The sequence below is a fragment of the Balaenoptera acutorostrata genome, chromosome 14 (assembly GCF_949987535.1).
Source record: "Balaenoptera acutorostrata chromosome 14, mBalAcu1.1, whole genome shotgun sequence".
In the NCBI taxonomy this organism is placed as follows: Eukaryota; Metazoa; Chordata; class Mammalia; order Artiodactyla; family Balaenopteridae; genus Balaenoptera; species Balaenoptera acutorostrata.
In genome coordinates this window covers 22,985,479-23,129,657 of record NC_080077.1, presented here as the reverse complement: position 1 = coordinate 23,129,657, position 144,179 = coordinate 22,985,479, and the positions used below count along the sequence as shown (strand labels likewise).

Below are 144,179 nucleotides of genomic sequence, written 5' to 3'. Positions count from 1 at the left end.
GCTGCCTTCCAATTCATATTTAAGATCAAATTACCAAAATCTAACTATAAATTCTTTTGTATGTGGAAGAGGAAGGGAAAGAACAGAGAGATTTGGGGGACTGTTGATCACCACAAATTGGTTGACTAGCCTTCCTTGTTAGTCAGAATCAACAAAGAATATTCTGAACTTTCCTTCATGGATTTAAAAAGGAGGAGAAAAACGTCACTCCTTACCCTCACTCTCACCCCACGTTGAAGCATATGCTATTGCAGAAGCACTACAACTACAAAGGATGTTGGGGAAACTTCAGATAGGAATGGAAGTTATAACTCTCTCATTCTGATAAGATTGCCAAAGTAGAGCTAGCAACAGATCCAGAATTCTTGGTTTAGAAGTAAGAAGCCTAGTGGGAGCACAGGACATGGATAGAGAAGGCCTTTCAACAGGAATGATTCTTAGCCACCCCCTGCAAGAAAGGGAAAATGGACCTCATGGATCTTCCCCTAAATAACATACATGTGGCTGATAGGGGTGGACTACTAATTCTATAAGGCCAGAAATCATAGTTTAAAACAACAGATTACTGAAGTGTCATTGTTAGTACTAAAACATAGCTTCAAATTGTCATAGGTTATACACCAATCAATGTTTTATTTGCATCTTTAAAAGGATAAGAAGCAAAAACAGTACAATTCAAATTAACATGAACATGTTTAGTCATGCTTCCTTCAAATATTCGTGAAAAAATTAAGGATGAAACAGTCCCTCAGTGTAAAAACTATCTCATTGAATTTAGTAGTGTTAATAGGTAGGTTTAAAAAGCTGGAACTTTTCTTTCAGATAGTATTGGAAAGATATCCCTAACTGAAAACTAGACAATAGCCAACAAAAAGACTTATAAAGAGAGCATAATCATGATTCACATATTAAATATCAATAAATAGATATGCTTCTTCATTAATTCCTGTTTTAAATCTTGCTTATCATATCTGTGTACAGTCTAAATTTAATGTGAAGAGATAATTAAATTGAACCATATCACAAAATATATAAAGAAAATTAGATCATTTTTAGCTCATACAAATTCATTGCAATATCTCAAAATCTCCATTGACACATCTCTGCAAACCTTTCTAGTTACACTACCCATCCTTTTTTTTTTTCTTTTTCAGACTTTTATTTATCAGAGACCAACAAGGAGTCTAAATGTGAACAATCTGACCAACAGAAGCAGAAAGGGTATTGTGGAAGCAAGAGAGAGAGACAATTTCAAAAAAGAAGTGTAGACCTCTGTGTCCAATACTCTAAAAGTAAAGAGAAAACTCCTTGAAACCAGATCCTGGGTCTTGCTCGCTGTTGTATCTAAAGAATATAACACAATGCCTGACCCACAGTAGGTTCTGAATGAATGTTTGTTGAACTAATAAGGAAATGTGGTCTAAGCAACAAGGAGATCATGCATTATGAGCAGTTTTGGTAAGAGAATGGAGGTAGTTGCATAACAGGTCGAGGTGAGAATGGAAGTGGAAGATGAAGACACAGTCTAGTCTAGTGATATCCAAGCTGGATCAATCTTCAGAATCACCCAGAGAACTGACAAAAGACAGAGAGTATTAGGTTTCTCCCTAGATTTACTGGTGCAGAGTCTCTAGGATGTAAAATGTGAGATTCTGCATTTTGTAAGATTGTCAAGGGATTCTGAACATAAGCCAGGTTTAGAAACCACCTTTCAAGACTGACTTCCGCAGTGAGCATCTTTCCACAACGTGAGGGTTTCTAGTGCAATGGGTGGAGAGAAACCGGAATCCAGCAGAAGTTTGGTGTTTGAAGATTCAGTTGCTTACCCTTTACAGTATGTCACATCATGTTTCTGTTTTTTAATTTTTATTGGAGTATAGTTGCTTTACAATGTAGTGTTAGTTTCTGCTCTACATGTCACATCATGTTTTAAGAGTATTGATACCCACAGTTTAAAAATGCTTTCACATTACTTGTTTCATTTGATAAAATAATCCTGTGCAGTAAAACTGATTAGTGTATCCATTTTACAGAAAAACTCAATGAGACTAAGGGATTAAATAATGTTCAAATGTTTTAAGAGTATTAATCCACAGCAAAACTTATTCTGAATGAAATTATTAAAATTTTAATTTAAAAATACATTTTTTCATACAATAAAATGTCTAATACTGTAAATAACCATTTAAAATTAATGTAAAATGTGGGATGTCACTTTGGAAAAGCTGAAAAATACTGGATCCAATTACAGAAGGGTCAGAAAGTTTATCTGTTCTTTCCTCAAAAAAAATCACTTTGTTTTTAACCCATTAAAATGTATGACTTAAATGACATGAATGTTTAATAAGGAGAATGACAATGACAAGTCATGTTGATGAAGGCAACATGTTGGAACTAGCCAGTCTACGATTAAAAGAATTGAAGGAAGACTATAGAAGGCAGAGAGATCATCTTTATAATTTTACAATAAGGTCATTTTGCTTTCCACTTCAATGCCTGTTTCCTGATAATTAACTGCATGTGTGAGTAAATATTGATTTGAATTAATGAATCATTTTTCATCTGACACATAGGTAAAACAGTAGAAGTAGTTACACAGCAACCCACAGTTTTAAAATGCTTTTATATGAATTGTTTCATTTGATAAAATAATTCTGTGCAGTACAACTGATTAGTGTACCCATTTTGCAGAAAAACTCATCAAAACTAAGGGATTAAATGATGTTCAAATGATCACAGAGCCAGTAAGCAGATGACTCAGGATTCACACCTACATCTTGTGACTACAGATTCTATATTTTTTTCAATGATAGCACATTGCAGAGAATATGAAGAATCAAAGCAACTGAAGAATCAAATGCTTTATCTAATCTATCTATTTTTAGACATTTGACCTCCTTGTCCTTTTAAAGTCAATAGTATTTTTAACAGGAAAGACGTTTTTACGGTGGAGAAACTAAGCCTCAACAGTGCTAGCAAATAACATTTCATATTTTTTAAAGTTATCTCTAAAAACTGAATTTTCACAGAATCTATATAAATGTCTATAATCAACTCTAGGTTGTGCTTTCATAATCCAAAACTGATTCCTAATGAGATGTTTTATGTTTGGTTCTCTCTGAAAATGTGGTCCTTTTCCAAAAATTAATTTGAATTAAATCACAATCATTAAAGTTTTAATTTTCAAAAGAGTTCCCCCAAATCTCCTCAAATAATAAAGTAGAGAAGGTCTACATTGGAAGTTGAAAAAATATTCTTAATGAAAATCTCCATAAGGAAAAATAAAAACTTAATGACAAATAGATGAATCAAGGGAAGTGTTAGGATGAAGTAAAAGTTTGGTGTTTATTTTTGCTCCCCATGAAGACCTATGAATAACTGAAAATAGAAGCTACTGCCCAGAACCTTAATAAATCAGTAGTTTTCATGAGGAGTAGGCTATGGCTCTAATGACATTTAATATTTTGTATCAATAATTAAAACAATGAGTTAAGAAACAGCTCATTAAGTTTGAAGCCAGCAATATTAAGCCGGGTCATCACTTTAGAGCATGGATTGAAACTGAAAATAAACTTGGTCAAATGGAAATAAATAAGGACAAAAGAACAGAAAATAACAGCAAGCAATAAAAAAGGGAAATTTAATGAAGACTTGTGTCCTTTTGTGTAGAAAATAAATGAATTTTCCAAATGCCAGATTGTCAGTACATTTGGGATGTAGGTGGGGTTCTCCAAAGAGCTGAAAATAATCTAACGGTTACATAAAATATTGTTTAAACCTATACATTGATTCAAAAGTAAAAATAATAATGCACTGAAAATATACAAGTATAGCATATTACTATTTATCTTGTACTAAATATTGGATAAACTCTTTCCAGAAGAAAATCTTCTACACTTCATATCAGCATCAATTTTTCCAAAAATGCAATTAATAAAGAAATAAGGACTAACTAAAAACTTTTAACTAAGAACTTGTTAAGAGTGAGCAAATAGGGCTTCCCTGGTGGCGCAGTGGTTGAGAATCTGCCTGCTAATGCAGGGGACACGGGTTCGAGCCCTGGTCTGGGAAGATCCCACATGCCACGGAGCAGCTGGGCCCGTGAGCCACAGCTGCTGAGCCTGCGCGTCTGGAGCCTGTGCCCCGCAACGGGAGGGGCCGCGATAGTGAAAGGCCCGCGCACCGCGATGAAGAGCGGTCCCCGCACCGCGATGAAGAGTGGCCCCCACTTGCCGCAACTAGAGAAAGCCCTCGCACGAACCGAAGACCCAGCACAGCCAAAAAAAAAATTAAATGAATAAATAAATAAATAAATAAAATAAATTTAAAAAAAAAAAGAGTGAGCAAATAAAAAATGCAATTAAAATTATTAAAGGCCTTGGAAATTGGTCAAACCCTCCTGACCAATCAGTAATTGGAAGGACCAGAATAAACTGTTATTTTGGGTTTTGAAATACGCAAATGGGAACTGTACTGCTTGTGACAACTAACAATAAGGAAAGTGTTGAACTTCACTCTCTGACCTCATGGCTCAGCCAGAACAGATGTCACTATTTAAATGCATCGCTACAGGCAAAAGACTGAAAGGTATATCTTAGAAGGGCCTCGTTTCCACAGAGAAGCAGGCAAATAGAACCAGCATAAATGGTTAAATGAGAGACTTGTCTGAGATGTGGTCACGTGGAACAGTGCGACGGGCAGAGCAGTGAAGCAATGCACTGAGCGGCCCCACCAGTTACTAGTGTCCCTTCTCTTCTTTGGGTCTCTCTCTGCTCAGTATTCAAGGAGCCAATAGGATCCTATCTTAGGTCCCTCACCTCTACAGCTAAAGACATTATTCTTATTTTGCAAATGGGGAAAATGTTGCCTTATGGGCATGAGTTTTGTGCTGTTTTATCATTTTTTTCCAACTAGAACATTTGGACATAACAGATGCAGGACTAGCACCGAGATGCCATAACCCCCAACCAGGTGTGTTCCTTCCTTATTTATAGTGTGTCCCAAAGGTTTCAGATTGAGCTGGATAAATAATCTTCAGAAACTGTAAGGTAATATATAAATTATGGCAATAGTGGGAATATTGTGAGAATTATACAGCATCTCTCCCACTCAATATGTGAGATTCCTTCTAAGGAGAAAGGAAAGGGAAATAATCTAGAAGTACTTGAGACTAATGAGGAAAAGAAATCTGATTTATTGAAGATTTATTCAGTTTATTTTTCAAATTAAAAACTAGTACATTGTGCAGATTACAATTCATCCTGTCTCTATGGTTATGTAAAAATAACAACTGAGCACTTGTTATGCAAAACAAATTTTCCTTTTCGAATTGGCAGCTAGGAAGCTCTCAGACAAATGGATGGGTCAAATTTTGTCAAAGTATGGGTCACCTTATATTTTTCACCTTTTATTTTCCCTATATCTGGTTTTCCTCCCTTTTTTTATTCCTATTGTATGTTGTTTGTATCTTTATTTTTAAACTGCCTTAAATTCTTTTGGAACAAGTTGAAAATAAATAAGTCACCATTCTGTTAACATGGGTTATCTGTAGGGTGAGTGCAAGTGATTTTCTTGGGTATGTATGGTCAATCAGAACTCTCCCCAAAAGAGCTTAGAAGCACACTCTGAGCACCAATCTCAGAATCCACTGAGAGGCAAGGCCTTCTCAGGGTACTGTCCAAGGCTATGGACCAAAGCAGAAAGCATCTCCAATCACGGCCAGGTGGTTAATCAGATCTGAGCTTCAGTCAGGAGTTTTGGTGAGAAACCAGCAAACAGATAACGGCACTCCCTCTCACCTCTGGACAGAGACTGATGAAAAAACTTCATAAGTGCTAGGGAGTGTTAGACCTAGGGGCCACATTTGATATGTTTCAATACTTTAATAAATAATTATACCAAAGAAAACTGTTTGCATAGGTATAATATCCAAATAATGTTAACAATTCAAGGTTCACAGTTAAGGGAACTAGCTCAGTTGTGGAATTAAATAAGATTATCCTAACTAGCAAACAAAAGCTTGAAATTATAAATACATGAGCACATTAGATTTGGTGCACTATTATTTTTGCATTTAATCCAACATTGGCTGTTTAGTGTCAGAAAAACAACATAACCTGGTACATTAAATTAATATTAATTTCATTTTCATTGTCTTACAGATTTTTAAAATTTAACTTAGAAATGCATTTTAGTTAACAGTTTTATAAAAAGCAAAATAAGAAGTTGATACCTAGTTTTACCTTTGTAAATATATAAAATTAAAAGTTTATAATTTAGCTCTAGGAATCTGTGAAAATTTTTTCCTGTAAAGGAAAAAGGAGAAATTCTTAAAAGTTCCTTGCATTTTAATTACGGGTTTTTAGACACCAAAAGGTCTTCAAGAATCAAAGAAATAATATTCTAAATTTGGAAATACAGCTATTATAATAGATAATGAAGGAGATATGAAAATGACAACAATAAGAAAAGTAGGGCTTATAAGGACCCTCCTACACGGTATCACAGCACACATGTCCCAACAGTAGGGGGTGGGAATGTGTGTGTGTAAGTGTGTGTGTGTATGTGTGTGTGTGTAAAACTGTTAGAAACATGATACAACAGAGAATATGCAAATACTTTTAGGCAGCTATTTAATGTAAGCAAGAAAAAGAAGTATATTTTCAAAATAGTAATAAAAAATTCACCAAGATAAAAGTAAAAATTAACTTAGAGCACCACTATCACCATTTCAGATCATTCCCTGTCTCTCCGCCTCCCATTCTCATTATGATAAGCCTCTGAGGCACATCTACAGGGGACACAAATGATCTTTCCTAAGGATGTATCAGCTGAAGCTCCTCAAAAAAGTATGGAATGGCAAGAATTAATAATCACAATTACCAAAAAGTGTCACCTGTACCACCCTTTGGCCATATCAAACAAGGTGATTCAAACCTCAAGATAGATTCACAAATATTGTGTTTGTTTCAAGTCTCTACTGTCCAGTAGTGCTGTCATCAATCATATGTAACATTTAAGTCTCCACTTCACATTGTGATATGCTTTCCAAAATCTAACTATCTTCCTGTTTCTTTCTCTACATTATTGTAATTCTGTCTCTAAACTCTCTACCTTTATTTTCTTAGGCAAAGATATTTAAGCCATCACATGAAGATAGGATATTTGGTTTAACAAACAATTGAATTTGTTGTTTAAAAACTCTAATAGGAAGTTTTTGTGGGTCTTTGCTTTTACTTTTCCATTGCTACAACTACTTTATTTTAAATTCAAGGTGTTTCTTTTATTTGCAGCTGCATTTTACAAGATTCTTTCATCCTATTGAATCTAATGAATCAGCTTTTGCAATCATTTTTCTGTTTTTACTCTGGGGTGCTTTGTTTTAAACTTAACTTTTCAGTCTGCCATTAAATAAGAAAAGCCATCAGGAATTTCTTATACCTGGGAAAGTAATAATGCGGCTTAATGGTACAGAGTCCAGGTTTTGAATTGGGTTCAAATGATGTCTCCATCACTGTGAGATCATGAAAATGTTGCTTAATTTCAAGCCTTAGTTTTCTTCACTTTAAAATGGTAATAATTATAGTGCTTGTTTCATAGTGTTGTGAGGATAAAAAACTCACACAAAAGAACTTAGCACAGTACTAAGTGCAATTAGTCTTATACTTGTTTCCAAATCCACAAGAAATCAAAACGTTTAGTGAGATGAAGTGTGAGATTAAGCACTAATCAACACTTGATTACTATGTTCTAGAAGAAAAATAGAAGTGTAGACAACATATAACAAAACATTTCCAAACAATTTTAAGTGAATATTGGAATGTAATGTGTAATTTCATCACTAGTAATTCCAGTTCCTTGATTTAAATTTCCAAAATGCACACTGAGAGGCAAGAGTAGGCTCTGGACCAAGTAGAAGACACAACCCACCTTTCTTTATCATTGTTATTAAAGTATCCATGCTGTGTTTACGAAGTACGTGATACACATAAACTGAAAAAGTCAGTAAATATATAAATAGCATTTTATCTGACCTTGGTAAGAGCCAATTTACCAATCTCCATGAAAATAGATTGAGAAAAGTAGTATGAAATAAACTCAAGCCCTGGGTCTTGCTACAAATATCACCTTTAAAAATGAAAGCATAATGAGAATAATTTTAACTATTATAGTGATAACTCTTCATTAAGTTTTATTCTAATCATTAAATAGAATTTTTTAAACTTTCTAATTAAAATGGGCCCCATAAAGAAGGGCAACTAAACTAAAAAGTCACATTTTAATTATGGAATACCAAAAAACTTTTTAAAAGATAATAGAAATTGTGTCATAGAAACAAAATGAGGTGCATAACTTACCCAAAGTCACCCGTTTTTGTAGGACTGTGGTTTTAGAGAGAATATTACAGGAACTAAAAAGTCAATAGTATTCAGTTTAAAAAGACAATTGCTCTCGACTCCATTCCATTGTCTTTCCTTCAATGAAGATTAACTCCTCAATGCCAAAGTGAAGTAAGGGTATTATTGCAAATACCAGGAAATTTAGATGGACTCATTTTTCATTAATAATTTAATATGTAAATTAAAGAGGAGGGCCATGAACACCATCTTAATCATCCAAGTTAAATTGTTTAAATCGCTTAAGCCAACACCGCACCGCTAAAGGAATTAGACCAGGACTCCATACAATGATGCCTAATTATACATTTCCCCCCATCCCCATCCAGACATCTCGTCTGCTGAAATGCCCAAAATCATGATTATAGACAGCCTGGGATAGTGGCACTGGATCAAGAGTCAGCAGGACTGGATTCTCCTCTCAGCTCTGCCAGGGGAACTTACATTCCCTGGGCTTCAATATCCTCACCTGAAAAATAACACATTTGAACTAGTTGATCTACAAGGTAGAATAATAGATATTTCCCACCCTTATAATATGTGGAAAGCAGACTTGATATCAAAGATGTATTTTTACAGCACTGTTTTAATGCTAAAATTTAGTACCTACCTGTTTGTGGAAAATATATATATATATCACTTGACTTGAGGTATTAAAACAAGAAGAATGTATAAAGTCATGTCTAAAGAACATGTACTAGTCTAGTTGTTTTTGCTTCAAATAAATAGCAGAATTTAGTTAGTAAGTGTAAATGATGTTTCTCCTTATTTGAAAAAAAAAAATCAAAATCAAACATTTCCCTAATATTAAGACAGACAGTCTTACCTATCAGGTTATTAAACTACCAAATAAGGAAAGTGAACCTCTAAGCTTTTAGGGACATACAAAAAGCTTCTACAAGATTGTTGCACATTCATTCTGTAGCTTTTCTGTGAAATGGATAATAAAGATTCCTAGAGTGTGTGGAGGGCAGGGGAAGGCTAGGCTATGCAATTTTTAAACTACTTTTAAACTAATGCAATTTTAACTATTTTTAAAATAATGATATTCTTATATATTTTTCAAGCGTCACATCAGTCAATTTTAACTCCTTTTACTCTAATTCCTAGATACAGTCTCTCTCTCTTCTCCCCTCCTCCCCCCAGCCCTTCCTTTCTCCCTCCTCTCCCCAGATACACTCCCTGCCCCTCTCTACTGCTTTTCTAGGCCACCCACCGTTACCTATGCCCTTACCTGTCGGCGCTGAGGGCAGTGAGAGTGAACACGGACACCCCCACGGAGGTGAGCTGGATCACCGGGATGAGTTTGCAGCCCACCTTCCCGAACATCCACTCCTCAAAGAAGTAGCGGGAAGCATCCACAGGGACGCAGGTGAGCAGCAGCAGCACGTCGCCAGCGGCCAGGTTAGAGATGAAGATGTTGGGGACGCTCCTCATGGCGCTGTTGGTGATGAAGATCCTCACCAGCATGATGTTGCCCAGCAAGCCCACTGTGATGATGAGCAGGTAGAGGGACGGGATCACGCAGCGGATCACGAACTCCGCAGTGGTCCCGTCCGGGGCGGGTAGGAAATCCCTTTCGGAGACCTCTGCGACGAAACCGCTCTGATTCACGCCCGCGGTCCAGGAGAGGTTGGAAAGAGACTCGGGGGGCATGGTCTCTTTCCCAGGAGAGTCCGCTGGAGTTTTCATGCACCCAGGTGCCCTGAAAAGTGCAACGCACTCTTGGGCTCAATGGATTTCCCTCTTGCCAAGTTCACCTCCCGCGGGGATCGCGTCACACACCGCCTTGTCCCGAGGAGGACCGGGCCGGGTGAGAAGGCTGTCCGCAGGCTCCAGCCCTTCACCTTTAGGAGGGGCACGCACATTGGCTCCTGCTGGCTCCGAATTTAAAAAATAAAAAAAAGAAGTTGAGTTCCAGTCCTCAACGGTTTGTTCTCGCTTATGGATAGCGGAGAACAGCCTTTCTGTGAACAAAGGTTTATCCCTCTGGAATTAATTAAAATACCTGCCAGACCTTTCTCGGGGAGGGGAGGACGTCATCCTGTCGCTGTCCAGCGAACCGCCGCTGAAACGCTAGGAACTAGCGTGGGGCGGCTGGCACTTCGCTGGTCCCACAGCTTTGCTCTTGTTTCTGCAGTTCCTGCTGTATTGTGTGGGATTGGAGGGGCTCTGAGTCCTCTTTCGCACACTGCCTCCCTATACAGATCTATTCTTACCCGCCTCCAAGTAGGAGGCGCCCCAGACAGAAGTCTGTGAACCTCTGAGGATTTGGGGGCTGAGCTGGTGAGTCCCTGAGGCTCTCGCACTGAAGTTAGGAAAGAAAAGGAGTGACAAAAGAGGAAGTAAATGAATGGAATTCCCTCCCTACTTTTCTTCCTTGATCCACTTTTCTCACCCCAAATATAGAAACTTTCCTACTGCGGGCATAATATTTTTTAACTTACAGTTTATTGAAATATAGCATGCATAAGGTACACAATTCTTAAATGTAAGTTCAGTCTAACCACCATTCAGAATCTACAAGCTAACCACTATCCCCTAATGTCACCACTATTCATTCTGCCTTTTATCATCTAAAGTTAGTTTGCCTGCTTTTGAGCATCATATAAATGAAATCATAAAATGTTTAATCTTGTGTCCAGCTTCTTTTACTCAACATTATATCTGTGAGATCCACCCACATTTTTGTGTGTAGTATTTTTCGTTGCTGTATACTATTCCAGTATAAATATACCACTGTTCGGGTATCCCTTCTAATGTTGATTGACATTTGGATTCTTTACAGCTTTAGCTAATTTGAATAATGTTTCTGTAAATATCCATGTGCCTGTCTTCTGGTGCACATTGGAATTCCAGACGTGGATTTACTAGGTCACAACGATTATGTTAAACTTGAGCAGAAATTAACAATTTTTCAAAGTGAATTCCAAGCTTTTTTCTTTTGGAAACTTGCTTGACAATACCTATTAAGGCTGAACATATGCATGTCTATGACCGAGCAATGCCACCCCTAAGTATATACTCAATATATGTCTGATACATTGTTTTAAATAGAACAAAATAACTCTCCAAATTAACACCATTTGAGTCTAATATAAACCTCTCAGGAGTGGCACAGTTCTGAAGTTAGCCAAATAACACTATTTACATTAGGAAAAAACATCTGGCTAATTCTTGGTTAAAGGATAAAATTGTATGATAAAAAGAAAATTGGTCAAGGACTACCTACAATGATCTAGTCATAAGCTGATGAAAAGTGCCAAGCCATTTGTAAAATTTAAGTAATTTTTTCAGATATTGCTGACCAAGAACAGCATTTAATTATCATAGTTTAATTAGACAAGGTAAACATTTGCATTGTAATCAATTTATGTTTTTCTAACACAATTACAAGTGCTAATTATACTCTTCTTGGATTTCATTACTTAAAATAGTCTGTTATTGAGGTTGGCTAAATAGAATGCTTATACATTTGAATATGTGTTAATGAACTTTATATATCATAGATATCAAGGCAATTAATACTACATATAAGTTGAAAATGTCTCTAGGAATTTTACCTTCAAAGTTATTTAAGTTTTCACTTTTAGCATCCAATCTCATTATGCAAAGTAAATTAACTACAAAGCAATCTTCTAAATTCTGAAATCTCTCAGCCTTTCAAACGGCAACTATACATTTTAACCTATTTTATATGAAAACATATTTTAGTCTAAATTGCTGTATGCATAGCTGTATTCTCTTCTGATTGTGTCTGGATGATGCTCAGGATTTAGATAAGAAAAATGTCTAGTCTAAAACTGGATTAATAAATATCCAATTGCCTAGCATTGTAGAAATAAGGCATCTGAATTACTGATATTTTCCATTTCAAGTGAATCCATATGCATTTACTGAAAGGCTTGGGCTCGTAGGAGTGGAGAGTATAATAAATGTGTTAATAATGATGGCCTTACTGATATTTTATTAAAATATGTTATAAAGTTATTGTCACTATGTATGTGTTATTTAGACACATCACCAAGTTACATATAGGTACACGTGTTGTCACATTTGTATAGAATCAATATACATCAGAGATAAATATCTATTGAAGGAACAAACTTTTTTTTGAAATCAATGTGTCATACACTATATTAGATTCCTTAGCATCATGTCTAATTTAACATTTATAAATATTCTATGAAGTAGGTATTTGAATCTTAATTTTACATATGAGACAATCAAAACTCATAGAGACAAGATAACTTTCTTAATTTTATAAAGACATCAGAAAAACTGCATTTTAAAGCTTATTATATTTGACTTCAAAGTCTATTGTATCTCACTGTTCCCAGAGAATAAAAGTGCCTGGGAAAATGTGATTTCTATATAATTGAAGGATATATTTTTAGTACTAAGGCATTCAATGTTTATAAAGTATACATTATACATTTCATTGCCTTAAACTGAACAAATGCTTTTCAGAACTATATATAAACATTTCTTGCTGTTTCAAATTCATGCAAATAAGTTGGAAACCACAACCAAAAATAAGGACAAAATCAGTCAATTTAAACTAAGCCAATAATGGCACAGATGATATAATAAGTAGATAAAGACATTAAAAATGTTAGCAAAACCTTATTTCATTTTGAGGAGGAAGAGGAAAGCATTAGCATGTAAGGAGAGACAAGGAGCATATAAAAAAAATATATATTGAATTTATATTGAGATAAAAACAACGTCTGTGATGAAAAATAAACTTTACAGGATTAACAGCAGATCAAACACTGGAGAAGAAAAGGTAGAGAATTTGATAATATAGTAAGAGGAGCTATCTGAAATGAAATACAGAGGGAAAAAGACTGAAAATAATGAACAGAGTATCAGCACACTATATCTGTAACTAGGTCGCTGAAGGAAAGAAAGGAAAAGGTTTTTAAATACTTGAAGAAAAAATGGCCCCAAATTTTTCAAATTTGAAGAAAGCAAATCCCAGGCAGAAGAAGCATGAAGAAAACTCTACCAAGATTGAAAACTAGAAGCTTTCCCACTAAGGTCAAGAGCAAGGAAAGGGTGTCCTCCTTCACCACTTTTATCCAACATTGTACTGCAAGTTCTAGGACTGCAATAGGGAAAAAAAAGAAAATGAAAGTTATACTGATTAAGAAGGAAGAAATAAAACACTCCTTGTTAGGGAATGACATGATTGTCTATGTAGAAAATCCAAAAAAATCAACAACAACAACAAAAAGAGCTCCTGCAACTAATAAGCAATTACAGCAAGGTTGCAGAATATAAGGTTAATTTATAAAAGTCGATTGCTTTCTTATATACCAGCAATAAGCAAGTGGAATTTGAAATTAAAAACACAATACCATTGACACTAGCACGCACCAAAATAAAATACTTAGGTATAAATCTGACAAAATATGTACCAGATCTGAGATTATTAAAGCACATGAATCCATTGGGAACCTAACTGGGCTCAGATACTGCAGATCACATTACTTGCAATCAAGGTGGCCTATGGGAGACCCACAGGCACACACAAGTAAAGGTATATTTAGGGGTAACCACTCCCACATGAGTTTGTCTTGGGAAATGGAAAAATTTTCTGTGCAAGTGTGGTTCCTAATTTCACTCAGGCAGTTACAATACAATGGATACAACATATATGGTAGATAAAACAAAACTGGACAACCAGGTCAAAGAGATCATTAGGGGAAATGAGACTAGGCATAGGTAAATCAACACAAACAGAATTCACCTTTAATGCAAAGAGTCATTCAGAGGATAAAACCTTCTTGCAAGAGTATGGTGCCCCATGATATCTTATTCTAGGGAGAAGGCAAATGAGAGTAAGCTTCTTAGTCTGGTAAAGAAGCTTTAACTAAATTTCTTCCAAAGGGAAGAAATGTTAAGAAAATGTGAATGAACAAAATGGTAGGAAGGAGCTTGTACTCTGAATCAAAAAGAGCTGTTAGATATATTACTACAAATAGAAGCAGGAGTAGCCCAGGATGGGAGGACAATGTCTAGAATGGCAGTGCAAAGAGTCCACAGACATTCTCCCAAGTGAAACAACTATAATTGGTGAAAATTATAAGTAAACATATATAATCATTTAATGTCTCTAGAAATTGTCCAAAGTACATACAGCAACTGAAGAAATATTATTCAAAATTATCTACTAAATCTAAGTGAAAACATCCAAAGTCTGACATCTGAGACTCGATCCTCTTTTTCTATCCCCCACACTGTTAGCTCTGCATGACAAAAACTCCTCTCTGTGTGGATGCAACACGAACACAAGACTCCTTCTGCCCCCAGCAGAGAAACCAATCATTAAGCACCATGAAGAACCATGGTAATGTGATATCACACACACATGAAAAAGACAATTCTCCAGAAACCAAACTTAAAGTCATGGAATATTATGATCTAACTGATAAAGAATTCAAGATATAATAAAATAAAAAAATTTTATTCAGGAATAAAGTTAATGAACAGAAGGAATACTTTATCAAAGAGATTGAAAGTCTAAAAACAAACCAAACAGAAATTCTGGAGTTGAAGAACTCAATAAATGAGATGAAGAACACATTAGAAAACATTGGAAATAGAGAAGATCATACGATAGAGAGTATTAGTGAGCTCGAAGATAGAAATATAGAAATGAGACAAGTAGAAGAGGAGACACAATTAAGATGTTAAAAAATGAAGAAATTCTATGACAGTTATCTGACTCCATTAGGAAGGGCAATGCTAGAATAATGGGTATCCCAGAAGGAGAAAAGAGGGAGAAGAGAGCAGAGAGTTTATGTAAAGAAATAAAATCAGAGAACTTCTCAAACCTGGGGAAGGAAATGAATATACAAGTCCATGGAACTAAGAGAACATCGAATTACCTAAAAGCAAAAAGGTCTTCTCCAAGACACATAATATTAAAGCTGTCAAAAGTTAGTGACAAAGAAAGAATTTTAAATGCAGCCAAGGAAAAAAGAATGGTAATCTACAGAAGAACCTCCATTAGGCTATCGGCAGATTTTTTCAGCAGAAACTCTACAGGCCAGGAGAGAGTGGAATGACACACTCAAAGTATTGAAAGTATTGAAAGATAAACACTCTCAGCCAGGAATACTCCACACAGCTAAATTATACTTAAGATATGAAGGAGAAATAAAGGATTTCCTAGACAAACAAAAGCTGAGGGAGTTCATCAACACTAGACTTGCCTTACAGGAAATAATGAAAGAAGCTCTTCTATCTGAAACAAAAAGGGAAAAGCACACAAAACTTTGAGTAAGATGATAAATAGACATACAGAAAAAATGCAACTCTGTATTGGAATAGGTTGTTAAAAACTTAATTGTAGAACAAAGTTTAAAGGGAAAAAAGCAGTGAAAGTACTATAACTACTTCAATTTGGTAACAAACTCACAACAAGAAAAGGGAAAATTTGAGACAAAAAAATCAAAAATGGGGAAGAGGAAAAGGATGGAACCCATATAGGCAAATGAAGATAAGATGCCATCAGCAGAAAAAGGACTATTTTATCTATGAGACAGTTTACACAAACCTCATGGTAACCACAAAATGTAAATCTAGAACAGAGACACAAAACATAAAAAAAGAAGAAAATGGGACTTCCCTAGCAGTCCAGTGGTTAAGACTCCAGACTCCATGCTCCCAGTGCAGGGGCCACAGGTTTGATCCCTTGTCGGGGAACTAAATTCCTGCATGCCACACAGTGCAGCCAAAAAAAAAAAAAAAAAAAAAAAGAGGAAACTGAAAAAAAAATTATATAAAACCACCAAACTAAAATGGCAGAATGAAAAAGAAGGAAAAAGAAATAATAGAAATAGATAATAACCAGAAAAAAAGATAAAATGGCAGTATTAATTCACATTTATCAATAATCACCCTATATGTAAATAGATTGAATTCACTAATCAAAATATACAACATGACTAGGTAGATTAAAAGACAAGACTCAACTATATGCTGAATCCAGGAAACTCATCTCAGCTCTAAAAAAGAAATATAGACTCAAAGTGAAAAGATGGTAGGTGATACCCCAAGCAAATCGTAGCCATAAGAAAGCAATTATAGCCTACTTTATCAGACTAAATACACTTCAAGTCAAAAAAGGTAACAAGAGACAAAGAAGGACATTATATCATGATAAAGGGGACAATTCATCAAGAAGACATTATTGTTATTAATATATATGGACATAATATAGGGGCACTAAAATGTAGAAAGCAATTATTAACAAACCTAAAGAGAGGAATTGACAGCAACACAATAACAGTAGAGAAAATAGTAGGGGACTTTAACACCCCACTTGCATCAATAGATAGATCATCCAGACAGAAAGTCAATAAGGAAACAGCAGCCTTATATAAAACATTAGACCAAATGGACTTGATACACTACAGAACATTCCATCCAAATGCAGCAGAATACAGATTCTCCACAAATGCACATGAAACAGTCTCAAGGATAGACCAAATGTTGGGAGACAAAACAAGTTTTAATAAATTTAAGAAGACTGACTTGAGAAAGAAAAACAAAGCTGGAGGAATCAGGTTCCTTGACTTCAGACTATACTACAAAGCTACAGTAATCAAGACAGTATGGTACTGGCACAAAACCAGAAATATAGATCAATGGAACAGGATAGAAAGCCCAGAGATAAACCCATGCACATATGGTCACCTTATCTTTGATAAAGGAGGCAAGAATATACAATGGAGAAAAGACAGCCTCTTCAATAAGTGGTGCTGGGAAAACTAGACAGCTACATGTAAAAGAATGAAATTAGAACACTCCCTAACACCATACACAAAAATAAACTCAAAATGGATTAAAGACCTAAATGTAAGGCCAGACACTATTAAACTCTTAGAGGAAAACACAGGCAGAACACTCTATGACATACATCGCAGCAAGATCCTTTTCAACCCACCTCCTAGAGAAATGGAAATAAAAACAAAAGTAAACAAATGGGACCTAATGAAACTTAAAAGCTTTTGCACAGGAAAGGAAACCATAAACAAGACGAAAAGACAACCCTCAGAATGGGAGAAAATATTTGCAAATGAAGCAACTGACAGAGGATTAATCTCCAAAGTTTACAAGCAGCTCATGCAGCTCAATATCAAAAAAACAAACAACCCAATCCAAAAATAGGCAGAAGACCTAAATAGACATTTCTCCAAAGAAGATATACAGATTGCCAACAAACACATGAAAGAATGCTCAACATCATTAATCATTAGAGAAATGCAAATCAAAACTACAATGAGATATCATCTCACACCAGTCAGAATGGCCATCATCAAAAAATCTAGAAACAATAAATGCTGGAGAGGGTGTGGAGAAAAGGGAACCCTCATACACTGTTGGTGGGAAAGTAAATTGATACAGCCACTATGGAGAACAGTATGGAGGTTCCTTAAAAAACTAAAAATAGAACTACCATACGACCCAGCAATCCCACTACTGGGCATATACCCTGAGAAAACTATAATTCAAAAAGAGTCATGTACCACAATGTTCATTGCCGCTCTATTTACAATAGCCAGGACATGGAACCAACCGAAGTGTCCATCGACAGATGAATGGATAAAGAAGATGTGGCACATATATACAATGGAATATTACTCAGCCATAAAAAGAAACGAAATTGAGTTATTTGTAGTGAGGTGGATGGACCTAGAGTCTCTCCTACAGAGTGAAGTAAGTCAGAAAGAGAAAAACAAATACTGTATGCTAACACATATATATGGAATCTAAAAAAAAAAAAAAAGGTAATGAAGAACCTAGGGGCAAGACGGGAATAAAGATGCAGACCTACTAGAGAATGGACTTGAGGACATGGGGAGGGGGAAGGGTAAGTGGGACAAAGTGAGAGAATGGTAGTGTATATACAGACATATATACACTACCAAATGTAAAATAGATAGTGGGAAGCAGTCGCATAGCACAGGGAGATCAGCTCGGTGCTTTGTGACCAGCTAGAAGGGGGGGATAGGGAGGGTGGGAGGGAGGGAGATGCAAGAGGGAAGAGATATGAGGATATATGTATATGTATAACTGATTCACTTTGTTATAAAGCAGAAACTAACACACCATTGTAAAGCAATTATACTCCAATAAAAACGTTAAAAAAAAAACCAAAAACAAATGTACCAAGTAAAAATTTGCAAAATAAATAAATAAATTTAAGAAGATTGAAATCATAGCAAGCATCTTTTCTGATCACAGTGGTATAAAACTAGAAATCAACTACAAGAAGAAAGCCAGAGAAACCACAAATATGTGGAGACTAAACAACATGCTACTGAACAACTATTGGGTCAATAAAGAAATCAAAGGAGAAATTTTTAAAATGCCTGAAGACAAATAAAAACGAAAATACAACCTACCAAAATCTATGAGATTCAGTAAAAGTGATACTAAGAGGGAAGTTTATCCTACTTCAAAAACAAGAAAAATTTCATATAAAAACAATCTAACCTTACACAAAAGGAACTAGAAAAAGAAGCACAAATAAAGCCCAAAATCAGTAGAGGGAAAAAAATAATAAAGATCAAAGCAGAAATAAATGAAATAGAGACTAAAAAGATGATAGAGAAGATCCATGAAACTAAGATCTGGTTCTTTGGAAAGAAACAAAGTTGACAAACCTTTAGGTAGACTCACTAAGAAAAGAAGAGAGAAGGTTCAGATAAATCAGAAAGCATTTATAGCCTACTAAATCAGAAATGAAAGAAGAGAAATAACAACACATACCACAGAAATACAAAGGATTATAAGAAAATATTATGAAGAGCTATATGCCAATAAATTGGACAACCTAGAAGAAATAGAAAATTCTTAGAACCATACAACCTTCCAAGACTGAACCATGAAAAAATAGAAAACCTGAATAGACCAACCTCTAGTAAGGAGATTGAAACAGTGATCAAAGCCTCCCAAAAAAACAAAACTCCAGGACCAGATGGATTCACAGGTGAAGTCTACCAAGCATTCAAAGATTTAATAACTAACTGTCCTTCTCAAACACTTCCAAAAAATTGAAGAGAAGAGAACATTTCTCAACTCATTTTATAAGGTCAACATTACCTTGATACCAAAACTAGACAAGGATGACACACAAAAAGAAAACTACAAGCCCATATCTCTGGTGAACATAGATGCAAAAGTCCTCAACAAGATATTAAAAGGATCATACATCATAATCAAGTGGGATTTATCCCAGGGATGCAAGAATGATTTAATATCTCCAATAAATCAACATAATACACCACATTAGCAAATTGAAGAATAAAAATCATATGACCATCTCAATAGATGCAAAAAATCTTTTGACAAAAGTCAATATCCATTTATGATAACTCTCAAAAAAGAAGGTATAGAGGAAACATTCTTCAACATAATAAGGGCCATATATGACAAACCCACAGCTAACATCATATTCAACAGTGAGAAGGTAAAAGTATTTCCTCTAGGATCAAGAATGAGACAAAAATGTCCACTCTTGACACTCTTATTCAACATAGTATTGGAAGTCCTAGCCAGAGCAATTAGGCAAGAAAAAGAAATAAAAGGCATCCAAATTGGAAAGGAAGGACTAAAACTATCACTATTTGCTAGTGTCTTGATTTTATATATAGAAAATCCTAAAGATGCCACCAAATACCGTTAAAAATGATAAGCAAATACAGTAAAGCTTCAGGGTGCCAAATCAATATAAAAAAATATGTTGCATTTCTATACACTAACAATGAACTAGCAGAAAGAGAAATTAAGAAAACAATCCCATTTACAATTGCATCAAAAATAATAAAATACCCAGGAACAAATCTAACCAAGGAGGTGAAACACCTGTACACTAAAAACTATAAGACATTGTCGAAAGAAATTGAAGAAGACAGAAATAAATGGAAAGATATTCTATGCTCATGTTGAAAGAATTAATGTTGTTAAAATTTCCACATTGCCTTAAGCAATCTACAGATTCAATACAATCCCTATCAAAAACCCAACAATATTTTTTTCACAGAAATGGAAAAAAAAAATCCTAAAATTTTTATGGAACCACAAAAGACCCCAAATAGCCAAAGCAATCTTGAGAAAAAAGAACAAAGCTGGAGGTATCACACACCTTAATTTCAAACTATATTACAAAGCTATAGTAATCAAAGCAGCATAGTATTGGCAGAAAAACAGACACACTGATAAGTGGAACAGAATTGAGAGCCCAGAAATAAACCCACACATATATGGACAATTAATTTATGACAAAGGAGCAAAGAACACACAATGGAGAAAGGACCATCTCTTTAACAAGTAGTGTTGGGGGACTTCCCTGGTGGCTCAATGGTTAAGAATCTGCCTGCCAATGCAGGGGACAAGGGTTCGAGCCCTGGTCTGGGAAGATCCCACATGCCACAGAGCAACTAAGCCTGTGCACCACAACTACTGAGCCTGCGCTCTAGAGTCCACGAGCCACAACTACTGAGCCTGAGTGTCACAACTACTGAAGCCCGTGCACCCTAGAGCCCACATGCCACAACTACTGAAGCCTGCCCACTCTAGGGCCCGTGTGCCACAACTACTGAGCCCCTGTGCTGCAACTACTGAAGCCCATGTGCCTAGAGCTTGTGCTCTGCAACAAGAGAAGCCACCTCAATGAGAAGCCCGTGTATCACAATGAAGAGTGACTCCCACTCGCCACAACTAGAGAAAGCCCACTTGCAGCATCAAAGCCCCAAAGCAGCCAAAAAAAAAAAAAAAAAAAATAGAATTGGGGAAAACTGGACAGCTACATGCAAAAGAGTGAAAATAGACCACTGTCTCACACAATACATAAAAATCAATTCAAAATGCATTAAAGACGTGAATGTAAAGACTGAAACCATAAAACTCCTAGAAGAAAACATGGGCAATATATTCTCTGACATCAGTCTTAGCAATATCTCTGTGGATACGTCTCCTCAGGCAGGGAAACAAAAGCAGAAATAAACAAATGGGACATCAAACTAAAAAGCTTCTTCACAGCAAAGGAAACAATCAACAAAACAAAACGACAATCTACAAAATGGGAGAAGATATTTGTAAATCATACATCTGATAATGGGTTAATATATATAAACAACTCATACACCTCAACAACAACAACAAAAAATCTGATCTAAAAATGGGCCAAGAACCTAAATAGACATTTTTTCCAAAGAAGACATGCAGATGGCCAACAGGCACATGAAAAGATGTTCAACAACACTAATTATTAGGGAAACGTGAATCAAAACCAAAATGGGATATCTCCTCATGCCCGTTGGAATGGCTATTACCAAAAAGGCAAAAGGAGAGGATGTGTAGAAAAGGGAGCCCTCACATATTATAAGTGGGAATGTACATTGAAGTAGCCACCATGGAAAACAATATGGAGGTTCCTCAAAAAATTAAGAATAGAACTCCCATATGATCCACCTATTTATCTGAAGAATATGAAAACACTAATTCAAAAAGATATAGGCACCCTTATGTTCATCATGAACATTATTTATAATAGCCAAGTTATGAAAACAATCTAAGTGTCCATATTTGAATAAACGGATAAAGAAAATGTGGTATACATACAATGGAATACTACTCAGCCATAAAGAAGATGAAATCTTGCCATTTATGACAAAACAGATGGACCTTGAGGATATCACGCTAAGTGAAATAAGTCAGACAGAGAAAGACAAATACAGTATTATTTCACTCATATGTGGTCTATTTTTAAAAATAAAATAGATGAACAAACCAAACCAAACAAAAACAAACTCATAAATACAGAGAACAGAGTAGTAGTTACCAGAGGAGAAAGGGGAGGGGGGTGTTTGAGGAGAGGGCAAAATGGGTAAAGGGGTCAACTGTATGGTGATAGATGGAAACTAAACTTTTAGTGGTAAGCATGCTGTAGTGTATACAGAAGTCAAAATATAATGTTGTACACATGAAACTTACATAATGTTATAAACCAATGCTACCTCAATTTTTTAAAAGTTTGTTCTTTGTTCTTTGAAGAGATCAACAAAATTGAAAAAAGTTTAGCTAGACTACCAAGAAAAAAAGAGAGAAGACCCAAATTACCAAAATCAGATATGAAAGAGTGGCATCACTTTGGTGTTTTACAGAACACAATCAAGAAAGTGGAGTGACAATCCACAGGATGGAATTTATAAATCATATATCTGAAAAAGGACTTATATCTTGAAAATATAAAAAGCCATTACAACTCAATAATAAAAAGATAAATAACCCAATTTAGAAATGTACAATGGATCCAAATAGACATTTTTCTAAAGAAGATATATAATTGATCAATCAGCACATGAAAAGATGCTCAACATCATTAATCATCAGGGAAATGCAAATCAAAACCACAATGAAATACCACGCCAAACTCACTAGGTTAACTATAATAAAAAATAAAGATGGGGAGTTCCCTGGTGGTCCAGTGGTTAGGACTATGTGCTCTCACTGCCAAGGGCCCAGGTTCAATCCCCGGTCGGGGAGCTAAGATCCTACAAGCCATGTGGCGTGGCCAATAAATAAATAAATAAATAAATAAAGACAAAAACAAGTTACGACAAGGATGTGGAGAAATTCAAACCCTTAGAGAAATGAAAAATGGTGCATTCACTGTAGAAAACACTCTGGCTGTTCCTCAAAAGATTACATAAAGTACCATATTACCCAGCAATTCTACTCCTAAGCATATACCCAAGAGAACTGAAAACAAATGTTACACAAACTTATACACAAATTATCTTAGCTTTATTCATAACAGCCAAAAAGTAGAAACAACTCAAATGTCTATCAACTAATGAATAGATAAATAAAATGTAATATATCCATACAATGGTATTCCTATACTGCATTAAGGAATCAAGTACTGCTACATGCCACAATGCAGATGAAGCCTGAAAACATCAATACTAGGCTAGGTAAAGAAGCTAATCACAAAGACCACATAACGCATGATTCCATTTATATAAAATGGAATTTATGAAATTTATATGAAATGTTGAGAATGGGCAAACGTACAGAGATGGAAAGTACTTTAGCAGTTGCCTAGGACTGTTGGGAGTTGGGAAGAAATGGGGGGAAATGCTAACAGCTATGGACTTGTCTGGAGGGGATACAATATTTTTAAATTAATTGTGGTAATGGTTACAGAACTGTGAATATATCAGAAACTATTTAAATGTACACTTTAAGTGGGTGAAAGGCATGGTCTGTGAATTATATATCACTAAAGATTTTAAGAAGAAGAAAGAAAAGGAGGAAGAGAAGGAGGAGGAGACTCATTAGCTTATTGTGTTTCTTGTTTCATCCATTTAGGGAAAATCTATGAACCCTCTGAATTATGGAAGTTTCTAAATGGGGAATATAATTCACATCAGTCTCCTTGACAGCTTTGGTTTCATGGGTAGATCAAAATAAGTCATACCCCATTGCTAACCTTGTGGGGACTGGAAATATTTTACTTTTCTCTCAGATTATCCCATTGAGAAATTGCTTGGCTGTTTTAGAAGACCCTTCCCATTGGGAAAGTATTTCAACTCAGTCCTGTAAAATGATAAAAGATCTGTGGTTATGCCACAAAATACTTGTATCCTGAACTCACCCACGTATGTCTTTTGGTTTACACCACCGTATGCAGCAAAACCTGGTACCTGGGAAGAGGTCATTTCTGTTGGGAAGGAGCAATGAATACAACCATTATAATTTCTGATTTGTAGATTAAAACAAAAAAATTAAATAATTTTCCTAATGAGAAAACTTTGCTTTGGTTGTATAATGAGGTGATTTCTATGAGTTTTCCAGTTAATGTTACTTGTAAAAAAATTAACTAGACTGCCACTTATGTAGCAGTGTCTTCACCTTAGTCATTCAGAAGAAACTTCTTTGAAATAGTTTTATCCACCTGCTGGTTTCAAACAGGATTCACAAAAATGTGAAAAAGATCATTTTATGCTAATTAGGACATAGAATTGGGATGAGATTGGATATTAATGAAAAAGTTGAAGATTGAAAAACTTAGGGTACCAGAAATGTCAGTAACTAATCTGTGTAGAAATATGACTTCAAAGAATATGCATTAATATGCTCTTAGAAAACTCCACTGAAACTCCCCATTTAAGATGAAGTTCTTTCTCTCTTGGTGGGATATTTCTCAAATAACTTGCTCAGGAACCATCAAGGCATTACCTAACACACGAGGAAATGAGATTTGTACAGCTTAATTATTAAATTGACAAAGTAAGCAAATACATCAATTCTTTCTAACTTAATGATATTTTCTTATTCTAAAAAGCCCATTTAATTATCACAGTACGTTAGGTTTTCATTCTCAATGCTCAGTAGAGCCACAAAACAAAACCAAAAAATTCCAAATTGGAAAACTTGGCCTGAATGTGGAACTGGTAAATAATCTGCTAGGTGTCTTTCAAAAATAGGCAGGATTATAGTTTCTTGGGAGTTAGTAGCTCCCAAGAATTTCATTTGAATTCTGAATTTTGTGCTTAAAGGAATCACCACAATGTGATTCAACGTTTTCCCCTCTTGCAGCATATGACTGGAAAGTAGTTCATACAGGCAAACAACTTGACTTAGTTTTCAGTAGAAGGTGCTTTATTTTTTTCAAATATTATGAAGTAAACATGAAAGAATAAATATTATCTTCAAATTCAATATAAGGTAAGAATTGAATAAATCTTGAAAATCATTGGATGTGGCATCAGCACTCCTCAAATAAGAGACAGGATGACTAGCATGTCTTTATCCCCTAAATTCTTATTACTAAACTATAACGTATCTTCATGGGCGATAGGAGTTGACAATTCAATATTTTGTGTCTCATTAGCTCCACCTACTGAGTGCTGGTCACATTTCAGAAATAGTTACAAGTAAATGCAAAAGGAACCAAATCAAAGTAACAGAAGGATGACAATAGAATGATTGTATCTCAGCATTTCTTTTAATCCACGCTATTTGAATAGACATGCAGTAACCAGAGCAGTGACCGTCAGGTCAAAAAAAAAAAGAATTATCTTTAAATTTCATTTATATAAGTATGACACTTAATTTGATTAAAATATTTGACAAAAGCAAATATTAAGCCATACCAGCCTTACTCATCAGAATTATAATAAAAATTATATAAAAAATACATGTGAAAAATCTTTGCAAACCACAAAACACTAAAAAATTTAAAACATTCTATACAATTTAACCCATAATGGAATGCCATTTTCAGTTTTAATTTTTTTCAAAAAACTTTAAAATGCTACCACTGAACTTATGATCTAAGCTAGGCTGTTACTTTAACTTTGATTAATTAAAAAATTTGGGAAAGCTGAAATATTTCACTGGAAAGAGATTTTCCATATTTGATGTTTAAACCCCTTTCTTAGTATTTTCTCATATCTAAAAATAAAGGGGGGGTATTTTTATAGCCTAAAGTCATATTTTATTTTTCAGTTTTGAAAATGCATTGAATCATACACACTGAACATGGTGTATTAAGACTCAATTGATGAAAATGGAGTGGTAATTCAAACTTCTGACTTCGCTGAAACAACTGAAAGAGTCAGGAAGCACATGAAGAACTCAAAGTGGTTAAGTATCAAGTTTATTGATATTCAACTGTTGGTAAGTCTTATAAAACAGAGTGGTTCTATTTGGAAAGAGTTCTTCTCACAAACTTTACCTCTTTTACCACCTTCCTGGAAATCTTGTCTGAAGTAATAAAATAACAATAAATAATAAAATAATAACTAATAATAAAATTAAAATTAAATAATTCCATATATCTGATTAAATACATTCATTACATGTTTTTTTCCTACCATATGCATAATGCAGGTAGAACACCAGGATTGAGGAATCAAACAATGCTCCCATTACATGTTTTCTCATCCACAGTCTCCAATCGTACAATAAGCAGCTTACTAAATTTGAAAGCATCTAAATATCTGTAAACATTTAAATATTTGCCACTTTTCCCTGAAATTTCTATTTTGTCTGAACATTTCCTTTTCACGTAGAGCCTTTGATGTTTTGAAAATATAAACATAGACAAAATATTGAAGTCACTAGTAGTCTCCAAATGCAAATACATGAATGTTTAGCAGAAATCTTCCTTTGGCCCAATTCCTTCCTACATTCACATTTTCCTGGCTGTAAACCTCTGGTGATGCCCCAGAGGTTCCTCAGCATGAAGAGCCCAATTATGAAATAGGCAAAACTCCACTCAAAGCTTATACATGCAGTTACAAAGTGCTCTGGAGAGGTTAAAAAACTGGTAAGAATTTGGTCCACTGAATATAACCTGCAGTGATATTGCTAGAGAAGACAAGAATTTGAATGCACGTAGGTTGGAAAAATAAATTACCTCATTGCCTTGAAGGCAATCTCCTTGGGTCAAGGCTAAGACCTTTTTCTTTGGTGTTGTGTGGAGAATTATCTCTATCACTTTTTTTTCTCCACGTAACTAGGTGGTTTGTGGTCAGTAATCTGCTATTTTTTCACAAATTGTCTTTCAAAAAATGGAAAGGGTTCTCTTTAGTTGAATGGGAATGATTGATCATGATAACAAATGTCTTTCTCAAAATCCATCATGACTTTAAATCAAGGTCAGGGTATGAATAGGACTTCTACCTTCCTCATATTTATTTTCTCTCTCTAGGTTTGTATGTCAGTCTGTGTCTAGCTAATGTCAACAGCAGAAGAAAATAACATCATGCTTCAAGAAATGCAGTCTTGTTAATATTTATTTAAGAGGTACTGACTTTCTAATGATCATCAGAAAACATTTCAGTCAAAAAAACAAAAATGTACTTGTGTCTACAAATACATTTAATTTCCATAGCAGAAACTTTAATTCAAGGAGAAAATAGACTAGCCCTGAGACTAAGGATGGTGGCACAAAACATAATATTTGCAAAGGTCAGTACAACTTACTGATTAGGGTTTCTATGCCAAATAACTTGCTAGACAGTTTACATTCATTATCTCATGTCGTATTCTTACCAACACTATGAACTCCATATTATTATGCTTGTTTTACCAGGAAGAAAACTAAATTTAGAGAGGTAAACTAACATATCTAAGGTCATCCAGCTAGACAGTGACAGAAGAGAGAACTGAAATCTAGTGAATCTCCATTCACTAGGAAAAATGCATCCTGGCAAGGAGCTACATGTGATAGGATTAAGAAGTACTTTTTTCTAATTCACTTAGAATCAGAGTCAGCTCACCCAGCTATGCGCCTGTGGGACTGTCTGCCCAAATTGAGTGAGTTTTTCTCATTTATATAAAAATGTCCAGGGATCTAGTACCAGCCCCGTGTGGTGGCAAATGTTCTGGAACTTCAGGGAGAAGTTTGCTTTTAGCTCAGTTGATCAGAAATAGGATCATACACATAAAATTTAAACTTAACCTGAAAAAAAGTATAGAATTTTAACTAGGAAGATGAAGAGTGGGAAGGTAAAGCAGGACATTTTTTGGAAAATGCAAAGGATCCACCCATTGTTCTGTGTATTCTCTTAATCTCACAAAAACATATACCTACCCAAACACATACACCCACACCCACACAAAAAGAAATCTTCAGCCTACAATTACTGTAGGAAACTGTACATAGAATATTTGGCTCAGAGGGAGTGTGTAGCATTATTGAAACCTTGTTTGAATGCAGATAAAGTTCTTCAAGGGGTTCTATTTTTAGAACCTTTTATGAAGAACTCATGCTCAAACAGTACTTTCACTAACAGTCTTGAAATTCTGGAAGGTTGTTGATGCTTTTGAGTTGTGACATAGCAGGAATCAGGGGAAGGTCTCTATATCATATCTGTGATACCACTTGATTCCAAATTACTCTGTCTACCAACTCCAGGGTCTTGCTTTTTCACAAGATCTCCTTGTGTCACTTGACAATTGATAAGCAATTTTCAGCCAGGTGTGACTTAGGCATTCTTTTATTTTCTTATCCATCAAATCTCCATTCATAACTGTTACATATCTCAATAGATTTAAGATCTATTGGCATAAAATCATTTTTCAGATTATTATTATTGTAAATTTTATCCAGTGAGGCAAATAACCCCATAATTATTTTCTTTGTTGTTAACATAATTGCTTTAAACAAATTAACTTATAAAATCATCATTAGAAACCTGCCGCCTCACCCAAAGTAAGTTGCCTTACATACATTTTATAGATAAAAAGTGTTATTAGGAACTTGCAGCCCATAAACTCATCTTAACTTGTTTGTATCTCAAAAACATAAATGATGGGACTGGTTTCCATTCGTTGCAGTGTACAAGGATCTTGTGATGATAAGGTCACTAAAGGTCTCTAGACATTCACAAAACCTTTCACTACATCTTGAAAAGTATGTACCCTGAACATATAAAGCTGGATAAATCATTCCTTCTAAAACTATCAGAGACTATGTGATGGTTTTAGTTCATCTGACTCATAAAACTCGAATAATTATAGTCAGTAGCATATTTATATAATCATCTCACATATGGTTTCATATTTTACCAGCTCCAGTACATTTGCATCCTGAGATCTATATTAACATTTTAAAGGTAAATTAGCATATCCTAATACTTAATAAGTAGGAATTCATAGAAAAATGGACGTTAAAATTTTCTTCTAGAAGGGAGAAAATATGGTTTATATATTAGGTGTTCATAGCAGGGAAAGGCATTAATCAGCTTTCAAAAGCTAAATTTGTCTCAAGCTCATTATTATTCAAAGCAATGAATTTTCCCTGGTAACATGTCACAAAGGGAATAAAGAATGGAAGTTCTAATGATAGCGCAGCAATTTAGCACAGGGTTTTAATTCAGTAATCTGGAGTTTATGCACATAAGACTGATTATATGCACCAAAGTTTGATTCTACAAGCATTTCATAAATTAAAGGAATGCTATGTATTTCAACAATGCAAAATATGATTCAGTATATACTGAAATTAATAAACAGTTGGAGTATACTGCTTTGCCAAATATAAAAGAATCATTACTTTTCTCCACACTAAAGCATGCAACAAAAGCACTTACAATTTCTCATTGTGTCCAACATTGGAAAATTACAGCAAATTGATCACTTATAGAACCTATACTGATGAAAATCAGGGTGAAATCAAGGACAAGCACTGACAAATGAGTAATATTAAGATTGGGCTTCTGAGTTTGACTCTATAGCAAATAATTTCACAAAAACCATTGACTGTCAGATGTTTAGTTCCCTGCAGATACTTGGTTAACAGAAAATAATTTAATAAAACTGAGCATGAACGAATTTTAAAATTTAGTATTTCTCAGGAAGATGAGTAAAGCCTCCAATCAATAAATCTAAAGGGTCCCGTTACAGCGCCATAATGCTCACTAACTCCTTTGGTATTGAAGTAATTTGAAATAATATGAAAACTTGGGCATGTTAAAGGTATATGCTAATACACTCATATTTGTAGTCATCACTAAGTTATTACTAAGAATATTAATCCTGTGCACATAGCCAACCCTAATACTTAAGTCTCTCGTTTGCTAATGGCAATTTGTAATAACTTCAGATAAGAGCCCTCCAAAGTCAGGTCTATTGATGCAGATTGTCTCATATTGGGAGAATCTGTTAATTGAAGAATTACACTAACACACCTTCAGGTTTATCTAGGAATCACTTTTAGGAGAAATGGCCATGTCTGAAACTCTTTTGGAATATGTGGACTATTCAAAAAGTGTCAGGAAGCATGGAAGCTTTGGGGAAGTTAATGTGAATCTGAGAGTTAAGAAATATTCCATCTTCCGGCACATCTGAAAGATAAACACCTCAGCTACCTAGAGCTATCTTTTTTTTTTTTTCCAAAAGCGACTGTGCAAGTTGGTCTAATTATTGCCTCTCTTTCTGCACTTTCTCCATATCCTTCCTTCCTTCCTCTTTAAGATTGAAATGTATTCAGGAACACATGTATTATAAAGGTTTCCAATTTAAAAAGAAAAAACATTTCCAGATTCACTTGGTTGGCTGAAGGTTGTGTTTAAGAACCACAGGGAAGGAAGGCATAGGAAACCATCTTAGCAGATGTTCAATAACTCTTGATCTCCATACTCCTGATTCAGAGGCCTATGTCTGGTCTCAGAGAGAGCCAGAGCAATGGATCATCTGTATGCCAAATTACCATTCTCTCACTTGGGTGTGTCTCATATTCATGCTCCCCAAGTGTCTTAGATTGGGTTTCACAAGAATGGACTTTGAGATGATGACATGTGTGCAGAAGGTTTATTGAAGAGTGCTCTCAGGAGTTGACACTGTAAGGAAATGAGGAAAGTAGGACTGAGCAGATGAAGAAACACTTGCCATGTGGTTGCAACTGAAGTCTCCATCAATCCCAAGGGTTGCTCCAGAGCTGGAATGGCCCTTTAGAGTGGTTCTGAAATGGGATGGGAGCAGGCCTTTTAGCTCTGCATCAGCCAGTTTCTGGCCACATATCCCTTCCCTCTGGGAAGGGACACAAGCTTGGGTGAGGCATTTCCCTGCAATGGAGGGCTGTGTTCAGTGAAGAATATATGCATTGCCACCAGCCAATATTCCCAGCAGCGGGGGTGTGGTGCAAAGGCAAAGCGCCATAGCGTTCACCACCCCAAGAAGAGAGCTCTGACTCAATCAGAGCAGTGACTCAATCCACTAAATAAGAACACGTCATTAGGCATGGCCTTCTCTACCATACCTACTCATGGCCAGTTTCAGCTGGTGCCCTAAGAGCTTGTTCGGTCTGTTGAAGCCAAGTAAATTGGCCTGCTTTCACCCAAAACATAAAGCAAGGACTCTAGCAAAATGGGTACTTAAATGTTTATAGACTCATCTTCAGTACAACTTCTCAATAATGATCACATCAATAATAAAATAGTATTTTATGTTAATTTGGTACATACAGTGCTAGGTACCATGTTAAATACTTCTATTTAATCTATCTTACTTAATCTTAATAGCAACCCTATGAGGTGTGTACTGTTATTTTTATATTACAGATGGAAAATTGAAACCCAGAAAAAAAAAACTGACAAATGTATTTAATATCACATGACTGATAAGTCGTGGAACTTAGGGTTTCACACTCCATCATTGTAAGAACTTTACTAAACTATCTACACAACTTGACTTATTACTAACCATATACTACTTGACACTTGAAAAGAACTCTGTTGACTTCTTAATTTTAAATGTAAATTTAGATCTACTGTGTTACAAAGGTTGCAAAATTGACATTATACTTATTCAAAGCTGATATGATCTTAACTCTTCGGAACATTGTCAAGAACCATGAAACCAGTGTAAAAGGTTTTATGTTCTGGTAGAAATGGAGTAATGAGGATTGGGTATTCTTTTCTGCTTTCTGCATAACAACAACTAGAAAACTGGATCAAAAAAGGTAACCATCATTGTAAAATATGAGACAGCCATTGGAAAACAAGCAGCACAGGACTATAATCACCGAGAAGAGGGAAGCAAACCACGGGAGCCTTGAACACAAGAACTTATTTCCTCGAGGCAGTTTTCAGGCCACTGGTCAGGAAGTGGAAACCCTAATAGAGCTCAAAGTCCTCACTGAATTTAGGAACCAGAGGCAGCAACTAAGGAGGCAGAGATGGCTAGAATTTGGAGGGTAGCGTACTACTGAGGTGGGAGCTAAACAGAGAGAACTTCAGAAATCTGCAGGGGGTTTCACTTAAGGCTTTGACTGAGTACTGATCTGCTTATGCATTAGAAGAAACTTCCCATGGTTAGAGAAAGAACCACCCACTAAGATTTAAAGTACAAACCGGGCTGAGAGTAATTTGTGTCTCCACAGGAGAGTGGAAAGACCTTGTAAAGCAATGTGTACCCTGTAGAATACTTAGAAACATATTATTTGAGTTGTGAGCCTAAATACACCATATACTACAAGTTAATCTAAACTCAGCTTTGCAATGCTTTGATCAGGCCTCAAGGGTATCCAACTGATTCCAGTGACCTACCTGCATGCCAGAACAAATTCTAACACTATTGAAAGGATGACAATACAATACAGCAACCAACAAGTCAGGCATCCAGTATTAAAAACTATCAGTTATATAATTACCAGAAAAATATAACCCATAATGAGGAGAAAATCAATCATTAAAAAGAGACATAAAAATGACAGAAATGATGGAACTAGAAAATAAGGACATTAAACAGCTATTAAAATATACTCCATCCTCAACATCACTCATCATCAGGGAAATGCAAATCATAACCAGAATGAGAAGTCACCTCACACTGTTAGAAGGCCCATCGTAAAAAGACAAGAAATAACAAGTGTTGGCAAGGATGTGGAGAAAAGGGAATGGCTGTGCACTGTTGGTGGGAAAATTGGTGCAGCCCCTATGGAAAACAGTATGAAAGTTCTTCAGGAAATTAAAAATAGAACTACCACGTGATCCAGCAATTTCACGTCTGGGTATTTATCTGAAGGAAACAAAAACACTAACTTGAAAAGATATATGCACCCTTATGTTCATTGCATCTGTGTTTACAATAGCCAAACATGGAAACAACCTAAGTGTCCATCAGTGGATGAATGAATAAAGAAAATGAAGAATATATATGCAATGGAAAATTATTCAGCCATAAAAAAAGAAGGAAATCTTGCAATTTGTAACATGGATGGACCTTGAGGGCATTATACTAAGTGAAATAAGTCACTGGGAAAGACAAATATGATATGATCTCACTTATAACTGGAATCTAATTTTTTTTTAAAAAACTAAATTCATAGATACAGAAAACAGATTGCTAGTTGCCAGAAGTGGGACATGGGGGGTAAGTGAAATGGGTGAATGGGGTCAAAATGTACAAATTTCCAGTTATAAAATAAACAAGTCATGGGGATTTAATGTACAGAATGGTGACTGTAGTTAATAATAATGTTTGTATATCTGAAAGTGGCTACGACAGTAAATCTCAAAAGTTCTCATCACAACAGAAAAAAATTTGTAACTAGGTGTTGTGATGGATGTTGACTAGACTTGCTGTGGTGATCATTTCACAATATACAAAAATATCAAATCACTCTGCTGTATGCCTGAAACTAAAATAATGTAATGTTATTTGTCAATTAAGACAAAAAGTGAAATAAATATATATATTCCATCTACATTTACAAAGGTAGAGAAAAATATGAACATGATGCTCAGAGAAATGGAAGATTAAAAAAAGACCCAAATTAAACCTCTACAGCAGGGCTTCCCTGGTGGCACAGTGATTAAGAATCCGCCTGCCAGTGCAGTGAACAGGGGTTCGATCCCTGGTCCGGTAAGATCCCACATGCCGCGGAGCAACTAAACCCGTGCTCCACAACTACTGAGCCTGCACTCTAGAGCCCGTGAGCCACAACTGCTGAAGCCTGCGCACCAAAAGCCCGTGCTCCGCAACAAGAGAAGCCACTGCAATGAGAAGCCTGCGCACCGCAATGAAGAGTAGCCCCCGCTCGCCGCAACTAGAGAGAGCCCATGCACAGCAACAATGACCCAACACAGCCAAAAAGAAATAAAATAAAGTAAAATAAATACATTAAACAAACAAACAAACAAACCTCTAGAGCAGGGTTGGCTCTGGAAAGATTGGCAATTTTTTTCTTAAAGGGTCAGATAGTAAATATTTGGGGCTTATGGGCAATATGATCTTTACTGCAGATATTCAACTCTCATGAAAGCAACCACAGACAACACATAAATGAATGAGCATGACTACACTGCAATAAAACCTTATTTTACAAAAGGAGTGGGCTGATCCATGGACAATAAATAGTTCACTGACCCCTGTCCTAGAGATAAAAATATCAGAAATGAAAAATGCCCTGAATAGGATTAGCTTCAGATAAGATTCTGTACAAGATCAGGGAAATTAACATAGTGACTATTCACAATGAAACACCATGAGAACAATGATTTATAGAGAGAATCAGGTATGTTTGGCAACATATCAAGCAGTCTTGATATATACATATATTCTTAGTCCCAGAACAAGATGTGAAGGAGAAAGAAAAAATATTTGAAGAAATAATGGCTGATTTTTCCCCCAAATGTGTTGAAAACAAATCTACAGATACAGAGAGCTCAACAAATTCCAAGCAAATGAAGAAACTGAGGTTTAGAGTTGTTAGGTAATTTTGCCAATGTATTTTCAAGCTATGATTCAAATTCATGTTTGCTGTTTAAAGAACCCAAGTTTTTACTTATTTGGTAGGCTTCCTCTCAAACTTGATAGAATGACTCTAGTCTCCATAATAAGAGCAAAGATCATATTTATTGAGAAGCCAAATATGCATCAAGCACTGTGCTTCATGTTATCGCCTATATTCTCTCATCTAATTACAGTATCTCTATTAGATAAGAATAATTTTCCCCATTTTACAGATGGAAAAACTAAAACTCACAGTTAAGACAGAATGTTTAAATAACAACCAGTAATGGTAGAAAAAGACATGAACTCAGGTCTTCTGGATTTACAGGCTGTGTTCTCCTATAGAGCTTGGCTATATGGATGGAGTATCTGAAAAAAGAAGTAAAGCATACATATTATATAACTAGAAACCATGTAGTTTAGGAATATTTAAAATACAAACTCATTGATAAAGATGGAAAACAAGGCCTTCAATTTAACCATTAGGTCAAGTAATTACTGGCATCATAAAAATTACTGACAATAAATCTCAGAGCTAGTACAATAGCTCCAAGTATGGTTATAAGACTTAGAATCAAAAAACAAAAAACAAAAACATAGATTGTGAAATTATTTACAAATCATAGAATCCAGTCTTTTCATTTTGGAGAAATGGAAACACACCCCAGAAGGTTAAATAACTTGCCTAAAATAACATCATTGGTTACTGACCCTTTATTCTAAGCCATCCCCAATTGCATTCCAGAAAATACAAATTATTCATGCAGAAGGACAAACCCAATTTTGGCAGGTCAGAGTTTTCAATGAGATGTGAATTGGTTAAGGATTGTGATTTATGAATTGAGGCAGCTATCCAGACTGCCTTATCTCAGCTGTCCTTCTGTGAAGCACGCTCTTGTGAGCACCTAAATTGACCTCTATTCCATCCCATTCAACAGTCATTGGATAGCTCATGTGGAGGGGGGTAAATACTATAACAGTACAAAACTTATATAGAGATCATTTCTTCTTGTTTGCCAGATATAAAATAAGCCAAGATAGCTTACGACACTACTCTGAAGGATTTAATATGTCATGCCTCATTTTAAGCAAGTTCTCAGCAGTATACACGTCAACTACATGCATGTATACAAATGTACATATGTACATACAACACAAGCACACATGCTCTTATGTAAGCCCCATGAAGGCAGGGGCCACAACGTTCTTACATATTACCAATACCTAACACAAAAGTTGATCCTGTAGGTGCTCAATATTTATTGTATGAATGAGAAAATTGGGTGAAAAAGCACAAACACATAGAAAAGCATAGATCTAGAGCAATACATATAATTCAATTTTAAAGTACTAACTTAGAGCAGATTATTAAATAGTAATAATAAATAACATATGGATTGATTTTCACATGTAAGCTGTCATGAATAGTGCTTTTCTACACTTTTAATTTATTCAATACTGTCTTGGGTTCTGCACAGAATCAAAGGTTTATCCCCCTTCCGGGTTAGACCACAAAGGTCTTAAATGTTTTTAATCTCAGAAATTTTAGGACATCAAGAATATCTGTCAAAGATTATATGTGACTTTAAATTAGTACTGGAAGATAACAGCGATCAATAAATGCCAGCAATTTGTGTGTATGTGTATAGTAGTAGTAGCAGCAGTAGTAGTGCTAAATCTGAGCTTGCCTTCACCCCTCTATCTGAAGTTAAAAGCTTTAAGCAAGTTTGAGCAAGTAAGCTGGTATGGTTGCCTCAAATTTTTGGCCATTTACTCAGGAAATTGATAGAGGTGTCCTGGTCATTTTTTAAAATCTTTGAGGCTTGGAGAGCAGAGGTAGCTTTTAATGATTAAATTTACTCAAAGCCCACTGGGGTTCAATCCCACTAGTCCTTGCTGAGCAAAAGTCCATGTCTTGTCATCTTAGTAATAGACCCTAACAGAAGAGGCACGCCTCCCAAATAGATTAAACAGAAATGAAGAGAGAGACACTGAAAATAGACATGGCATTTGCATGTTATTTATCCTTCCCTGAAACATTCTTACTCTGGCCAACACGAAGTTTCTTTACATTGAAGAAAGTAGTGGTTCTTCTTTGTTTAAGAAAGATTATTAATATGTTAATATCCTGTAGTCTCCACAACAAGGAAAAATGAATAGAAAACAATTGATGGTTCAAGCTCTCATTAAAGACAGGAGGAATAGTCCTCCAAATGCTTTAATAATCCACATGCAACAACCCTGTGAGGTAAATACTATTGTCATCCCCAGGTAAAGAAGCTGAGATTGAGATCTCAAATCTAGCCAAATGGTGAAACCAGTGTAGATTTTCTGACTCCAGAGCCCCTGATCCCAGATACCATGTGGTCATTTCGCCTTACACTGAGGCCAAATGGGAAAGAAACATTGGCTGAATTCATTTCTGTGGAGTCCTTCATGTTTCTCAAGTACTCCCCCAGCATGTATTATACTTGGTTAGCTCTCTGCATAGCCTTTCATATTCACAATGAGATCTGGCCAGGAGCATGGGATAAGGGCCAAGCTCTGCAGACCATCCAGCTGCTGTGTGCCCTGATAACTCTCTGAGCTCTTCTCAGGAGAAAATAAGAATGTCTGAGCTTATTTCCCCTTCATTCCCTGTGTTTCAGGATCCTAGCAATCAACCTATTAATATCCTCAATAATATCCTTTAGCTTGTCATTTAACAAGTAACTCATTCACTGTCTGTCCCTACCTGGTTTTGCCACTTACTAACTGTAACTTTGGATAAATTGCTTAAACCCTCTAAGCCTCATCTGCAAAATAGATCTATAAGAGTACATACTTTACGGAGTTGTAAGAATTTAGAGAGAGAATTTGTTTAAAACACTTAGTAGCAAATAGAAACCGTTCAATAAGCGCAATGCATTATTATTAGCTTTTAACTACAGGAGAGTTCTTTTCCCATCTGTTCTAGTCCTTCTCATGTTCCTTTCACATCAGGAAGTGGGGGCTCAATGTAACAGCACACAAGCCTGACCTCAAACTTTAGTTCTCATAAACTGATTCTAGGATTCTCTACGAAAGAAAGTACATATCCATGATTCTCAAATTGCATTTTGAAAGAGCCAAGATTCTTGAATATTAGATTTACTCGATTTACACCCCCAGTCATGTGGTAGATTGTAAAATTACTGCAAATTCTTCATCTTTCCACATCCATGCCACTGGAATGTGACTTCAGATCTTCCCACTAAGAGCTGGAATCCAAGTTTGCGGTGAGACTTGCTTTGGCCAATGGAACGTTAGCAATCATAAATCAAGCAGAAACTTGAAAAGCTCTTGCACATTTGGGCTTTTCCATTACTTGCTGCTTTGGGAACTCTGCAATCACCACCATAATAAGAAGCCTGGGCTAGTCCCCAAAACGACAAGAAACATGTGCCACAGTCACCCTTATCACTCCACCCAAAGCCTGCCAACCACCTGACGTGAGTGAAGTCATTCTAGATAATCCTCCTGGCAGCTTATCTGCATACTGACCACACATACACGTGAGAATCCAGCAGAAGTCAACTGAGCCAGCCCAGACAAGGAAAAATAATCACCCAAACCGTAAGCTAAATAAGTGTTTGCTGTTTGACCATTAACTGAGTGGCTTGCTATGAAAAAAATTCTTAACTGATATAGATATTGGTAACCAAGGATCAGGGGCTACTATAACAAATATGTTAAAAAAACATGACATCATCTTTGGGACCAGGCAGGAGGCAGAAGGTAGAAAAGTAACAAAGAAACTATTACTAATGTCAGGGAAAGCAATGAGAAACTATTAGTGAAGGCTGGAAAAGCAGTGAGGAAACTACTGTGACAGGCTGGAAATATGGTAACCTTTATTATATGTAGTGAGACAATTAGCACAACAGTCACCTGAAATAACTTGGAAGGTAAAAAATGTATTAATTAAATGTTGGATTTGACTAAGTAACATCCCAGAGAGAATACTAAAGGTACCAGTTTGGTACTCCTGGCCACATTTTATAAGGTATAAGAAGAGAGAGATTACCTAGTGAAGGAGCCTAGAGATGAGTTTGCAAAGAAAATTTGGGGAAAATATAGAGGGATCAGGACTTGCTACACAGGAATTCCTTTCTTTTTTTTTTTTTTTTAATCCCTAGTGTTGGCCAGTAAAACTTTCTCATGTAAAACATGGTTTGAGGGTAAAAAACAAATCATTCATGTGACTATAACAGCCTTGATAGGACTCAAATACTTAAGGCATGACTAATGATCATCTCAATCAATTAGACAAAAGTTTTCTAAAAATCTTAAAAGCATGGTCTCAGAGAAGCTTAATCCAAAAATAGCAGTAAATAAATAAATAAATAAATAAATAAATAAATAAATAAATATCTGTAAAATAATTGTGGGTGTAACTTTTTTTTCCAAATTAATTGCATTAAATCTAATACATAGAAAACTCAAAAAGTGATTAAGAGACCTGTACGAGTAAAAGAACTACTGATTTCAATTAAAATAAAATAGTGGGGCTTCCCTGGTGGCGCAGTGGTTGAGAATCTGCCTGCTAATGCAGGAGACACGGGTTCGAGCCCTGGTCTGGGAAGATCCCACATGCCACGGAGCAGCTGGGCCCGTGAGCCACAGCTGCTGAGCCTGCGCGTCTGGAGCCTGTGCCCCGCAACGGGAGGGGCCGCGATAGTGAAAGGCCCGCGCACCGCGATGAAGAGCGGTCCCCGCACCGCGATGAAGAGTGGCCCCCACTTGCCGCAACTAGAGAAAGCCCTCGCACGAACCGAAGACCCAGCACAGCCAAAAATAAATAAATAAATAAATAAATAAAATTTAAAAAAAAATAAAATAAAATAAAATAAAATAAAATAAAATAGTGGTGAAATTGTAGAAACGACTTCTGGTGCCCCAACTTTCTTCGAACAGGAAGCAGTTTGAGGAAGATAATCAGCTTTGAATACAGCCATTCTTTTAAATGCAAAAGGGAAGATATTTTCAGCCAAGGACCCACTTCCATTAAGCGGTAGAGTACAGTAAACTAGGGAGCAGCTTTCAGGGAATAGTACTATACCTTAATCACGGACATTTTCTGACTCCAGAATAGGAAGAACTGGCAACATTTCCCCTTCAAGATTTCAAAATTGTTATGGACCAGTGACAGTGATGTGCCCCTTGTTGGAGTGGAAGCATCTATTGGAATCATCCTACCCCTTACCACCACTGTATATTGACTTTGTAAGGAAAATAACTTTTCCTTTTGTTTCATTAGATTCTGGATCACCAAGACTCACCTCTGAGCCACATCCAGATTTGCACATGAGACAAATCACAGAACCCTGGACTCAAACTTTAATGCTATAATTAGAGGAGAGTTCTGACATCCTGGGATGAAGGTGAAGACATGTGGGAGAGATATGAATATATGTGATCATAGGACACACTGTGGTAGAATATAAAGTTGGCCACAGATTTTTTTCTGTCCTTGTACCCACAGCTCTGCAACATGACTTTGAAGGTCCATCAAGACATAGAATCTGTTTCTTGAATCTGGGTTGGGATTGTAATTCATCTTGCCTAATGTAACATCAGCAAACATGAAGCAAGCAGAGGCCTAAACAATGCTTGCACACTGGGGCTTGCCCTCTTTTTCTGCTTTTGGAAACTTGCAACTATTAACATGTAAGGAAGCTCAGGTTGTTACCCTAATTAACAGCCCTACCAAGTATCATACATGTGAGGCCAACCTCACTATCTTATCTGGTGAGTTCACCTTACATTTGGAAAGTAAAACTTGGCATACATCATTCATTTCTTAGCATCTTCTCCTTGGGAGCAGGTTGCCCACAGAGATCAATAGTTCTATTCTGCTCTTTTCATGCACAAATCTTATACAGGAGGGGGGCGCTCCATGCCCGAAAGGCAGCCATGATACAGCATTGACTGGCCTGCACCTGTGTCTGCCTGAAAGTCACACTTTCCCAAAGAGTTAAGCTATGTTGCTTTTCCAACCAAATCTTTATGGTAGTAAGAGTGTAACAAAGGTGACATTTTGGCGCCCATCTGACTTATTCCTTTGTCTTATGATTCAGTCGGGTCATAACCCATAAGAGGAAGACCAGTATTATTTATTTTGCCTCTCATAGATCCCAACAATGAAATGATGCTGCATTTTCCTCTTCTACACATGCAATTAAGGTTCAAGACAATTTCATTCATCTCTGGAAAAACACAGGAAGAACTTTGATGATTTTTACACGTCTGACACTTGAATATATTTGTCTAAACAAAAACATTTACTACTGTACAATGGTAGAAGTCAAAGCAGGATTCCTCTCATGCAAATGATTGTTTTGGCTTTTGGATACCCCTTCGAAGGAATCAACACATAGCGAACCTGGAATTCTGTTTCACAGAAGATGAGAATATATACCAATTTATCTTACTCAGCAGTTCTGAGGGGTGATTACATTGTCCATTTTTATTTTTTCCTATCCAGTACAACAGTCTGGTTCAACAAGGCCACTGCCTCTTGCTCATTGGTTATAACTACATGTGTTATGCAATCACTTCTCCACTTGCTGACAAGAGCAAGGAAGTCAATTGGAGTTATCACTTTCACAGATTGCAAACAAAACAAAGATGAGAAAAGCAGGTGAAGAAATCAAGTTTGATCAACCATTGGCTGAATAGTGTTATAGGTGGCTGGAAGATAGCAAGCAGATGTATTATCAGTTAGAAGGCAGCCACGTGTCGTTCTTGGCCCCTGCTCATTCTCAGTACCCATAACCATGTCTAGCAGATGATGTGTCTACTGAGGACAAAAGAAAGGGAGGGTGGGATTATTCACATGATTTATGCTAGATCCTGGTCTTATCTTGGTTAGCAGTATCCTATCTTTTTCCTTAGAATCGAGATCTAACTGCAGATTTTTCCATGTCTGTGGTAAGTATTCATCAAAAAGACAAAGATAGTAACACATCAGTAATATTCAGTGATGTAATAGCTATCATAACCTGCTTTACAGTTTCTTAAACTTCCCAGAAATCAGTTTTATTCCATGGAAGTAAAAAAGAAAGAATCAGGAATATTTCCCACATACTTATCTTTTCAGACATACCTAAAAGGAAACCAAAAAAAAAAAGATCACTTGACTTTTCAGAGAAAACTCTAAGCTAAAGAGTCCACTGCTTTATGCGCAGGCAATTCTTAGGTAACTGAGAGGCACTGAGTGTCAGAACCCTTGCCGGCCTGGCCTCCTGCTTTACTGGCACTCCTGTCTGTCTGGCTGGCTATGCTGACAGTGTAAATCAAGGGATTATCAGATTGACCACATGCCCTAGTCTTTTGTTTCTTTGTTTTTGTTTTGTTTGGGGAGGGAGAGAGGAAAGTTGACTGGAGCCCCAGAGATCTATGAAAAAAAAAAAAAAAAGACAGAAAAGGAGGAGGGGAGAGAAATGTGCAGTGATAAGTGCTTTCTGTTGTAAAAGTTATGACAGAAAATAAGAGTTTGATTCTGGCAGAAACAAACTGGCAATGTGGGTCAAGGATTAACCCACAGGGATGCCGGGATAACATCTCCTGAGACATGTCTCTAAATTACATCAAAAACTTCTATGAAGGATGTGTAAGTATTATACAAGCAGCAGCAACAACAATTGTATGAGCTCTATCTGCTATTTTAACCTGATCTGCATGAGTGCTGATGAATAAGGTCCTCTACATGTATGGAGAATAATATAAATATCAACCATTTACTTCAAAATATTCTGAATTTAAATAACTGTAACTAGAATAATTCAGGACGTACTTTTAGCTGTTGGTGATTTAAAGCTGATCGCTCTCTCAATTTGATAATTGAGAAGAGAAGCTGTAATGACAACTAAATAAACATTATTTGCTTATTAAGATAGTGTGTATACTAATGAATTTAATGTTGGATTTATTATCCAATTTTTTAAAAAGGTACTAGATATACTAAGATTACCTTGATTTTATTGCAAAAGGATTACAGGGGTAAGGGATATTAATTAAATTCAAAGCTTTTTACAAGTTTCCAAAATTATTTATGTCATTAGCAACAAGTCCCTATTTGACTGTTGCACTTCATATTTTCAAAGTGAAAAGGGTAAGAAATCTCAAAATGCAGGATTTGAATTGGGCTTGATGATCTCTAAGTTTCTGTCTTTCTTCGAAACTTCATGAATCTTAAATTTTTTTTAATGTGATAATGAAAACATCCTTTAAAATATCCCCCTTTAATGTTTGTTTTCAAAAGTTTTTTTTTTCTCCTAAAACTGTAACAGATGAAGCCTCCTACCGTGATCGGTCAATTCCACACCCTTTTCTTTGGATCGGTCCGAATGTTCTTCCTCGGGGTGTTAGGCTTCGCAGTCTATGGGAATGAGGCTTTGCACTTCAGTTGTGATCCAGACAAGAGAGAAATAAACCTCATCTGTTACAATCAGTTCAGGCCAATCACTCCACAAGTAAGTGTTTCTGTGTGCACAAAGGTAAACCTTACTCTACACCAGATAAAATTGTTTTCTTTTAAATGTAAAATAATGTCATAATAAGATGAAGAATATTCTAACAGGTATTATTTCTAGAATAATTACCTTTTTTAAATATTAGCTGTATATTTCAGGTAAATTAATTGGAGTTGGTCAAGAGTTTCTTCCAAGTCCAGCATTCTATTATCTATTGATGTTAGAATTATACTCCAGGCTTGTAATTAGAAAATGGAAATTGAGTAGATACTGAAATAATATATTTCATCATTATTAGTAATTGGTAGGTGATGACAGTAAAATATGACTACTTTTTCACAATTACTAAGTGTTTAAAGTTTTAAACTCTAAACACCTTGGTAATTAAATGAGATTATGTCCAGCATTACCACCTTCATTATATTATTTTTATCCTCATAAGACTTACAAAACTTAGAATTTTTAAATTAGCCTCTATTGAGGGTCAGTGATTTTTAATTTTTTTTTTAGTGTATTTTTTCATTACGTGTTGATTGATTTGACTAAGATATTTCTGACATACTTTAGGTGTTCTGGGCATTACAACTAGTGATCGTCCTGGTTCCTGGAGCTATTTTTCATCTTTATGCTGCATGTAAAAGCATCAATCAAGAATGCATTCTTCAAAAGCCCATCTACACTGTGATTTATATCCTCTCTGTTTTATTAAGAATTAGTCTAGAAGCGGTAGCATTTTGGCTTCAGATTCACCTCTTTGGTTTCCAAGTAAAACCTCTCTACCTGTGTGATGCTGTGTCTCTCGGGAAAAAATTTACTACTATAAAATGCATGGTACCAGAACACTTTGAGAAGACCATTTTTCTCATTGCAATGTATACATTTACTGTAATTACAATAGTCTTATGTGTTGCTGAGATTTTTGAGATAATATTTAGAAGATTATGCGTTCTAATTAGGCAACGACCAAAAGGTTGATTACCTACTGTCATGCCAAAGTTAGTTATCAACCATTTTTATTTAGTTTTATCTCATTCAGTGAGTATCTCAATTTCAAACATAAATATCTGTTTTTCAAACTAACCTCAGTGTGTCTAAAATTTATGTCTAGTATAAAATACAATACTCAGTTCTAAGGCAGAGATTCTTGAACAAAACTTTTGTTCCATTTTAATTTTGTCACACATTAGGAAATATACATGGAACTAATGTTAACTCATTTTTAAATAGTACTTTTGCAGAGTTCTTTCATACACATCTTAATCAATCACAGTATTTTATGGCCAGAGAAACTTTTATTAACTCTTTTACACAGAGTAGAAAAATGAGGCTCAGGGAGATTAATATATGCAATCCTAGGATTCAGCTTTCCTAACTATAAAGCCATTTCCCTTTCCACTTAACTATGCAGCATAAACTTTGAGGATGTAATTATTGTTGTATTCATGTAAAATATAACTTATTTAAGTGCAAAAGTTGTCAATTAATTATTAAAAGAGTTATTCTATAATTTGATGACTAACTTGAAGAAATGGAGCACTTACATTTTTAATATTATACTTATACCGTTTTCTTGGAATTTTTAATATTAAATGATATGGTAATATGGCCACCAAATAAATAAAAACTGCTATGGAAAATACTGTGCATGGTTTCCTTGTTGCTTGTTGGAAAAAAAAAAACCCTCTGTGCTCATAGATATCCTACAACTACAGTTTCTATATTCAAGATTATTGAAATAGTAAGTTATATTTATATTAAGCTAGACTTCCTAAATAGCTATGAAATGATTTCAAACGCAATTTTTTAAACTTTTTATTTTATAAAGGAGTATAGCCGATTAACAATGTTGTGATAGTTTCAGGTGCACAGCAAAGCGACTCAGCCATACATATACATGTGTCCATTCTCCCCCAGACTCCCCTCCCATCCAGGCTGCCACATAACATTGTCAAAGGTAATTTTATATTAATTCAGTGCATTTCTTTTTATCTGCCTGTCTTACCAAGAATCACGTCCATACGATATCATTTAAAAACTTTATGTAGGGCTGCCTTACACTGGTGCTTTATTAGGGAAATAAGTATAGTCAGTCAAAAACTGAGGTTTTCAATTTTTTTCTTAAGCATTATTCAACCTATGGTTGATATCATGAATTTCTACATTAATTTTTAAATCACTGAGGCTTTCTCCACAGAAAAGCACAAGAAAAAATCCAATTTACCTTCATTCAACAAATAGCTGCATAGTATCGATTATTAAACACGTACCACATTAAAAGTTCAAATACAGGGGCTTCCCTGGTGGCGCAGTGGTTGAGAATCTGCCTGCCAATGCAGGAGACACGGGTTCGAGCCCTGGTCTGGGAGGATCCCACATGCCGCGGAGCAGCTGGGCCCGTGAGCCACAATTACTGAGCCTGCGCGTCTGGAGCCTGTGCTCCACAACAAGAGAGGCCGCGACAGTGAGAGGCCCGCGCACCGCGATGAAGAGTGGCCCCCGCTCGCGGCAACTAGAGAAAGCCCTCGCACAGAAACGAAGACCCAACACAGCCAAAAATAAATAAATAAATAAATAAATTTAAAAAAAAAAAAAAAGTTCAAATACAAAGATAAACAAGATGTAGTACCTTTATAAGATCATATTCTAGTGAGGGGCACAGTGGCATGACAAGAGGCTGGGGGCTGTTGGAAATAGCCCCCTCTGAAGGGAAAGACTATTTGCTCATTGTTTTTGTTTAGGATCACTGGCCCTTAGTGATAATAAACAGCAACAATGTCTAGTATGTTTTATTCTTATTTTTAAATTATCTGTAGATAATATACCCTTTATTGCCTGTACCTAGGGTGGACTGCTCTGACCAATTCTCCCACAAACACACACATCTTCAATATGGGTCATATTTTCCTGCATCTTTAGAAGGCATGTAATTTTTTATTGGCTACCAGACATTGTGTGTTTTACCTTGTCGGATGCTGAATATTTTTGTCTTCTCATAAATAATTCTTAAATTTTATCCTGGGGCACAGTTAAATTACTTGGAAACAGTTGATTCTTTGTACTTCCTTTTAAGCTTTGTTAGATGGGACCAGTGTAGCCCTTACTGAAAGGCTAATTTTGCCCCGTTACTAAGGCAAAACCTTTCTGAGTGCTCTATGAGATGCCTCTTTGGTGCTTTGGAAATGTTATCTTTCCACCATTCTCAAATTCTTGAATTCCTTCCTCAAGCTGATTGACTCATTGTCTTAGCCCATTTGGGCTGCTATTACAAAATACCTAGACTGGATAGTTTATAAACAAAAGAAATTTATTTCTCATAGTTCTGGAGGATGGAAGTCTGAGATCAAGGTGCTGCATGTTCAGGTTCTGATGAGAGCCGTCTTCTGTGTTACAGGCTTGTCATTGTATCCTCACATGGTGGAAAGAAGGCCAGAGAGCTCCCTAGGGTTCCTTTTATAAGGACACTAATCCCATTCATGAGGGCTCCCTCCCCATGACCTACTTACTTCCCAAAGGTCCCACCTTCTAATACCATCACATTGGAGGTTAAGAGTTCCAAAATATGAATTTTGGGGGGACACTACATTCGGCCCATTGCACTCATGGTTACAACAGAAATTGCTGTAGCTACAGGAAGCAGGTTTTTGCTGTGCCCAGGGAAAGAAGGGAGAAGGGGCAAAATGACATTCTTCTTGTTTGCCTCTCAGGATTTTTCTAAGGGAAGATCATTTTTTAAAAAAACCAACAGACTTCCCTTTAATATCATTGCCCATGCACAGGCAAACAATTTGATTTATTCTTATTCTGATTCATCCTAGGACATTGTCAAAGTATGCTCCTATTTAAGAGGATTTCTACCTTAGCTGTTGGAAAAAGTGACTATTCTCAGTTCTGTGCAAATCTTGGGTATTGTTCCTTTTAATCCTTTCAGGTAGCTCTTTTTCTGCAAAGATGTTTAAAGATGTTACACTGATCAGGACTCAGTCGAAGACCCTTTACAGATCTCTGGAGCTCTCATGCTTTGTAGCTTCTCCCTCTAAGGTAGTCTGTCCTATGAAAACTAGCCTCTTTAGCCCTGGACTCTCTCTCCTCAACTCACAAGGAGGAAGGATAGCATTTCTAAGCCACTAGAGGAACCCTGGTCACCTCTGCTTCTTTTAAGTAAACAGTCCATATTGTTATGTGTAAAGATACAGATCCTGTGAGAGTTGGTTTGGACAGTCTTCTCAATTCCTTAATGATCTATACTATTCTATGATTTCATTTTGTTAGTAACTATATCAGGATTGTTAGCACACAGCTATATACTCCTGGATAATAAATGCTACATAAAAATATAGCATTTATAAAATATAAGATATTTAAATATATGTAATATAGTTTAAAATATAAAAACTGATTTTTCTAACTAAACTGCAAATGTAGCAAAAACTAATAAGAATGTCAAAGCTAAACAAATAACTAACCACTTGAAAATATATTTAAACTTATTCCATAAAAAGTTGTTGGGTCAAATAAGGTAATTCAAACTGAAGTTTTTCAGTTTGTTTATAAATGAACAAGAGTCAGAATATTACATATTAAAACCTATAAGATATTGCCAAAATTGCAGTGCATGGCCAATTGACAGTGGAAAATACATTTCTTTTTAAAACACAAACAATAAATGTAATTCAAACAGCAAATGTGAGAACTTCAAAATAAAACTAAGGAAAAGAAAAATAATTTAATAAGGATAAAGAGAGAAAGTAATAAATTAGAAAACAAACAGCATACGATGGATAAATCCAAAATTGTTCTTGAAAAAACTATAAGTGTGGCATATCAAATCAAGTGTGGAAGTATATCCTTATAAGATTTTATAATATATATGAAGTTATATATTATCACTTGAAGTACACTGTGATAATTTAAAGATGTATACTATTAAATACAAGACAACCAGAAAAACAAAACAACAAAATTTTAGCTACTAAACCAACAAAGGAAATTAAAACATTCAATTAATCCAAAAGATGACCAAAAAGACAAAAAGGGAAAAAACCAGATGGGACAAATTGAAAACAATAACAAGGTAGTAGAACTAAACTTAAAAATATCAACAGTTACAACAAATATAAAGAACTTAGCACTCCAAACCAAAACAGGGATTTCTGACTGCATTTTTTAAAAAAATCCAGATCAAATTATTAACAAGACCCCACTTTAAATATTTAAATATTTAATATTTAAAATTTTAAATATTTTTACAAATAAATAATAATAAAAGTGGAAAAAGATATATCATGCAAACAGTAAGCATCAGAGAGCTGAATTAGCTGTATTAATATGAGAAAACTCAAGCAGATTTCAGGGCAAGGAATAATGACAGGGATAAAAGAGACATTTCATAATGATTAAAGTATAATTTCATTAGGAAGCATAACAGTTATAAATGTGTATGCCACCAGTGCCAAAATAGAAGAAGCAAAGCCTGCTAGAACTGAAAAGAGAAATAAATCCAATTATAATTAAAGATTTCAACATTCCTCATCAGTAATCAATTGACAAAGTAAAACATCAGGAAGGAAACAGAACACTTAAACATTACCAATAAGCAACTTGAACTAATTGATATTTAGAGAACACTCTTACCAGACAACAGCAGAATATACATTTTTTTCAAGTGCAAGTGTAACATTCACCAAGAAAGTTCATTTTCTGGGTCATGATAAAGTCTCAATGACTTTGTTTAATTCACAATAGAATTAAACTAGAAATTAATAAAAATAAGATATCTGAAATATGCCCAAATATTTGAGAAACTAACAATACATTTTTATTAACCCATTGATCAAAGAAGAAATTACATGGAAAATTTTAAACTACTTTAAACACAATTTATCAAAATTTGTGGAAAGCAATTAAAACAGTTCTCGACAGCATTTTAAAAGTTCTATATATTATGTTAGAAAAAAAGAATTTTTAGCTTCCACCTCAAGAAATTATTTTTAAAAACAGTTTAAATACAAATTACATAGTAGGGAAATAAAAATAAGAGCACGAAACATTGAAATAGAAAACTGAAAGACAATAGAAAAATCGATGAAAGGAAAAGCTGGTCTTTGAAAAGATTAGTAAAACTGACCAATTTCTAGCTAGACAGATTGAGATAATAAAGGAGAAAATGAAAATTACTCATATCATAAACGAAAAAAGAAAGAAACATCACAACAGAACATTTAAATGATTATAAGGAAACGCCATGAACGATATTACGCCAATAAGTTTGATAGTTAGATGAAATGGAAAAATTCCTTGAAAGACACATATTACTAAAAACTGACTCAACAATAAACAGAAAATATGAATATCTCTATACCTATTAAAGAAATTGAATTTAAAATCAGAAGCTTTCCCAGAAAAAAAACATCAGGCTCAGATAGCTTCATTGGTGAATTCCTTCACATGTTTAAGAAATAATACTCCACAACCTCTTGTAGGAACTAGGAGGGACTATCTGCCATGTCATTTAATGAAGCGAGCATAACCTTGATATAAAAAATTCTTAGCAAAAATAGTCTAGCATATGTAATCCAGCAATATATATAAAGATAATACATCATGTTCAAGTGGGGTTTATCCCAGGAATGAAAAGTTTTTTTAACAGTCAAAAACCAATTAATGTAATTCAACTAGATTAATGGAATAAAGGAAAAAAATCACCTAGTCATCCTAATAGATGTGGATAAAAGCATTTGATTACATAACACCCATTTATAATGAAACAAACAAACAAAAACCCAAATCTCTCACTGTAAAATGGAACTAGCTAAACTTGATAAAAAGCATCTAAAAATATCTACAGGAAATATCCTATTTAATAGTGGAAGAATGAATAATTTCCCGTATAATCGGGAAAAAAGGTAAGGATGTGTACTATTACCACTTTTGTTTAACATTGAACTGAAGGCCAATAAGACTAAACAAACAAAAATTACGTATGTATTTAATATACACTTATTCAATAAATGCAGTAAGACAAAAAATAGAAGATATACAGATTAGAAATGAAGAAATATCATCTTTAGTCACAGACATAATCATGTAAATAAAAAGTTCTAAAGGATGTGCTAAAAGTTACTAGAATTTGTAATTAAGTTATCAAGATTAAAATTTCTGTAGAGCAATAAAAAATGAAATTTAAATTTAAAAATAAGATTTACAATAATATTCATTAAGTATGAAACAGGTAGAGATAAATTTTACAACAGATGTGCTAAACCTGTACAATGAAAACTACAAAATGGTGTTGAGAGAAATTAAAGATGTTAGGGCTTCCCTGGTGGCGCAGTGATTAAGAATCACCTGCCAATTCAGGGGACACGGGTTCGAGCCCTGGTCCGGGAAGATCCCACATGCCGCGGAGCAACTAAGCCCATGCGCCACAACTACTGAGCCTGCGCTCTAGAGCCCGTGAGCCACAGCTACTGAAGCCCGCACGCCTAGAGCCCATGCTCCGCAACAAGAGAAGCCACCGCAATGAGAGGCCCATGCACCGCAACGAAGAGTAGCCCCCGCTCGCCGCAAATAGAGAAAAACCCACACACAGCAATGAAGACCCAAAGCAGCCAAAAATAAATAAAATAAAATAAATAAATTTATTTTTAAAAAAAGAAATTAAAGATACTTTAAATAAGAGGAACAATAAACCAAGTTCATGGTTTAGAGGCCTTAATCTTTTATAACTTTGGTCACTCCAAATTGATGTGTAGATCCAATACAATTCCAGTCAAAATCCCAGAAAGCTTTTGTAGAAATTCATAAGCTGCTTTTAAATTTTTTATGGGATTCAAAAGACCTAGAATAGCCAACATGATTTCAAAAAAGTAAAAGTAGACGACTTACATTATGTATTCTAAAAACTTACTACAAAGGTACAGTAATCAAAACAGAGTAGGTTTGGTATGCAGATAGGAATGTTAATTACAGGAACAATAGAGACCAAAAATAGTTCAGCACATATATAGTTGCTGTTTTTTTTAATTCTCCAATTTAATTCAATGGTGCTGGAACAACCAGATATCCATGTTTAAAAAATAAACAGCAATTTTTTACCTCTACCCCTGTCTCAGCCATGGATGTGTAAATGGACCTGGCCAAGTCATTGGTCTTCTCTTTCAGTCTTCTGCTAGCAACTGTAGGGAGAAAAAAACAACTCTATTTTAGAGGATGCTAAACAATCAGAATGTGAGTCTCATATACTGGAAGACAAATTTCTACCATAGAGAGTGTACCCAAAAGAGACAGCTATAGGTATATACTACCCTTATTACATTGGTTGAGCCCTGTCGTTTCCCATCAAAGTATTGGTGACCACAATTAGAAAGTTTTGCTGTGAGAAGACCACAAGTACACTGCAGTCCAGGGAATAGTGCAGAACATTTAACTTTTCCCACCAAAACACCAGTCAGTTCTGGTCTCTCTCCCTTTTCTTCTTCCTTTGGTTGCTCCTATCCCCTATCTCTGCCCTCCCCTAACTTGCCAAGGTTCTAGCCCCAACCTGGAGGGTGATATCAGGTCCTTCAGCAACTGATCAGAGTTGAAAGGAAGAGAGTTAGGTCTTTCTTCATGGTAAAATATCAGTAAATTCTTAATTGTAAATCATCAACTGGAAAAATCAACTTCATGTTGTTAATATTTACTTTGTTTACACTCATAATTACTAGCTGTGACCTGGTGCAAGTTAAATAACTTCTATGTGTCTCATTTTTCTTACCTGTAAAATAATGAAAATGATAAACACCTTCTTTGCAGGGTTGTAGTAAAGATTAAATGAGTTGATTTAAAGTCACTAGAAACATGCCCGATACACAGTAGATGCTTGGCAAACTGCTAGCTAGTTATTATTGCCTTGTTGTGGCAGGGAAGAGTTGAAACAATTCATATTTGGTGAATGTAACTTCAATAGCAGGAAGTGTAGTCTCTGACCAAGGCAATCAGGCTAGAGGGTCTGACTTGAAGAGAGTGGAGAAGGCTTAAAACATCAGCCATGTACTGATGAGTCACTAGGGCACTGGCCCTCAAACTTGAGTGTGCCGTTAATACTCCCTAAAGACCTTTTAAAACTACTGATATTTAGGATCCAACTCAGAACAGTTAAATCCGTAAGCCTGGGCGGGGGTACCTAGACATGAGCTTTTAAAAAATTTCTGGGGTGGGGCTTCCCTGGTGGCGCAGTGGTTGAGAATCTGCCTGCCAATGCAGGGGACACGGGTTCGAGCCCTGGTCTGGGAGGATCCCACATGCCGCGGAGCAACTGGGCCCGTGAGCCACAACTACTGAGCCTGCGCGTCTGGAGCCTGTGCTCCGCAACAAGAGAGGCCGCGACGGTGAGAGGCCTGCGCACCGCGATGAAGAGTGGCCCCCGCTCGCCGCAACTAGAGAAAGCCCTCGCACAGAAACGAAGACCCAACACAGCCAAAAATTAATTAATTAATTAAAAAAAAAAATTTCTGGGGTGAACTTTAAGGACAACCACAGTTGAGAATCAAGAACTAATAGGAAAGAATAAATGAGACATCATAAGGACAGAGAGATGATTCTGCTTTGCTTCATTAATTTCTCTACCAATCTAGCAACTTCTGACTGGATAGTGGGAATAGAGCAGGAGAAAGAAACCATACTATCTTTGTCTGTTCAGGCTGCTATAACAAAATGCCACAGACTGGGCAGGTTATAAACAACAGAAATCTGTTTCTCACAGTTCTGAAAGCTGGATGGTCAAGTTCAGGTGCCAGCATGGTCAGGTTCTGGTGGGAGCCCTCTTCCAAGCTGAGGACTGCTGATTTCTCATTGTATCCGCAAATGGTGGAAGGGCAAGCTAGCTCTCTGGGGTCTCTTTTATAAGGGCATTAATCTCATTCATGAGGGCTCTGCCTGCATGACCTAATCATATGCCAAGGGCCCCACCTCCTAATATCATCACCTTGGGCATTCAGTTTCAACATATGAAGTTTGGGGAGACACAAATATTCAGTCCGTAGCACATACGTTCTCAACTGGTAATGAATGTGTTGCTGAAATTGGGGAGAATACAGAACTCAAGTTTCTTGTAAAACAGGCAGCCTGCTGACTGAGGTGATGTACTCTGCAAAAAGGGATATACAAAAATGTGGACTGGAGACAATACAGGGACACGGAGTAGGTTCTGCTGAGGTTGGGGGTGGGGATAGGGTGGAGTGTTGATTAGAAAATAGCAGGCAGAGGGGAATTTCAGAGCTTGAGATCTTGTTTCTTGGAGATGGTGTGATTCCAATGAAAACCAGTTTTAAGATGAACTCTCAAAACTGGGGACTGAGATAAAATAAAGAAATAAAGATTAAGGTTACTGGAGGAGGTAAATAAAGTGTAAAGTCCTGATAGTATGGGCTGGAGAGGAGAGAAAAAGAACTGATGATGTCACTGATGGTAGAAGGAAAAGTTGATGCCTACCTACAATGGTATGAGTCGGCAGCATTGAGCAAGAGCTACTACCTGAACGCCTTATCTGTGCATTGACAAGATAGTAACTGTCAAATGACTTTGCAAATCGCTCATTACTCTCCAGAAACAAACGATCTACAAATTATGCATTCACTCGTGTATACGCTCTCCAGCTCAGAGCAAAAGCTCAATTTTCTTTAAGCTTAATGTGTTAGTATTTATGTTGAAAAAGTATCTGGTTATTTTATCCAATGTGCCCATACAGAAGAGTGTAATTTAAAATTGAAACACATCATCTCTCATCTTACACAAGAATTGAACTTAAAGTTTCTAAAATTAGAAAAGCTTCTGTGGACGCTATTAATATAATCTGAGGTACTGGAAACGATAATTCCTGAAGGATGCCAAAGGCAATTCATGTCTTTACCTTTTCTCCCAATCAGCAAACATTATTTTCTTTTTGTTTTTCCCTTTCTACCCATCCTTCAGCCACAACAGGGGGGTCGAGGCTGGAAACAGAAGAGAAATAAAACAAAATCTCTTCTCCCTCCGGCCAGCGGCCAGCAGGGGGCGCTGGTGCCATAGGCGGTATCACCGCCAAGCTGCTCCACCTCCTCTGGGCTCTATAACTGCTACGAGCCAGGCGCACTGAGGTTGTCCCTGCTGCGAACCCGTAGTTGCCTCGGTGTCGCTGAGCAACGGGAAAATGGGCGGGATTTGCTTGCGCGTTAGTGCGCGCACCCTCCCAGACGGAAGCGGAAGTGTCGGTGGCCGGCGAGTAAGAAGGGCTCATTCCTGGAGTGGAGATGGCGGCGCTTGCTCCGCTGCCCCCGCTGCCCCCGCTGCCCCCACAATTTAAGAGCATACAGCATCATCTGAGGACGGCTCAGGAGCATGACAAGCGGGACCCTGTGGTGGCCTATTACTGTGAGTCTTTCCGAGTCGCCGCGGCCCTACTTACCCTCCGGGGCCCACACACCGCCCCCTGGTTCTTAAGGCAGGCCCCGCTCCCCTAGCTTTAGATCTGAGCTTTGACCTCTGACCCGCCCTGGGAATCCCTTGGGGCCCCTCCCTCCTCAGGGATCTCCACCTTCTCTCCGCCCCCTCGAAGGCCCCAGAAAGGCAAAACTTCAAAAGCACCATGGTGTCCACGACCTATCCAGTCTTGTGCTTAAATATTTTTAAACAGAATACTTGGGCTCATGAACTCTGGAACACACTGTTCTAAGGTTTTTTTTTCTGCATGTACAACAAGAGCCTCCTATCGCCGCCAGGGAATCCTGATAATAACCTGGGTAGTTAAGTAATTGAGTTGGAGCTAAAACGAAGGTAAGTGTCCCAAAGACAGTAGTGATGTGGACAAAAGGAAGATTGACTAGTTGAAACTATAGTAATAAGTGCAGGTGAATTAGGGCAACATGCAAGCCCATTCAAAAATTCATAAATGGAGAGGAGCTGCTACAAAACAAGCACTTGGATTTGTCCATTCCTCCTTCTGCATTCAAACTACCCTGTTCCACTAATGAGAATTTATAGTCTTGATTTTGAATAATACCTGGGGTTGAGACATTTGGTAGCAATAGTCTCACTTTGGTTGACTGTGATGCTTATAATCTACAGGTGATGAAAAACACAGATTAAATTTGTTGACACTTTTTCCTTCGCAGTGAAGAGAGTAGGTCCGGTGAACTTTATTTCATATTCCATACTCTAATGTTACTGCAAATAAAACACGTAGCTAAGCAACTATAAAGCTTCTGAAAAGGATTTTTAGCCTTTTGAAGCTCAATATAATGTGTCCTCTATTGTGGACGTTATGAGATTAGCTAAAATATGGTCCACTGTCATCCCTGCCATACTCCAGGTGACCCCATTTTCATTTCTCAAATTGCAAGACCCTTTCAGACCTCCACGTTCTTCACTGTCTTGGACCGTCTTCCTTTCTTCTCCACTTGGCAGACTCCTTATGATTCAGGGTCTAACTCAAATGTCACCACTTCTGTGGGCAGTAAGTTGATTACTCTCAAGGCTTTACCTCAACTTGTTCAAATCGTAGCAGCATTTTTCCATTATACTTGTTTTTGAGGTTCCTCAAGTAGGGACCATTAGTCTTTCATTCAGCTTGTATTTATTGAGATTCTACCTATATGAGCATTACCAGGCACTGTGACTACAGTTCCTGCATTCATGGAACGTACGTACTATGGGGTGGGGAGATGAAGCAATAAAATGAGTATATTATGTAGACTATTAGAAGGTTACAAAGAAAAATAAAGCAGGGAAAGTATAGGGAGTACCAGGAGTAGGGTGGTAGGAAGTGAGGAAGGGATTTCATTTTTAGACTGGTCAGGGAGAGCTTCATTGGGTTCACGTCTGAGCAAGACTTGAAAGGAGTGAAAGGCAGGCTTTGCATCACCGGGGAAAGAGTACTCTCCATAGAGGGGGTAACAAGCACAAAAGTCTTGCTTGAAGGAGGATCAAGGTGACCATTGTAACTGGAGTGATAGAGCAAGGAGAAAAACGATGTGATTAAAGTCAAAGAGGTTATCTCTTATAACAATGAAATAGGAACCCTTGATTCTGTGTAAAACTAATCCCTGTTTATGGGTTCTGTATTATATACCTTTGTGACTGCCCAGAGACCCTTTATTTCCCATGTCATTATCTTCCCTCTTTTGCTATTTCTTTCTAAACTTGCCCCAGTTTCCTTTATTTAAAAAATAAAAGGAGCTCCCACTGTGACATTCCCCTAAAGTTGCAGTCCTGTCTGCCCAGCCTCAAAGGTAAGCTTGAAATAATTGTCTGTAGTTGTCTTTACATCCTTATCTCACAGAACTTTTTCAGCCCATTGCAGTCTGGTTTTCATGCTCATTATTTCACTGTAATTGCTCTCAGCAGGGTCATGAACAAACATTTTTATTGCTAAATCCAGGTGACACTTAAAAAATATTTTTGTTATGAAACATATGCATGTTAAAGAACATATATAATCTATATAAGGAACAGTAAAATGAATGCTAATGTACTCACTATATTTGCTGCTATTAGACTTAAATGTTTGCTGATCTGACGAGTGTGAAATGATGTCTCATTCGAGTGAAATTTGCAATTCACTGAGCCTTAATAAAGTTAAGCATCTTTTCATATGTTAATTAACCATTTGTGATTTCCTTTTGAAATACCTATTTATTGCTTTTGACCGTTTTTCTATTTCATTATCTTTTCTTAATAATCTAGCTGCTGATCCTTTTGTATATGCATTGTGATTGTCTTCTCCAAGTTTATAGTTTGATTTTTCACTCGATTTATGAAATCCTTTGATGTGCAAAAGTTCTTAATTTAAAAATATGGCTAGTTTATTAATCTCTTCCTTATGGTTCATGTTCTGATTTTCTAGGCCTTAATTTCTTTTTGTATACCTTATTTGGGACTTTGGCTTCCTGAGTTTGTAGGTTGGTGTCTTTCATTAAATTTAGAAAATTTTCTACTATCATCTGTTCAAGTATTGCTTGTCTGCTATCTCTATTCTCTCCTGCAGTTTTAATTAGGTATGTGGTGCATTTTTCTCCTTTAGCTTCTTTGTCCCTTAATGCTTTCATAGTTTGTATCCATTTTCTTTCTGTGCTACATTCTGTATAATTTCTTTAGGTCTGTGTTCACCTCCACATGTCCTATTGTAGAACCCATCTGTTGAGTTTCTATTTCCATTTTTTATTTCTAGATGTTCTCTTATTTTGTTTTTAAATCAGCCTAGCCATTTCTGATAATCTTTTGTTAACTGTGTTTTTAAAACACTCTTACTTCTTTAAATGCTTTAAAAAATATTTAACGTTTATATTTGCTGTCTGATAATTCCAGTGCATGTTATATTTTAGGTGTGATTCTGCTGTCTAACAGAAGATGGCTCATGATGACTTTTTTTCCTTGTAATTTATGCTCTAGACGTACTAAACCAGTGCTCTTCAAACTTCAGTATGCAAATAATTCTACGGGAATCATTTTCACAGTTCTCAACTTCTGTATGTTTCTTTCCTGACAAAGTTCCTTTGGTCAAGGTAGCAAAGTAGTATGCTTCTTCTTTTTTTTTTTAATCATCTCCTGTTCTCAGTTGCCCTTCTCCTACTTTAAAGAAGAAGGACATACTCTGATGCCTCATTAGCATTTTTATGGTGTATTGCCCTGGAGGAGAAGGTGGAAAATACTCCAGGGTGTCCAGAAAAAAGGGACAATTCAAATAAGTTACTGGTATTAGTGAAACCCCCATTAATTAAGGTATTAGGTAGAGCTTCCTACCTTTCTCTGTCTTATTTGGAAGAAAACCAGTCAGAGCAAAGAATAAGCTTTTATTTTAAAATGCTGGGCATGAGAAAGAAAAGATGTCAAAGGAATATTCTAACATATAACTTTTTATAAGGGGAGCGGTCAAGAATGAAACTCAGAAGAAGGAGGAATTGTTCTTAGCTATTAGCAGCCATTGTTTGGTCATTTTGGATCTTATCCAGAGGAGTGCAGAGGGACAGTTTGCGACCAAGATCAAGTGCAAGGTGGTGTGGGAAGGGTTAGCTGTGGGGACAAGGACATGAACGTACCACATTGGAAATTTCTCTGTATTTCAGAGTCTCTTACACTTGTATGTATATATGTTAAGGGTAACATCTCATGTTCAAAATTGGCCTGTGTTGAGGTGTTCTGAAGTTTCAAAATGGTAAGAGTTTTCATTATATGACCTTACCTTTTTGTTCTCTGTTCCTTACTAAAGTGTCATTCCGGAGGTAAGAAACAAAAGGGAAATGCTGAAGTGGGGCAGTGCCTTATTTCATCCAAGTCACAAGCTCATGTAAAGGTCTGTAGGTTATCAAAATTTTAGAATTAGAATTCAGAAATGAGGTGGGTACGTGTTAACATATTTATTCGAATTAGAGAAGTCATATTTTTCTGAAAAAAGTAAACCTCCAGTGGCTGATTGGTTTGGCTTTAACAACTGGTTTTGCCATTTATGTAAAATGGTGGACATTCTCCTTAAATGAGGTAAATCTTTAGCTCTGAAGTGTTTTGTTTTTTCAGAAATACATTTAAAACAAGTGACAAAATTAAAATATTAAAAAAATTTTTTCCTGCCAGCGGATGTTGAAATGAACAGTATTTCAGTTTTCCCAATCCTGTGTCACTGTCTTAGGATAAAAAGAAGCCTTTGAAAGAAAATGATGAGTCTTTCTTTATAAGATCTTTTCTGAATACTTCACAAGAATTGAGAAAATGAATACTCTAATGATGGGGTGACAGATTCTTTTCTAGTCTTAAAACAAATTTTGAGGCAGACCTAATTAAAATGTCAGCTACGAGAGATTATTAACAATATTATTTGATGATAAGTGATGATGTGGTTTTTAGCCTATAACCCAGAAGGAATTTAAAGAATAAAGTGATTTTGCTGTGACAGAGCTTCCATTCTCATCTGCTGCTTTATATGAATGAATTTTCTCCCTTGTTAAATTCATAAAAATGAAGGTAGGAATAGAACCAATACTCTACCCTGGTTCATTATGAGGATGAATCATATTAATTCATAGATAGGCAGTTTAACTCATTATTTCATGCATTTCCAAGAAAATTGTACTATTTATACTTAATGATTATTAAAATAAATAATCATGTTGTCTTGATCAATTATACGTAATCATAATTGCCAAAACTCAATTCCAGAAGAAACATTTTAACACATAGTACCTTCTCTCACAGGAAGTTTTGTCAAAATTTCAATTTTTATATACTTTCTGTTGCAGAGCAGTATGATAGGATAATCAAGTAGGACTTTTGAGCATACAAATACATTTTTTATAATAAAATTCTATAGGATAAGTAAATAGAAATATGGGTTAAAAGAAAATACAACAGTGTATTATTTCTGACTCTTAAAAAAAGAGCTTTTTGTATCTTAAAATAGATTATAATAGATACCAAATTGCTATGGTATTTACAGTTGAAAGAGTAATATAATTTTTAGATGTCAATATTTGATGTAGTACGGAAATTACATTTTTTTACCTGTTTAAACTTCTGATGAAAAGTGGTAGATGTCAACTGAAAAATGTGTGAAGGGATACATTTCTATAAACTTAGAGCAAACAAAAATATTCTAAATTCCTAGAGCAAGGAACAATTTTTTGTGAGAAAAAAATTCAAGATTATTTTGCTAAAGTACTTGCTGATTTATAAAAGTTCCATATTCTCTTTTATTTCTGAGGCTTTATATATGTTGCTCTCTGCTTGGAATCCCCTCTGGCTTCCTCTTAATCTAACTTATGCTTACGGACTCAGTACTTTTTGCAGATTGGTTTTCCTGACCTCATAGAATGCTCTAGAAATGGTTTCACATATGTCCCTCATCTTGATCACATTGTGTTATAACACTGTTATCTTTCTGTCTCCTGGATTCTCCTGGAGGACAGGGATTGTTACCTTTTTTTCACCTGGCACATAATTGGCATTCATAAATATTTAATGAATGCCATTGTTCTAAATATTATGAATATTCCATTCTTACTAGAATGTAAGCTCTGTGAGAGCAAGAAGTATGTCTTAGTTGAATCTCTTAACTCCTAATACAGTACCTAAGCCATGGTGGATAATTGTAAATTATGTAATTTACATGTAATATCTGTTGATTGAATAAATGAACTATACGGTAATTCTTAGTTTTTTCACATGCTCTTACTACAGTAAGGAAACGTAATGAAAAGAATTTCAAAACACAGTATTTTATGACTTGTGGGTATTAGATTAAGTCATAGATATGTCATAGGATGTGCCCATTGTGCCTCCTCCTTTCCAGTATTTTGTGATTTCCAAAAGTGATTTATATCTGGCCTTAATGGGAATACTCTAGTGTTTTATCATTTTTTAAATTGTTACCTTAATATTCCTACATTTCTAAATTGTTTGATCTTTTATTTTCTTTTGAAGTCAGGAATGAGTGTTGAAATAGCATAGATCAAATTACTTTTTGACTAATATGCTTAGTGTTTACTTCTCTGAACCTTTTAATACAGTAAGTAATAACAAATTATTAAATTTACTCATATTTGGGGCTTCCCTGGTGGCGCAGTGGTTGAGAATCTGCCTGCTAATGCAGGGGACACGGGTTCGAACCCTGGTCTGGGAAGATCCCACATGCCACGGAGCAGCTGGGCCCGTGAGCCACAATTGCTGAGCCTTCGCGTCTGGAGCCTGTGCCCCGCGACGGGAGGGGCCGCGATAGAGAAAGGCCCGCGCACCGCGATGAAGAGCGGTCCCCGCACCGCGATGAAGAGTGGCCCCCGCTTGCCGCAACTGGAGAAAGCCCTCGCACGAACCGAAGACCCAACACAGCCAAAAATAAATATAAATAAATAAATAAATAAATAAATAAATAAATAAGAAAATCCTTTAAAAAAAAAAAATTTACTCATATTTGGAACATCTCCTCATTCCTGGAAAGAGTCCCATTAGATTTTTTTTTTCATTAAACTTTTTATTTTGAGATAATTGTAGATCCACATACAGTTGTGAGAAATAATACAGAAGATCCTGTGTGCCTTTTACCCATTGTGCCCCAATGGTAATATCTTGCAAAATTATAGTACAGTATCACAACCAGAACATTGACATTGATGCAATCCACTAATCTGATTCAGACTTCCCTAGTTTTCCATGTATTCATTTGCGTGTGCGTGTGTTTTTAGTTCTAAATAGTTTTGTCAGGTGTAGGTTCATGTATCCATCACCGTAGTGAAGATAGAGAGCAGTTTCCTAAGAAGAATCCTTCATGTTACCCTATTACAGCCAGAACTTTGTTTTGGGGGGAAGTTCTTTTTTATATTTGTCAATTTCTTACATTTAAAAAATTCGACTTGAGCTAATGTTGATGTATTGAAGTTTTCTAGAATATCTTTCATATCTGTCAGATTTTCAAATTTATTAGTTAAAAATTACAAAGTTAACCTTCCCATCCTTTCCTCATACCTATCACAATCAGCCAGTCATCAAACGTTTAAAATTTTACTTATCTCCTTAGTTTCTCTGATATCATCCCCTCACCTTACATCTAAGCTATTGACATAGCTTCCTACCTTCTACTTCAAGCAGGTAATCCCTGTTGCTACTAAAAAGTTCTGCTTTAAATGCTTAGTGGAAAAAAACACAGAATAAAAGAATGATAAAGTTAACTAAACATTTAGGAATTGTATGTGACGCAAACAGTACAATTAATTTATAAAAACGTTGCGTTAGGAAAAAATATTTCCAATAGATGAGAGACAAAGGACCAATATCCCTGATATATAAAACACTCATATAAATCCATTTTAAAAAAACCAAAACTAAGATCCCCATAGATAAATGGACAAAGACTATGTATGTACTACTAAAGGAGCGAATACTAGTTATTAACATTCAGGTAAGTTAAAATGGCATACCTTTTTTGGACTGTAAAGTTATGACTCAGTGCAAATGAGTATATGGTGAAATTTTCATTGATGTGGCTGTGTGAGTTGGTTCAAAGTTTTAGAAAGCATTTTGTCAGAGTGTTTGGAATTGTAAAACTATCTGATGTTCAGTAATTCCAGTTTTGAAAAGCTTGTGCTTAGGAAATAATCACTAATATATTAAGAACTTTATGCAGAATTCTCTGAATGATTATTTACACATTTGTGGCAAGCTGAAAACAACCTAAATATATATCATTGTGGAAATGGTTAAGTAAGTTATGGTATATCCATTAGATAGAAAGTGATGTAATCATTTAAAAATTATAAAGCATCTTTTGTAACATGGGAGAAAATTGATATAAAAATACAGGATATAAAATTATATATATACTACGATTTGAACTTTCTTATATGTACATAAATACATATACTTGGAGAATTGTGGCTTTTAGGTTTATGTATGGTTTTCTTTTGATTGTCTTTTATTTTTAATGTTTTCTATTCTGTAAGTGGGCATGTCTCAAATACTAAAAAACAAAAGCTTTATTAAAAGCAAAAAAATTTTTAAGGGTACTTGTGGTAGCTCCATCTGACTATCAGAAAAAATATAAGTGCCTTTAGGAGCTACTTATGATTTGAACATGGCCTCATCTTTTGTAGTTTTAATCAAACTGAATTTCATTCCGTTTCTAGAACCTTACTGACTTTCTGTTGTCTCCAAGCCTTCCAACATTGTTCTCTCTCCCCTGGTACCTCTTCCCTTCTCTACCATCCCCGCTTCATTTTTATCCTTTGGATACTAACTTGAATGTCACCTTTTCTGGGAGACCTTCTCTTAAACTCCCTAGTTTTAAGGTGCATCATCTCTGTGTCCTCATTATGCCTTGTATGGCTTTACCTAATTGCTTTTCATTTGCCTATTGTGTCTTCTAGATGGTAAACTTAAGAAGGCTGCACCCTGCTGGGAGCTCTTTATTCATTTATTGTACCAGGTAGTGCTAGGCCACTAGACATATTTACACAATAAAGAATAGGTGCTCCAAAAATGTTAAATTGATCTGAATTTTAAGGCAACTATGGTCCCTACAGAGAACTATGGCCTTATAGCTGTCACTGAATAAAGAGGCCAGATGACTAACATTTATGTAGCTCTTGGCATTAATAACAATACTTTTCTTCAGGGTATCTGATTTGAACCTTATAGTTATCCTGGTCCTTTTATTAGTAAGTGATGGAGCCAGGACTTGAATGACAGATTCTAGATGAGAAATGGTTATATGTAAAATTGTTGATAGTAGGTAGTAATTAGAATACCACTTACAGAGTGAAGGTAAAGGCACTAGTTAAATTGGTGAAAAAGAAAGGGGGAGCAATGAAGATTCCTAATAAGTGGAAGAAATGGAGGACAGGCTTGGTGTTATTAACATATCTCTGAGCTCTGTATGTCTCTCTCTGTTTTTTTTTCCTTAATGAAGCCAGAAAATACTTGTCTCTACTAAACATGGGCACCATATGATAACTATTTTGATTCTGTGAAGTTTGGTGTTGTGGATAAAGCTAAAAGTAGAAAGACTCCTTCCTTTTAAATTTGCTTAAGTAACTAAATACATAAAGTTTCAAGTTTGTTTTTTTAAAGTTTCCTCTAGGGGGTGATATTGTACAGTTAATAGACATTCAGTGAACGTGTACAAGTGTTCTTTCAGAGTCATGTTTATATGATCATAGGAAAATTAAATGTAGTTTTCAGGAAGTTGTAAATACATATGGTATATTTCATATACAAGATATTATAAGATGCACAAGTGTAAATTTTTAGTTTAGTTTAAATAAAGGCTGAAAAATATTGGATTTTTTGATTGGTGGTGGATATTAGGATTAATAATCAGTTGCCTGTTATTTTTTTGTTGTTACTCACTTAGAAATTGGATTTTTTAATGACAGATAAGCTTAACTAAGCCAATAAAGATAAGCAGTGGCTTTTTTTTTTTTTTTTTTTGCTTATTTCTGAACCTGTAACGATTAATTTGAGCCCATAGTCCTCTTATCTAAGTACTTATCATTTTTTATTATAAGCTGACTCGGGATACTTTACTGTAGCAATGACAGGTTAATAAATAGGCACAGAAAGCTGGACTACTGGCTTATCCATTAGTACTCCATTCTTTTTGTTTTTGCAAACATATATGCAGACATGCATTTTATATCATAAAATAGTCTTTTTTTTTTTTTTTTTTTTTATTTTTACAAGAGATAGATAGACTGACACCAAGCATTGTACATGGATGACCACAACAAAAGCAACAATGATTGCAATTACCAAACATGAAACACACTTATACTATGTCATAATATTGACATTCAGTCCAGTAATCCTCCACTGTAACAGCTCCTTTACTTTGCAGTGAAAATTGATTTGTATATTCTTTTCCTCTGAGTCCTTGTGGGATTTTTTTTTTTTTTAATTCAGACAGAAAGTCACAAAAATTATACTCATCCTCATCAGTTCACTCAGTCCCATGTAATTAATTTCTTTTTTTTCATCTTGATCTTTTGTTAGCAGTTTTATGAGTTCATCAGTTTTTCATTAGAGTTCTGAAAATGCTTATTCATTCAGTTCAGCAGTACAGTCAGTTACCAGAAACCTGTACTTGTCAGAGTCTTTTCCATGAATTTCTTGAAGATGAAACTCTTTTATAGGAACATATTTGCAAAATCATCAGAGTACACCCAGAACTGTCTGTAAATGACAAAAGACTTAAAAATGACCATGGTTAAAGATTTGATGAAAGTTCATAATAATGCAGTTGACAAGAAAATTAGTTATTTCTGAGATATACATTTTAAAGTAATAACTAGGATTATTACTTATAACATTATACCAGAACATATAAGATTTTTAGAAGTTTCCTGTAATGTCTGAAACATTTATATTAACATATTTCCATACATATTTCCATATAAATACAAATATAAGATTTTTAGAAATTTCATGTAATGTCTGAAACATTTATATTAACATATTTCCATACATATTTCCATACAAATACAAATATAAGATTTTTAGAAATTTCATGTAATGTCTGAAACATTTATATTAACATATTTCCATACATATTTCCATACAAATACAAATATAAGATTTTTAGAAATTTCATGTAATGTCTGAAACATTTATATTAACATATTTTCATACATATTTCCATACAAATACAAGATTTTTAGAAATTTCATGTAATGTCTGAAACATTTATATTAACATATTTCCATACATATTTCCATACAAATACAAATATAAGATTTTTAGAAATTTCATGTAATGTCTGAAACATTTATATTAACATATTTCCATACAAATAACCCAATGAAAGTTTAGTATTAGTTGTTTTGTTTGTTTTTTTATACTGCAGGTTCTTATTAGGCATCAGTTTTATACACATCCGTGTATACATGTCAATCCCAATCGCCCAATTCAGCACATCACCATCCCCACCTCATCGCAGTTTTCCCCCCTTGGTGTCCATATGTCCATTCTCTACATCTGTGTCTCAACTTCTGCCCTGCAAACTGGCTCATCTGTACCATTTTTCTACGTTCCACATACATGCATTAACATACGATATTTGTTTTTCTCTTTCTGACTTACTTCACTCTGTATGACAGTCTCTAGATCCATCCACTTCTCAACAAATGACTCAATTTCGTTCCTTTTTATGGCTGAATAATATTCCATCGTATATATGTACCACAACTTCTTTATCCATTCGTCTGTTGATGGGCATTTAGGTTGCTTCCATGACCTGGCTATTGTAAATAGTGCTGCAATGAACATTCGGGTGCACGTGTCTTTTTGAATTACGGTTTTCTCTGGGTATATGCCCAGTAGTGGGATTGCTGGGTCATATGGTAATTCTATTTTTAGTTTTTTAAGGAACCTCCATATTGTTCTCCATAGTGGCTGTATCAATTTACATTCCCACCAACAGTGCAAGAGGGTTCCCTTTTCTCCACACCCTCTCCAGCATTTGTTGTTTGTAGATTTTCTGATGATGCCCATTCTAACAGGAGTGAGGTGATACCTCATTGTAGTTTTGATTTGCATTTCTCTAATAATTAGTGATGTTGAGCATCTTTTCATGTGCTTCGTGGCCGTCTGTATGTCTTCTTTGGAGAAATGTCTATTTAGGTCTTCTGCCCATTTTTGGATTGGGGTGTTTGTTTCTTTGATATTGAGCTGAATGAGCTGTTTATATATTTTGGAGATTAATCCTTTGTCCGTTGATTCATTTGCAAATATTTTCTCCCATTCTGAGGGTTGTCTTTTCGTCTTGTTTATGGTTTCCTTTGCTGTGCAAAAGCTTTGAAGTTTCATTAGGTCCCACTTGTTTATTTTTGTTTTTATTTCCATTACTCTAGGAGGTGGATCGAAAAAGATCTTGCTGTGATTTATGTCAAAGAGTGTTCTTCCTATGTTTTCCTCTAAGAGTTTTATAGTGTCCAGTCTTATATTTAGGTCTCTAATCCATTTTGAGTTTACTTTTGTGTATGGTGTTAGGGAGTATTCTAATTTCATTCTTTTACATGTGGCTGTCCAGTTTTCCCAGCACCACTTATTGAAGAGACTGTCTTTTCTCCATTGTATATCTTTGCCTCCTTTGTCATAGATTAGTTGACCATAGGTGCGTGGGTTAATCTCTGGGCTTTCTATCTTGTTCCATTGATCTATGTTTCTGTTTTTGTGCCAGTACCATATTGTCTTGATTACTGTAGCTTTGTAGTATAGTCTGAAGTCAGGGAGTCTGATTCCTCCAGCTCCATTTTTTTGCCTCAAGACTGCTTTGGCTATTCGGGGTCTTTTGTGTCTCCATACAAATTTTAAGATGATTTGTTCTAGCTCCGTAAAAAATGCCCTTGGTAATTTGATAGGGATTGCATTGAATCTGTAGATTGCTTTGGGTAGTATACTCATTTTCACAATGTTGATTCTTCCAATCCAAGAACATGGTATATCTCTCCATCTGTTGGTATCATCTTTAATTTCTTTCATCAGTGTCTTATAGTTTTCTGCATACAGGTCTTTTGTCTCCCTAGGTAGGTTTATTCCTAGGTATTTTATTCTTTTTGTTGCAATGGTAAATGGGAGTGTTTCCATAATTTCTCTTTCAGATTTTTCATCATTAGTGTATAGGAATGCAAGAGATTTCTGTGCATTAATTTTGTAACCTGCAACTTTACCATATTCATTAATTAGCTCTAGCAGTTTTCTGGTGGCAGTTTTAGGATTCTCTATGTATAGTATCATGTCATCCGCAAACAGTGACAGTTTTACTTCTTCTTTTCCAATTTGTATTCCTTTTATTTCTTTTTCTTCTCTGATTGCCGTGGCTAGGACTTCCAGAACTATGTTGAATAATAGTGGTGAGAGTGGACATCCTTGTCTCGTTCCTGATCTTAGAGGAAATGCTTTCAGTTTTTCACCATTGAGAATGATGTTTGCTGTGGGTTTGTCATATATGGCCTTTATTATGTTGAGGTAGGTTCCCTCTATGCCCACTTTCTGGAGAGTTTTTATCAGAAATGGGTGTTGAATTTTGTCAAAAGCTTTTTCTGCATCTATTGAGATGATCATATGGTTTTTATTCTTCAATTTGTTAATATGGTGTATCACATTGATTGATTTGCGTATATTGAAGAATCCTTGCATCCCTGGGATAAATCCCACTTGATCGTGGTGTATGATCCTTTTAATGTGTTGTTGGATTCTGTTTGCTAGTATTTTGTTGAGGATTTTTGCATCTATATTCATCAGTGATATTGGTCTGTAATTTTCTTTTTTTGTAGTGTCTTTGTCTGGTTTTGGTATCAGGGTGATGGTGGCCTCATAGAATGAGTTTGGGAGAGTTCCTTCCTCTGCAATTTTTTGGAAGAGTTTGAGAAGGATGGGTGTTAGCTCTTCTCTAAATGTTTGATAGAATTCCCCTGTGAAGCCATCTGGTCCTGGACTTTTGTTTGTTGGAAGATTTTTAATCACAGTTTCAATTTCATTACTTGTGATTGGTCTGTTGATATTTTCTGTTTCTTCCTGGTTCAGTCTTGGAAGGTTATACCTTTCTAAGAATTTGTCCATTTCTTCCAGGTTGTCCATTTTATTGGCATAAAGTTGCTTGTAGTAGTCTCTTAGGATGTTTTGTATTTCTGCGGTGTCTGTTGTAACTTCTCCTTTTTCATTTCTGATTTTATTGATTTGAGTCCTCTCCCTCTTTTTCTTGATGAGTCTGGCTAATGGCTTATCAATTTTGTTTATCTTCTCAAAGAACCAACTTTTAGTTTTATTGATCTTTGCTATTGTTTTCTTTGTTTCTATTTCATTTATTTCTGCTCTGATCTTTATGATTTCTTTCCTTCTGCTAACTTTGGGTTTTGTTTGTTCTTCTTTCTCTAGTTTCTTTAGGTGTAAAGTTAGATTGTTTACTTGAGATTTTTCTTGTTTCTTTAGGTAGGCTTGTATAGCTATAAACTTCCCTCTTAGAACCGCTTTTGCTGCATCCCATAGGTTTTGGGTCGTCGTGTTTTCATTGTCATTTGTCTCTAGGTATTTTTTTATTTCCTGTTTGATTTCTTCAGTGATCTCTTGGTTATTTAGTAACGTATTGTTTAGCCTCCATGTGTTTGTCTTTTTTACGTTTTTTTCCCTGTAATTCATTTCTAATCTCATAGCGTTGTGGTCAGAAAAGATGCTTGATATGATTTCAATTTTCTTAAATTTACTGAGGCTTGATTTGTGACCCAAGATGTGATCTATCCTGGAGAATGTTCCGTGTGCACTTGAGAAGAACGTGTAATCTGCCGTTTTTGGATGGAATGTCCTATATATATCAATTAAATCTATCTGGTCTATTGTGTCATTTAAAGCTTCTGTTTCCTTATTTATTTTCATTTTGGATGATCTGTCCATTGGTGTAAGTGAGGTGTTAAAGTCCCCCACTATTATTGTGTTACTGTCGATTTCCTCTTTTATAGCTGTTAGCAGTTGCCTTATGTATTGAGGTGCTCCTATGTTGGGTGCATATATATTTATAATTGTTATATCTTCTTCTTGGATTGATCCCTGGATCATTATGTAGTGTCCTTCCTTGTCTCTTGTAACATTCTTTATTTTAAAGTCTATTTTATCTGATATGAGTATAGCTACTCCAGCTTTCTTTTGATTTCCATTTGCATGGAATATCTTTTTCCATCCCCTCACTTTCAGTCTGTATGTGTCCCTAGGTCTGAAGTGGGTCTCTTGTAGACAGCATATATATGGGTCTTGTTTTTGTATCCATTCAGCCAGTCTATGTCTTTTGGTTGGGGCATTTAATCCATTCACGTTTAAGGTAATTATCGATATGTATGTTCCTATGACCATTTTCTTAATTGTTTTGGGTTTGTTTTTGTAGGTCCTTTTCTTCTCTTGTGTTTCCCACTTAGAGAAGTTCCTTTAGCATTTGTTGTAGAGCTGGTTTGGTGGTGCTGAATTCTCTTAGCTTTTGCTTGTCTGTAAAGCTTTTGATTTCTCCATCAAATCTAAATGAGATCCTTGCTGGGTAGAGTAATCTTGGTTGTAGGTTCTTCCCTTTCATCACTTTAAGTATTTCATGCCACTCCCTTCTGGCTTGCAGAGTTTCTGCTGAGAAATCAGCTGTTAACCTTATGGGGGTTCCCTTGTATGTTATTTGTCGTTTTTCCCTTGCTGCTTTCAATAATTTTTCTTTGTCTTTAATTTTTGCCACTTTGATTACTATGTGTCTCGGCGTGTTTCTCCTTGGGTTTATTCTGTATGGGACTCTCTGCGCTTCCTGGACTTGGGTGGCTATTTCCTTTCCCATGTTAGGGAAGTTTTCGATTATAATCTCTTCAAATATTTTCTCTGGTCCTTTCTCTCTCTCTTCTCCTTCTGGGACCCCTATAATGCGAATGTTGTTGCGTTTAATGTTGTCCCAGAGGTCTCTTAGGCTGTCTTCATTTCTTTTTATTCTTTTTTCTTTAGTCTGTTCCGCAGCAGTGAATTCCACCATTCTGTCTTCCAGGTCACTTATCCGTTCTTCTGCCTCAGTTATTCTGCTATTGATTCCTTCTAGTGTAGTTTTCATTTCAGTTATTGTATTGGTCATCTCTGTTTGTTTGTTCTTTAATTCTTCTAGGTCTTTGTTAATCATTTCTTGCATCTTCTCAATCTTTGCCTCCATTCTTATTCCGAGGTCCTGGATCATCTTCACTATCATTATTCTGAATTCTTTTTCTGGAAGGTTGCCTATCTCCACTTCATTTAGTTGTTTTTCTGGGGTTTTTTCTTGTTCCTTCATCTGGTACATAGCCCTCTGCCTTTTCATCTTCTCTGTCTTTCTGTAACTGTGGTTTTTGGTCCACAGGCTGCAGGATTGTAGTTTTTCTTGCTTCTGTTGTCTGCCCTCTGGTGGTTGAGGCTATCTAAGAGGCTTGATGGGAGGCTCTGGTGGTGGGTAGAGCTGACTGTTGCTGTGGCGGTCAGAGCTCAGTAAAACCTTAATCCACTTGACTGTTGATGGGTGGGGCTGGGTTCCCTCCCTGTTGCTGTGGCGATCAGAGCCCAGTAAAACCTTAATCCACTTGACTGTTGATGGGTGGGGATGGGTTCCCTCCCTGTTGGTTGTTTTGCCTGAGGCAACCCAACAGTGGAGCCTACCTGGGCTCTTTGGTGGGGCTAATGACAGACTCTGGGAGGGCTCACGCCAAGGAGTACTTCCCGGAACTTCTGCTGCCAGTGTCCTTGTCCCCACGGTGAAACAGAGCCACCACTCGCCTCTGCAGGAGACCCCCCAACACCAGCAGGTACGTCTGGTTCAGTCTCCCCCAGGGTCACTGCTCCTTCCCCTGGGTCCCGATGCACACATTACTTTGTGTGTGCCCTCCAAGAGTGGGGTCTCTGTTTCCCCCAGTCCTGTCACAGTCCTGCAATCAATTCCCACTAGGCTTCAAAGTCTGATTCTCTAGGAATTCCTCCTCCCTTTGCCGGACCCCCAGGTTGGGAAGCCTGAGGTGGGGCTCAGAACCTTCACTCCAGTGGGTGGACTTCTGTGGTATAAGTGTTCGCCAGTCTGTGAGTCACCCACCCAGCAGTTATGGGATTTGATTTTACTCTGATTGCGCCCCTCCTACCGTCTCACTGTGGCTTCTCCTCTGTCCTTGGACGTGGGGTGTCCTCCTTGGTGAAGTCCAGGGTCTTCCTGTCAATGATTGTCCAGCAGCCAGTTGTGATTCTGGTGCTCTCGCAAGAGGGAGTGAGAGCACGTCCTTCTACTCCGCCATCTTGGTTAATCTAGTCTTTTTAATAATTACTCCTTTTTTGAGTAAAGTAAATCATTTTGGTTTTAGACTCTTTCAACCTGTTTCTGAGGTTGAGGGGACAGGATCAGTGTAGTCAAGTAACTTGTCCTTATCTGTCATTGTCTTATGTTTGGCACCCATGCAAGTTTAAACCATCTTTGATAAGATTCTTTTTTTTAATGACAATTATGATTGTTCAAAGTGAAAGCTTACATCCTCTTGAGCAGCACAGGTTTCAGTGCTTGATAAATTCTCACTTTCATTCAGTTCATCGTGTATTTTTCTGTGGCTTGTCCAGGTTTTTTGGTTTTTAGGTGTTTTTTAATCCCAGTTAATTGTTTCTCTTTGGAAACACTTTGGAGTCCATTGTACTTCCACCGTGGGCTTATTAGATATTCCTCTTTGTTTTAATTTTTTTAATGGTTGCTCTAGCATTTACAGTAACTTGTCACAGTCTACTATCATATAACACCTCACATATAAGGTAAGAACTTCACTTTCTTTTCTCCTGTCCTTTGCCTGTAGTTGTTATGCGTTTTATTTATACATAAACCATAAACCCTAGAATATATTTTTTATTTTTTAACCATCCTTTTTAAGAAGATTCATAAAATGAGGAAATACAATTTTTAATATATTCCCACATAATTACCATTTTTAGCACTCTTCATTCCTTTGTGTAGATCATTTTAAATCTGGTATCATTTTCTTTCCTGTTGAAAAGTTTATCATTTCATTTGTAGGATTGCCACCAATTCTTTCAGCTTCTCTTGTGTGAAACAAGCTTTTATTTCATTCTTATTTTTGAAAGATATTTTTGCTGGTTAAAAAATTTTAATTTGTCAATTGTTTTTGCCACACCTCCCCACCTTTGGAGGGGAGGATTCCAATTACATGTATGTTAGAGCACTCGGTGTTTTCCCACACCTCACTGAAACTCCGGTTTTGTGTTTGTTTTTGTTTCTCTTTTCAATCCTTTTTCTCCCTGCTTTAAGTAGTTCCTATTGCTGTGTTCTGAAGTTCACTAATTTTTTCTTTTATGGTGTCTAAACTACTATTAATCCTGTCCAGTAAATTTTTTATTTCAGATAGTATATTTTTCATCTCTGGATGGTCCATTTGTGTTCCTTTGTGTATGTTCTATTTCTCTCCTCATTTTATTCATGGTTTCCATTAAATATACTTTATAATAGTTCCCCAGTATTTTAATGTCATTGTCTGCTATTTCCATTATTTTGTCATTGTTTTATCTTATCTTATTGTTTTATCTTAGGTTCACATTCTTCTGCTATTTGCCATCATTAGTCATTCTTGATTGGTAGCAGGACAGAGTGAATTAAGTTCTTGAATGTCTGTTCTTGAAGGGATTTAATGCGACCAACAATTAAGTTAATTGCTGTTCAGTTAGATTCTTTTGTGCTTTATTTTGTTTGTTTTTAGCTTTGGGGAGCAGGTCTAAAGTAGTCTTTGCTTTAGGGACAGGTTAACCCTATCACTAAAGCATATCCCTTTGGGGGTCTCTGGTATATATCCTGGGTAAGCATCTGGGGCTCTCCACTCCTTTTGGTTGGAACTTGAATGCATCCCAGCCCTGTGTGTGCTCTGGGGACAATCCAGCTCACAGCTTCTGCTCATTCTTTGGCCGTGTGGAGTCTTCTCCTTCACATGCACATGGTAGGGTTCTCCTGAGCCTCAAGTTTACCCCTATACAGATTTCTGGATTTCTTTTCTTCATAGCTTCATCCTCTTCAGAACTCTGCCCCTCAACTTACAGCTGCCTCAGTCTCCGTGAACTCCAGTCTGTTTTCTCAACTCAGCTAGAGGACTGTGCTCTGCTTTGGACTCCCCTCCTACTCCTTAGACTGGGATATACCTCCAGGCAGAATGCTAGGCTGATATTGGTGTCACCTCATATGTTTCCTTTCTTCAGATGTCTTGGTCTTACCATGTTTGTTTCCATTGTCTGAAAACTTGTTTTGTATATTTTGTCTAGTTTTTTGGTTGTTTACAGTGAGATAGCAAATCTCACTACTCCATGTGGTCAGAATTAGAATCTGTGTTCTCATTTTAGTAATCAAATCATCACTTAGTGTTTGCTAAGTACCAGCACGGTCTTTTAGTAGGAATTCAGAAATAGCGAACTTTTTCTTAAAGCTACTGTATTATGACAGAAGCTCAAAAAAATTTGTTTAATGAAGTAATGAGTGAAGTAAATACCCTTTATTAATATATATTCATTCATACTTTTTTATTCTTTGATTTGGAAGTCCATTCACAAAAGATAATACTAACCATATAGCAGGGATTTATAATATACTTATGAGTAGAGTAATATATTCAGTTCTATTTATTGGAATAAAATTTGCCTTTACACATCAGTGTATAGTATAATGATTCCTATTTGAGTGCTACATTAATTTAACCTATTAACTCATCACTCTTCACAATTGTTTTTATACACCTTTTGTGTGTTTATATCATGCATTTCATATTTTTAGATTTCTCATGTATAAGCAAGGGTGTGTTAGAATGTTAACGTTTAGATTTAATGTTCATACCTTCAGGATTAGTAAATGTTTGTCTCCTAAATGTTTCACATTAAAGTTAGGTTGGAAAGTATTTAATCCTTTTGCAAATATGCCTCATTACTCATCTTCAAATAATATTTATTCATAAAAATAAACACATTTCCTTGATGAAATAAATCAAATATATTTTCTTATACATGATTCTAGCTACATATTTATTCTGTTTCAGTAGGTAACTTTCCATGTTAGACATTAATTTTTTGTCGTACTGCTGCTGCTACAATGAATTACTTGTCCTGAACAGAGTTCTATATGAAAGTGATGCTTTTTTCCATCCATTATGAAAAAAGATCTTTTGGTGTATTTATTAATTTTCATAAGTAGATTTAATGTCTTTTCATTTTTATTAATATTAGAAAGTGTATCTTGTGATACAACTTAAGAATTGTAAACCATGTAAGATATTCAAAAATGTAAAAGGCCAACTTTTATCCTAAATCTTTCCGGGTCTGAGATGGTTCTTTCCAGTCCTTCGATTAAAGGTGTTGCTTTATAATAATGTCTTTGTAATTGCAAAGACTGAATATGCATGTAAGCCAAGAAAAAAATGCATGTAAGTGAAACCATTAAACTATGTTGTCATTACACTATATTTTGAGTATCAGCCATTTGTATTAAGGTTAACTTTTAAAGAACAAGAAGCTGACATTTGTTTATATTTGTGTTGTGAGGGAGATTGATGATGGTTGTGGTGATAGTGAATTGGGAATAATTTGATTTTTGCTTCAAAGGAGATACAGATAATCTTCATTTTTATTGTAAGCAACAGTAGAAGTAGTTAAGAGTAACAAATCAGAAACAGATTTGTACTTTCTACATAGGAATAAATCACTTTCGCTTGGTAGCAAGAAAGTGCTGATTAATTTTCTGCATGTTTGCTTAATGGGCTGTTACCTATGCTGGATAACCATTTATGCCCAAAGTTGGTCCACTAAGTAGCTAACTACACTCCATAGATGGTAGGATTCATATATTGTTCACTACTTTGATAAAGTAAGGAGAAAGACCTCCTAGGGAAATCAAACTGTCAGTACTGTATTTCCTCACATTATTGTGTTATTGTGTTGACTAATAGTATATATAGATAGCGAGTAATTAATTAACGTCTACTGAATTTTCTGTGTGTGTGTTTGGGTGAGGTTTTGTTTGAAAGATGTTTGAAAAAGTCACTTGAGAGATTGGGAAGATAAGGAAATCAGTCTTACACAATTAATATAAAATGTCTTCAGAGAATGGAGAAAACAGGAGAGAAGATGGTACACAAAATAGAGAACTTTAATATTTTCAAACCAAATGTTTCACATAGGATGCAAAATGTCGGCACATCATAAAAATTTTAAACAACTGTAGCTTGTGCTCAGTTATAGTGATGGAAAGTGTATTTTACTTTGGTCGAATAAATAATACTGAAATATTCAATTATAAAAAAAGGTATTAAGCTCATTTGAGGTTGATAATTATGGTATTTATAGTGATGCTGATCTGCCAGTGGTCTCTGTTGCTAGTATGTAGGCATAGGGAGAGAGGATAGTTGGGCTTATATATGAGTGTGCTTTTGCCAGAGGAATGTAATAAAAAGATTCAGGGATAGGAGATAGGACAATAAAGTTCAGGAAAAATCTATCATAAAATCAAAGCTGGTTGCAGAGGGAAGTTAAAGGAGAAAAGACTGGTTGTAATGAAGAAGTAGGGCAACACCAGTGAACTGGAAGCCTGTTGTAACAAGCAGAGATTAAAATTGGAAGAAAAGGAATTATGCTTAGAGTGAGTGCTTGATATACTGATATTGACAGTACAGCAGTTTGAGATGGTAATTTAGTTATGGGGTGACTGGCATGTAAAGGAGAGTACGTACAGTTATTGGAGATCATTGTTGATAAGAATTGAGAACACAGCACTGTGTATGCATAAGAAATAGATTTGCTTTTTTATCACAGAAAATTCAAAATTACAATTGCTAAGTAAAATAAGGATTTATTCCCTCATTTAAAGGAAAGTCTGATGTTGGCAGTACCCAGTGCCAGTGTGCCAATTCCATGAAGTCATCAGGGACCCAAGCTCTTTCTAATTTCATGTCTACAAACTAGCACGATTACCAAGGTCGCCTTGTGGTCCAAGATGTCTGCTAGAGTTTGTCATCCCATTTCTATTCTTGGCAGCAAGGAGGAGAAAGGGGAAGGAGTCAGTAAGGTCTTTCCCCTGTTGTCATTCCCCCTTTTAAGGTCCAGAAGTCTCTCCCAACAATTTCTGGTTATATGATATTTGTCTTAGGTAATAACATGGCCATATCTTGCTTTGAGGAATACTGGGAAATACACTGTTTTGGCTAGCTATGTTACAACTCCCTAATAATGTGTAGGGATCTAGTTTGTAAAGAACATGGGGAGAAAGGATGCGGGTAGACAGCTAGCAGTCTTTGCCAGAAGTGTTGATTATCCATGTGAACAGCGAAATTTTCAAGATGGTGGAAAGACAAGGAAAGACCCTGAGGTCCATGGGCAATTACAAGCATAACAATCCAATGGAAGAGAATTATGGATTATGGAGAATTATGGATGAGCCCTAGACCAGCGTATTTAGAAAACATTGAGAGAACACTGTAATAGTGGGATGCAAAGAGAAAACCAATCATACTTGCCAATTCTCTTTTTCAATTCTCTTACACACTGGAAGGAAGGTAAGAGAATTAAAACTCATTACTTCAGAGGACTGCAAATAAAATGATTTTTTCAAGTGGCATTCAGGTTTTAATTAAGACAAAGAGGAAGAAGGAATCTGAGGAGAGGTAGGGGAGTTTGCTGATTCTGAAACAGTAGTTCCAGGGAATATGGTAGAAGGAACAAGGCTGTGTGGAGAAAACACAGTTTACAGTTGAGAAGAGTAAGGATGCAGTGAGCAGTGATTCTTAACCTTTTGCTCACCTACCCACGAGTTAAAAGTAATTAAACACAAATCTCCAATATTATGTAATTATTTATAAATAACTTTTCTGTATTGATGTACTAATACTATATATGTATTATAAAAATACTATATGTGTTATAAAAGATATGTAAAAATAGGAACTTATAAAGAATGAGATAGACGTATCAATAGAAATGCTGATATCTTCCTCCCCACACTCCTGCCAATCCCTGGGATCTTATAGGTCTCAAAGGCTGCAGCCTCAGTATAGCTTAAGGTGGGGACTCTTAGGGGAAATAGGAGCAACCTAGCACAGAGTTGATCCCTACACTCAACTAAAAGCCTTCCCCTTAAAAATAAGAGCAAGAACACTTAAAATTCTTCAGAAAAAAATTTGTAATACTGTAAGACATAGTAAGATTAAATTTGGAGGAAGAAAAAGCATATTATCAGTTATAGGTATTATCATGTGAGATGACATTTAATCTGTGATCTCAGTGAAATCAAATAGCCAAGACATATAAAAAGCAAAAACATATTAAGGAACCACAGATCATTAGAGAAAGAAAGGATTATTTATTGAGTGTATTTGAGACAGATGCCAGTAACTGAGGTGGGTGCATGTTATTAAAAGTTAAATTCAAAAAGGAATTTAACTGGAAAAATCATAACTGAATATCCAGTTTCTTAGAGATAAAAGAGCTTTCCCAGCTTAGAATTGATCGGGGGAAAAAATCGCTTTGGGTACATAAATATTTTAAGCTTCTGTGTTTTAAAACAATATTCAAAAATTGAAAGATGGCACAGTATTTGCAGCCAATATGTTTATTTTCCAAAGAGCTCATGTGATGCACTTTTAATTAAAAAAAAAAAAAATGCAACAAAAATGCTAGAAAAAAAGACCAGAACAGCTCACAGAGAGGAGCTGTTGGGGAGTTCAGTCACAATTACAACAAAAGCTGACTGAAACAGGTGCAGAGCTTGAACAACTCAAGAGATAGGACTGGTTCGAAGAGGGGAGGGTGTTCAGCCATGCTTCAAAAGGTGTGGAGTGGGGAGAGGTGATTAGAACCTGGTACTCAAATGGGTAAACGACCTGGACATGTTGTTAAATATGACTGGTTAAAAGAAAGAGAAAAAGACAAAATTTAGTCACACTTGTGATTAAAGCGATGGATGATAAGTGCTCTTTTTGCTTCTCAGAATTTTTTTTTTTTGTCAGAGTGATATCCAGTGCTGGTTACTGTGCAGTGAAAATGAAAGCATCACGCTTTTTACACTGTAAGTCGGTGTAAATCTATACAGCACTTTTAGAACTCCATTTATTTCCTCTCATTAATACCTAGATGGATCAAACCCTTAAATTTGATACAGAAATAAATGCGTTAATTAATTAAGCTTAAAGCTCTGTAACATGAGTTAGCTCTAAAAGCCTAAGCCTTCAAAAGTAGTTCCCTCAGATACAGCTATTGAAATTAAAAATACATGCAGAATACATAACTGTAGTATTTGTATATTAATGCATCTTTAAAGAAGATATGATTGGGTTGACATAATTGAATTGGAAATCCTGAGAGTAGCTAACATACCAAGCCATGTTCTAAAGCTGCAGTAAATAAAGCAATGATAGACCAGTAGACTAACAAATAACAAAGCAAGATAGACAATATAAAGAATTAGGCCCTTTTATCCTATGAAAGCTTAATATATGATAATGAATGATAAAAGTGGCATTTAAATCAGTGGGGCAGAATGCGCTATTCTTTCATTCATGTATTTATCTATTCAGAAAATGTTTATCGAAGGCCAGGCACTATCCCAGATGCCAGGGATACATCAAACCAAGTAGACTACAATCGCCATTTTCATGGAGTTTAAGTTGGAGTTGTAGTAGAATCAGAGGATAAAAAAATTGAAGATGATTACCTGCTGAGGAGAAAATAAAGCAGAGAAGGGGGATAGTGTTCACAAGATTCCATTTGGTGGGGGAAACATGATATCCCTCCTTCCTACTGTATAAAGGACTGCCACACGGCAATTTGTTAAAAAGCAAACAACCCAACAGAAAATTTGGCAGATTTTTTCCTTTTATTTTGATAGCTATTCCTAATTCATAAAGGAGGATATAGAGCTATCCAGTAAATCTCTAATACCTTTTGAGTAGTGAAAATGCAAAATCAAAGTGAGATAACACAGTTCTGACATTGATAAGTCTAATATCAATTTTTAATTTAATATCAATTTTTTGTGAGTTTAGGAGAAATGGGTGCTTGCATGTGTTATAGATATAACTGCATAGTGGTAATTCGTTTTGGAAGACAGTTTTAAGAGTAGCTCTTAAAGTGAGAAAGGTACTACATATACTATGAGCCAGCAATTCTCATTCTTGGTATCTCCCTCAGGGAACTCTTGAATGTATGCTCAAGAAGGTCTGGTAGCGCAACATGTTTTGTAATGATGAAAATCTGAGAACTACCCAAATGTGCTTTAGTTTGATGTGGCCATAGTGTGGAGCACTGTAGTGCTGCACAGATCTCCTGAGCATATTGTTGAATGTAAGAGGTAAATTATAGGCAGTATATGTACATACCAGTGGTAACAACAATTACCACCAAACTTTACAGCTCTTATCACTGGGAAAGCTATTTAGGATTGTGGTAGCAGAGAGGTTTTTAGCTTCAGCCTTATCTCTAATATTTCTGTTTTTTTAAAGAGATGGTATACTTATTTGTATATATAAAAAAGACCAAAACAATTCTCCCTGTTAGCCTCAGCTCGAGTGGCATTTCCCATTGTCCCAGCCCATATTGTGTATTTTATCAGTATTACTTATCTCGCCCTTGGCAAGTGCTCCTGTACACGTGGTTGTTTTTCTGAATGCCCTCACTTACCTATTAAATTGCAGGTCCCTTTGACAGCTTAGGACCTAGTCCTTTTATTTTTTAAACATAATGCCAAAAGAGAAGGCCTTACTTCATAAAAATTTGTTATCATCATCATTCATCTTGCATTCTTTGGATAATATTTTTGTGTTCTTTATATTTGTGAATAAGAGCCATAGTAAATCAAAGTTTTATTTCTAAATTCACTTAAATTTTGAATTATTAATTAGACAAAACATATTTTAAACATTCAGTCCTGGAAATTGTTCAAATCGTATTTTTCTTTGTAGGTCGTTTGTATGCGATGCAAACGGGAATGAAGATTGATAGTAAAACTCCTGAATGTCGTAAATTTTTATCAAAGCTAATGGATCAGTTAGAAGCTGTAAGTTGAACACTGAAAATTTATTTTCTGATTAATGTTTAAAATGCCGTTTTATTTCATTTGTGTGTGTGTTGTCATTTTAGTTCTTCCTGTTGGCAGCAATCAGCAACGTCATAGCTGAGGAAAAATAAGACACTTTTTTTTTTTCATTTATGTCATACTGCTTAGGGAGTTGTAAGTAGGTGTAAGTCGGTTTCAGTATCTTTACATACACATTATATCTTGTTCCAGGTTACTGTAGATGATCTTTGAGTCATTCTTTCGTAAGTGACAAACCCTTTCTAACCTTCCTTCATGCAGTTACACGGATGATTGATTTGGGAATTCTTAAATGGCTCTTGTAATAATGAAATCGGGGACTTCCTTGGTGGTCCAGTGGTTAAGACTTCGCACTTCCACTGCAGGGGGTGCATGTTCGATCCCTGGTTGGGGAACTGCGATCCCACATGCCGTGAGGCATGGCAAAAAAAAAAAAAAGAAACGGGCTATTTATTTAGTGAAAAGGACCATGAAGGAAGTTGCCTATTGTTTCTTCCTCCTACTCTTGGTCCCATAACAAGATACTCTTATGGTCTAGGCATTTTCCTCTGCTAGCAGAAATGTGGTAGGTGACTAATAAGTCATCTTGAACTATGATGGAACTTCACAGGTTATGTAGAAGCACGAATCCAGGGAAAATTGAAGGATTTAATTGGGTGTCAATGCATCAGGAAGGCAGTGTTAAACCATAGTAACCTTACTTAGTAATCAGGGCTCCACCCTGTGCCTCCCGTGCCCAGCCATCCCAGTGTCTTTTTTAACAATGTCAAGGTTTACTTCTCATTAATGCATCTCCTCCAAGGCAGTTATATTCATAGCTGTGGCTTACTTTTTATTTGCTTATTTAGTTATGTGACCTGCTCAAGAGAATTAGAAACCTAAATATTTATTTGATCAGTTGCATTATTTTGTTTGGAGAAACAAAATTCAGACATCTTAAAAATCAATACACTGGGGCTTCCCTGGTGGCGCAGTGGTTGAGAATCTGCCTGCTAATGCAGGGGACACGGGTTCGAGCCCTGGTCTGGGAAGATCCCACATGCCACGGAGCAGCTGGGCCCGTGAGCCACAATTGCTGAGCCTGCGCGTCTGGAGCCTGTGCCCCGTGACGGGAGGGGCCGCGATAGAGAAAGGCCCGCGCACCGCGATGAAGAGCGGTCCCCGCACCGCGATGAAGAGTGGCCCCCGCTTGCCGCAACTGGAGAAAGCCCTCGCACGAACCGAAGACCCAACACAGCCAAAAATAAAAATAAATAAATAAATAAATAAATAAATAAGAAAATCCTTTAAAAAAAAAAAAAAAAAAAAAAAAATCAATACACTTATACCAGTCAGCCCAGAACTTTTTTTAAATGTTGAAAGTTATTCAGATCAAAGCCTACTTGTATTATGCAGCCATGGGCAGTAGTGTTCTCTCTAACTTTGTATGGGTGCCTGGCCTTCTGACCCGGAATCCTGTCATCTGCTACTATTAACCATCCAAGGTAGCCTGGTGGCACCACTGATGACAACTCAGCTGCCCTTGGAGCCTGTCTGGCCTTCTACTTCTAACACTGCTTCTGTGGATGCAGGAAGAATTTGAGTACTCTTCTTTTGGAGGGTGGGGTTAAGAGGTGGGAGGAAGAATGTGTCTGACACGTAGCAATACATTTATACAATACCATCTCTTACAGACATTTTATATAGAAAATATCTCTTTATTAATTTTACAGCTTAACAATAATAGCTAAAATAACAATAGTTTATGGATAAGACAAAACTCAAACAGTTCTTTATAATACTCAGAATGTAAAATCACATTTATAAAGAGACTTACCAGGAATTTATTATTTAATCTACATTAAATAACAAGGAATTTCATTCCATGGTGAGAACATATCTGCTTGTGCTATAATGTTTATATTTATAGTTGGAACACTTCAAGTATGTTATGTTTTTGCTGCCAGATATTTTATGCTGAAGGTGAGATGAAATGACATGCTCCCACTAAATTTTTCTAGAAATAAATTGCCTACAATTAAATCATTTCACAGTGTGGATACAGTAAACCAGTGTTATATGTGGGGCTTTTTTTCTGTTTTTGTTCAGGATAAGCATGCCCAGACGTCCTTAAATTCCAGTATTCAATCTCTTCTGGGCCTTAATTATGAGAATATGTACTTTGCTGATTTTATGAAAAATCCTCTTGCTTTTTCTAAATTTAATTTGTTATTTTACAATGTTCTTTGAAAAAAGCAATTTTTAAACAGTAGTGTGGTACTCAGATCTAATATTCCAGAAGGTCATTTTACTCCAGTATGACAGTCTGAGTAAAATGTAGGAATTTAGTTTGTTGTTTTTAAAATACTTTAAATTATTGCATGTGTAGGAAAGGGATGTACTGACTGGAAATTTACATGGTTGTAAATTGTGTTGATTTGAGGTATATATTTGTCTAAATTTTTAAAACTTCCGTAATCCTATTCTAAGTTTGTTTTCTTATACCTTACTTAGAATTAGATCTCTAATGCAATGTGCTCTGAGAGATACTTTTTTAGGATATAATGATCCTTCTCATTGTATTTTTCTATATTTGATAGAAGAAATTGAAATAGGAATAAATTAAAAATTTAAATTATGTATGGTTAGGAAAGAATTTCTTAATTCCATTTTTAGGATACTTGTTAGTACATTTGAAATATTTGTCTGATGCTTTACATAGATAGTTGGATGTTTTTTATTCTTGATTATTTTGATATTTAGAGCTAAATTATACTTTCACGTTATCATGAGTGTCTTCAGAATTTTGTGAACATTGGATTTGATTATTGGGAATTTTTATACTTAAGTATACACTTCTGTGAGCCCAGAATCATAAGTTCTGTATCTCATTTTATTTTAGCTTAAGAAACAGTTGGGTGATAATGAAGCTGTTACTCAAGAAATAGTTGGTTCTGCCCATTTGGAGAATTATGCTTTGAAAATGTTTTTGTATGCAGATAATGAAGATCGTGCTGGGCGATTTCACAAGTAAGTAAAGATAGATAAAATAAAAATTATAAGTTTAGTTACTGTATAACCAGAATTTATCCAGTTTTCTCTTGATTACTCTCAGACTTCCTGATTAATGATTTAGATTTTTTTTTTTTGAATCTCAGAATGAGTTTGGGTTACAAGAGAAATCCTGGCTTTTTAAAGAAAATGGCTAAATGAAGAATACCCAGGGCAGATTCATTTTCTTAGTAAATATACCCTAACTAGCCATTTAGTAAAATCTGTGTTGATTTTAGCCAAAAACAGCCTGGTCCAATGATACTGATTTTAAAAATTCCCACCCCTACCGATTCAAGTGATTTGTCATTATTATGATAAGACTTAAATACAAAGAAATACACATGGCTTGATATGGATTCAGATAGTACTGTCATTACATTTTCTAAAATCAAAAGCATACTGTGAAACCTTGTAGTATGGTCACCTGTTGTATGTGTTGTAACTTCCTCCTAATAACAGATTACAGAAGGAGCTCCATTGTGTTCTTGAAATCTGATTTTATTTAAAACATTAATTTCAGAGTGCTTTTATAAACATTGGAAGTTTTTGTCTTGTAGCTACAAGACTAATTCTTACATTTTTCATTTGAATTAGATGAACTTTTCTTTTCTCTTCCAGAAACATGATCAAGTCCTTTTATACTGCAAGTCTTTTAATAGATGTCATAACAGTGTTTGGAGAACTCACTGATGAAGTGAGTATACATTCTTTATTGTCTTATTGGCTGGAGATCAGTATGGTTGCTTTGTATTAGTTTTATTATTACATTGTTTATTTAGAGCAGCATGTCCATCAGAAATGTAGTATAAGCAAAACGTGTAATTTTAAATTGTCTACTAGCCACATTTTAAAAAGTGAAAACAAAAGATGGAATTATTTTTAACAATAAATGTTATTTTTTGTAGTAAGTTCTTTAAATCCAGGATGTATTTTATACTTTAGTGAGTACATAGCTACTGTACTGGTCTCTGAACCCCAGGTTCAGAGTTTGATTTTATTAAGTGTTTAAATATTACGGATCCTGGATGCTGTTAAATTTCTGTACTGTTATTTGGTAAACATTACTGGAGGCAGAGACTTTTTAGTGCTGTTTTTTTCCTATTTTGTTTCTAGCCAGGAATATTATTGTTAAAGATTTGTCTCTATTGTAAAATACATATAGAACTTGACATTTTACAAGATACTTCCTATCCATTTTATCAGTTTGTTTCTCATAAGCACTCTAAGATAAGTAGAGCACATATTCATTTTATATATGAGCAAACTGAGGCTAAGTGACAAACTTGTTGCCTTGAGTTCAGTGTTGTTTTCACTGTAGCAGGCTTTACCATTGACGTGGAAAATTTGTTTTCTGAGACGGGAGATATTAATCTAGAAAGAGAACAAAAGAGAGAGAGAGAGGAAGGAAGGGAGGGAGGGAATGAGGGAGGGAGGAACGGAGGAGAAAAGAGAGTTACAAATGAGACTGATAGAAGCATGTCATATTAGTGATTTGAAATCTATGAAGAACATTGCTTTCTATGAAATGATTTTTTCAAAATGGTGAGCAGCTCAGTGTATCGTTCCAAACAAAACAAAGTACAATCTATCTATGAGATATTTTACATATTCATAAAACAGTACATCAAAACTGTGCAATAAATGCTTGGTTTATATGTAAAATGTAGTTAAGCTCTAGGCCTGATGATCATAAGCTGAGTTTTTGAGTTGGCAGAGATGTGCAGAACATTTCAAAATTGTGCCGAATGAGGGACACTTTTTTATTGTGTGTGACTGTCCCTTTTCTTTCAAAACATCAAGCATCCTGGCTCTTGCCCACACAGCATTCCCCAGTCAGATGACTAGAAACCACCAACAGATATTTCCAAACACCCGCTAGGGTATAGGGAAATGCCCATTGAGAGCCACTGCTGTTAACTTTTCTTGAAATAGAGAAATATAAGAGAAAACTGAGGCCTGGAGTGTGAAAACCACAAATGCGTCTCACTTTTTTGCATTTTAGAGGCCCTGTGGATCCACTGTTTAGCTCCCTTTCTACTCCTGTCTCCTGTTACTACTGATCTGGATTTTTTTTCCTGTTTTACTAGTATGGGGCTCTATACTAAATAGGGCATACAGAGGACATAGAGGTGATTTAAGCATGACATTATGGAAAGCTGTAGATAGGTAGTAGGGTTTTGGTGAGTACCAGGTGGCTGAAGGAGAATAATGAGACCAGATTAGAAAAGTAAGTCATAAGCCAGATCAGACAGATGATAAAAGGCCTGGCATCTTCAATTAGGGGATTTATTGAATAAAGAATTATACTTTGGGGTGCTTGGTATAATAAGACTATAGAATGAACTGGGGTAGGAAAGAACTACAAGTCATTTGGCAAAAGAACTAGTTAATGATTACTGTGGAACTTCGTACAAAGTGGGTTGTCGTTGACCTGAGGAAAAATAATATGTTTAGACTTATATTTTAAAGTGTGAGGTGCAGGTATAGCATCCAAAAATAAATCACCACAAGACTCTCGGAAATAAAAAGACAAGAAATATGCAAAATAGAGATGAAAGTTCAAGTTAGGAGATTAGACAAACCCTCAGGTAAGAAGATAGTTTTGAAAGAGAGAGAAGATGGTCAGGTAAACATCCTGATAAACACCTGTATTTAAAAGGCTAGAGGAAGAAGTGAATAAAGAAACACAATTAGAGAAGTGGATAGAAATGTAAGATATTAGAAGAGAAGGTCATGATAAGGCACAGTAGCAGATCAGTTTGCCAGACACTTCTGAGATGGCTTTTCTTGCCTCTCCTACTTCTTACTTAGAGGAGCTCCTTTTGCCCACGTATCTCAGACGCAAGCACACGGTTCTTTGAAGTTATAACTGCTAACAGTGGGGAACCCAGATAAAAGGTAAAGTAATAGATACAGGAAAAAGAACAAAATGTCCAGAAGTCTTAAGTGAGTAATGTAGGTTTTGTTTTGTTTTTGTTTTTGTTTTTGTTTTACTTAAGGGACACATAAATACCTCCACACATAATTAGCATGTAAAATTCATCTGCATTTCAGAAGGAAAAAACATCTAAGTTTACATATAGGTATCCTTAACAAAGAACAGCTTTCTTAGTTATTTGAACATAGTAGCTAAGGCAAGGACTCTTAATGGGACAAATGAGAGGGCTTCAAAAGGAGCTGGGGAAGAGATGTTTAGATACTGAGGATACTGAAGACTGCACGTAGCCCAAGAGTGAAAGGGACATTTTCCCAAAATGTTTACACTCTTTTCTTTCCCTGTCTAATCACCCAACCTAAGTTTTTCTGCCTTGCATTGGCATTAAAGTAGGAAATAGCATCTGTGTTGGTGATTAAAGGATCCAGAGAGCAGGAGGGGTCTGAAATGGTATGGGAAAAAGAAATTAGGCATTGTAAGGCCAGCATGGAAAGGAAGTCCCTATAATTATTTGATTGGGCTGAGGTTTATTCTTTGGGCCTTTTTGTAAATCCTGCATTTTAAATTAGAAAATGTATGTACACACATTTAGTGTGTAATTATATGCGGGTGCTCTTCACTAACTTACATATGTTTGTTATAACATGCAAAGTTTATACATCCAGTGAAAGTTGTATATATCAAAAGTTATAATTTGTTTGGCATACAATGCTGACATTTCTCATATCCATTATTAAACAGTGATCTTATCCTTATAGGACTAGTGAACTGGTTTTTGGCCATGAACTAAGGTTGACTAAATAAAGGCAGCCGACAAGGAAAGTGAAATACTGGCAAGATTGTCCATACACCAATAACATAATCCCCCAGCCAGCCAGTTTGATCAGCCTAGTTTCAAATTCTATTTTCCCTTACTTTTAATGTTGGTTTTTTGTTCCATCATTTTCCATTTCTAGAAGTGGCATCTTCATCATTATCACTGAGATACAGGTTTATCAGAATAATGATTTAAAATGTCATAACTTTAAATAATGCTCCACTTGAGTGGAATAGGGAGGAATACACTCTAGCTGTGACTTTCGCAGCTCCTACCAAAACAGATAAGCAAAGTAGCCATCGGCATCAACCCTCTCTGGTAGGTCCTCATTGTTGTCTGAGGAAATCTCAGGCTTGTATTTATTTACTTGTGATTTAAGCACTCTATGCCTAAAACAAGACACAAACTAGCAGAACATTTCTTATTTCACAATAACTATTAAAAACATGACATGTTTTAAAAGCTGGGTATAACTGGTTACTCAAAGCATTGTAACTCATTCCCTCCTTTCCACTTTCACTTTAGTTTCATCCTATACTTTGAAAACACTAGCAGAGACAAAGACAGGAAACAGAAAGATGGGAAAAGAATAAGTTTAAGGATTTCAGGTAGGCAGATTTTTTTTTTTTTAATATATGCTCCTGTAGGTATATTTCAGGAATTGCTATTTCTTATTTGTTCATTTATAAAGGAAATGTGGTGGTGTTATTACCTGCATAGTATCCCATAGCTTTTTAATAAAGCTGGAACTTTCTTCAAAATGAGTTGTTTTCCTTGCTTCTCAAAGAATGCTGTTTGAGAAACATTAAAGTCTATAATAACAGAAAATGAGGAAGGGAAAGGCATTATAATTATCTTGTTTTTATTTGTGTATTTTAAAATTATCTTTTAATTTTATCATCTTTATAATCAAGATAATGGGGGTTTTTTAATTATATTTTTTAAAGTTTAAAAAATGGTGTGTTTTTTCCCTGTCAGTTCTGAAAATTTATTTAAAAGAACAGTGACAGTGGTTGTCAGATCCAAGCCTAAACTCCAAACCAAGAGGTCATTTTACCTCTCAGGACTTGGTTTTTCTTCTGTAAAATGGGAAGCCTGGTTGAGCAGATCTCTGAGGTCCTTTGCAGCTCTACCAGTGTATGATTATATGTTCCAAGCATGCAAGAAGAGATGGGAAAAGGAGAATAAAAAGCAAAGATGAAAAAGCAGACAAAAAAAGAAAAGGAGAGAAGCAAAAATAGTTTTAGATTAGAAGCTCCAAAAGGAGGGATGAAAAATTACCCATTTAAGTTATATAAATGATAACGAAAAGTAGAGCCACCAGAAATTATGATAGCAAAGAACTAATTTCTAGTAGGAAGAAAGGAGAAGAAACATGACATGGCAATGTAGGGGTTGTCAGTGTAGGGAGGGAGCAAGACGAACATCTGGGGCCTTCTTATGGCATTTGTACGTAAAGATATTGAGTCTTCTAATTAAATTCCTTTTATTTAACATTCCAGCCTTTTTTTTTTTAAAGGTCGTTGGTTCACAAGCTACATTACTGCAGTTTACCTAATTAATTTTCCTATTTTATGCTCTTTTACCCTGGAACCTATTCTCCTCTGTCATTGTTTTATTGAATAACCTAACAGGGACTTTTCCTTTCCTGGCACTGCAAGTCCAGACGCCTTCTTATGCTACTTCTTACCAGTCCCGTTGTATGTTTGTCAGACTATTTTGCTTACCTCCCGCTCAGCTTTCACCGTTGTAAACTTTGGTTTTTTAGCCTGCTTTGTCTAAGTCTTACCTTCTCTTCGAGTCTTAGCTCCATTATTCTAGCCCTTATATGCATTTCTCCATTCTCTCAACTCATTTAGGATCTTAACTTTATGAGTGTTACACTATAAATGTATTGACTTAAGTTTTTTGTTTTTTGTAAATTATTTTTTTGGCTACGTTGGGTCTTTGTTGCTGCACGTGGGCATTCTCTAGTTGTGGTGAGCGGGGGCTACTCTTCATTGCGGTGCGTGGGCTTCTCATTGCAGTGGCTTCTCTTGTTGTGGAACATGGGCTCTAGGCACACAGGCTTCAGTAGTTGCGGTGCATGAGCTCAATAGTTGCGACGCGCATGCTCTAGGGCACAGGCTCAGTAGTTGTGGCACACGGGCTTAGTTGCTCCACGCCATGTGGGATCTTCCCAGACCAGGGATTGAACCTGTGTCTCCTTCATTGGCAGGCAGATTCTTAACCACTGCGCCACCAGGGAAGTCCCTGACTTAAGTTTTGTATATCGTATTTTGGAGTAGATTATACTGCAAGTCCTCCAAGGGGAGACTCTCATTCTACTCTTACATCTTCTCTGGCAGTAGCTGTAAATTTGCACATTGGGTACAATCTCAGAGTAAAAACAGTAGCTATTTAGTAGCTATTTAGCTATAGATATTTCAAAAGTTGCTATAGTTTAGCTTTTCATTTTTCAATCTGTAGATGAAGATAATGTTCAGACTTGTTTACATGGAACTTCTTTCATAACTCATCTAAAATGTAATAGATCTCATTTTTCTTGGTCTATTTCCTGACATTTTTTCCTTTTAATTTCATGTCATTATTCATAGTTTGCAGTATTCACAGAAATTTTAAAAGTCTGTATTTTCTTTAGTCTTCAACTTAAAAAAAAATACTTTGTTGCTATTCTGTTTCTGAACATTCCTATCTGTTTAGTTATTTAACTCTTTTAACTGTGCTTTATATATACAATTCCATCTCAAAATTTGATTAAATTTGTTGTCATTGTAAACTTCTACCATTCCTATAACTGTCTTGGAATCAGTGTCCCAGTTTTAGGTATAGAGTTACCAGAAGTATATATTAAAATTTTTAATTTTGTATTTTAAAGCAAGTGATGTTCAAAATATAAATAAGTTATTTTTCTACTTTAACATCTTGTATTAACTACTTACGGCCAGTATTGATAGGCTTTCTTTTATCGTACTTTAGATTTATTTCACTTCTAGCAATGTTTGAGGAGCAGATACCATTTTGCCTTTATCTGTTGAGTTTCTGCTAATTTGGGGAGTCAAATGAACATGGCATGTTTTCCTGCCCTCACAAGGTTTGTGTTCCAACTTGGAAAGGGAAGCAGAATAACTGAGTATGATGATATATGGTGTAGTAATGACAAAATACAGTGACACGATCCAGTTCTACCATTTGCCTGGCACTGTGCTTAGACACTTTAGATATATCTTGTTTCACTTTCACAACCCTGAATTACAGTGAGAAAACAGAATCAGAAAATAAAAGTTCCTTGTCCCCAGATGCTATGGCCCAGAACAGTATTAACAAACTCTGTGTGATAAAGGTCCAGCATTTTTTTCTTCTTAATTTCCATTCTGTTGCAAACTGATTGTTTTGTAAAATATAAGTAATAATTAACTAGAAAAATAAAACCTTAAAAAGACATATAAAATACAAGCCTAATTTGCTATAAGTTTCCTAAATGCTCTCAATTTCTGTACTGTCTTGTCACAAAAGTGGTAAACAGTTTGCAGGCCAGCTCTGGTTCTGGGACCATATTTTGATTGGCACTGATCTACATCCCTCTATGGGAGCTCCCAGAGAATCCTGTTTGTATCTCAATCAGAGACTCTCCCTACTCGAAAAACAGGGCTGCAACATAACTGGAATAATAATGTACATGAATAGCTGTCTGCAAAGGAGGTAGTACATGAATAGCTGTCTGCAAAGGAGGTAGTCTGTTTAAGGTATTCATTTGCACTGTAAGGTTCAGAATTAAGCAACATCTTCTTGCGAGCCTAGAAAACCATGGTAGATCAGGAGAAATGCATATACTTACAAAATTGTGTTTTGTACATACACCATACCTTAAGTTTTCATGCTCTCACTGTACACTGAAGGTCTCATTCTTAGTAATTGTAATAATAAATAGAAAGATATGAGGGTACTATTGTCTCTCTTATTAGAGTAGGAATTTCATGTATCTTGTATTCACTTCTGTATAATAATTGCCAAGAACAGTGTCTTGTACCTGATCTTCAAATAGTTGTAAATGAATGAAATATTTTTGTATGCAATGTTAGTATAATGTGGTTCAGAATACTGCAGGCATTGGCCTCAAAATCCCATATGCCACTTCATAACTGTGTGACTTTGGGTAAGTTATTTGACTTATGTAAGCCTGTTCCCACATCTGTAAGATGAAGAAAATTGTTACACCTACTTCTTCAAGGTGTCTTGGATTTTAAATGAGAAAATATATGTAAAGCCTTTAACAAAGTACCTAGCATATAGTAAACGCTTAAAAATCATTAATTTTGCTTTTATTAGCTGATGGATAATGTTCTAATATTTAGAGAGGACATCCACGTAAAATAGATGAAAATTTTAATGGAAACTATCCTCATCTACTCAATCTTATATATTAAGATAAATTTATTCAGAAATAGGCATATTATGTATTATTACTACTATATTTGGAGGCCCAGCATGTACAATTGGAGTCCCAAAAAAGACACTAGAAAGAAAATGTTGAAGAAATAATGACCATAGATTTTCTAAATTGGGTGAAAAAAATAGTTATGGAGCCAAGAAGCTTAGTGAACCTCAAGTGAAATAAATACAAAGAAACCATACCTGAGAGCATTTACTGGTTGTGATAGTCCAACCAGTAAAGTTCAGTGATGGAAGAGGAAATCTTGAAGGAGCTGTCTTGGGAGATGACACATTATGCACAAGGTAACAATGCTTTGAAGGATGGGTGGCTTCTCATTTTTTAAAAAAGTTGTGGCAAGAAGATAATGAAATTGGCATATTTAAAGTACTGAAAGAAAAAGGAAACAAGCAAAAGAACCTGACAGCTCAGACTTCTATGTAGAGCAAAGCTACCCTTCAAATAATGAAGGTAAAATAAAAGACATTTTTAGATAAATTAGTTCATTACTAGCAGATCTGCACTAAAGTTCTAAAGAACTAAAGAACAGCAGAAAGGAGGTTTTTCAAGCTGAAAGAAAATGATACCAGATGACAACTTGGATTTATAGGAAGGAATAAAGTACACTGATACAGTGTATAAGTAAATACATTAAAAACTATATATTTCCTCTTTTATTCGTTTCTTTAAAAAAATATATATGCCATTTAAGTAAAACTTATTGTAACTATACATATATATTTGGTAATCCACCCCCCCCAAAAAGGCAGGGAAAGGGAACAGAGGGAAACAGAAGTAGATAGGACTAATATAAAACAAATAGCAAAGTTTAGGCCTACATACAGCTGTATCAGTACATACTATAAATGTAAATGGAGTAACACTCCAATTTAAAAGTAGAAAGCAAGTCCTAACTATACTATTTATAAGAGACATCCTTTAAATACAGAGACACAGATATTTTGAAAATGAAAGGATGAAAAAATATTCAGTGCAAATACTAAGTTAGCAAAATCTGAGGTGGCCATATTAATATTAGATAAAGTAAACTTTAAGGTGATGTTTTACCAGAGGTAAAATGGGACATTTTGTTATCAAGAAGATATTACAGTTCATTAAGAAGATATCACAGTTATAAATGTCTATGTACCTAATAGCAGTTTTAAACTTTATGAAACAAAATGTGATAAAAATAAAAGAAAATATAGAAAAAAAGTCATAATTGTGGTTGGAGATTTTAACACCCCCCTCTTAGTCATTAGTAGGATAAATAGTTTAAAAGCAGTAAAATTATCTAAAATGAATAAAGACTGCCCACATCAAATATTGGCTAGAATGTGTGAAAACAAGAGCTTTCGTACATCGCTTGGTGAAAATGTTAGATGTCATAACCACTTTGGGAAAAGATTTGGCAGATTTTTATAAAGTTAAACATACACCTACCTTTTTACCCAGCAATTCCTTGGTGTTTATCCAAGAGAAATGAAAACATATGTCCAGAAAAGACTTGTTCAGGAGTGCTCATAGGAACTTTATTCATGATATCCCAAAGCTGTGTAAACAACCCAGATGTCCACCAGCAGAGGAACTGATAAATAAATTGTGCTGTTACTAAGGTATAAAAAGAGGCTACTGATATACCCTAAAACATGGATCAATTTTGTAGACATTATGTTGAGCAAAAAAGGACCCAAAAGAATACAAACTGTATGATTCCCTTCATATAAAGTACTACAATAGACAACTTGATTCTAGTGAAGAAAATTAGGAGTTTTTTGGTGTATGGCAAGGGGAAATTGATCCGGAAAGGGATATAAAGGAGCTTCCTGGGGAACTAGAAATGTTGTATTTTGATAGGAGTATGTTTTACACAGGTAGATCTTTTTGTCAAAACTCAAACTATACACTTAAGATTTATACATCTCAAGGTATATCAGTTTTACTGCAAAAAAAGTTAAATATTGAACTATTGTTTGTATGTTTGCTTTTTCTTGATGGTATTGAGTTGGCAATTCTAAAACTTGTTACTCTATATTCGAGGATTGTGCAAATGAGTAAATATATTGAGGGAGCCAGATTTCTCACTTCTGGGGAAAGAAGTTACAGTGGGGGATGGGCGAAGACTAGATTGTATTATAGTGTTGGATTGGAGTTGGAGATGTCCATATTAACTCATGCTTTTAAATATACAAATAAGGCAAAATAGATATATTTCTATAAACAGTATGTATGTATACTATAAATGTGTGCATATACAGTATATGCATGTATTTGTATATACAGCATATATACATAGGTGTGTGTACACATGCACATAAAACATAGTTCCTATATCTCTGTACTGAAAGAACCTAGAAGCAATGATGCATCAATAACAGTGAGCACCTCTAGTGCCTGATTTTGTGTTCTAAATACGCTTCATCTATAAAAGGAACCAGGACTCTTATGGAAAGGACTGAATCTAGGGCTGGGTAAGTGAAAGTACTAAATGAAGCTGGACCTTCTTACTGTGCCAGAAAGTAAAGAAATGGTTCACATAATCACAGGAACATGTCAGAAGGATCCAGAAGCCAACTTGAAAGGGTTCCCACTGTCGGCATCAGGGACAATTTGACTATCGAAATACGAATGATATTAATAGGTAATGCATTGAATAAAATAAGAATTCATTGGTCCCTACTGAAACATACATGGAATAAATAAATGAATGAATAAATAAATAATGGAAGGACAGAGAAAGCTCCTTACAGTAGCGTTCTAACTAATAAATAGAGAAATGACGATAAAGTTAGAAATAATTAATGGGATTTAAAACTAGAGGGTAGAAAATTTAGTGACGAGCAGGATATTTATATTAGTCTCTAAATGTCTTCCCTCAGATTGCTTATTAATTTTAAAGGGGAAAATAGTAAGCCAGTAATGGAAAAACCTGTCTGACACCACTTTAACCAAGTCGTCAAACCTAACACAATCAATATTGGGACCAGCTGATATTATGTGGCTCCTAATAAGATGAAGGGAGAAAGGCAAATATCACTTCAGTGCAAATCCTGTGGAAAATGCATAATCTGAACCTAATCATGAGGAAATATCAGACAAATCCAAACTGAAATGTCAAGGTCAAGAAACGCTAACAAAGGCTGTTCCAGATTAAGGGCTAAAAAGATAATGACAACTAAATAATGGATGCTTTTTAAGTTAAATAGACCCAGGGGAGGAACTACCAAGGACATCATTGGGCCAATTGACAGAATTTATTGGGACTGTGGATCAAACAGTATTCTTGTGTAAGTGTTAAATTTCCTGATTTTAATAACCGTTGTGTGTGAGATTGTCCTTGATCTTAGAAAATGATTAATGAAAGGGTAAGGGGGCAGAGTGACTTCCAACTTACTCTTAATTGGTACAGAAAAAAATGCAGTAAACATTTTGCATATTAATATGTGCATAGTAAGTCCATGCATATTTGAGTAGATTGATAATACAAAATATAAACAATTGGGTGATCTGAGTGAAAGATATCCTGTACTAGTTTTAAAACTTTTCTCCAAGCTTGATGAAATTATATAAAGTAAAGTTATTTCATAAAACTATATATGTATATTTTCCCCCCCCCAAAAGATAGCATTGGCTTCTTTTCTTGCCCTGGTGAATTTTTCTTTTTTTTTTAAACATCTTTATTGGAGTATAATTGCTTTACAATGGTGTGTTAGTTTCTGCTTTATAACAAAGTGAATCAGTTATACATATACATATGTTCCCATATCTCTTCCCTCTTGCATCTCCCTCCCTCCCACCCTCCCTATCCCACCCCTCTAGGTGGTCACAGAGCACAGAGCTGATCTCCCTGTGCTATGCGATTGCTTCCCACTAGCTATCTATTTTACGTTTGGTAGTGTATATATGTCCATGCCACTCTCTCACTTTGTCCCATCTTACCCTTCCCCCTCCCCATATCCTCAAGTCCATTCTCTAGTTAATGTTCATACCTTCTTTGGATATCTTTCAGCTAATTGGAGTGTACCTTTCAAATATTATAAAAGTAGAGTAAATTTAAGTATTTGTGTATTATAGTTAAGATTTTATGGTACAGTTTTACTCTCATTTTTAAAATTTGTTTTATAAAATTCTAGTTGCTTTGAAAAATACAAAGGTATAAAAATTTTGAATAAGTCTCCAGGAAATACATGTAATTTGTGATAACACTTTAATATTTGAATCATGATAGTAAGTTTGTTGAATATGTATTTTTAAAGTGTTTCTCATTGTGCTATGTCCAGTGTTCCTGGGAGTTATATAGAGCCCTTGTTGTTTGTGTAATATACTTGGGAGAATTGAGGGCCTAAGAGTATAAATGTGTTATCTGTGATGTTACCACCAACTTAGAGATTCTTATTTTCTTTTGTGTCGCTAACTACTTTGAAATGTTATGAAAGCTGTGGCTTCTCTCCCATGCATATGTGTATTGCTTTTTTTTCATATAATTTAGGGGGTTTCAAGGACACCCTTCACCCTATCCACTGACCCCTCCCTGCAAGCTTAAGTGAAACTGTGTACTGAAGTTTAATGTTCACATTTATTCGTTAGCAAAAAGTGTTTCACTCCAGTTCAGTGTTTTTCTTAGTGCCGTTCTAGAACAGCCAGCTTCAGAATCGTTTGTGGTACTCGATTTAAAAAAAAAAAAAAAAATGGATTCCAGAATCTACTGTCCATTCATTCATTCACCAAATATTTGTTAATGTCTACTACATGCCAAACACTGTTCTAGGCAGTAGTAATACAACAGTAGATTAAATCCCTGCCCTCATGGTAATCACATTCCTCTGGTGAAGACAGACAATAATCAAATAAACACATAAAATGTATAGTATGTCATGATAAATATCATGGTAGGGATCCCATGGTAGGGATAGGAAGGTCAATTTAAATAAGGTATTTGGGGAATGTCTCACTAAGAAGGCAACATTTTAGCAAAACCCTGAAGAAGATAATGGAGTGAATCATACAGATGTTCCAGGAAGAGACAAGAAAGTGCAAAGATTTGTGAACAGCACAGTTACCTGTTAAAGTTCAAGACATAGCAAGGAATACAACGTGGCTTAATCTAGAGTGAGGAAAGTGCTGGCAGGTGATGGTGGGGAGGGGGAGCTCAAATAGAGTTGACAGGATTTGACTGCTATCTTTAAAGTGTTATTACTTGCATTATAATGGACAAGGGTGGAAATAGGGGCACCGTTAGTATATTATTAATAATCAAAGTGAGGGCAGTGGTGGCTCAGACCAGAAATTGCAATCGAAGACATGGTGAGAAACTGGATACATTTTGAATGTAGAACTGACAGAATTTAAGATTCATTGGTAGAATATGAGAGAAATAGAGGGCTCAAAAATGACTTCAGAGGTTGGGGCTTGAACAACTACAAGACATTTACTGACGTGGAGGAACGAATTGAGTAGCGGGAAGATCTGAAATCGGTTTTGAACTTTGGATGTTTTGAGCTATCAGATGTACAAGTGAAATGCTGAGTTGAATGTATACATCCTGAAGTTCAGAAGAGAGGTCTGAGCAGAGAATATGAATTTGGGAGTTGACTGCACAGTATTTAAAGCCATTAGACTGGAAGAGATCATCAACGTATAGTGTTGAAAACAAGACAAGAAGTCTAAGAACTGAAGTCTGTGGCACTCCCCACCCTGGAGATGAGAAAAAATCGCTATGAAGGTCTGAAAAGGAACACCCAGTGAGGCAAAACCAGAAGACCTTGATAACCAGGAAAGCAAGTGAAAAGGGGGTTGCGAGGAGGAGGGAGTACTCAACTTTCCATGTTAATGGGGACAAGTAAGATGACATCTAAGCTTTGGATTTAGCAAGAGAAGTAATCCTTAACCTTGACAAAAGCAGTTGCAGTGCATGCTAGGGGTAAAAACTTGACTAGGATGGGTTCAAGAGGAAGAATTGGAGACAGCTAATATAAAGCATTCTCTAACACACCATTATAAAGCAATTATACTCCAATAAAGATGTTAAAAAAATAAAAAAATAAAGTATTCTCTTTCAAGGTGGCTTTTTGGTATGCTAATGGAGAATGATTTATATCAGGTTTTCTATAATTTGGGCCAAGAATTTCTTTTTTTTCATGTGGACCATTTTTTTAAAGTCTTTATTGAATTTGTTACAATATTGCTTCTGTTTTATGTTTTGGTTTTTTGGCTGTGAGACATGTGGGATCTTAGCTTCCCAACCAGGGATCAAACCTGCACCCCCTGCATTGGAAGGTGAAGTCTTAACCACTGGATCACCAGGAAGTCCCAGGAATTTATTTTTTTGTTACACCCTAATATGATTCTTCCATGCACCAGGTTTGAGAACCCCTGTTTTAACGTATGATTGGTAACGTATGATTGGTGTTTGCTGGCCAGTCATTCTTCAGTGTAGCAAGTGCAAATGATTTAAAAATTAAATGAAAACTCTTATTTAACCACTGCTGACTTAGTGGCTAAAATTTGCAGTTGTCAGTGACTCTCATCAATCCAGTTACAAAACAGGAACATAGAGGCCAGGGACAAAAGTAAAAGTTCTTTTTGTAATTCCTATTTCCCAGAAAGGATGTCTAATCAGCCAAAAGAAGTTAAAAGATTTCAAAAATATTGACATCTTGAAATTCTTCTCTTCAAATATTGTTTAATATTTAGCATCCTTTATTTTAAAGAAAACAATGTAAAGGTGAATTAGTTTTGAGTTACAACTGCCAAAATCTGCTCAAAATACAAGCACCAGTTTCTAGGGGTGTCTTGGAAATAGTGTGGAATAAAAATCAAACTGTTGTGTTGACTTATCTGCTTTGGGGAAATTTTTTTTGATGTATTTATTAAAATGAACCCATTTCAGGTTAGAGTAATGTTTTTTAAACTTCATATACTAATGAAGGAACCCAAGGTGTTTTAAATGTCTCTACACTGTTCATACTATGAAATTAGGAATGAAGGAACCTTCTAAAGTCATTACAATACGACTTACCCAATTAAGTCTTTAGACAATATTAAATTATTTCAGACCAAAGAAAATCTGTCTCATTTTTAAATGACTTCAAAAGAAGGTAACTTAAACTTTCCTAAGCAATTTATTCATTTACTTTAAAAATGACTCTCTTTATATTTAAAGTACCATTTAAAAGCCCATTTTCTGGTTCTGAAGAACCTAGGAGCAGGACAGGAATAAAGACTTAGATGTAGAGAATGGACTTGAGGACACGGGGAGGGGGAAGGGTAAGCTGGGACGAAGTGGGAGAGTGGCATGGACATATATACAATACCAAATGTAAAGTAGATAGCTAGGGCTTCCCTGGCGCAGTGGTTGAGAATCTGCCTGCCAATGCAGGGGACATGGGTTCAAGCCCTGGTCTGGGAAGATCCCACATGCCGCGGAGCAACTGGCCCCATGAGCCACAACTACTGAGCCTGCGCGTCTGGAGCCTGTGCTCCGCAACAAGAGAGGCCGCGACAGTGAGAGGCCCGCGCACCGCGATGAAGAGTGGCCCCCACTTGCCGCAACTAGAGAAAGCCCTCGCGTAGAAACGAAGACCCAACACAGCCAAAAATAAATATAAATAAGTAAATAGGTAGATAGCTAGTGGGAGAAGCCGCATAGCACAGGGAGATCAGTTCAGTGCTTTGCGACCACCTAGAGGGGTGGGATATGGAGGGTGGGAGGGAGACGCAAGAGGGAGGGAATATGGGGATATATGTATACGTATATCTGATTCCCTTTGTTATACAGCAGAAACTAACACACCATTGTAAAGCAATTATACTCCAATAAAGGTGTTAAAAATAATAAATAATAATAATAAAAAATAATAATAAAAAATAATAATTAAAAAAAGCACACTTTCCCTTATTGTATATATTCCTGTCTAAATTGCAAATTGCAGTTTGCTAATTGTAGCTTACCAGAACAGCCCTAAATTGAATGGCTGGGTTGACTACTAGTGTGAGATGGGGTAAGTCATTTTACTTTTGTAATGCCACTTCCTCATCTCTATAATGTTGGGATTATAGAATCCTAAGAGAAAAAGATGAAGAAAGTATTATGGACTTCAGACAATACAGGTGTCACATTTAGTGGTGGAAGTTATTGCCTGGCTTTCACATTGGACTCCAAAGCTCATGCCGAATTTGTTCATCCCGTTACCTCTGGCACTTAGCATGGTGCCTGACTTGAGTAAATGATAAATAGCTGTTGACTTGCTGGGAGTCAGGGTAGCTCATACGGGAATAAACATTTGAACTGAACCTAAGAGAAGAGGAGACTTTTTGCAGAAGAGGAAACCGTATGAGACAGGGAGAATAGCACGAGAAAGACTGCAGGTGAGGCAGAATCCCAGCTGGATTGAGGGAAATGGTAGGAAATGAGACTGAAGCCATGTCCACAATGTAGAAGGCCTTGAATGCCAGGTTAATCTGTGTTTTCATTGAGCCAGTCTTTTAATGTCTCAGAGCCTTAGTGTGAGTAAAACATGACCTGCCTAAATTTCAAGGTTGTGGTAAGGACCAGGTAAGGGGAAGTGGAGCAAAATATAATTGTACCTGGAAGAAAATGAGAATCAACGTATGGAACTTTTAAAAAAATGGAATATATGAGAGGATTGTTTTATAAGAGAAGAAAAGTTAAATATACAAATTCAGTAATTTGAAGGGTTACTTTTTCTTTAGGTTTCTGTATATTGTACTACTTATCTATAGTAGTATGTATAGAATCTCACATTACAGAATACTCAACTAAGTATCTGGACTGTATGCAGTACTTGTAGTTATTGATGACTTAGTGGATCTTTACAAAAGGCAAATTGCAGTTGTTTTCAACATAATAAAGTCATGTGTTCTCTCCAACTTTAATGTGCATACAGATCACCTGGGGGGTCTTGATGTAGTGCAGATTGTGGTTCAGTAAGTCTGGGGTGGGCTAGAAGAGTCTACATTTCTAACAAGCTCCCAGGTGTTAGCAGTGCCACTGGTCCATGATTATAATAAAGGTCAAATGAAAATATAAACTGAAAATCAGTAGTCCATCCGAAATTCTAACAGATTTTACTCTTGTATTTTTAAAGCAAATTTTTGTCTTATTTTATAGCATGTAGCATAAATTTTAAGTCAGGATAGAAGAGGCAACTAGCAGGTTCTTCACTGATTTTCCATTTCTCTTTACAGCAATCGAGTGATGTATTATTTTCCTCTTTTTAGAACCGAGGTAACTGAGATTTAGAGCTGGTAAATAACATAAGTTAAAAGGTCAGGTTTGCGTAGCTGTCGATCTGATGTTCATGTGTTTGCTGTAACCACTATAGCATCTTAGTTTTTTGTTTGTTTGTTTTCGTATATTTGTACAGATTAATTTTTCCCTCTTTAGTGAAAATCGTTTAGTATGTTGTTATTTTATGTTTAATTTTAAATTCAATTTAGCCTATTTCTGTCCTATGCATAAAAGTTGCAAGTTTTGCTGAAAGGACACTCCTATAGTTCCATTGTAGACCTTTTCTGAAGCACAAAACCACAAAAGAGAACTGGTAATGTGTCTTGAGGAAGATGTCTTTTCATGAAGTCTGTCAAGCCCTAGGCAGTTGGTAGAATCCTGTGATAAGGTGGGGAGATTGCCAGAATATTACAGAGCTGTACCGTGCAAAAATAGGTTTTATCACAGAAGTATGATGTAGGTCATCATAATGTATATTTTTATTTGACTTATTTACTGCAGTCTAACATTGACATAAAAATATTTCTTTTAGAATGTGAAACACAGAAAGTATGCAAGGTGGAAGGCAACATATATTCACAATTGTTTAAAGAATGGAGAGACTCCTCAAGCAGGGCCTGTTGGGATTGAAGAAGATAATGGTATGTATTTATCTAAGTAAAATGATTTAGTAGAATCATAATTGCTCAATATATTATTATTCAGAGTTTTTAGAAGGAGTGATACAGTTTTGTTTCCTTCATCAGGTCCAAAATCAGGTGTAAAATTATAAACTTAGGGACAAGTGAAAAATTAAGGCCAAACTGTTCTAATATCTGTCTGTGTCAACTGCTGTAACATCTGTCTCCTGCCTCTAATCAGATTTCTTTCCTACGTGGGACAGGCAATCCTTTTTTAATCTATAAAATGTTTCCAAAGAACACTGAATTTATTTTGTATATACCTGAGGTGGGTTTTTTTGGGGGAGGGGGACAGGTAATACTTTCACATGGTTAAAAATTTATACAGTATATAAGAAATATGAAGTGAATGTCTCCTTTCCACCACACCCTTTATCTTCCCAGATTCTACTGAAACCCAAATAAATAAATAATGTTTTTAGTTTTTTGTGTATTTTTAGAGATTATTTTTTATAAATTACTAGTAAATAGGAATATATACCCTCACTTTTTTCACACAATTGGTAATACACACACTGTTCTACATCTGGTTGGTTGGTTTATTTATTCATTCATTTGGAGGACTATTTAGAATTTTATAATGCCACTCAGTAAAAAAGCAACACTACAGTTCTACATATAAATACTATGTGTAAACTATTTTTGCAGCTCTTCTCCTAGAGAAGCAAGCTTTTATGCATCATTTCAAGTGAATTTTTTGCTATCTATTCCTGAAGGACACTTCATGATATATCCTTGTTTAATCTTGAGGTAGCCTTTTTCACATAGAATGCTTCTTACAGTCATATAATAAATGCCTTGCATTCATATAATGCCTTAAAGCTTACAGATCATTTTCATGTATATCATACCCTCAAAAATCTCCAAGAGACAGTTGATGTTATTTCTGTTTTACAGAAGAGGAAATTGAGGTTCTGGGTTTTGGCCTGCCTAATGTCATAGAACCACAGAGAAGGAGAACCAGAAGTTGAATTATTACTCAAAGTCCTTTGTTCTTTTTACTAACACTATAGCATGAATACTGTAATATTAAGTTGTTACTAAGTGTTTAAAGTTAACTATTCTAAGACATGGTTAAGTTTTGGAGTTATTTACATCATGGCGGTGAAATTGGATTTTTTCAAGCGTATTGCTAAAACCTTATTTCTCACTTTTTCATTTAATATTTTGGAATGTTTTACATACTTCCTTTGCTGCTTTAATACTGACCACAGTCAGGCATGTTTTATGTAAGTCCTACTGTTTACAAAACCATTAGTCACTTCCAGTTGTCCAAAAGGAAAGATCCAAGATCCTTAGCCTACCAAGCAAGACTCACCACGATCTGGCACTGACCAGTTTTATTTCCTACTCCTATCTCCTATTGTCTTAGTCCGCTAAGGCTGCCATAGCAAAATACCATAGACGGGGTGGCTTAAACAAAAGGCATTTATTTTCTCACAGTTCTGGAGGCTGGAAAATTCAAGATCAAGGTCCAGTAGAGTTTGGTTTCTGGTGAAGATCTACTTCCTGGCTTTCAGAGGACCACCTTCTCTCTGTTCTCATATGGTGGAGTGTCAAGGAGAGGGGGCAAAGGAGGGGGAGAAGCGCAGATCATTCCTGTTGGATTAGGGCTCCTCCCTTATGACCTCATTTAACCTGTAGTTACCTCTAAAAACCCTGTCTCCAAATACTGTCACATTGGGGGTTACGGCTTCATCATACGATTTTTGGGGGGACAGTTCAGTCCATAACACCTATATAAACCCTTTATTACATCCATAGAAGTTAACAGCAAGAAAGTACCTTTGTCTCTTTCTTTAATTAAAACCATTTCTCCCTCCTAAAATGTTCATCTTTCTTTACCTGTCTTAATCCTGCCTATCTGTAAAAGTCTTCCTTAATGTGAATTTCTGCAGAGCTATTTTATGTATGTATTTATAGTTTCTTATAAAATATATATTGTTTAATAAAGTGAGTATTTTCATAATTTATGATAATATTTATAATTTATAGAGCACATGCTAGGTGTTAGGCACTGTGATAAACGTTTTACATATATTATCTAATTTAGTCCCCATATAATTCTGTCGGTAGCTGGGCATCCCTATCCAAGCTCTAATGACTAGTTAATGGAACCTAGGATTTGAACCCAAATCTTTCTAATTCTAACGTCTATGCTCTTATTCTACATTTAAGTGGATGCATTTTTTCCTCAACCAGATAACAAGACTTAATACATATATATTTTCCCCATTGAGCCTTCCAGGAAAATGTCCCAATCAACCAATCAACTTAACTTAATCTAGTCTTCCCTTGAGAACATAGTACCAACATTATGAGAAACACTTCTGTGCTTTAGCCATGGTATAGAGCCCCAAATTTGTAATGACCTCCCATTTCCTAGGACATAACCCTTGTTCTTGCATTTTTAAAATCTTATACATTTCTTTCATTCATTTTTTTTTTAAGAGCAGGTGATATACAAGCTGGCTTTTTATTTTTTTTTATTTTTATTTATTTAAACACTATTTTATTTATTTATGGCTGTGTTGGGTCTTCGTTTCTGTGCGAGGGCTTTCTCTAGTTGTGGCAAGTGGGGGCCACTTTTAATCGCGGTGCGCGGGGCCTCTCATTATCGCGGCCTCTCCAGACGCGCAGGCTCAGTAATTGTGGCTCACGGGCCTAGTTGCTCCGCGGCATGTGGGATCCTCCCAGACCAGGGCTCGAACCGTGTCCCCTGCATTGGCAGGCAGATTCTCAACCACTGCGCCACCAGGGAAGCCCCCATTCATTTTTTAAGAAACTTTTTTTTTCTCTTTTAAAGTCATTTTGTCAGCATTACCTGGGTACTAGGGGTGGATAAGACATGGTCGTATTCTGTAAGAGCTTACATTCTCATGGGGAGCTATAGGTTAATAAGTAGTTATAGTACATGTTGGTAAGAAGTGGTGCCTGAGCTGAGTCTTAAAAGATAAATTGAACTAATTAAGTCAGGTAAAGAAAAAAGGGAAGGATGCTACAACTGAAAAGAAGAGCATCTTCAAAGGCAGGGAGGCAGATTGAGAACTGGCCAACTGTAAGAACTGAAAGAAAGAAAAAAAAAGAAGAAAAATGTTTTTGAGAGTGAATTGGAGAAAGATAATTCTGCAGGTTGTAAGGTGAATCCAGGAGCAGCAATCCAAATAATAAATAATGAAAATCTGGGTAAGATATTGGCCAGGGAGGAATAAAGAGAAGGAAGTATAATCAATAGGATCAAGGAACAGTTTAATATGAGAGAAGAGGGAGAAAACAGAAAATGATTCCTGTTTTGGGCTTTTGTGCTCAGAGGCATGGTGATTCCATTCAAAGAAATGGCTAATACAAGATGAGCAGATTGGTGGGAAAAGTCAAGGGAAGGCATTGAGATGCTAATGTGATTACTACTTGAAGAAGTTCAATAGCGATTAGATATTCTACCCAAGATTTCAGAAGAAAGGTCAAGGCTGAAAGTAGAATTTTGGAGTTGTTAGTTTGAAAGGAAGAAGTGAAGCCAAAGTAAAATGCTGGATCACCCAGGGGGAATGGGTTGCTTAAGAATTAAAACCAAAGATGGAACCAACCTTTTTTCACCTTTAGTAATCATATTAAATTGCAGTCTGAAGCAGAGGCACTTCTGTTATCTTATTACATGTAAGGTACATACACATATGTGTAGTAAATGTAAAAATGCATGTAATATTCATAATTACTCTCAAACATTTGATTTGAAAGATACTTTACTGCTTATATATGCTTATGTATGAAAATATACTATGAAAAAAATCTTTGTTTTAAACATATCATTTTACTTTTCAGTAGTATTTCAGAGGTATCATTCTAGATACACTGAAATACCTAATAAATGATCAATTTTGTTTTTCAGGCATTCTTTCAGCATCAGTGACTTTCTCTAATCTTAAACTTTTTAACCTTTTTCTCTTGAAAGTGTTGCATTTTGATTATTATCTTGATCTCTTTCGTTCTGAAATGGTTGTTTTAAGCCCTCTATAATACTATAGATTATTAAATCTATGTAATTTTTATTTTGCTTTCCCAAAATTGGCTTAAATTGAGCTTGTAATTTTTATCCATTATTTTCATTCAGTTTTTATAGAGCTTCTGGATAGTAGAAAATTGTTAGCTATGGAATACTAATAATCCTCTTAGATATAAAGGAGAATATTTTCATTGTATACTTTTCAACCTGTTAATTTAAAAAATACCCTGGTGTCATAATTAGGTGTTAATGTCATAACATCTAACAGTGTCTGCTCAGAAATGGCTTACGGCTCTAAAAGAGGATGTTATTAAATCTGAATATGTACGCGAAAACTCTTCTTTAAAACTGATTTTTCTTTTTCTCAATGTAGCATTATATTCTCTTGTGTTTTTAAATTTCATAAGATATTCTAGGTGTAAAAGGTATTATGTTTAATAAAAGTCTAATTTTCTGTCATTCTAGAATTGAATTCTAGTAAAGCTAGTAAAAAATAATAGATACTATACCTTAGTTAATTTAGAGTAAGAAAAAAAAGCATACTTAATTTTTGAAAACAGTACTATGTCACCGTATTGTCAGAAAATACTTAAGGAAGCCATATGATGGGTACAAAAAAGTGTTCTAGAAAAAATTTAGGCTCAACTGAAGGGATATCTGTTAACATTCAAACTCTAAGTTTCCATATCCACTTGGTTTCAGTATCTGCAAAATGGTATTGTTTTTAAGTGGTCAATATTAACCTATACCCCGGCAATAAAAACTAATGAAGATGGTAATTGTTTCTTTCAAATTTCTAGTGATTTAAAGTTTCCTTCTTTTGGAAAAGCTTAAGGTATAGTTAACTTTAACATTTTTTAGTCTCAGTAAATATTTATTAAGATTGTTGGTTGGATAATATGGGAGATATAAAATAAGTCAATACATGGTTAATCTAAAACTCAAAGTGTCATAATCTAGTTTTAATGTCATAACTTTTAACAGTATCTCCTTGGAAATGTCTTACGGTTCTACAAGAAGGTATCATTTTACATATATAAATTTTTTTGAAGTATTTGAAAATAAATTGGAGATACACTCTTTTACTCCAAAAGTACTTCATTCAGATTTGATTAGTTGATTCAGTAATGCCCTCTGTAGCTTTTTTTTTCCTCCTTCAAGATCCAGCCTGGGGTCATACACTGCATCTAGTTGTCATGTCCCTTTAGTTCCTTATTAATCTGAAATGGTTCCTCAGCCTTTCTAGGTGTTTCTTCCCTTGACGTTTTTGAAGGGTACAGGCTAGTTGTAGACTGTCTGTCTCTCAGTTTGGGTTTGACTGATTTTGCCTCATAATTCGATTAAGGTTGTGCATTTTTAGCAGAAATACACCACAATGATATAGATTTCTCTCTACCCCATATTGGAAGTATGATTCTGTTGAAATATTGGTGATATTAACTGATCACTCAGACAATGTGGTATCATCTAGATCATTCCACTTTAAATTTATTTTTTCCTTTGTTATTAATAAGTAGTTTGTGGAAGTTACTTTGAAACCATGTAAGTATTCTGTATTTTATGACACTTTATCCACTATGTTAGCATCTCCTGATGATTTTCTAATACCATCCTTCCTTATATATTAATTAATTGGCATTATACTATAAGGAAGAGCTTTTCCTGTCTCCTCCATTTGTATATTTATTCATTTAATTATGTTAGTATGTGATCATGAATTTATATGCAGTGATTATAACCCAGTACTATCCATTCTTATTATAATGGTCAAATTGTGCCAGAATCATACGGCGGTAGTTTTCCAAACTGGCTTATGTGTCTTTTTTTATATATTCCTATCCTTCTTGGAGATTTGTACTTCCTTCCTTGCTTTCTAACACTTCAGAATGCTCCAAGTACATCTAGTTCTTTCTTTGCCCCAGCCCCTGGAATGAGCCTTTTCTTTAAAGAGCTCTGAGTCCTTTTTTAGTGAAGAATGATATTTAGAAGCCAAGTCCTGGGCACTAGCTGTACTCACTGTAACTGGTATATTATTGCTTCTGGTCCCTCTCAGAAGACAGAACAAGAAAGTATTCATTGATTCTTCAGCACTACAAATCCTTATCTTTAACTTACTCATTTGTTCATGTCTGGAAAACATGATAGAGTCAGAATCGTTAATTCATACCACTGTAAAAAGCAAACATACAAATTAGTTGCCTGTTTGCTTAGTTATTATTTTTTAATGTAAAACCTCATGCATCTTAAATGTGTAATGCAATGACTTGGCACACAGCTCTCTAGAACATTTCCATTACCCCTAGAAATTACCTTGTACTCCTTCCCAGTCCATTCCCACCTTGAGAAGCAAATGCTTTTGTTGTTTGTTTAACCAAAAACTAGTTTTGCCTGTTCTAGAGCTTTGTATAAATGGAGTCATAATGTCAAATGGGCCCAGCATTTTTCTCTAAGCATTATATCTGTGAGACACACCCATGTGTTATGTATCAGTAGCACATTCTTTCTTACTGCTGAGTAGTACTTCATTGTATGGATACCACAATTTGTTTATCACTTCATCTGCTAGTGGACATTATTGTTGTTTACAGTTTGAGGTTATGATGAATCAAGCTTCTTGACATTGAAATACATATATTTTTCAGACATATTTCACATGCTATATGTGAACACATGGCATATTGTCGATTCCTCTGGGTCAATAGCTACAGCAGAATTGCTGTTTAATTTTTAAGAAACTCACAAACCATTTTCTGAAGTTAGTGTACCACTTATACTCTCATCAGCAGTGTATTAGTTTCTGTTGCTCTGTATCCTTGCTTACACTTGGTATTGTCAGTAGTATGTTTAAATATAGCCATTCTGACCCATGTGGAAGGGTTCTACATTGTGATTTAAGTTGCATTTTCCCAATGACTGTGATACTGAGCTCTGCGTGTATTGGCTTTTTATATATCTTTATGAAGTGTCTGTTTAAATCTTCTACCCATTTTTTGTGGTAAAATAGACATATACTGTAAAATTTACAATTTTAACCATTTAAATGTACAGTTGACTGTCATTAAGTACACTCAGACTGTTTAGCCTGTAACCACTGTCCATCTCCAGAATGATCTTCATCTTCTCAAACTGAAATTCTGTGTCCATTAAACAATAACTCCCCTTTACTCCCACCACCCCCAGCCCCTGGTAACCAACTTTCTCTTTTCTGCCTCCGTGAATTGACTACTCTAGGTAACTTATCTCAGTGGAATCATACAGTATCTGTCCTTTTGTGACTGGCTTATTTCTTTTAGCATAATGTCCTGCAGGTTCATCCATGTTGTAGGATGTGTTGGAATTTCATTTCAAAGCCTGAATAATATTCTATTGTATGTGTATACCACATTTTGGTTATCAGTCATCCATTGATGGGTGTTTCGGTTGTTTCTATCTTTTGGCTATTGAAACCAGCTTTGATCCCTGGTTGGGGAACTAAGATCCTGCAAGCTTCGCAGTGTAGCCAAAAAAATAAATAAATAAGCCTCTCTTTTTTTCTAATATAAACATTTAAAACTATCAGTTTTCTTCTAGGCACTGATTTAATGTCATCCCACAAATTATGATGTCATTTAATTCAAAATAACTTCTATTTTCTTTGTGTTTTCTTTTTTGGGGAATGGATTATTTAGAAGTATACTGTTTAATTTTAAAATATTTGGGCTTTTCTAGCTGTCTAAATTTAATTCTTTTTTGGTCAGAGAACATTTTTTTGTAAGATTTCAGTATTTCAAAGTTCATTAAGGTTTGTTTCATGGCCCAAAATATTATCTGTCTTTGTGAATGTTGCATGTGCATTTGAAAAGAATGTATTCTGCATTTATTAGATGTGCTGTTCTGTGAATATGAATTAAATAAGGGTATATTTTAATTAATATTTTAATTGATATTTTATTCTCCAACTATGGGGATTTTACTAGTGCTGTCAGCTTTTTTTCACTAGAAACTTTATTTTATTAGGCACATACACCTTTACAATTGCTTTTTTTTAATATATGTATATTTATTTATTTTTGGCTGTGTTAGGTCTTCTTTGCTGCACGTGGGCTTTCTCTAATTGTGGCAGGTGGGGGCTGCTTTTCATTGCGGTGCGCCGGCTTCTCATTGCGGTGGCTTCTCCTGTTGCGGAGCACGGGCTCTAGGTGCGTGGGCTTCAGTAGGTGTGGCTCGCGGGCTCTAGAGCGCAGGCTCAGTAGTTGTGGCGCACGGGCTTAGTTGCGCCGTGGCGTGTGGGATCTTCCCGGACCAGGGCTCGAACCCGTGTCCCCTGCATTGGCAGGTGGATTCTTAACCACTGCACCACCAGGGAAGCCCTACAATTGCTTTTTTTTTAAATCGACCTAACCTTTTTATCATTATGAAACATCCAATTATATCGCTGCTAATATTCCTTGACATGAATTCTGTTTTGTCTGTTACTGAAATTAGCCACTTTCAGCTTTTGCCTCTTGATATTTACATGGTATCTATTTTCATCCTTTCAGTTTAAACATATCTGAGTCTTAAAGCATATAAGTGTGTCTTTTATTTTTCAATCTTTCAAAATCAGCCTTTAAAATAGTGTTTAGCCATTTACATTTCATGTAATTATTACTATATTTAAGCCTACTGTTTTTGCCATTTGTTTTCTGTTAGTCCCATCTGCTTCTATTCCCTCTTACAGTTTTCTTTTCTCTGGTGAATTTTTCTTCTTTCATTCATTATGACTACATTTTTCTCTGCGGCCTTGAATGTATTTATAGTACCTGCTTTAAAGTTATTTTCTGCTAATTTCAGTATCTGGGTCATGCTGGGGTCTTTTTCTGTAGGTTCTCTTTTTCTACTGACTCTGGTCACATTTTCCTCCCCCCCCCCCGCCCCCATATTTCTAATAATTTTTATTATTGATAACATCTTGTAGCTTTGCATTCAGTTATCTTCCTCTGCAAAGTCTTGATTCTTGTTCTAGCAGACGGTTAACTTGCCTGAACTCAAACACTGCCCCTCTTTTCTTTCAGCTTTAAGGCTGTTGCTTTCTTCAGGCCCCTTAGAATCTTCCCTGAGTGTGCATGCATAGTTCAGGGCCATATAGATATTTAGTTGAAGTTCGTACACACATTTCAAGGCTCACTTCTCTGCAACTCTTTCTTTTGCATAGACTTTTGGGTGCCCTCAGGTGAAAAACCACATGAAAGCAGACTTTACCTGGTGAGATTTCCTTCCTCAAGGGCCATCTTCACTTTAACTTCTACCAGCTTTTGATCACTTGCCAGTATCTTTAAAAAGTGTTGGGGGGTTTTTTGTTTGTTTGTTTGTTTTTTCCTTCCCAGATGTATTAGTGTTAGAGTTCTCTAATATGGGAGAAAATGATATGTATATAAAGTATACATACATCTACAACTTTACTTAGTAAAATTCCCAAAAGTGGCTCTCTTATTACTCCTTTCTACATAGACAGCTCAGTGTGAAATTTTATTCCTTTGTTTTTGTTGATTAATTTGTTGAACAACACACAGGTAATCGTTTAATAACTAGTAAACAATAAATATTGAGTAAAAGGCAGCTGTCAGAAAGTAGAGTTCTTATGGAGAGCATAAATGTGACATGTTTTGCCAAAAATGTCCTCCATTTTTCATAAATTTAAAGAATGGGTTTAAAGAAAATTTATTTTTAAGAAAATCTTTTTCCCAGGTATTTTTTATTGTAATAGCATTCAAGGTGGTATTTGGAATACCGGTTCTGAGACTTCTGTGCACATGTTACTAGTGTTCCTCTGCTCCTTTTCTTGAAGACTGCTCTTGTCCCTCTTGCCTCAAATCCATCTATCTTGTAGCTTGTTATTGAGCTGCTGCATTCCAAGGGACCCGACCTTGGTTAACCTTTGTACTGGAGACAGAGACACTATGATTTCCAAATGCAATCCTTGAGGTCAGACACATACATTCATTTTAGAGACCAATCAGACTTTTCCCCCAAATTAAAAAAGGCAGTATTAGAAACAAGGTGATGATTTGTATGTGTGTGTGTTTTATTATATATTAGTCTCTTAAACAGAAAACAAAAAGTGGAGCTACAAACCAAAGTTACAATAGTACTAGCTTTTCTCATCGCCCATCTATCTACTGTTACCAGAGGTCTTTATTTCTTCATAAGGCTTTGAGTTACTGTGCAGGGTCCTTGACTCCAACCTGAAGAACTCCCTGTGGCAGGCGGGTCTGGTGGTTAAGAACTCTCTCAACTCTTGATTAACTGGGAATGTCTTGATTTCTCCCTCATTTTCGAAGGAAAGTTTTGCTAGATATAGGATTCTTGGTTGATGGTTTCTTTCCTTCAACACTTCAAGTACATTGAGCCATGCCATCTGGCCTCCGAGGCTCCTGATGAGAAATCTGCTCATGACCTACCTTCCTGGGAAATCTCTCAGCTTCATAGACTTTCATAATGTACCTTATCGTGTCTTATGCAACAGAACATTTTGTGTAGTATCGTGAAGTCAGTTAAGTTGTAACATTATTTTGAGACCAGAATTTAAGGAAAAGGAATTGAATATTTCAAGTGTAGACATTATGAGCTCTTTAAAATTATTACCCATTTTCAAACTAGAAATAAAAAGGCCACTGAAGTATCCTACAGATTTTAATTTATAACAAAGTGAATACCAATATCTAATAACACACATAAAGAAAAATTTCTTTGGGATCCCTTTTCCTAAGTGTAAAGTGGCCTTGAACTCAAAAAGTGAGAAAACCACTGTGGTTTATCCCCAGCTGTGATGTGTTCATTTCTTGCTCTGACCTCAGAGTGCACCATTGTGATGTACTTCACAAAGCCCTATAAAAGAGAAAGCTGGGCCCAGGTTTTTGGTCCTTAGAGCCCAGGAAGCTGCTTTTGGTGACCTGACGGCCTTGGACCTACAGTTAGCTTGTTTTTTCCTTGTTTCTACCATTTTGTTGATTTTTGTTTCTCATTTCTCTACTCTTTTTTATTTGCCTCATTGTTCTTTCTACAGTTAGCATAGTCAGTATTGTTGGTATAGTTAGCACAGTTGGTATAGTTAATAGTTTATTAGCATAGTTAGTGTAGTTAGTACTGGTTAGCGCTGTTGGCATAGTGAGTATTGTTGGTATAGTTAATACTTGATTAGCATAGTTAGTGTAGTTCGTACTAGTTAGCGCTGTTGGCATAGTGAGTATTGTTGGTATAGTTAATACTTGATTAGCATAGTTAGTGTAGTTAGTACTAGTTAGCGCTGTTGGTACAGTTAGCATAGTTAGCGTTGTTAGTAGAGATAGCATACTTAGCACTGTTAGTACAGTTAGCGTTGTTAGCTTAGTTAGCGTTGCTAGGTAGTGCTGTCAGTCAGTGTAGTTAGCAGATCACCATGATGCAGGGCCTCACAGCCAACTCTGCTGACAAGGAGGTTCATATTGATGACTTCGAGATCCTCCGCACCATTGGTGAAGGCACCTTCGGTAAAGTGAAGTTGGCCCGGCACATTCTGACCGGGACACAGGTGGCTGTGAAGGTCATAAAGAAAAGGCGTCAGAGCCTCTCAAGTGCCCAGGCACTTTTCCGGGAAGCGTGCGGTATGAAGGCTCTGAATCACCCCAATATTGTAAAACTGCTGGGGGTGATTGACACAGAGGAAACAATTTTCCTGATGATGGAGTACCTCAGTGGGGGGGAAATGTCCCGCTATTTGAAGATCCATGGCCGTATGACAGAGGCGCAGGCCCGAGGCCCATTCCAGCAGCTGGTCTCCGCCCTGCAGCACTGCCACCGGAGGGGCATCGTGCACCGGGACCTGAAGCCAATGAACCTCCTCTTTGATTCCAACATGAATATCAAACTTACAGACTTTGGCCTCAGCAACAAGTGTGATGGCACTGGCCTACTGGACACGATCTGCGGCACAGCCCCTTATGCTGCCCCGGAACTCTTCCTGGGGCAGAGCTACAGCGGCCCTGCGGTGGACGTGTGGAGCCTGGGAGTAGTGCTGTACACCATGGTAACTGGGTCCCGGCCCTTTCTGGGAAAAGACTTACAGCAGCTGCGGAAGCAAATCCTACAAGGGCAATACCCCATCCCACCTTATCTGTCTTTGGAGATAAGGGATCTATTACAAAAAATGATTGCCCTCAGCCCCAGTGACAGAGGCACCTTACCTGACCTCATGAGCCATGCTTGGTTAAACATGGGCCAGAAGGAGCCACTCCAGCCACCCTGTGAAGAGGACCTGGAGGTGACAATGGTGAGGACTCCGGGCTTGACTTGCGACCAGAGCCAGGACACTGGAACAGGCAGTGTGAGCTCCATGAAACCCAACGTGGGGGTCTCCATCATAACTGTGAAGCCCTTGTCTTTCGGGGACCTCAGTGGCAGTGAACTTGAGCCTCCTCTAAGCCCTGTGGTGTCCTCCCTGCAAACCAGGTGGCCCTACCAGAGAAGAAATGTGCAGCTGCAGGAAGACCAGCAGGCAGGGCAGGAGACCGGTGAGTCTGCCTGTCCCCCATCCAGCCTGGAGTCGAGGACTGCCACCCCCAGCCCAGCCCCCCAGTGTGGCACTGGGACATCCACCTCCAGCAGCAGCAGGATTGGAGCCCCAGAGGGAACCAGCTGCTCCCTGTGTGTGTCCAGCACTGGAAGGTCCTCCTACACTGGGCAGCCTGAGAGTGTGTCCTCATCCACTCTCTCTGGCCACAGCCAGAAAAAGCAAGGGGTGGCTGGGAGAATCTGGAATTTTATTTTGAAACATCTTTGTTGCAAGCTGCCCAGCATGAGGCGTCATAATAAAGTGAGCCCATGTGAACCCCATGGATGACCGAGGCAGGAAGGTCAGGCCGCCGCGCTCCCTGGGGCCCGGTCCAGTGGAGGATGGTGTGTTCTCTGCACGGCCTTCAGAAGCATCGTATCCAAGACCCTGGCCAGCTCAGAGGATGGTCCGGAGCAGCCCGGGCGACCGAAAGCGAGGCCACCGTGGCTGCAGGTCAGCCCCTCAACCCCCACCTGGGTGAAAACTTCAGAGACTGGACTGTCACTCCTGGGGCACGTCTCCCCTCCCCTACTCTTCTGTCTTCCGTGTTGGTGGGGGAGGGGGATAGTTCTTGTTCCAAGAACTCCTTGGTTCTTCCAATGCTGGTTAATAAACTTGATGCTCCAGAAAAAAAAAATATATATATATATAATATATGCAAAGATTTTACAGAGTTGGAAAGTATTAATTTAAAGAAATGTTGATCATACTGCCAGGCACAACTAAGTGTTTTAAGAAAAGGAAAAAAATTAGAACAATTATTTTAAGAGAAGCTGCTTATCAATTGCATTAAATAGAATTACATTCAAATGTCTGTCATGTCTGTATAGCAAAATAAGAATATTTGGCATTTCTATTTCAAAATACAGATCTTCCTCGACTTACCAATGGGGTTATATCCTGATAACCCATTATAAATTGGAAACATAATTTGAAAATGCATTTAATACACCTACCCTACTGAACATCATAGCTTAGCCCAGCCTACCTTAAAAGTGCTCAGAACACTTACAGTAGCCCACAGTTGGGCAAAGTCATCTAACACAAAGCCTATTTTATAATAAAGTGTTGAATATCTCATGTAATTTACTGAATAGTGTACTGAAAGTGAAAAACAAAATGGTTGTAAGTGTGTCGGTTTTTTACCCTTGTGATTGCGTGGCTGACTGGGAGCTGTGGCCGCCGCTGCCCAGCATCACAGAGAGTACTGCACTGCGTATCGCTAGCCTGGGAAGAGATCGAAATTCAAAGTATGGTTTCTGCTGAATTCCTATCACTTTTGCACCATCGTAAAAAAACCCCGTGACTCAGGGACTGTCTGGACCTCACTTAACATTGCCTGTGTATTATATAATAGACGTTGAGGAAAATGAAGATGCTGGAGCAGCCTCTCTGCCCACTCAGCCACCTCCGCCGTCATCTTCAACGTATGACCCAAGCAACATGCCATCGAGCAGCTATACTGGAATACAGATTCCTCCCGGTGCCCACGCTCCAGCTAATACCCCAGCAGAAGTGCCTCATAGCACAGGTAGGAAATTGAAGCTTCATGAGTTTGACCTCTCCTTTCATAAATAACAACTGCACTTCTTCCCATATATGTGCCTCATCATGATGGTCCTAAAGCATGATAAGATCTTTAGGTTCCATTTGAACCCACCAAAAAATTAAATCCTTTTCGTTGAAGTTTTAATATTAGTTGTATTTTATTTTTTTAAGAAATGACAAAATATTTATGTGTAACTGATTACTATTGACCTTATGTTTTATTAATAAGTAAAGTTCCTGTGCTTTTCGTGTGTGTGGCTGTTTTCTTTTTCTTCCCCTCCCTTTCTTTCCCCTTCACTGTTGAAGACTAGCACTGAGGTGAGTGGGGCTTATTACAGGATGTGTCTGTCAGGTTCCCACTGTGATCGCAAGATTCATTTTTCTTGACTTATTCCCTTAGGACCCTGCCTCCGCCCTCAACATGGGTATTATTGATGAAGGAGCAAGCTTTGAGGCACAGAATCTCAATAGCAGTGGATTCACAGACAAGTGAAAGGAGGGGGTTTGGGGTTTGTTTGTTTGTTTTTTTAATATTACAAACGTGTCTAAAAATAAACCACGGAAGTGATGCCTGCTATCTTTGAATAAATTACTACTATATGTCTGTGTTTTCATAGAAAAAAGATCTGACAAAACTAGTCTCCAGGAATAAGTCAGGGTCATAAGATAAACTTTTGAAAGTTGCAGATACTCTTGTTTACTTGTATTGTTGACAGAGTATCACCCATACTTCCAAATAGAGGGGCATTTAAAACCATAGTTTAAATAAATCTTAAATTTAATTAATTTTAATTTTTTTTCCAAAAATTGTTTTTAAACTTTTATCTCAGCATAAGGGTAATCTATGGTAGTAACCTATATATTTCAAAATATTTAATTAATAGAATAAAAGTTGTCTTTGCGCCTTGATTTCTACTGTTGCTGTTATTCACCATTACTTCATTGACTTTCAAATTTTCAGCCTCAGTTTACCCAAACCATTTAGGTTATTTTGCATGAGTTGAATAACATTTAAGAGTTTTCTGTTTTGACCATTGTAGCAGCGATTATGATTAGTTTATTTCCTCCTATTTTAAAGCTTTCAACTTCATATCATCTACAAATAATGCGAACATTTTTGTCTTTAAGCATATTGATGAACATGATAATTTTAACACTGATCTCTTTAGTATCATCATTCTGTATATTTTACCCTGCCTGACTTTTCATTGCTTTCAGGTCTATGTGATGGAATTAATAGACCAATTTCCATTAGTTTTGTAAGTAAAATTTCATGGAACACTGTTTTAAATATTTTATTATCTTTTGGGAATATTCAGTTTTTCCAGGGTAGAATGAAGTAAGCAAAACCAGCTACATATTTAGATGTATTTGCCTTTGATAAATACTGCTCAAGTTATACTATTGGTAGTAAGTTTAAAAACTGACCAAGAGCCTCCAACACAAGCATCCTTACAGAAGGGTGAAGTGAGAATAAAATACACTTGGGAGTCACATAGTATTAGTTATTAGTTTCTACTTCTTGCTAAACCACAAACTCAACTGTTACTCAGTTCCCGACCGAGGTTATTCCCTCTTTTAAAATGAAATTAATCATACTTCTCATAGTTGTTGTAATTATTAAAGGGGAGGAAGTATGAAAATTGACTACTATGCCTAACACAAAATCAGTGTTCAGCAAATTAGCTTCCTTTTCCTTTTTTTTTTTTCTTTTCCCGTATATTTTATTACAGAATATTGAGTAGAGTTTCCTTTGCTATACAGTAGGTCCTTGTTGGTTATCTTTTTTTTTTTCACATCTCTATTGGAGTATAATTGCTTTACAATGTTGTGTTAGTTTCTGCTGTATAACAAAGTGAATCAGCTGTATGTGTATATATATATACATACCCATATCCCCTCCCTCTTGCATCTCCCTCCCACCCTCCCTATCCCACCCCTCTATGTGGTCACAAAGCACCTAGGTGATCTCCCTGTGCTATGAGGCTGCTTCCCACTAGCTATCTGCTTTACATTTGGTAGTGTATATATGTCAGTGCTACCCTCTCACTTCGTCCCAGCTTACCCTTCCCCCTCCCTGTGTCCTCAAGTTCGTTCTCTACGTCCGCATCTTTATTCCTTTCCTGCCGCTAGGTTCATAAGAACCATTTTTTTTCCCTTAGATTCCATATATATGTATTAACATACAGTATTTGTTTTTCTCTTTCTCACCTCACTCTGTATGACAGACTCAGGGTCCATCCACCTCACTACAAATAACTCAATTTTGTTTCTTTTTATGGCTGAGTAATATTCCATTGTCTATATGTGCCACATCTTCTTTATCCATTCATCTGTTGATGGACACTTAGGTTGCTTCCATGTCCTGGCTATTGTAAATAGTGCTGCAATGAACAATGTGGTACATGACTCTTTCTGAATTATGGTTTTCTCAGGGTATATGCCCAGTAGTGGGATTGCTGGGTTGTATGGTTGTTCTATTTTTAGTTTTTAAAGGAACCTCCTTACTGTTCTCCATAGTGGCTGTATTTACATTCCCACCAACAGTGCCTTTTCTCCACACCCTCTCCGGCATTTATTGTTTGTAGATTTTTTGATGATGGCCATTCTGACCGGCGTGAGGTGATACCTCATTGTAGTTTTGATTTGCATTTCTCTAATGATAGTGATGTTGAGCATCCTTTCATGTGTTTGTTGGCAGTCTGTATATCTTCTTTGGAGAAATGTCTCTTTAGCACTTCTGCCCATTTTTGGATTGGGTTGATTGTTTTTTTGATATTGAGCTGCATGAGCTGTGTGTGTATTTTGGAGATTAATCCTTTGTCATTTGCTTCATTTGCAAATATTTTCTCCCATTCTGAGGGTTGTCTTCTTGTCTTGTTTATGGTTTCCTTTGCTGTGCAAAAGCTTTTAAATTTCATTAGGTCCCATTTGTTTAGTTTTGTTTTAATTTCCATTTTTGCATCTATGTTCATCAGTGATACTGGTCTGTAATTTTCTTTTTTTTGTGACATCTTTGTCTGGTTTTTGTATCAGGGTGATGGTGGCCTCGTAAAATGAGTTTGGGAGCGTTCCTCCCTCTGCTGTATTTTGGAAGAGTTTGAGAAACATAGGGGATAGCCCTTCTCTAAATGTTTGATAGAATTCACCTGTGAAGCCATCTGGTCCTGGGCTTTTGTTTGTTGGAAGATTTTTAATCACAGTTTCAATTTCAGTGCTTGTGATTGGTCTGTTTATATTTTCTATCTCTTCCTGGTTCAGTCTTGGAAGGTTGCGCTTTTCTAAGAATTTGTCTATTTCTTCCAGGTTGTCCATTTTATTCGCATATAATTGCTTGTAGTAATCTCTCATGATCCTCTGTATTTCTGCAGTGTCAGTTGTTACTTCTCCTTTTTCATTTCTAATTCTGTTGATTTGAGTCTTCTCCTTTTTTTTCTTGATGAGTCTGGCTAATGGTTGATCAATTTTGTTTATCTTCTCAAAGAACCAGCTTTTAGTTTTATTGATCTTTGCTATTGTTTTCTTCATTTCTTTTTTATTTATTTCTGATCTGATCTTTGTGATTTCTTTCCTTCTGCTAGCTTTGGGGGTTTATTGTCCTTCTTTCTCTAATTGCTTTAGTTGTAAGGTTAGGTTGTTTATTTGAGATTTTTCTTGTTTTGAGGTAGGATTGTATTTCTCTTGACTTCCCTCTGAGAACTGCTTTTGCTACATCCCATAGGTTTTGGGTGGTTGTGTTTTCTTTGTCATTCGTTTCTAGGTATTTTTTCATTTCCTCTTGGATTTCTTCAGTGATCTCTTGGTTGTTGAGTAGTGTATTGTTTAGCCTCCATGTGTTTGCATTTTTTACAGATTTTGTCCTGTAATTGATATCTAGTCTTATAGCATTGTGGTCGGAAAAGATACTTGCTACGATTTCAATTTTCTTATATTTACCAAGGCTTGATTTGTGACCCAAGATATGGTCTATCCTGGAGAATGTTCCATGAGCACTTGAGAAGAAAGTGTATTCTGTTGTTTTTGGATGGAGTGTCCTATAAATTATCAGTTAAGTCCATCTTGTTTAATGTGTCATTTAAAGCTTGTGTTTCCTTATTTATTTTCATTTTGAATGATCTGTCCATTGGTGAAAGTGGGGTGTTAAAGTCCTCTACTATTATTGTGTTCCTTTCGATTTCCCCTTTTATGGCTGTTAGCTTTTGCCTTATGTATTGAGGTGCTCCTATGTTGGGTACATAAATATTTACCATTGTTATATCTTCTTCTTGGATTGATCCCTTGATCATTATGTAGTGTCCTTCTTTGTCTCTTGTAATAGTCTTTATTTTAAAGTCTGTTTTGTGTGATATGAGAATTGCTGCTCCAGCTTTCTTTTGATTTCCATTTGCATGGAATATCTTTTTCCATCCCCTCACTTTCAGTCTGTATGTTCACTAGGTCTGAAATGGGTCTCTTGTAGACAGCATATATACAGGTCTTGTTTTTGTATCCATTGAGCCAGTCTGTGTCTTTTGGTTGGAGCATTTAATCCATTTAAACTTAAGGTAATTACCGATATCTATGTTCCTATTACCATTTTCTTAATTTTGGGGGGTTTGTTATTGTAGGTCTTTTCCTTCTCTTGTGTTTCCTGCCTAGAGAAGTTCCTTTAGCATTTGTTGTAAAGCTGGTTTGGTGGTGCTGAATTCTCTTAGCTTTTGCTTGCTGTAAAGGTTTTAATTTCTCCATCGAATCTGAATGAGGTCCTTGCTGGGTAGAGTAATCTTGGTTGTAGGTTTTTCCCTTTCTTCACTCTAAATATGTCCTGCCACACCCTTCTGGCTTGCAGAGTTTCTGCTGAAAGATCAGCTGTTAACTTTATGGGGATTCCCTTGTATGTTATTTGTTGCTTTTCTCTTGCTGCTTTTAATATTTTTTCTTTGTATTTAATTTTTGATAGTTTGAGTAATATGTGTCTGGCATGTTTCTCTTTGGGTTTATCATATATGGTACTCTCTGCACTTCCTGGATTTGATTGACTATCTCCTTTCCCATGTTAGGGAAGTTTTTGAGTATAATCTCTTCAAATATTTTCTCAGACCATTTCTTTTTCTCCTTCTTCTGGGACCCCTATAATTCGAATGTTGATACATTTAATTTTGTCCCAGAGGTCTCTGAGACTGTCCTCAATTCTTTTCATTCTTTTTTCTTTATTCTGCTCCCTGGCAGTTATTTCCACCATTTTATCTTCCAGCACACTTATCCGTTCTTCTGCCTCAGTTATTCTGCTGTTCATTCCTTCTAGAGTATTTTCAATTTCAGTTATTGTGTTGTTCATCACTGTTTGTTTGCTCTTTAGTTCTTCTAGATCCTTGTTAAATGTTTCTTGTATTTTCTCCATTCTGTTTCCCAGATTTTGGGTCATGTTTACTATGATTACTCTGAATTCTTTTTCAGATAGGTTGCCTAATTCATCTTCATTTATTTGGTCTTGTAGGTTTTTACGTTGCTTCTTCATCTGCAACATATTTTTTTGTCGTTTCCATTTAAAAAAAATTTTTTTTTGATGGGCGGGGCTTTATTCCTGTCTTACTGGTTGTTTGGCCTGAGGCATCCAGCACTGGAGTTTGCAGGCAGTTGGATAGAGCTGGGTCTTGGTGCTGAGAGGAGGACCTCTGGGAGGCCTTACTCCGATTATTATTCCCTGGGATCTGAGGTTCTCTGTTAGTCCAGTGTGTTGGACTTGGAGCTCCCACCACAGGAGCTCGGGCCTGACCTCCAGCCTGGGAACGAAGATCCCGCAAGCTGCGTGGCACAGCAAAAAAAGAAAGAAAAAGAAAGAAAGGAAAAAAAGAGCAGTACGATATCAAATAATGAAAACAAAATAAAATTAGAAAGATAAAAATATTAGGAAAAATAAAAATATAATTGAAACAGCCGCAACAGGGTAAAATAAAACCACAACAGAAGAAAAAAGGGGGGGTGGGGGGAAAAAGCCAAAGGGAGAGAACAATAACAAACTATAAAGAATAAAATAAATTTAGAAAAATAAAATCTTTATTAGGAAAAATAGAAATGTAAATGAATCAACAACAGTGAATCCACAAGGTAAAACAGAACCCCAGTCTAAAAGAGGAAAAAAAAAGCCTTTGTATGGGGCAGAATTTAGGCGGGTGTGGAACTTAGGCAGGGGCGGGGTTTAGGGTGGGGCGAGGCCTAGGCGGGTGGGGGGGTGATGTTTGAGTGTGGGGCGGGGCCTAGGCTCAGGACCCAGCTGGAAAAGTCCCTGGGGACGGGGCCTCTGCTTAGGACCTGCAGGGAAGGGGAGAGGCAGCATGTCCAACGGAGGGCCTCTGGAGTGTGGAGTTCAGGAGTTTGGAGGTAGAGCCTGGGTGAGGATGTGGGAGTGGGGCTTGGGCTCTGCACGGCAGGAGGTTGGCTCTGAGGGCAGAGGATTAGGCCTGAGAGCCCAGCAGGCTCCCCGGTAGCTAAGTGGACAGGGAAAGCACTGGCCCTGTTCCCTTCTGTTCCTCCAGGCCCCCCCGCCGTACCCCCCAGGGTCTCCCCCGTCCCCACGGGACCCCTAACCATGTGTGGGTCACTGGGTTTAGGAACTCCTCCCTTCCCCCAGCCACCCCTCGGGGTGCTGGTTCCAGAGGTCCAGCCTTTACTTTTGCTCCCCCTTCCCTCCCTCCCACTCCCTCAGGACCCGCAGGGCTGGAGGGGGCCTCAGTGGGCAGAGGACAGGCCCAGGATCTCCGCAGGCTCCTGCGGGCCCAAGTGGGCAGGGGAAACCTGGCCACACTCCCTTTTGATCCTCTGCCCTCCCAGTGGTTCCCCAGTTTCCCCTTTCGGGAGTGGGATCCCTTCCCCTCCCCCAGCCCCCCCCAGGGGCACCAGTCCCGCCCACCTCCACTTCTCCCCCTTCACTCCCCCCCACGCCCCCACGTCCTACCCGGTCGCTGGGGGTTCCTCCCGTCCCCTTAGGTGTCCGTGGTCCTCCATGGGTGCCTGGTACGTGCCTTAGTTGTGCTTCCTTTTTTTTAATGTTCCTTCCTATTTCTGTGCCAAAGAAAGGGTATTTAATAGCAAGTTAATGAACACTTAAAATCATTTTGTGAATCAAGAACAGTGTCACTGTTGGGGTAGGACATTGACCTTACAAAAAGATTGCCTAAGGTTTATTGCTCAGACAGTGTATCTTAGGGCAGAGTTGTGGTATAGGCCCATATACATATATTTTATATGTAGGCATACTGTGTGTATATATGAGAGGGAAAATATGCTTGTAGTGTAGGAGGGTTGTAATAGGTTGAACCAAACAAAGTGTCTTTTTGTACAACAAAAGCGATAAAATATTAGTAGTTTCGTGTGTTCAAACTAATAGACTCCTGCTCAGAATATCCGCACATAAAGATAGATATCAGGAGGTAGTCTTCTATTTCTGTTAGGAAGTTTTCTGGCATGAACAGTTCATTTTGATCCATTTAAATCTGGCATGAGCCTTATTTTTTTTTTTCACTCTCTTATGTTCTTCAGAGTGGGACATAAAACTAAAAACCTTGGAACTGCTTTAGGGCATCAGGTGTACATTCTTATAGACTTAGCATTTAAATAATTATCATAGCTATTTCATAAACTTATTCTAACAGAGCTATATTAGATATTGCTATCCCTAATTTACAAACTAAAGAAATTAAGCAGTTATTCCCAAAAAATACACATAGAAACATACCTAATAAGTGGCAGTACTAGAATTTGAATCCAAGTCTTTTGGATTTCATGTTTTTGGCACCTCCCTTCTGTTTCCCTTCCAAGGAACTAAAGTTCTATCAAATCAAAACCTACATTTCTCATAATATTTTTCCTCTTAAGGTTGGCTTGAGATATGGGAATCTCCTCTTTGCTGGCAGATTTTTTTTTCTATTATATTTAAAACAGTAAAAAAAAAAAAATAGTTCATAGTTGCCTAATAGAAAGTGAAATAACAGTTTTAGTTTATAAATATAGCAGATGTTTCCCCTTTTACTCACTTTAAGAATGATTTACTTTCTCTCATATAAAGGTCCAGGATGCACTTTTATCAAAGGGAAATCCTTAAGATAGCTGAAAAGAATAGTATGTACTAATATACAGTTTTTAGTTCTTCCACAGAAAAGCAGAGGGTGCAAGGAAGGCGGGGATAGTGATTGTTTGAACAGCCAAGTGTTTACCTCTTTGTGCTTTTACCACTGTGTAATATCAGATAGAGGCAATACAGCCTATGGTTTTTTCTTTCTCTTGAAACATGCTTTTCACAGTCTGTAAATATTGAAGATGTCAGTAATAAATCTAAATAGATTAAAAGAGTTATTTTAGAATTAATGCTAGCCTTTTAATTATAAATGCAGCTCACCTCATAAGTAAATCAAAAACTTAGCTCTTTTATTGTTGTTCTTTTAAGTGACAGAAGTACTGCATTTGAATTCTGCTCTACAGCTTTCAAAGTGGTTTATATTCTGGCCTAACCATTTCTATCAGTGCTATTTTTCCATGATTATTCTGAGGTTTATTTAACCCAATCTTCTTACATTTGCTTACAGTGTTCCTCGTAGTTAGCATGTCTTTCTCTTTCTCTGCCTCTTCAAATGCTACTGACCTTCAGGGTTCTGTTTAATACTTTTTACAACATCTTCTAGAGTTTTCTAACTAACACCCATTTCTCCCTTTTCAGAATCCCCACACCACATAGTCAGTAGAACAATTTAGTACTTAATTAGAAATCATGTAGCATTTAATTCTTGAATATATATTAATCTCATCAAATAGCCTGTGTAACAACCATCTGCTAAAAAATTAACCAGAAGTTACTTGCTAGCATTTCTTTTTGTTAAGTAATAGAAAGAAAGAAATTTCTAACACAGTTCTGCTTTCCCCCAGGAATGTTTTTATGGTGACATCATTCCAACATACTGTAGTCCAGGGGGCTGCAACCCATTCACAAATTGACAATTGAAATCTTTCCAAATCAAGAAAGAAGGAAAAACAACTAGATTTGGGCATTTCAAAAAATAAATAACATAAACTAAAAACCATTTTTACTGATTTAACAGATATTTATGCACTTAGTTGAACCTGTATGCTAGGCCCCCGTGGGAACATGTCATGATGGCTGCCAAGAACATAGGCCTTGGTCCCTGGGCGTGGAAACAAATGAGAAGCAACATCTTCTGACTGCTGCATGAGGCGTGTTGAGCAGCCTGTGCTGTCAGTTCAAGTCTTGGTTGAATGACTGTGACCAGAGTTCTTAATAAAATGCAGATTACCTGTGTTTTTTTTTTAATATCTCTCAAGTAAAATTTTACTACATAACTAAATTATCTCTCTGTAAATTCTGTTTTGTTCTTGTTAAGTAATATTACCTACTTAATTAATCATCTGGAGATGTACAAATAAGCATTTAAAAATTAATGCAGGAGGCTGACCAAAGAAAGTATGCCTTCTCCATAGAGAAAAGGGTTTGTTAGGAGAATTTTAATTCAGGCAGAAGCACAAATTACTTAGTGAGGAATGGCACTGATATCCAGATTGTCTGTGAGACGGTTGTCAACTTATCCTTTTTTCTAAAGATCTGTGTGAAGAATATATATAGTCACCTACCTGTGTTTTTATGCTCAGCTGCTTCAAATCACTGGACTTCACCAGGTAGTCTCAAGAGCCCTCTCAAATCTTGCATTCTAACTTTAAAAAATATATGTTATGTAAATTATGTGCCTTTGAAAGTTCAAGTTTTCTGGGGAGAATTACGTCATATGTTTATAGTTTAATATATTTTGTAAGCATTTATCAAAATCAAGCAAAAGATAGTCATTGAATTGGTCAGTTTAAGTTTGTATGTCTCCTGACTTTGCAGTTATACTTCTGTAATTTTTTCCTGTAAATATATTCATGCATATACATGTTTACAGTGTATAAAAATATTCATGTAGTATTAGCTATAGCAACAAAAGTTTGGAAAGAACCTAAATGTTCGTCAGTAATGGATAGCATTATAAATTGTGGTTCATGCATGGAATGGAACACTATGTAGCCATTAAAAAGAACAAGGAGGATTAGGGACTTCCCTGGTGGTCCATTGTTGAAGACTTTGCCTTGCAATGCAGGGGGTGCAGGTTCAATCCCTGGTCGGGGAGCTAAGATGCCACATGCCTCACGGCCAAAAAACCAAAACATAAAACAGAAGCAGTATTTTAACAAATTCAATAAAGATTTAAAAAATGGTGCATATCAAAAAAAAAAAAAGGCGGATTTAAATATATTTAATCTGGAATTATTGCTAAGGCATATTAAGTGAAAAATGCACAGAATAGTACAGTATGCAGACATATTACCATTGGCAAAACATACATACCAAATAATGCGTTCTCCATAGAGAGAGGAGTTTGTCCGGAGGGTTTTGATTTAGGCTAGAACACAAATTTCTTAGCAAAGTACATTTATTTCCTTGCACACACACACACGCTCACACTGGCCTGGACACACACATGTTTGTATGTGCATAGAAGGGTATCCTAAAACTAATGATAGCCCTCAAGTGACCTGGAATAGGAATGAGAGGCAGGCTTTTCACCCTTTTTTTTCCTCTCTCTCTTTTTCTTTTTTTTTTTTTTTTACTATTTAAAATTTGTACTTGACTTTTCATCCATACCCCTTTGTACTTTAAAAATTTTTGTTAGTTCAATTTTTAATTTAAAAAGTAAGATTTTCATGACTTAATAGCACCAAGCCTGTAAAGTGAAACTAGTTTGTCCTAAGACAAAATTAAATGAGCTAAAATAGTATATATTTAAACCATTTTTTTTCCTTTGGATAGGGATTGAGAAGATCCTTCACAGTCAAGACTTCATAGCTGCAGAACATATTTCAGAACTTCAGTCAACCTTTGTGAAACCATAGCTCTAGAACTCTCATTTGCTATGTATCCGTGACCCTGAAAACGTCACAATTTGTTTTCTCCCTCTCTTCTGTCCCCTTCTTCTTGTCCTAGTGTCTATCCTACTTTACCTTTACTACAGATTACCTATTCAGATTTAACCTCTTAGCTTAGGGCAGAAGAATCCTGTTTTCTGTTTGAGTCCATTAATCAAGAGTAATCAACTTTTCCTGTTCATTTGCTTTCTTGTTAATTGAATCACCTAAGTCTCTTTTGGGAAGTTTCAACAATTTGTGTTAATTTTTTAGATGATTAATAATCTTCAACTATAGTATATTACTTAGCATTAGTCAAGAATGCTAGTTATCCACTGAATGTGACAGTCATGACAAGTTCTAATAGGAAGTCAAAACTAATTGCTTATTGGATATATAAAAATATTATCTTAAAAACATATAAACTGGAAAACTGGAATATATAATTTGTAATTTCATTCATAGTGATGAAATGGGACTCATCCCATAAGTTAAACTAAATCATAATTATATCCCACCTTATCCCCAAAATTAATTATTTATTTAAGAAATTAAAAGGTAGGAAGGGAGTCAGTTACTTCGACAGATATTAGGTAAGCTTTACTTGAGAAGCAACTTGAAGTATTAGGCATGATAGCAAATGCAAAATACATGGTAAGAAATGTGTGGCCAATACATGTGTGTAAACACTCAAAATGTATTTTTCTGCATATTTCCTGTAGCAGCCTCCACCATCAAATAAGTATATCAAATTTCAGTTCATTAAGGTTTCAAGAAAGTAATTAAGTGAAGTAATGAAATTCCTCCATGATCCTTTGAGCGCTTTCCTAGAATGTAACTGAGAGGTGTAACACTTTTATACCCATTTATGGTTTTCTGATTTGCAGGTGTAACAAGTAACACTATCCAGCCTACTCCACAGACTATTCCGGCCATTGATCCTGCACTTTTCAATACAGTTTCCCAGGGTAAGTCAGCTGTTTTTTGAGATATAGTGTTTCTGCTGTTTGGGGGCATTGTTTTGTACTTTTATCTTAGGAGTTCAGTCTATTTGAATGTCTAGGTAATTTGAAACACATTTCTTTGAACGCCTTTATAAACACTAGATTCTCCAGTAAACCAAGATTGTTTCTTATTATCAAAAATACCTAAATCCAAAGGCATTCTCTTTTTTTTTTTAATCTTTTCAACTTCTTTTTTTTTCCCCCACTTGGTTGTTCTGTTTGTTTAATTTGGTCTTTCTTATTCAGAGTTTTCTTCATATGTCTGATGAGATTAGTCCTTTTATATTTAGAATGAAGATGTTGATTGATTATTTTCAGTAGATGTTATTGAATTTCCCCCGATACTATGTCTGCAGGTCTGTTTCCCACTTGATTTTTCTGTTCTTCCCTGTGAGTGGGAACAGGCCATTCAGCTTCCTCCTGCATCTCAGCCGTGGATGAGGAGATCTTTTCTTGGAGGGGGATGGAAAAGGGTGTACCACACATACCTTGTCAGTCCTAGCTCTGTCCAGGAAGTTAATTCCACAGTATTAGAGAGACATTCTCTATCTTTTTTGCCTAAGGTCTCATGTGAGAGATGGGAAGCCATTAAGGCTGAGGGTGTGCAGGTATGCAGAGGTTGATAGAGGGGGGAAGGATGTGAAACTAGTGCAGATAATTGTTTTAGACTGACTCAGTAAAGATCCCCCCGGTCCCACTCATACAGCTAGACCCTCTCAAGTTTCTCTGGATAGGCTCCCCAGTTGCCTCCTATATTACATGTTCTGAGTTGGGATTTTTTTTTGACACTGTTTTATCTAACAGCATACCTTCACTTAATTTCTACTTTTCTAGAAGTTTCTTTAAATCTCTTGTCAATTATCCTTTCCAGTTTTTACACTCTTTTCTCTTCTCTGCTTTTCCTTCAATTTTAGAATTTATTTCCTTTTGTTTTACCTTATCATTTTAATATAGTTTCAGAAGGAAAAATAGTCAATTATGTATGCTTAGTCTACCATCTAGAACTAGAACCCTGGAATTCTTTACCCAACCAAACTGTCAGGTGTGAAGGCAAAATAAATATTATTAAATATGTAAGGATTCTGAAGTTTTGCCTACCATACACCATTTCTAAGGAAGTTATCAGAAGTTACTCCATCAAGAAAAGAATGATAACCAAGAAAAGAAATATGAGATATAAGAAATGGTGAAATTAATCTTAGGTCGCCTAAAGAAAAATTCCATTGACAGCTTTTCCATAGGCTTGAAAAGCAATTGCTCTAAAATTAGAACAGAAAATCAGAGCTCCCCTCCTTTAAGAAAAATCAAGCGGATTCCATGCAATATATAGAATAAGAAGCTGTAGAATGGGAAAGAAATGGATAAGAAGCTGTAGAATTCCTTTCCCAAGAATAACGAAAAGATCCAAGAAAACATTTTAAATCGTACAAGTAGTTTCAAGTAAGAAGCAAACTGAAATATGCCATGATTTTGAGCAATAATGGAATTATGAAATATAAGAAAAGGGATTTTGTTTGACTTGGACACAAGGAACATTCTCCTTGAAATGGCATAGGCTTATCACAAACAGAATGCTTTATTCAGGGCAGAATATAAATCAACACTGACAAGTGAAGGTAGAGAGATATTTCTGGAAGTTGAAAGGTGGAATAAAAGAAAGCTGTTATTAGGACGAGTGTCCAAAAGTGAAATGTTGCGATTTTTTTCTAGAGTTGATGGAATGAGAAATAGAAGACAAAAGTAAGCAACTAAGAAATTTAAAAGCACTAAGAAATTTAGAAGGAGATAGGGTAGGAGAGGAGGAAAGTGAGATAAATTCTTTACCTTTCATAGCAGAGTGTCAGTAGATAAAGCCTAAAAACTGATAGATCAAGAAATGGTGGTATAAGCTTATCAACTGGGGTTAGGGAAGTAACCTAGAGAAAACAAAAAATAGAAATAATTCAAAAGTGAAGTGGGGAGGGACAAGGTAGATGACTTATTCAAATGTATGAGTTACATTAAGTTTATTCTACTTTTCCTGGTTTTATTAAAAGCAGATAAGTTATAAAACCTAAAATCAAGAGCTGCAATGGCCTTTGAATCCTGAAAGGCCTAGTTTACGAGTATGGGTATGTTTCATGGGGGAACATAGTGCTAAGGTAAGAAGAGTAAAGAAACTATAATAAACTAGCAAATTACCCAAGAACATAGTGGAAAATGTCTATTAGTAGACAGATAACCTGCCCAGCAAATACTATATTCCTCTGTTAAACTTGTTTTCCAGATTCCTCTCTATAGTCCCATGTACCTGTAAAAGCTCTCCCTAAAATATGATGTGAAAATATCTGAAGCAGACTAGACAGAATGGTGAAACAGAATAAAGAATCCAGAAATCAGGCCACACAGTATGGGAATTAAAATAATGACAAAGTGGCATTTGGATCAGTGTGGCAAGAAAAAAAAACATCAAAACTGATGTTAGAAAAAATATATATAAGATACTATCCCCCAAGTCCTGTATCTCATTTGGTTGTATCTTAACAGGTGGGACTAATGAAAAGTAATAAATTGCATACAGCAAAAGATTTCCTCTCCCCATTATATTGTTAAAATGCAACTAATAGACCAGGAGGAAATCAATACTTAAAAAAATAAAGAATTACTGTTCAGAGCATATATAAAGAGCTCCTGCAAATAAATAAAACTTAACTCAATAGGAAAAAAAAAACAGAGAAATAAACATAGGGAATAACTCTTGTATGCTGTTGGTGGGAATATAAATTGGTAAAGCCTTCTTCAGTAGCATTCTGTCACTGTCAGAATTGCAAATGTTTTTTTGACTCAGCTGTTCCACTTTTGGGAATCTATCTTAGAGAAATATTTAGACATGAGCACAAAATGTATTTACAAGGATATTTTATTTCAGCATCACTTGTATTAGTATAAAACAATTTTAAGTGTCTATTAATGAGAAATTATGGTCCATCTGTCCTATGGAATACTGTGCACATATTTTAAAAGGTTAAATACTTTTGTAATGAATTTGTGGCTCACTCTGAAGAGGAGAATAGAATTGGGAAGAAGGTAGGTATTTGAAGTACAGTATTTACTTTTTTAACTTGTATATACCTGATAGTATTAGAGTGTGAATAACAACTTACCTCTTAAAGGTTTTTTAAAAATTAAATGGAATATATGAAAAATATTTAGCATGGTTCGTGACATAATAATATTCTGCCTCTAATCATTACTATTGCTGTTGCCATTATTAAGTGATGTGTCCTGGCGATGCCTGGATTTAAGGGATCAGTACTGTACTTTATATTTACCTCCAAGATTTACTGCAGGGAATCAGATGATTCCCATATGATTTTGCCTATGCCTTCCATTCAAGTCAGAGGATAATTGAGTACACTAGGATCCGATTATCCAAGGTCCTTCCCATGAATTTCTAGTTAAGTAGGAAAAAATCTCTAAAGACCCATTTTGGAAATATTTACAATTAAGTATTCTATCTTCTGTCAAGATTAGATAAATCAACCTTGGAAATAGATGCTTCTAGCAACTGAGCATGCAGGGATTTCTCTTTATACCAAATAATGTTACCTTTGATCCAATGCTGACCCAGGCTTTTTCCCCCGGAATAGAAAACTTAACTGATGGCTCTACCTCTCCTCTGCCCGGTTCTTGTCCTGCCCTGTGAAGGGGAGAAGCAGCTCTGTGATAAAGACAGTCTTCTTGAAGGCATCTGGAACTTATGAGCACAGATTTAAAAAAAGAGATATTATATTAAATTAGACAACCTCTCTAATTCTTTTTTTTTTTTTTTTTTTTACAGTTGGATTAGCTGTATGTGATCTTTCTTTCTTTTTTTTTTCTTTTTTTTTCTAATTCTTTAAACACCTTTTAGGTCCACAGTGTGCTCTCTCTGGTTCTGATTATGGCTTCTGGTAAATTTTAATGATAGAAAAAAAACCAGCTTTCATTTAGGTGCATTAAGTAATAGTTACTATTTTGAATATAAAATCAGATAAACTGAAATTGAACAGTTGTTCTCTTCCTGAAATGTGTTTTCCTTTGTTATGTCTTTTTCACTTTCTCTATTTAGTTTTTAAATGCTAATTTAAAAGAATCCTAACTAGGAAGCAGATTTTATTTTTATTTAATATAAAATTTTAATTCATGCGTTTTATTATTAATGACTTATAGATAATATTTTTAAAGGAAAGAAAGCTTGAAATATTACAAAATAGCAAAAGTAACTATTTGACATGGCTTTTTAAGTTCTTTATATATTTATATATATATTATATATTTATATAGAATATTTTTATATATTCTACATAAATATATATTTACTTATAAATATTTATGTATTTAATTGGTAAAAATAAATCTTAACATCTATATAAATCTGTAAATTACATTTTGCATCTAAATCTGTAAGTTGGTTATCATCTAGTTATTACATTTTATAAGATAGTTACATAATTTGTCATACATGCTGTAAGCTATATATTATGTATCTGTAATTATAGTTTTCTGCTAAGATATTTTAATCACATTTTATAAATATTGAAATTGTTATTCCATGAAAAAAAAATGCAATATTTGTGTTTTTAAATAGTTTTATCATTAGTAGATAAGTTTAGTTTATAAAAACTAAAATAGTAATGGAGTTCTTACTACTGTACACATTTATATTTTATTAATAAATAAGTGGTATGTCAGCAAAACAGTGTTAAAACTGATGCTGTAAAAAATAAAATTAGTCCTGAGCATTAGGGCTTTCCTCCAGCAAGTCCAGTAAATTCTGGATAGATGTCTTACATATTTAAACATTGCCTGGAGATAGAAGAATAGACTATTAAAGCACAAAATGAGTAGTATTAAGGTAAACTTAATTTTCAAAGAAGTCTCACTCACCTAGATAATATGTCTCACTCACCTAGATAATAGTATACATCTAGGTGACTAGACCCTCTCAATATACTTTGAAAAAACATTGATGAATCTTTCAAAAAAAAATAAGCAGAAGTGTGCCTGACTAAATTGTCAAAAGAACTGCAGGACAATTGTTTTTTAGGTTTAATGGGTAACAAATGCCAAGTCACTAAAATACTAAAAATAGAACTGTGGAGAAACTGTTTTTTGTTTTTTAAATATATAATTACATTTTACTAGTTTATTCATTTGTATTTCTTACTTTTAAGCAAGACCAGAATTCAGGGAAATTAAAATAAGTTCTGTTAAAATTGGAATGTGTAATCTCTGATTCACAACAGTAAGGGCCAACTCTTAATATAAGCTTTAATAATATTAATTCAACAAATATTTGAAGGCTTTGTATGTGTAACACACTGGGCTAGTTACTATATGTAGTTGTATAAGTGCATTATCTTAAAATCTGAAATTTAATTAATGTTTAAATCTATGTGAACTTTTATTCCTTTTAAAATGTGGGAAAGAATTTAAAGTACAGACAGCTTTTTTATATTCCTTTGTTGAAGTTATTCAGCACTTACACTGGGCTAGAAGCTTTAGGATACATTGTTTCAGTATCCTTTTTTGAAAATTTTTAGAAAATAATAACTTGGATAAGAATTTAGTATCAGAGTACCTGGAATTGCTACATACTTTGAAGTCCTTGCCTAGGGAATGTCAGAGTTTTCATTTTATGCTGTACTATCTGGCAAAATTAAAAGCAACTAAAAAAAGTAATTGTATTTATAACTACAAGCTTATAAACAGGATCGATATGTATTATATGTTCATTTAGAAACAGAATCGAAATATATTATCTTTTCGTTATGTTGTATGCCCCCAGCCTTCTGACCAGTTCTCCTTAGAATCCTCATAAAAATTTCTAAAGAAAATGGTATTTATTTCCAAAGGTAAGACACAAAGTCAGTTTTTAATTTCACCTTTAGAAATATATATTCAAGTATATTCAAATCTTAGATTAAATGAAATGTTTTCAGTGTGTTTTTTTTACCCGAATTATTTAGTTGGGCTCTATCCATATTAATCATATGTGTAACTAGAAAACTTGCTGGAATAAATTTTGGACAAATAATTGGTAAGGGTCGTTTACATGTTTAATTGTGTAGTTTAATGATATATCTTAGTTAAACCTTAGAGTTTTGTATATGGACAGCACAAAAATGCAAACTATTTTCATGCTTAAAAAAAGTTAGATGACTTATGTAACTTTTTAACATAAAGTTTGTTATTTAATTTTTTTTTGAGTTATATTTATATTCTAGTTCAAATGAGGGTTGAATGGTTTAGTCTGTGTGTATTTATTGTTCCATGAAAAGAGAGGCTCAGCAATTCTAACATGCACACCAAAGCTATTTTCCTTGTTTTATACAGAATATAATTTTTTTGCAGTTGATTTGCCAAAATATAAAGGCTTCCAGTTTATGACTTCTGGTAGGAAAATCTTGCTCATATAAGTTGTTATGTATTGACATCTGTATGGTTTATATTAGTAATTTAAAAATTTTAAAGCATAAAGAAACTTTATTCAAATACAACTGGGGATTGGGGGAAAAAACCTTCCATTTTTTAATATAACCTTAAACATTTTCTATAATCTTGAATATAAGCATTTACCTAGCCTAAAAGAACGCTTCCTATATTCTTTGTAAATATCTTAATTACTCTGTTTTTCTTTTAGGAGATATCCGACTAACACCAGAGGACTTTGCTAGAGCTCAGAAATACTGCAAATACGCTGGCAGTGCTTTGCAGTATGAAGATGTCAGCACTGCAGTGCAGAATCTACAGAAGGCCCTCAAGTTACTGACTACAGGCAGAGAATGAAGCCTTTGTACAACATCCATGCATTTTTGGCTTAAAGAACTAACAGTCCACTACTCTATCTTCAGCCTATCAGGAGCATATTTTAAGGAAGACTTCAGTTCCATTGACTATAACAATGGAATCTGTGTCTGTGTATCAGATTCCTGTTGAAGCATTCATCAGCAGCCTCAACCAGTTTTCATTGTCCATTTAGTGGATTCAGTAGTCTCTGGGTAGATAGGGCTGATGTGAGCAAGGTCCTAAAAATGCCCATTTGAACCCTGCTTGTTCAAAAAATGAAAACACACTTCTACAAAATGTATTGGGAATTAGCTTTGTATCTTAATCTACATAAATTAAGGAATTTTTTAAACTATAATTTGGACAAACAGACCACATTACTTTGCTATAAAATTCTAAATTTAACTTTTAATAAAGATTGCCAGAATATTCTAGAGATGTTTTTGTTTTCCTCAGGACTTCTGAAACAGATACAAACATCCTAAACTGTTAGTTGAATCTGAAAGAGATTATGTTCAAGTTTCAATTTATATTCATGTTAAATATAGCTACATTAAAAGTTAAAATGTTCATGGAAGGAAATGTAATAAGGTAAAGAGGTAGAATCAGTTTTAGACGTAAGAGTAATGTTGGTTGCTCAACTGTTTTCCCTTATTGACGCTTAAGGTGAATTGGTATTTGCTTCCTAAGCAGTTTGACTGCATGTATTAGAGAATGAAAACAAGACATTTGTAATAATGCCTGGAAACTTGGTGCTTTGAGTTAAGGTTCTCCTCTGCTGCTATGGAATGGATTCCATAGAGTGTATAGTTATGAATGATGCAGAAGATTATAAAAACATAGACTCTCAGTTGTTAAGTTTATAAGTTATGTGGGAATTATGGACTTACTATGTCACCTGCATTTGTGCTGTTTAAAAAATAAATACAAGGATTCTTTTAACTAATTCAGTTTATCACAGAGCCAAATGTCTGTTTTGCATGCTAAAATTGTCAGTTTTCTAAAGTCATTATTTTTAGTTATAAGGATATAAAGAGAGAGAGAGAAATTTGGCAGATTTACCTGAAATTATCTGCTCCATTTCATTCATTCCACTAATATTGGGAATCTTTTAACATAGGGGTCAGCAAACTATGGTCCATGGGCTGGCCATTTGTGTAAATAAAGTTTTATTGAAACCAAATAATATCGATTTATTTATGTTTCGTGTTTGGTTGCTTTCCACGACGGCAGAATTATATGGCCTGCATGTCTAAAATATGTACTACTTGGCCCTTTAAGGAAAAGTTTGCTGACCCCTGTTCTGACAGTCTGTTTGAAAGAAAATGAATCATTATCTCATAATCTCTTATGTCTTTCTATTTTTCTTTGCATAAGTGTAACGTTATTTACATAGAGTTCGATAGAATGAATATTGACAGAATAAACTGTTCTAAATTATTGCAAAAACAAGCCCCCCAAAAACATGCCTCCTGAAAAACATTTTCATATCTTTCACAGCTGAATTCTTAAAACATTTGCAGGGTTCAACATTTGCATCTGGAATTCCAGGACTCTGATATAGTTCTATAGATGTTTATTGAAATCAAAAAATGACTAGGGTGATCTTTCATGTTATAAAAGGTAAATGTAAAATACAGTTCAGCAAATTTTAATTCAAATCCTAACATGTCTGGCCACTAGGAAGAAAACTGTCATCTCTCATTTCACACCCTACCTGTTGCTCCCAGTTGGGAGAGCACATGGAGGGGAGAAGATGCCGTGGAAACCATGGAGTCCACTGAGAAGTGAGCTGTGATGTAGCAGCCCTTACCTGTAAAGTGGAGGGGACACCACTGGCCACCTCAGAGTTTGTTATGAGCACTAAGTTAGGTACTACACATGAAGTGCTCAGCAAGTAGTAGCATTCCATAAATGTTTATTGTTATTAATGTTACAATAATAATGTAAATTGTTAATCATTTGTTTTCTGACTATCGGGAAATCCCAGTTGTTTCTGTGGCCCATTACTTTAAAATGCTTTCTTGCATGAAGGGATTGAACTATAAAGATTTTTTAGCTTTGTACTTCCGCATATAAAATCTGACAGGAGAAAGTTAGAAATTTTCTGATGTAACACTAGGGTAAATAGTTTTCAATTGGTCAGTCAACATGTATTTATTGAGCAGCTACTATGTGCCTGGTATCCTCATCCTTTGCATGAGGGAACAGCAGAAAACAAAAAAAAATCCCTGCCTCATAGAGCTTTATTCTAATGGGGAGGAAACACAAACTTAATAAAAAGTATATCATATATTCTATTCAACCAGTGGTTTTGAACATGTAATTGTTAGAAATGTAAATCTCAGACCCTACCCCAGTCCCACCCAATCAGAAATTCTAAGGGTGGGGCCCAGCCTTCTGAGTTTTAAGAAACACTTTACAAAACACATCTTGTAATCTGGTGGTCCCCTGAGTCTGAGTGGTTTAGCCCTACTCCCTTCGGAAAGATTGAGAGTCTGGGAGGAAGATTCGCCTGAAGTGTGCCCGGACACCCAGCATCAGCGTCACGTGGGATGGGAATCACACTTCAGGAACTTCTGTATTAGACAGTGATAAATGCTCTGGAGAAAACCGCAGTATGGGATAGGAAATGCTTGGGTGTGTGTGGGCCTGTGCACGTTTAAATAGGATGGGATAAGCCTCACTGAGGTGACAGTTGAGTGAAAAGGGAAAGGGAGGAAGAGTATTCATGGCAGAGGGAGGTCGACAGAGGAGGGAAGAGGGGATAAGTGAGGAAGGCTGGTGAAGGAGCGAGAAGCTCAGGATTACACAGGCTTTTTGTAAAACACTTAGCTTTTCCTCTGAGCAAGATAGGGAGCTACTCAAAGGTTTTGAACAAAAGAGTAGCCTGATACAACTTTTAAAAGGATCATGTTGGCTACTGTGTTGAGACAAGACCATAAGGTGGGCAAGGGTGGAAGCTAGGAGAGGAGTTAAAAAGAGTATTGCAACAATTCAAGGTGCAATGTTATGATGGCTTAGATCAGGAGTAGAAGTGGAGGTTATACAGTGTAATGGGTTTCTGTAGAGCCACAGTATTTCTGATAAACCAGATCTGAGGTATGAGCATAGAAGGAGTGAAGGTTGACTCCCCAAATTTAACTTGAACACTTGGAAGGAGCAAGTAGTCATTAATTGCAGTGGGGAAAGTCGCTGAATTCTGCTGACATTTAGGCTGAAGTACAATGTTCCCAAGTTCTTGTGAGCATCCCAGTAAAACTATTTGATAACATTGTTTTGTCAATACAGACAGAGGAGGAAGAAGAAAAGATAAGTTCTGTCTACAGTGATTGTCACAGACATCTCACCAAATCACTGCTGAACTGGACCTAGAAGCCAAGAACAGTTCCCAAGTTTATGGTCAAGGAAGTTTGCAGGCTTCAAGATTACACCCATGAAAAAGACCCCAGTTACAGGTCTTGAAAATTAACATCCTAGTATTCATAGAATTTATTTATATATAACTTGTACTTCTAGAAATGTGACGTCACTGTGACTGTGTTAAGAAATGGTTATATACTGTCCTTTCTAAAGAAACTTAAATCCTAATAGCATTGTTAACAACTATCTTCAACTTGAAAAGAACAATAACTGACTCAGGGTTGAGTGTTTTTGGTTATCTGCACAGCTTTCTCTACCCATCCCCATTTTTTTTAAACTTTACTCATTTTATGTTCCAAAGCAATTGGATCAGATCATCTAGTTTGGACAGTACATAAACCTCCACCAGTAGAAAAGTTCTATTTTCAAAAGAGATCACAAAATTTTAAGGCATCCCTCATATGGAAGGATGCTCGCCTGGTTGGTTGTAATCTTTGATGTCCCTGTGGAATTCTGAGACTAAAAGCTCATTTAATGGAGTATACTTAAGTAGGACCAATTTCAACTAAGTGATACTTTAATAATAGTAAATATAATAACTAACATTTGAGTGTTTGCTAAATGTCGGGCACTATTCTGAGTATTTTACATGTAGTCATTTAATCTTGCCAGCGATCCTGAGAGGTGGGTCATACCATTGGTCCCTGTTTACAGATGAGGAAACAACCACAGGGTAATAAATTTGCCTGAGGCTACACAGCTAATATTGAAATTTTCTAAGCTCAGGCTGCCTATTTCAGGCAATAATATTATCATCCATGTAGGTAAAGGATCAGTTAAATTATTATGAGAAAAGTGAGATGTTATCAAGGTCACTGGACAATTCCTTTTATTAGTGGGACGTGTAGCAGCTAGATTTTTTTGTTATCTGGACAATATGTTCCAATTAACTGTGGGTGCTAGGCAGTGAATACAGGGCATGATCACACACGCTGGAGCCATGGCCTGATAGCAAATGGAGTTTGTGTCCAGAGAGAAAATAGGCAGATTTGAATGACTGGTGCAATGGATTAATATGTCATCTGGAGAGAGTTCCACATCACTAGGGAGTCCTGGGTTTCCCAGACACACCTGTTTTTTTCTCTTTATTTTAAACAGCATAACTATTTTTCCTAATTACATAACTGTCACAGGACTTCAGAATAACAGTAATGTTTATAATTAGTTATTTCTTTAAATTTTTGCCTAAAAGTATGAGACAAGAACACCTATCCCTTACTTTAGATATCCCTTAAAATTTGGGGGAAAAGAAATGATTGCATAACAATAATCCATGAATATAACTTCCTGGAGAACTATCTTCATAGTGAGCAATATTAGGAGATTTTGTAAAAGTGTTAGTATCATCCATTTGTTGAAAAATATTAATATGTATTGAGCGTCTACCGTCAGTTAAAGTTTAACGTGATAGTGCTGTACTGTATGAGAGGTTATGTATGAGACAGTCATTCTTCCTGCAGGAAGTCAGGAAAGGCCTGGGAAAAGAGATTGACCTGCAGGTTTGCCAGACAGAGAAGCAGGGAGAACTTAGCAAAAATAAAACATGATCAAAAACATGGAGAAAAAAATGTTAGAAATTCAGGGAATTTGAGAAATTTAGTGTTGCTATGGCAGATGGCTTATCAAGACCGAGAATTATAAATGTGAGATTGCATACATGGGAAGATGTTATGGACTAAATAGTCTCCCCCCGAAACTTCACAGGTTGAAGCCCTACCTCCCAATGTGACTATATTTGGATATAGGGCCTTTGGGGAGGTAATTAAGGTTAAATGAGGTCATAAGGGTGGGACCCTAAGTCCATAGGGCTGGTGTTATTGGAGATAAGAGACGCCAGTGTTCTCTCCATGGTCACGCGAGGGCACAATGAGAAGGCGGCCACCTACAAGCCAGAAAAAATGAACTCACCAGAACCCCACCCTGATGGCACCTTGATCTTGGACTTCCAACCTAAATTTCTCACAGTTTAAGGCTTTGATCGCCTCAGATATGCTCCTAACATATTGGTTGCTTGCTTTATATTGGTAAGCCATCAAGTTGGTTTTGTCTTTTTGACCCCTCAGCTGTGCTATTTGTGTTGTGATACAGGAGCCATTCAAAGTCCCTTGAGAAGGAAGAAGAATGTTTAGATTTGTCTATTGTGCTGTGCTTTTATACTTTTTTTTTTGTTTTTGTTTTTTGTTTTGGCTGCGTTTGGTCTTCGTTGCTGCTCGCGGGCTTTCTCTAGTTGCAGCCAGCGGGGTCTACTCTTTGTTGTGGTGCGCAGTGCAGGCTTCTCATTGCAGTGGCTTCTCGTTGCGGAGCACGGGCTCTAGGACACGTGGACTTCAGTAGTTGCAGCATGCGGGCTCAGTAGTTGCAGCACGCAGACCCTAGAGTACATGCTCAGTAGTTGTGGCACACGGGCTTAGTTGCTCCGTGGCATGTGGGATCTTCCCGGACCAGGGATCGGAACCCATGTTCCGTAAATTGGCAGGTGGATTCTTAACCACTGCACTACCAAGGAAGTCCCTATACTTTTTTATATAAAACTAAGAACACCCCTCTAAAAACCGTAACTTGGCAGGTGGATTCTTAACCACTGCACTACCAAGGAAGTCCCTATACTTTTTTATATAAAACTAATAACACCCCTCTAACAACCGTAACTTGGCAAAATTACTATTTACATCTTCACCTTATATATCATGTAAGTTAAATATATATATAAAATATATATATATATATATATTCCCTTCATTAGATCATTAGATGCTAAGTATGGTAAGAGCTATTTATACATCTGTGAATCCCTAGTATTTCACATGATGTCTGTTGCATATTAAGTATCCTAACTGGCAAAATTAATAGATGAATGGGTGGAAGAACAAAGACATTATACTGAACTCATAAAATAAATGTTAATTGTGTTCAGAAACCTCAGTTCTCAAATATTGAAGTGTAAGATAAATTTATAAGGATAATTACATCCAAAAGTTCTGAAATCATTTGTTAATCTTTGCTATCTAAGAAACCCTCATTCCACAATATCAGAATATTGGAATATTGGTAGAATCCATCCATACCACCCAGTAAGTCTTGATTCCTAATTCAAATACATGGTTCTTTATCTGTTGAAAACATGAAGGATAACAGTGACTTAGATATGCTCAGAACATTCTTATAATATATACTAATAGCATCTTTGTAACAACATACATGTTCCCTGCTGGCAGCTTATAGGTTCTCAGTCTATCTATACTCTAGCAGAAATTAACATGTTCAAGCCCATTGGAGTTATTTGACAAGAAAACCTCTGTCTTAAAAATAGGGGGAAAAAAAAATAGGGGGGAAAAAGTACTCAGGCCACAGTGAAAATGGGAAATAATTGTGGTGTCTGAGGAAATTGTAACTGAAAGATTATTTTTACAGATGAATGGGCAAATAAAAGTTTAAAATTTTAGAAGCTGCCACTGAGACCTGAACATTTTGAGAAAAGTCAGAACTCATTTGAATTTTTTTTCTCAGTATATACTACTTTATTCTACCCACTGCTCCGAAGACAAGCAACTGAAGAAAAGGTGTGAAGATTATAAAACCACGGGCACAGGGTGATATAATGCAAGGAGTGTTCTATTCTGAGTCAGGAAACCGTGGTTCCGGTACCCTCGTTGCTGTAATCTTTTCTGCCCATTGACTAGAGAAAATTTACCCTCCCTGACCTTCTTCTGAGCATTAATCATCCCACATATAACATAGGCAGCTTGGGTTAGATATCTAATGTCTTTTAAAGATCTAAGATTCCTTAAGTCTCTGACTACTCCATAGATTTCTGTAGGCAAATTTTGAGGTTAGGTCAGTGGTCCTTGAATCAGTCTTCATTTGAACTAGACACATTATACCATGTTTTCAAAACTTAAATCCTGACATCCATCCTATTTAATGAATAAATAACCCCTGTATATCTTATATTAATATGCCAAGAATTCAGTAAATACCTTTGAACAAAGTTGAAACCAAGGACCAAGACGGCAAAATAATTGTTGTTCCTTTGGGCAGGGAATTTTCTGCTGCCAATGCAAAGATTGCCAGTTAGCAAAAATCTGACAAAGAATATTACCAGGGAAAAAGAGAGTCATTTCATAATGAAAAAGTGGTCAGTTAATCAAGAGGACATAACAATCCTAAAGGTTTATGTACTTACCAACAGAGCTTCAAAATACATGAAGCAAAAACTAGTATCATTTCAAGGAGAAATAGAAAAATTCAGAATTATAATTGGGGATTTTAATAGCCATCTTATTAAGATCTTATTAATAGCCATCTCAATTAATAACCATCTTATTAATTGATGGAACAATAAGAAAATGTGACCCTTAAAATTGGTCTATGACCCTGAATAAAACCAATGTATCTTTTTTTTCTTTTTGCAGTGGGTTTGTTTGCTCTTCTTTTGTTGTGACTCCTACATAGGATGATATGAGAATAATCTTCTGACCCTGTTTCTCAAAATTGGAGATTTTATTTCTACATGTGTGAAGACTACAAGCAATATGTCTACTTTTTTTGATGCTGAAATTAAAGGGAAACGCATGGGTGTGCTAAGTTATTTACAAATGAGTATATATACTTACTGAGAGTGTGTATATATATATTATATATATATATATATATAATATATATATACTTATTCTTTTTTTTAATATTGTCTTGTGATACTGTCTATAAACATCCCCTGATTTTCTATGTATTTCCAAATGTCTGCCAACCAAGCAGCATAGAAAATATTTCTTCCAAGTCACTATTACAAAAGCTCTCTAATTCTTTATTTATTGGTACCATTTATGAGAAAACTCTCAGTGTCACAGGTAGAATAACATAGAAGATCCTGTTAAATGTGTGTTGTGTTTGTGTATATGTAATATGTAATTATATTTATATTATATAAATTACATATATAATTACATATATTACATATGTATATATAATTAATCTGAGAGCTTCTACTATAGTGACTTGAAATAAATTTTTTCCAAGCTGCTTGTTTGGCAGACTTTTGAAAACAGAAAGTCAGGAGATGTTTGTAAACAGTGTCTTAAGACAATATTGGAAAAAGAATGAAATTGCTTCATGAATGACAGTAATCCTTTTGAAAATTATTTTTAGAATTATGTGGAACAAAAAGCAAAGAAAATCATAAATAATTTATTTTCTATTATAATTTCCTCATCTGCTAAGACTGGAGGTGCATTTTTGTTCCTACCCTACTGGGTAGTTATTTCTCCTCAAAATGGAGTGCAAGAGATGATCCAAACATTTCTAATGAATGATCTTTGCGCTGATGAACAGATACTGTAGGTTTTCAATCTACTTCAGTTCAACAAGCTTTGCTTAAGAAGTTGCAAAGTACAAAGTCCTGAGCTGTGTAACCTGAGGCACAAAGTTTCCTTAGAAGTCTCTGCTATCCAGAAGCTCAGAATCTACTTAGAGATGCAGATGTACACAAATAAACATAATTGGAAGCATAGTTTAAAGTGCCAGAAAGAAAACATTCATGAATTGCTATTGAACTTAATTCTTTTTTCCAAACTGGGGGAGCTGGAGCAGACATTTCATTGAGCTGGTGACATTGAGTTGTACCTTATTCCAACAGAGAAAATATGGTGGGTAATTAAGATAACAGGGAAGCATCTGAGGAAAAAAAATTATAGGAAAGCACATGATAACTTTTTTCAGTTACAGCAAAATAGCCATATTCGTCCTAAGGAGAAACTGTGTAACAGGATGAGTATAGTCACATGGTCCCAGTGAGATAGACAGCAATCTCTTAAAGATGGAATAGGTAATTCGAACTGAAATATTTGTTTTTTTATCCTTTCTGAAGCTGAATGTGTACCTACTTGTAGATCCCAACATTGTATAAGCTCTAGCTCTCTTCATGCTCTTCAAACACCCTGCCCTAACCCAGACACTATGCCTTACATCCCTCAGACACCTAAAGATCAAAGTGAGAGAAGGGTTCACCACGTAACGCAGAAAGGGCTAGTCAGGGCTAGGAGGAGAATAAAGTGGAGGAAAGAAATGGGAAAGGGATGGAATATTCTATGCAGAGTTTTGTTTTTTTTTTAATAGACATCTTGTTTATTTATTTACTTCTTTATTTGTGTATTTTGGCGGCATGGGGTCTTAGCTGCAGCACGCGGGAATCTTTGTTGCAGCATGTGGAATCTTTAGTTGTGACATGTGGACTTCTTCGTTGCGGCATGCAGACTCTTAGTTGAATCAAACCCGGGTCCCCTGCATTGGGAGTGTGGAGTCCTACCCACTGGACCACCAGGGAAGTCCCCTACTCAGAGCTTTAAAAGGCAAAAGTAAGGGTGTAACTCTTGTTAAGTCCCAACAATTGACATGAAATGTCACTAAAGTTCTGCTCAGAGAATCACTGATCAACAAATGCTTAGGTGAGTCATTGGGATGCTACAGTTTTTATAAGAAAATTGTTGAAAAGGTCACAAAAATGCTTTCATAAAAAAGTTTCCAAGGAACTCACCAATGAATCCCTCTTT

The 144,179-nt window shown here is 36.0% G+C and overlaps 3 protein-coding genes across 8 annotated transcripts in view; 2 read left to right on the top strand and 1 right to left on the bottom strand.

Annotated features, from left to right (window-relative positions):
* Positions 1-10,052, bottom strand: part of NMBR (neuromedin B receptor) — a 15,750-nt gene extending 5,698 nt beyond the window's left edge. The window contains 1 exon segment of the mRNA XM_007171305.3: positions 9,631-10,052. Within this exon segment, the coding sequence (XP_007171367.2) occupies positions 9,631-10,052 (422 nt within the window).
* A 28,120-nt stretch (positions 10,053-38,172) lies between these two features.
* Positions 38,173-44,780, top strand: GJE1 (gap junction protein epsilon 1). 4 transcript variants are annotated; one of them, XM_007171307.2, is made up of 4 exons: positions 38,229-38,261; positions 41,583-41,618; positions 42,980-43,162; positions 43,730-44,780. In XM_007171307.2, exons 2-4 carry the CDS (start codon positions 41,610-41,612, stop codon positions 44,135-44,137), a joined length of 600 nt encoding a protein of 199 aa, XP_007171369.1. In that variant the 5' UTR covers positions 38,229-38,261; positions 41,583-41,609; the 3' UTR covers positions 44,138-44,780. The 4 variants fall into 4 exon arrangements, with proteins under 4 accessions (XP_007171371.1, XP_007171369.1, XP_007171370.1 ...); XM_007171308.2 differs by lacking the exon at positions 38,229-38,261 and adding an exon at positions 39,843-39,911; XM_007171306.2 differs by lacking the exon at positions 38,229-38,261 and adding an exon at positions 39,952-40,069.
* Positions 44,781-54,373: 9,593 nt separating this feature from the next.
* Positions 54,374-135,157, top strand: VTA1 (vesicle trafficking 1). 3 transcript variants are annotated; one of them, XM_057527856.1, is made up of 9 exons: positions 54,410-54,550; positions 78,145-78,203; positions 80,095-80,189; positions 83,110-83,237; positions 83,880-83,955; positions 101,228-101,336; positions 115,281-115,454; positions 127,285-127,365; positions 134,066-135,157. In XM_057527856.1, the coding sequence occupies exons 2-9, from the start codon at positions 78,179-78,181 to the stop codon at positions 134,209-134,211; spliced, it is 834 nt and encodes a 277-aa protein (XP_057383839.1). In that variant the 5' UTR covers positions 54,410-54,550; positions 78,145-78,178; the 3' UTR covers positions 134,212-135,157. The 3 variants fall into 3 exon arrangements, with proteins under 3 accessions (XP_007171372.2, XP_007171374.2, XP_057383839.1); XM_007171310.3 differs by lacking the exon at positions 78,145-78,203 and having other exon boundaries at positions 54,374-54,550; XM_007171312.2 differs by lacking the exons at positions 78,145-78,203; positions 115,281-115,454 and having other exon boundaries at positions 54,374-54,550.
* Positions 135,158-144,179: the final 9,022 nt, after the last annotated feature.

Coding starts and splice junctions, on each gene's coding strand:
- GJE1 (XM_007171306.2), top strand. Junction 41,619..42,979: donor CAGATTTTTCCATGTCTGTG/GTAAGTATTCAT, acceptor AAACTGTAACAG/ATGAAGCCTCCTACCGTGAT. Junction 43,163..43,729: donor TCAGGCCAATCACTCCACAA/GTAAGTGTTTCT, acceptor GACATACTTTAG/GTGTTCTGGGCATTACAACT.
- VTA1 (XM_007171310.3), top strand. CDS start 54,430: ATGGCGGCGCTTGCTCCGCTGCCCCCGCTGCCCCCGCTGCCCCCACAA. Junction 83,956..101,227: donor TTGGAGAACTCACTGATGAA/GTGAGTATACAT, acceptor TATTTCTTTTAG/AATGTGAAACACAGAAAGTA. Junction 127,366..134,065: donor TTTCAATACAGTTTCCCAGG/GTAAGTCAGCTG, acceptor TTTTTCTTTTAG/GAGATATCCGACTAACACCA.